The sequence below is a fragment of the Dermacentor albipictus genome, chromosome 9, assembly GCF_038994185.2.
Source record: "Dermacentor albipictus isolate Rhodes 1998 colony chromosome 9, USDA_Dalb.pri_finalv2, whole genome shotgun sequence".
Classification (NCBI taxonomy): Eukaryota; Metazoa; Arthropoda; class Arachnida; order Ixodida; family Ixodidae; genus Dermacentor; species Dermacentor albipictus.
The window spans coordinates 87,036,358-87,180,536 of NC_091829.1; the positions used below are offsets into that span (position 1 = coordinate 87,036,358).

The window sequence follows — 144,179 nt, forward strand, 5'->3', positions numbered from 1 at the left end:
AGCCAGGGCGAACCCAGAGGCTTTTCAAGGTGGGGTATATTGACAACGCTTCGCGCAGTTGGCTCCATAGCTTTCTCTATGTCCATAGATGCAACCGTAACATCTGCATCGACCGCACTCGCACTAAAAAAAAAATGTCGACAGACTGAAACTATGCTTCTTGATTAAAAAACGACTGCCTTAGTTATAACAAGAGTGTTGCAAGTCAAGGCTGGCCAAGACGAATGCCTAGCCAATCCTGAACAAGACGGGGCGGCATTGATCCTGAACAGAATATCAGCGAGTTATGCTCCGATTATTTTGTTAAAATCTGCTCAACAGCTAGAATAACCTTCTGTGTCGATTTTCTATGCATTACATTTTGTACCGTTGAAACCGCTGGCGGCGAAGCTACGCACTTCGAACGGAGTGCACTTTTCTGCGAGTACACTCCGCTTGCGACGTTTAGATTTGGGAAGGTGCACTTAAAACCGAGTGCACTCTCCGTAAGTGCACTTAACTTACCCGCTTGACAGCGGTATTACTCTGCGTGAAATTTGGCTGACGAAGAAGAGAACGGAACACAAGTTTGTTCTGACGTCCCTGCGTGTACCACGTCGGGCATGTCCACCCGTCACAGCATGGCGCCTACAGCGTCGTGGACTCGTTCGAAGGCTCAAGTCGTCGATGTTGTGGTCCCTGCAGGGAATGGTCCCGAGACCATCGTCGACGCGACGGACTCAATAGTTGGCCTCTCTGAGGTATATTGCGTTCAGCACATGGGAGGCTTCAACTTCCAAGTCCACCGTCAACAGCATGGCATCCATCCATGGCTCTAATCGTCGATGCTGGCTGCCTTGTCAGCAGCGGCGAGCGTTGTCCTGTCGTTCCCGCCGGCCCACAGGTCACCAACGTAACCTGCCTCTACTTGCCGTCTTCGTTCCGAACGAAGTCCTGGTCCAGGCGCTATCACCATACGGCGAGGTTTTGTCTGTCAACGCTGGTGTTATGGGCGGACGACATGGCGTGCTCACGGGCACCCGCTTCGTTCGGATGGAAATGAGCACCACAACCCCTGCCCACAATTATCTGCGAGTCTCTGGTCATCGTGTGACGTTCGACTACCGTGGCTTGCAACGCGTGTGTCGTCGGTGCGGCTCTAGCGACCACTACCGTGCACAGTGCACCGCAGCGTTCTGTGGCCGCTGTGGTATCCATGGCCACGAAAGAGACGGATGTGACCGTCCTTGTCAGCGTTGCGGGGATGGTCACCCTGCAGTCGTGTGCCCTGTGCGGCGTTCCTACTCAGACGCTACCGCTGGTGCCTTTCGCCCCTTACCGCCGGTGCTAGCTGCGGTCGCGACGGCGCATGAAGCCGTAACCAGAGAGATTGCCTTGACATCGCATCAACCAGCGTCGGCAAATCACAAAGAAGCTTGCAGCTCGAGCATTCAAAACACGCCATGTTCGCCGGCCATCATCGGCCGAAAGGGAAGAGTGTGTTGTTGATTAGGTGACCGATCGCAGCACGCCATGTTCGCCGGCCTCCCAGGCAGCGAGGGACATGCGTGTTGTGGCCGGTGGCGCCTCCACTTCGCCTGCTGGCATAAGTCCTGATCGCACCGAAGCTTTCGACAAGGCACTTGCCCCTGCGACATCTGGGCTCGCTACACCGACGAAGTCTGTGGTGCCATCATCCGCCTCAGTTGCGTCGCTTGCAACGCCACACCCAAAAGCCACTGCTCCATTGCACCTGAAAGAGCCCTCGGTTGCATAACTTGTCGGTGGCGATGTCATCGATCCCGCAGCCCAACCGCTACCATCATCATCATCATCATCTGAAGCTAGCTTTAGCCTCGGAGTTGATAGTATCGTTGGCCTTTCACCAAGCCTGGATGGGCTCGACGTAGAAATGGCGGTCCCACGAGACGTCAAGCGTGCCCACGCACCAGCTTCTGGTTCGGACGGCACCCCGGATCGCCGCGCCGAGTTAGAACGGCCAAAGAAACCTCGGCCTTTTTCCAGAGGGTCGAAGAACTGACGTGTGTATTGCATGTCCCGTGAAATTGTTCCCGGGCCGCCGACTTGAACAACACGGCCATGGAGGTCAGTTAGGCGACGCTTTTAATTAATATGGCTGACACCCTGAAAATTATTTCATTAAATGCACAGGGGTGTCGAAGCCCTATAATACAAGCCGCAACTATCAGCGTGGCCCTCGCTAACAATTTTGACATTGTGTGTTTGCAAGAAACAATTTTTTTTTCACAATTGGACACATTCTTACTTTCAAACGCACTTTAAACCTAGATTGTTTTTTTTTTCTCTTTCACGACGTTACACTCTAGTGGAATCGGTATTATGATGTTTAACAGAGCTTTACTGCGAGATCATCATGCTTTTTATGATGGGACCGAGCGGATATTGGAATTTGATTGTGTGCTATCTTCATTTACGTTACGTATTTTGTGCATCTACGGGCCCCCGCAAGCGATTAAGTCCAATGATTATTTTTCGTGACCTGGACGTGTACTTCCTGGACGGTCATCACGTGGTTCTTGTTTGGTGGTTTTAATTGCGTTTTAGACACGCGAGCAGATGTGCAAGGCCCGGGCTGGGGTCACCCTGATTGGAACGCACGGGAGTTGCGTCGTCTCGTCCAGCAATTTTCGTTGCTGGATACATAACGACTTTTTCATGGTTCATTTGTCTGGACATGGCGACGCGGTGCGTCGTCAAGCACGTTAGACCGTGCCTATGTGCTAATCAATTTAGCTCAGTATGTCTCCCAATCTGATGTAATAACCTTACCTTCATCTTCTGTTTATATTTCCCATCACTGACCAGTTATGTATGAAATTTGCTATCCTGTTACTTCACCAGCAAAACCTTGGCGCCTCGACATGCGCATTCTACAAGACGCACATTAGCGCTCTTGTTTGTCAATAGTCTTGCCAGCCTCCGTTTCTAGTTTTGACCCAGAGTCATGGGACGCGCTCAAGGTGCAGCAGGCGCCTGCATTGTTCAGTTAAAGGTCGTGCACCCAGACGACGCACGTCAGAAGAACTGGGGCATACTGCCATGAAGCTCCGTATTGCCTTTCGGATCAGTCAAGTGACTCCGCTGATGCGGTCATGGCAACGTGAGCTACGCAGGCGTTTCCAACGCCTCATCGCAGCGTCCTCTTTGCCAGCTGCTGCTTGGCGATGCAGACGTAATCCGTGCGCACACCCTGAAGTCCTGCGCTTTGCAAGAAACTCACTTTTTAGACAGGCGAGTGCATTCGGTTCTGTGGACCCTAGAGCACTTCCTATTATGCCCCCTCCCGCGCCTGATTATTCGCTCATTGTATCGCATTTTGAAAGCATGGCGCGTACGAATACGCGAATGAGTCATGATAACGTCGATATGCTTCGTGATCTGCCTCAAGTTTCACCTGAAGTCGCTGAACGTCTTTGTGCACCATCGTCAGGTGACGAGGTAAAAGCAGCAGTATCTTCCATGAAGCGTGGCTCGGCCCCAGGACTACATGGACGGGTTACCCGTATATAGTGTTTTATCTAACATTCTGGGAAGGCGTTGGTGCCACTTTCGTGTCTGTTATCAACCGCTGCTTTGAGAACTTTGAATTCCCGTCTAGTTTTCGCGACGGTCGTATTGTGTTGGTACGTAAGCACGATCCATCATCAGTTCGTCCAGAAGAATGGAGGCCAACCACGCTTCACAACGTTGACTACAAGACCTTTACAGCTGTTCTCACCCGACGCTTGGGAAGCCTAATGCCTTCTTTAATAGGACACCATCAGGCATGCTCAGACCCTAGCAGAGATACAGTCTTTCGTTCGTTACGCGTGACATAATGACATACACGCTGACCAGATCAGCACGTGGTCTCTTAGTTTCCCTAGATAAAGAAAAGGCATTCGATCGCCTTGAAGATAGCTACATATTTGATGTACTGACCTCGTTCGGCGTATTATCAAATTTAGTTGAACTTATTAGGATTGCGTATTCAAATATCCGAAGTACATTGTTTCTTGATGGTCGTTAAAGTGCACCATTTCCAGTTACTCGTGGTGTTCGTCAAGGGTGCCCTCTATCCCCAGTGTTCTTTGTGCTCAGCCTTGAGCCATTTCTGCGCTCAGTGCTGAGATACCCTTACGTGTCCGGTCTCCCACTGTCTGGTAGCGGTGTTGTGAAGGTGACAGCCTTCACCGATGACATCACATTGTATCTCAGGAATGAAGATAGCTTATCCCGTTACCTTCGAATTTTCACTGAGTACGCAAATATTTCAGGTGCTGCGCTAAATTTTTCAGAATGTCCTTTTTTGTTCATTGGTTCACCACAGACACGCCTAAGTCCTATTTTCCTCTTCAAAAGAGCGACTCTTCGTATTTTCGGCATTGGTTACACCTATGATGGCATATCAAAGTCTTTGTGGCTCTCAGTTATTGAATTTCTAAGGCGAAATATCCAAGATGTTGGAGGGTATGATTTACCCCTATTAGAAAGAAGGTACTTAGCACAGTCTATATTCTGCGGCCGAGTGTGATACGTATGTCACGGTGTAAAGCCACCATTACGAGTTGCTATATAGGTCTGTGCAGTCCCATCTTGGTTTCTTCTTCTGGTCGGGACGTACAGAAGTGATCTGTCGCGCGGCGCTTGGCCAACCACGCTCTCGCGGTGGGTTTGCGTTCCCATCAGTGTCTGTCCGCTTCCGACTACTTGCTCTTCGATTTCTGCTCCGTCTCTTACATCGGTATCCGCGTCCTGCGCGTGAATTCGCCTGCTATTTCCTTGGCACAAAAGTTATTTACGTGTTACCGGGCGTGCACTTAAATCGCGGGCCACAAGTGTTAAACGCACCTGCATTTTACTCTACGGCCTTGGCATTTTAACGCTACATACAACAGGTATACCCTGATGTAGACATTCTCTAAAACCTTATTGTAGATATTATGTCAGCCTTACTGCTTCCTCTAGTTTCCCCTGCGCGCCGCGCACTTTCCAATAATGATTCGCGGGATGCAATAACGGCGTCATTTCTGCCAGGCCATCCACGCGACTTCATGTGGCGTCTCAGGTGGCAAGTGCTCCCAACTCGTTACAGGTTAGAGCGGTGGGGCGTAGTCCCGTCTTCGCTGTGTCCAAATTGCCCCCTTCAGGAATCCAATAAACAGGTGCTGCTGCAATGCGTCGTAGCCAGGTGCTGCTGCTGCTGCACCTGTGAATACAGGTGAAAAATAAATTACGCTTGGTTAATTAATTAGGAGAAGGTTCTGATAAGAAACGACAGTTCTGACCGTGTTATGTTAATGATGTCAATACCAGCGTCATGTAATGAATTAAGCAGCCTGGGTAATTTATTTTCCGTAATTTGCAAGGAATAGTTGGTTATTGAAGGGCATATAGACCAATATTCTCCGTGACGGGTAATATAGGTAGCTGTTTTTTTTTTTTGCAGACAAGATATTTCATTAAATAAGCTGTTTTCAGAGTTCGAATTTGAGTGGCATATACGAAGGAGACAGCGGTTGTATAGGGAGTAGATTGTGGGTATGATGTATTGTTTAAAGAGGTGCTCACTGTGACTGTGACATGGCACATTTGCAATGATACGTACGATCATTTTCTGTAGTAACTGTATCTTGCCGAGGTTAGTTTGAGTTGTTGTGCCCCACACAATGTGTGTATAGTTAATGTGTGATGCAAATAGTGAGTGGTAAATTAATATTTTTATGCATGTTGGTAGGCGATATCTGTTCTTGTTTAGCATTCCTGTGATACGGCTAAGCTTTTGTACTACAGAGTCTACTTGTCACTCCCAGTTTAGCGTAGTAGAGAAGTATGCACCGAATACTTTAATTTCGTTTACTATTTCTATGCGCCCTTTGTTCATCTCTAAAGTGTGACTTTGTGGAATCTTTGTGCCTTTCGCATAGAAAATTACGGCTTTTGTCTTATTCGAATTTAATTTTAGATAATTTTTTGTATACCATGAGGATATGTTCTAGAGAAACTCGTTAGCGCTGTTTATTAAACTAGTATAACATGCCGATGAAATAAACACGCTAGTATCGTCTGCATATATGATAAATTTTGCCTTGGGATATATTAGAACAACATCGTTTATATATAAGTTATAAAGCAGCGGTCCAAGAATGCTTCCTTGTGGGTCTCCTGTTTTTATTTCTCCAGAAAACGATTTAAAGTTATTTATGTGCACATATTGCCATCTTTTTTCTAAATATGACTTAGTTAACTGCAGTGGGAGGCCCCTGATAACATAAGTCTCAAGATTTGTAATAATAGGTTATGGTTAATATGATCGAGGGCCTGAGTAAAGTCTATAAATATACCTATTGTCAGTTGCTTCCTTTCAAAATTTTGCATTATGTGGTCTTTCTGGTCTAGTAGTGCTAACTGTGTTGATTTGTTTTGTTTTTTTTTTAAGCCGTACTGAGCTTTCGTGATAATGCGATATTTTCCACAGAAGGATGTTAACTGGATCAATATTACTTTTTCAAGTCCCTTAGAAAAGTGCGGCAAAATTGATATGGGACAATAATTTTGAATATTGAGCCTGTCTGCCTTCTTATATATTGGAATGACTTTAGCAACCTTCACTTTTGATGGAAATATGCCTTCAGCAATAGAGATATTGTAGCTATGGACTAGAATGGGGGCTATATCATGTATGACATATTTTATGGGCTTTATCTGCAGGTCGTCTCAATCACAGCTTTTAGAGTTTTTCATTGCCACGAATACAGAGCAGACCTCGTCAACATTAGTTGGATGGAAAAAGATTGTGTTTGAGTTTTCAGGTAGGGAGAGAGTGGTTTTCGGGCGCGTATGCGCTTGTGTTTCTCTGTTCAGGAAGTATTCGTTAAATACATTCACCGTGTCTGTTTCGGACAGTAGACGACCTTCTAGGCTAATTTTTTCAATAGGTTCTGTGCGTTGTGTCTGCTCCATTATATTATCAAGGTTCCTCCACAGTTTTTCCCAGTTTTCATCACACAATAAAAAAAAGATTGTAGATGATAGTTACCTCTAGTTTTCCTTATTTCCTTGTTTAGACTTTTCCTGTAAACTTCAAATTCTTTAAGAACAGCACTTTCACAAGTTTTAATGAACCTGGCGTACAAATTTTCGCGTTTTTTTTTATTTTCTTTAATAGCTCTCTTGTTATCCATGGTTTTCGGCACGACTTGGGTTTATTTTGTTTGACGGTGAAGTGTTTCTTATACACAACTAAGAATTTTTCAATGAAGATATTGTAGGCTCTTTCCGCATTATAATCCTCAAGTACGTCCTCCCAACTTACTCGTTGTAATTCTGTTTGTGGCGCTGCCATTGTACGCTCATTGATGTTCTGAAATAACCTAGTTTTATTTTTGTTAACCTTTTTTAATTGGCGCTATTGCATATGGATTAATCCATTGATATGGATTGCACAATGCATATTGGATTATGGGCAGCTTAAAACAGCGTTTTTTGCATATGAAGGCTCACAATTTGTACAAAGTAGATCTAACGTAGTCTCTGAGGACATTGTGATTCTGGTAATTGATTCTATAACATTTATACAACCGTTCGACAAGATTATATTTAATAAGTCATGTTGTTTAGCACTACATGCACTCATGTAAATGTTATAATGGCCACCAAGGATCACTTTTTGCTTGTTTTCGCATGCATACGCCAACACATGATCTACAAAAGTGAGGTACTCCTGCACAATACCGTCTGGTGGACGATAGCACACACCAAATATAACACCATCAGCCTGAATGCACAATGACTCGACATTATGCGTTATTGTTGTAAAGTCATCCGATATGTCACAAGGTATGGAATTTTTCACCAGTGGAGAGACACCACCGCCACGTCGAGTTGTTCTGTTCATGCAAAGCGTTTTCTTTTGCGGTAGTCGAAGAATATTAGCATCATTTCAGTATCAGGTTTCACATAACATAATGACTTCACAGAGGTCATTTATGTCATCGAAAAAGGTTTCCAGTTCACCAAGTTTGTTCCAAGCAGATTGTACATCCATATGTGAACAGCTCACGCCTTTAACTGCGGTAAAAGAAGAAAACCATCTTTGTTTATCGATAAGACCGAGCTGCGCCATCATAATGAGATCAGTAACACCAGAAACGAAGACTCAGGTGCTGATGGCCCAGAGTTCATTAACGTCTTTCACTTCCGTCGCTGGTTCACCACTCGATTTGCGCATCACTACCTTGTCATTTGAATGCCAAACAAACTGATAGTCTGCATATATAGTCTGCAAAATGAAACTGTAATTAATCTGCACTGCTTAGTCTAAGCCGTACTATAGCGTACAGCGTACGCTATGCTATAACCGTCTATTAAGGGCGTAGGAATAATTGTGTATCAAAATGCGGTCTTCGCGGCTGGAAAACGAACCCGCGACATCGTGCTCACCAGCAAGACGCCATAGCGCCTGAGCTATACCGTAGCAGGTTATTTCTGCCTAAACAAAGTACGTACCTCTATGAATTGGACGTCCTCTAACAATGAATGAATGAATGAATGAATGAATGAATGAATGAATGAATGAATGAATGAATGAATGAATGAATGAATGACATATCGTGATGTTCCGCGAACAAATTGTGGGAAAGCGCACACCGCCAGGAGCGCGATTAAATTACCTATCCTCCGCCTTATCCCCTCGGAGCGTCGCTTGCCGACACTCACAACTGGAGATGTGTGGGAAACTGCGAGACAAGGCTGAAACAATGTTTCTTCCCACCAACCGCGTGCACGAGCGCATTCCGCTCCACCGGCCGAAACAAGATCCGACCTCGCCGACCCCGTCACGAGACTTCGGAGGGCGCGGCGGGTCCTGCTTCCGCAGTTGCTCGTCCGAAGCACCGCATTCTAGAAAATCCCTAGCAGAGAACCACGGGGTCCCTAGCAGATCCGGTGGAGCCGAGTGCAAAGCTGTCGCGCCCGCTCCACCACCATAGAGGGACCTTACACCACCAGCCTTTGTGGCGTCATCTGGCGGCAGACAGAGAAGGCACTGCTGCGAGTCGCCGCTTTGACCGTTTCTCACGCGAGGACGACGATTTGTACGCGCACGCGCGCGTTCTTTTTTTTTTTCTTTTTCCTCGTGCGACGAGCGCGTTGTATTGGTCTTCCGGGGATGGTCGCTCGTTGGCTTCAGCTGGTTGAGGCCTCGTCTGCTCGTCTTGACGAAATGCGTCACCCGTGGGAAGAACGAAGGTGGCGCAGTTCCGGGGCCCGGCGAAGAAACATTGCTGGCGGCCTGCTCGCCACGTGTGTTTGGGCACTGAAACCGTGCGCTTTCTTTTTTTTTCTCACGCCATGCATTGCGTGCCGCGTCCTGCCCCTCACGACACTGCATCGCTGTCAGCTACTGCGAGGAAACGAACGTGCAGTGTTCCTTAGGGGCCCTAATCGGAGCAATAAAAGAGGGGGAGGGCGTTAGGGCGGTTCTGACCCCTCCCCCTCCCGCTCCGATATAAATCACTGCGCCGATATACTGATCCACACAACTTACTTCCAGAAAAGCTGACCGCAACTTTTATATAGCACATACGTTTATCCCAAACACAAACATTCATTATTCCCTATAACCCAACACCTCGTACAATCCAAACTTTTATTCCTTGCCTGAACACGCATTTAAATATCGGCTGCTCGAGAAAAGGGTATGTTCTTGTCTAAATAGAATTGATCTTGAAATAGCACCTCTAATTATATCTCAGCCATGTGCTTGATTTACGCGCGAAAGTAAGACAATATAGATATTTGGAGATGACCGCCGCTGACCCTGTAACTTCGAATAACTTGTGCGCGAATTTGAATTGATCTTTGTTTAATCTCAAATTTCAAATCTACCCCACTTTTTATGTAATATGCCTTCGAAGTTTGAGAGGCGTTTAAGGGAAATATAGTGAAATGAACTGGGTTGAGCATCAGGCTTTTGTGCTAGGTTACCCTGGTTCGACCTCACACGTCGGGCACACTTTCTGTACTTAGAGGCCAGAAACAATACAAAACAGCGGTATACCTGCCCTGCCCTACCCTAACCTATCCTACTCTGCCCTGTCCTATCCTGCAGTTGCAACAGGCTCTAATTTGGCACTCACAATCCCAGGGACATGAGCTCGAATACTTGAAGAAAGTGCCTTGTGAGACGTTGATTGAAATTAAACGACCGTGATTCATAATGGCAGAGTCTGCAGCACGCTGTTCAGGATTTAAGTTGGAATAACAATTTTAAATTGGCAAAGAAAGGCTAAAAAAACAGTAAGTGGCGCCAACTGGCGGTGAAGCCTTGGTACTTCGGATGTAGTAAGTGAAATTACTGTACGTAAGTCGGCTGGGTATTAAGTACCGCATACTTACTGCGTAAAATTGCAGGTAGTATATTATTAGGATTTTTTGCGCTTTATTCTATGCCTATTGGGAAATTATTTTTTTTTTAAGTCCACGCCAAAGAGCGGCGTTTGCGCCCCTTAATGCATGGCCGCGCACATGATTGCTGTTGTACACGCGGGAAATTCTCAGCGCGCTTGCGCGCTAAAATCTTTCGTTCCATCTGGTTCAGGTCTTCCCGAGACAATACGCTTCGGGAATCAAAAGCACACGCGCGTGCTTACGCCTCAACGTACTGAACTGCGTGGTCACGTGTAAAAGCGTCCTCTCACTTTAGAGAACTTGGCTTAGCTAAAAGTACACTCTAGACTTGTTAATGACCCGAGCTGTTGGACAGGAATAACCACGAAAACGCCTCGCTATTATACTATGAATAATTTAACTCTACGGAAAACATGTCGCAGGAACAACATCGGCTTGATGAAAATAAAATAATAATACTTTCTCGCAGTTACGACCGCACTTGTCGTCTGTCTTCCACCAATGCCGGCGCATAATCGCTATCGAGCTCGCCTATCAATCACGGCTTCCAGCATGCTTCACTGAACCACCGCATCCTCACTGCAGGTTAAAAAAAAATTCTGTTAAAAAAATTTTCCACGATGTTTGCTGCGTTACCACTGTATGGTTCGACACTCTGGCCGGTAAGCTTTCCATTTCACTAAAAAGAACGGGTACCACAAAAATTTTTTGCCCGTCCCTTTAATTACGGCATGTTCGAGAGCGCTGTGGCACAGCTACGACGGTGGTGAAAAACAGCGTTACAGCTGTATACGAGAGTAACTAGGTATGGGAGTGATGATCCGGCTTGCTTGTCGTCAGTTCATCTAAACCAGCATTACCGCTTAGTTGCTCTATCACAAGAGCATTGAAGCGCTGGAAGAGAGCTCAGAAATGACCACCCTATTAGGCCATTAAAAATGTTATTGATTTGTCCTGCATTATTTTCATGAGTGCTACGCGCACTACGTTGCCTAAACAAAGAGAAAGACCTGAGCTCGTGAATGAGCTAGACCGTGAAGAGACCATCCTGCCGCTTTAAAAAATCTTCATGCTATCGGCCTGCAGCATGTAAACCAGAACGAAGAGCCCAATTATTGCTGTAAGATCGTTTAGGTCTTATTCCTAAACCATCTAAAACAAACAGAAAGGTCCAATTATTGTTGTAACATTCTAGCGGTCATTGTCGTCACCTAAACGAAAGAGCGCAATTTCTATAAAACGCTGATAGCCATTGACCCAAAGCAACTAAACCAGACAGAAAAACCCAGGTGTTGATGTAAAAGGTTGAAGCTCACCGCTTACAGGATGTAAACAGGACAGGCTATTGCTGAACAATTCTGAAGGTCCCTGCCCCGCATCAACTAAGCTATAGACAGCAGCGCTCAAGCGCCCTAAGGTTGTTCTAGGTCCTTTCTAAATTACAATTTCGACCACAGCAACTGATATGATGTATGCATCACCTTGCGTCGTTGTTTGATGACTTTTTTATGATGACACACACACACGCACACACGCACGCACGCACACATGCAAGTCTTCGTTTCTACCGCAGGTTTCCTGCGGATTTCTTGCCTCAGTTTATGCGAAAGACATACAGTTTTGTGTCCTAGGCGAACCTCAATTTATGCGAAAAACGTACCGTTTTGTCTCCGAGGTGAACCTCACCAGCTTAGCATCGCTGAAGAGATGCGTTCTCCTTTCTTGAACATGAGGAAATATTCATAATTCGGCTATGGTGTTAGCCTGCGCAGCACGAGGTCGCGCGATCGAATCCCGGCCACGGCGGCGGCATTTCGATGGGGGCGAAATGCGAAAAATACCCGTGTGCTTACATTCAGGTGCACGCTAAAAAAGCCCAGGTGGTCCAAATTTTCGGAGTCCCCCACTACGGCGTGCCTCATAATCTTGGCACGTAAAACCCCATAATTTAAATATTCATTATTCGAGCATATTAGGCCGGCTGAGGGTAAAGGGAAACCAAAGAGGAATAATAAGTTTACGCATTCCTAGACTTCCTATCCTTAAGGATCTATTGCCGTGCAAAACGCCCGTGACACACCCTTGATTTTAGCCCTTCTTTTGAAATAGGGTGCAACACTGTAGAAAAGACCCATGCTGCACTATTGAGTTATCCAAATGAATACAAAATAATTATTCCTTCAATCTCTGCTTCATCAGGTCTTAAGAGTGGATAAGTGTTTGATTTTGCTGGCGTGACATCGATTTATTTATTTAATTAAATACTCAGTGCCTAATGGCGTTACAGAGAGGAGTGGTCTATGCGTATGCTAATTATGCAATGTTAGATAAAGCAGTTTGAAAAGATGAATTATCAGATTGCTGGCGACCGATGCGAGGAAGTGGTACCATTCGGATAGTGTCTTCGGCGGGAATGAATGGTAGGAAAGGTACGTACGGCAACTTGGCGCTTGTACCTTGACGTTGTGGTCGACTCGAGGCAATACGTATAAAGAGGTGGTAAAATAGGGTCATGTTTTAATTAAGGATTAGTGAAATAAATTTTAATAAATAGAGCTAACCAGGCGAGTTTCCTTCTTGATGGCAGGTCTGACAGATAAGGAAGTTTTCATGGTGGATGTGGTTGCACTGTGGGAATAATTACATACAATAAAACGTGTAAAGCGGTTTTGAATGGCTTCGAGTAAGTGTGTTCGCTGTGTTGTAGATGGATCCCAAATTGATGAAACGTGTAGTTTTGTACGTACAAGTGTTTTGTACACTGGGAGCTTGAAGGAAGTGGGGTCGCGAGAAAAATTGCGACGTAGTAAAAAGCAAGGTGTTCGGCTAGCAGAATTAGTCACGCATACGACGTGAGTTTGAAATTACAGATTACCAGTAATGTGAACACTCAGATATTTGTAGGATGCGATAGAGGAACATGTAGAGGCGTTAATTTTGTAGCGTAGAAACAGCACCATGGCGAGAAAATGTCATCATGTAACATTTATTGACGTTTATTTTCAGTAACCATTGATTACACCACGAAGAAATGGTGTCAAGGTGCGATTGAAGTGAGAGGGAACAGTTTGGCTTGGTTATTTCACGATAAATAACACAGTGATCAGTAAAAAGCAAAAAGTTAGATGTTAACAGCTGGTAGATGGTTAATATCAATAAGAAGCAACAGAGGCCCTAGGAATGAGCTTTGTGGCACGCCAGAAGATACAAAACAGGCTGGTGAAATAGTTTGAACGAATGCGTTCTGAGTTAGATCACGGAGAAAGCATTCAATCCAGGTAAGTAAATAGGGGTCAATATTAAGTCTAAACTTCAGGTGAAGGAGACAGTAGCATACTGTACCAAGTACTTTTTTCGAAATTTAAAAAGGTACAATCAATGTAAGAACCTCGGGTTAAAATATAGAACAATACATTAGTAAAGGTAATTAGTTGTGTTTCACACGAGAAGCGCTTTCGGAAACCGTATTGATATTTATTGAAAAAGTTGTTAGATTCAAGAAATAGTAATAAGTTGGAGTAAATGATGTGCTCTTGAATCTTGCAGGGAATGCTGGTGAGTGTAATGGGTCTGCAGTTGGTAGGGCACGGAGGGTTATCTTGTTTTTGAATAGGCACTATCGTCCCTGCCTTCCAGTCGCTGGTTCTAAAGGCTGTTCAAAACGTAAGTTACAGTGCGTTTCAAAAACTGGGCAGCTATTCCATCAGTACCGGGTGCAAATATCTTGAGATTCTCTGTGAGCTTTGTTATTTTAACCTAGTCGATGCTTATGAAATCCATCGCAGGCAACAAGGGATCAGTAATTAGAGGTGAGAAAAAAAAAGGCCTATCATGGGAAAATGAACGGTTTAAACACGTTGTGAAGAGCGATTAAAAATTAATTAAATTATGCGGTTTTACGTGCCAAAACCACGACCTCCTTATGAGGCACGCTGCGTAGTGAGGGACTCCGGAAATTTGGACCACCTGGCGTTCTTTAACGTGCACCTGAATCTAAGTACGCGGGTATTTTCGTGTTTTGGGGTGTGTCTTGTCCCACGACAATCATCTGTCTTGACCGCATTTTCTTAACGCTGCGAGCCTGGTACTTCCTAGTGACGAATGGCTTGCGCGTTATCAGCGTGACCCAGCATTCTCGACAGGAAAGAAGCGAGCGCAGAGATTCCAAGCAAGAAAACGCAGGCAAGGCAGATGACGATTATCGTTGTAGAACCAGATGAACTCCAAAGGGTGCGAATTTTTCAGAGTGTAGGCAAACCTACTTTTCCTTGACTTGATGCGCCATCTGGTTCTGCTCAGGAGAAGCCAAGGCAAGCTCCGGAGTATGTCAATCTCGGAGGCCCTGAAAGCACAGAGTTGAAGAGAGAGAATGCCACGGATAAAAATGCTTCCATGGAGCGTTGTGTAGACTACATGTTTAAAAAAAGAAATAAAGAAAGAAAAGCATAGGCCGCTCGTATGGACGGCGTTCCCCTAACCGGGCTACGTGCAGCGGACTCTCACGACGACGGCGCCGCACGGTGTTACATGTTAGATGAGTTCACTCCGGTTTTCCTCTCATTAAAATTTTTCCCATCTCTTTCATTCAGATGGGTTGAAACAGTCAGACTGGAGGAATAACTGCAGAAAAAAATTATAAGCGTCAACTACAGTTGACGTCTACGTGAAGTTATTATTTTTTTTCTACTTGCCGTAACACCCATGACATAAGTTGGCGCCAAAGAGGTAAACATACTCAGTGACACATACGCTGAGTGACACATACTCAGCGGCCACAGCGGCGCCACATTTTTAGACTGTACTATCTTCTGGATCGGCCCACGAAAGAAACGCCAATACCAGCGATTCCCGTTCCAGAAAACCGGGTTGAACTCGACAAGAACGCTTCGCATTAAAAGCTGCAGTTCAGTTGAAGCGTAGGAAGGATTAGTGTAAGCGAAATCAATTCTCATGTAACCACGTGACGTTTCGTAGCAGCCAGATCTCGCATAATGAAGCGAGCACGAAGCAGCGAGCTCTCTGAACGCGCACTACTCAGGATGAAGTTGACGTAAGTCAAAAGCGATAGAAAATTAGATACAAATAATAACAAACCTGATGGAAGCAGGGTGACGAAACGTAACACAAAAACGAAGGTACCCACACACTGCGCTACAATGTATTAAGATTATTAATAAATGCAAATGCTACATACAAAAATTACGTGTATAGGATTCCCGGTTAACGTTAGCCAAGGTGTTGAAAGAAAAAAAAAATTTTTTTTAATGCGGTGCAAGATACAATTATAAGATGTACGGTATTGGGTCGTCACACATCTGACGACCGAATACCGGATATCTCTTATAATTGTATCTTGCACAGTGTTTTCTTCATCTCTTTTATTTTTTGTCTTCAACAGCTTGGCTAACTTAATCCGGGACACACGGTGTATTACACAAGTGGAAAGCGAAGCTACTGCAATGTTTAACGCTCCCTCGTCTGTATACAAGAGCGAGCTATGCATGGAAGTGGACAAAAATTTAAGAAAACGAAAGAAAGAGAGAAAGAAAGAAACGAAAGAAGACCATTTGCTGACAAACATAAATTTAACATTTTTTTTTTCGATTGCGTTCGCCGCTATCTACTGAGCGACAGAGTGAACCGTGTATGTCGAGCCTACAGCCTGCGAAAATACGTCACGTGGCTACCCCCGTAACCTTCGTATCGAAAAGTTTGATTTGATTTGTAACGCCTGTGCTTCCTATGCGTGCACTGTATGATGTGTGCGTGTCTGCACGTGTGCATGTGTACGTGTCTGAGAGAAAGAGAGAGATGCGTTTGCCTCCTCTTGCTTATGAATAGTATATATATAGTGCGGTAGACTCGCGATACTTTTCGCGTAGTACCATTCCTTCAGTAGGTGCGCGATAAACTCGGCTATATAACCCGCATTGCAAGAAGAAAAAAAAATATCCGTAATGATATGTCTGCGTCGTAGAGGTAACAGAACGCGAGGCATCAATATCCAGCGAAAGGAATAACCTAAACATCTGAATTAAATTAAAGTTTGCGGTTTTTACGAACCAAAAACCACGATCCGATTACGGGGCACGCCGTGGTGACGGCACTGCGGAATAATTTTTTTAAAGGGACACTAAAGGTTACTATTAAGTGAACGTGGGCTGTTGAAATACCATCCCAGAAACCTCGAAACGCTTGTTTCGTGCCATGGAGAGACTTATTTTAAGAGAAAAGGCATTCTGAAGCGTCCGCGTACCTCTAGCGCAGTTCAAATCGCCCGCCCTCCGATCGAGGAGCACTGACATCACGGTCTCATAGTGACGTTACGCCATCGGTGAGTAGAACGGCGTCCGCAGACGGCGCTACGGCTTTTCTGCGCAAAACGCAAACGCGCGGCCAGAAACAGAGCCAAGACAGAGCCGACAGCAGAGCGAAAGCGGGAGTATTGGCGGCGAGGAGTTACGGAGTCGCCATCTATCGGAAGCGCTTCGCTGGCGTAGTATGAGGGATCACGCGGCGCGCTCCTCATAGGTTTTGCTGCCAGCACTCACTGAAAACACCACGCGCGAGCTTTCCCGGACATTTATGTAAGTACTTTCGAAACGAGAGAAGTTTCTTACTGTCTAAATAATAATCTTGGGCAAACTGAAAGCACACAATCGTTTACAGACGCTATCTCTTTACGGAATACGTACAGTGAACGCCACTGCGCGCGGTCGCCGCGATGGAGTCTCCCGAACGGGCTTCTTGCGTGAAAGGTAGGTAAACGCTGAGATCAAACTATGTGAAATATGTTCTTATAGTGTTTGTATAACTAAATAGAGCGTAATAGAACGAAGCCTTAATGCAGCGATGCGCAGATTCGCAGCGACCGACTGCGCGTCTGCATGCTTGTCCGCGCACTGTTTCGCTTTCTCCGCGCACGCGTTTCCGCACCGTGCCATGAGCTTTAGGCCGCAGAATATGAACATTTGACAATATGCAAGCACCCATTGTTGCGTGGGCGCTATCAGAGCTGTTCAAAAATAATTTCGCCTACGGGGACTGTGATGTGCCGTCGCGACGATTCAATCTTTTTTTTTCTTCTAAATTCTTTGACCTTTCAATATTATTTCTCGAGTTGCGCCGCACTGTATGTTTATCGGTGTTCTCAGCGTGCAATTTCCCGCTGCTCCTTTTTTGTAGTCCAGTTCATTAATTCATAACACAAACAAACCATATGTCATGCTTTATTCTAAATGTGTTTCTTACCGCTCCCTTTCCACTCCACTGAATTTGCCAGTATCTATAGCATCGACAAGTTCATAGACCAAACCGTTATGACATTAGTCGGGCAGCGGACTCGGGCGAGCGTCTCAGTGCGCGTTTTTCGAACATCGCAGACCGGGCGCCGTAGCAGAAATCTTCCTCGCGTCTGTGCTTGCTGCATACCCGAGTTGTAGCCGATGACTGTTTGACGGTTTTATGTTTCGCGAGCCAAGCTTCGCGCAGCTTCTTGTCCTGCGGCTACGTGTGAATAAGGCTGACACCGGGCTCCGCTGCGTACGTACGGCACTGCTGCACCGAGCAGTAGCCTACCATGTTGCGCGCCTTCAAAGGCAGCCACTACCTACAGTAGTGCTTTCAAGCGTTGTGAAGGAGACACTCGAAGCGGGAAAATTTCGCCACTAAATGAGGACCGCAGCGTACGAGGGAATTTAAACTCGTTTTCAGCTCGCTTCGGCGCGCCTGAAGCAGCCGACGCGGCCGCTATGTCCACGTGATCCCTCCTAGCACGTCACGCCGACGGTGGCGCCAGCTTTTCCAGTGGTGGAACTCGAGGCCAATGGTGGCTAGCGGAAGGAGAAACGCGCGACCACATAAGCTGGTACTTTATTCTATGACGCAAACTTCGACGCTCGTCGCAATGGACCCTGACAACGACAGATGACATGATACACAACGACATGATACACAATAGCGCCATTTTTTTATTGCATTCTTTTGCGACCAGAATGCGGCCGCCGCGGTCGGCATCGAACACGCAACCTCGAGCTGATTTATTTATTTATTTATTTATTTATTTATTTATTTATTTATTTATTTATCTATTTATTTATTTATTTATACAATACTGCGGACAAAAAGTCCAAACAGGGTGAGCAAAAAACAAACATGATATACACAGAAGAACAAGATGAAACAAGTGAGTAACACGTTTTCACACAAATTGTTTGGTCGTAAGGTAGACGATTAAGAAAAATCAACGCAACGTCATAGTCAACGGATTACCGTAGCAGGCAAATTAATCAATCAAAGGGGAGTTCCCTCCCACCTGAAGCTGCTAGCGATTATAGTCCAGCGAATCGCAGGAGTTATAATGTATGCGTATCTTAACTCCTACGACCCGCCGCCGTTATTTGAAGTACGTGTTATATAGTATACGTTAAATTGTTTCAGTATTTCTTTTTCCGCCTGAAGTTGCTAGTTCGTCTAGCTTGAATCGATTGCCTGTCCGTGCATTTAATCCTACGCCACTCTGTTACCGTTCATCGAATTGTCATCTCGTCTTCTGTCGTCTTTTTTTTTTCTGCGTTTCCTTTTTATTGCGTACTCGTTGTTCAGATTTGCCGCGGAAAATACGACTTGGCCTGTTTTCGGAAGTAGCCTTTGCGTCATACTTGTTGCTATGGCTTGATATATATGTATTTGCTCTCGATCCATGCATGATTAGATTCCACCTCGCCACACTAATCAGGGAGACGTTTCTCATCTGTGCATGGGGGAAGCCTGCCTTCGTCTACAGTGAATAAGGGCCAGGCCATGGTCACATTGGGAACTGCCCACGAGGGCATGAACAACCAAGCGCCCCCCCCCCCCTCCCGCCCGCAGGGGGCATCAATACACGCTTCTAATTAAATTTAATATGTAGGCTCCCTTCAGGGAGGAACTCTAACCTCTTAATGCTTAAAGGGGTAAACTGTCGTGATCTTTTCGACTATTCATTTCCAACGTTAAATGAAAGTCATCTACCTCTAATTTCTATAGAAAAGATCGTGAGAAGCCTCAGAGCGTCGTTAGTAAGGTAACACATTACAGCTTTTTCTACAGCCGATTCCGGTTTCGCTTCCCAAGAGGATACTATGTCGTGACGTCAGTACTCAGTATGTGGGAGGGAGCAGGACAATGCGATGTTTTGACGATCGCTCCGGGTCGCCTGGTTTGTTTCTCATTGCGAGGGCCAATGTAGCAGCATTGCGGACGACCAAGAGAAAAAAAATGATTATGGAGTTTTACGGGCCAAAACCACTTTCTGATTATGAGGCACGATGTAGTGGAGGACTCCAGAAATTTCGACCACATGGGGTTCTTTAACGTGCACCTAAATCTAAGTACACGGGTGTTTTCGCCCCCATCGAAATGCGGCCGCCGCGGCCGAGATTCGATCCCGCGGCCTCGCACTGAGCGACCACAGCTGGTCGACCAAGAGAACGGTAGCGAGTGTCGAAACGGTCGCAATGTCCTGCTCCCACATGCTGTGTCGTGACGTCACGATACAGTATCCTCCTGGGAAGCGAAACCGAAACTGGCTGTAGAAAAAGCTGTTTTGTGTTACATTACTAACGTCTCTCTGAGGCTTGTCAGGATCTTTTCTATAGAAATTAGAGGTAGATGACTTTCATTTAACGTTGGAAATGAATAGTCGTAAACGTCATGTCAGTATACCCCTTTTAGCATTAGAGCTAGAATTACTCCTGGAATTACTCTGCGGCTTGTTGTATTATCCTTTCTGCTGTTTAGAGCTCCCGGACCTTCATTTAACGCAAAAAAAAAGTATGTTCGAATATATCGCGTCATTAAGCCTTGATCTTCTTCCTTTCTTTAATTTTTTTTAAGGTAAAGACATTACAAATAAATCTACCCTTCTCTTCGTTGAGGCACTTGTAGACTGCTTTGGCTGCCAACAGGCGGCTGGTAGTAGGGCTAATTAAATGATTAAAATAATATACACGAAATATACGGGCACTAAAACTAATTAAGACGCCCCAAAATAAGAGAGAGAGAGAGAGACTCAAGCGTCTCGCCAACGAGGTGTGCTTCCTTGACATACAGGCGTGCGACGTCACCACAGGGAAACAGTGATGACTAACGGTGATCCAGAATTAAGTCGGCCCCGGAAGGTCGGTTGCCAAGTGACGGCGACAGAGAGAGAGAGAGAGAAAAACCTTATTGGTTCTATCAAGGAGGTTAGCGGTGAGCCGTCTTGCGCTTGCTGCCTGGCTTCTCAGCATGGGTGTGCCCCTATTCCAGGGCTCCACTGAGCCTGGCCACTTCGCACGCGTGCTGCACGATCGCCCTTTGGGCGGTGAGCTCGCTGCTGGTGAGCAGGCCCTCCCATTGCTCCGCACTCGGGTTTTTATGTTTATGGAATGTGTAGTTATGCTTACATTCCCATGTTATGTGGTAAAGAGTTGGTATTTCTCCGCACCATGGGCAGGAGTTTCTGTATTGTGTCGGGTACATTTTACTTAATATGTGTAGATTATAGAAAGTTCCGGTTTGTAGCCTTCTCCAGTCGGCTGCTTCCTGTTGTGTAAGTAGTGTGTGTGGCGGAGGATATTTGATTCTCTGCCCTCTATAGTAGTTTAATATTTCCGCACACGTCGGCTCCACCGTTGTAGGGTTCTCGAGAGGCTCTATCTGTCCAGCTCGGTATGTGATCTCGCGAACTAGACTGTCTGCTCTCACGTTCCCTTCTATCCCGGTATGGGCCGGTATCCAGAAAAGTTTGTGTGTCACTTTATTTCCGAGGGTTCCTGCTCCGAGGAGGATTCGCAGGGCCTCTTTACAGACTCTCCCCTGCATGTAATGCCTGCATGCAGCTTTGGAGTCTGTTAATATGGTCAATGATCTGTTACTTCGGTAGCCTTCGGTCGCTGCAAGCGCTATGGCGACCTCTTCCCCCTCCGCTACCGTGCAATTCCTTATGGTTGCGCAGCTGATTGTCTCTCCCATGTAGTCTACTAAGAATCCCCCCGCCCCTCAAACAAAACACGCTTGCCACGCGGAAACTTGAGCCACGCGCAGCAGTGGCTGGGTGGCTACGGCTACGTCTTTGTACTTTGGATTTTTTTTTTCTCTTCTCTACGATCGGGTGCGCATGGTCTCCCCCTTTTAGGAGACAGTTTGCCAGCTCGCTTTTCTATCTCTTTGTCACGCTTGTTTGTGTTTACGTAACAACAACAACAACAACAACAACAACAACAACAACAACAATAATAATAATAATAATAATAATAATAATACTAATAATAATTCTTATAATAATAATGAGAAGAAGACGAATGTACCGTCGAGGTCGTTCGTTTCATTCCCGGGTGTGGCGGCACCATTCCGATGCCAGCGTTAGCGGAAAAACATTAGTTTACTTTGATTTATGTGCGCATTTAAACGAACGCTAAACAGAAAAAGTGTCCGAGTACAATGAAAGCTCGTTAATTCGAACTTCAATAATTCGAATTTATGGATAATTCGAACTGTACGATTTGGTCCGGCCAAGCTCCACAGAAGTCTACGTATAAAAAAGTTCGTTAATTCGAACGCCAGAAGGTTCCCTCACGGATAATTCGAACTACGCTCGCCTGGCACACGGCCAGAGAAACGCGCCTACTGCCTACACACAAGGCGGTATTGCCTCCGAAATTGAGAGAATGGCGAGAGAAGGCAAAATTGGAAAAAAAATCTAACCGACGCGGGGTCAGCCAGAAGGCAGTGGCGGCTGCCGCCTCTCCGTTCTACGTATCCTCCGAGACCTCTTGCCCGTTGCGAATCTCGGAGGCTTTGCAAATCTTGTACAGCTGCTAATGTTATGCGGAGATGGCACGGCAAGCGCCAAAACACAGCGAATCAAGTACGTCGCAGCTGCGCTTGCAATCAAGAACCAACGAATCAGGGCCTTCGCCACGTTCACATGTTCAGCGTCTTTGTCTCGGCAGTCTTCATCAGTTGTGAATCTCTGTTTTCAGCTTAGGAGGTATTGGCCGTCGCGATTCATTGTGATGGTGTCAAGCCTCGGCTAACGTTCGTTTCGGTGGACATCGGTGGTGTGGCACAGTCGGACCCAGAGCTTCGACTTGAAGGTGGCGTGTGCCCGCGGCACACGCCATCACTTTTTGACAAGCCAAATTTCTGACATGCCCTACTGCTTCCAAATCGCAGTGTACTGTTGCTCTCCTTCACTTTCGTTAGTTCGAACTTTCGTTAATTCGAACTGAAGCGGCTTCCCCTTGCGGTTCGAATTAACGAGCTTTTACTGTAATAGTTTTCGGCGCCGAATCGAATACGAACCGAACAACGCCAACAAATCGAATCGATCATATCGAATACTTCGGAATATACTTTAGAATATTCTAATAGTTTTAGAATAACGAACTGTCGCATTCACAGTTGTTATAAAACGGCGTTCACACCTTGATATTCGTAACATTACCAAGTTTCTGTCATTGCATTGCACGCCGTAAAGCGTTGTTTATCAAAAAAAGCGCAAATTGAACATTACGAACGAATGAGCAGTTTGCTAGACCAAATAAGCAGGGCTGCTCGGAGAGCGCGAGTGGTCGTTGTATGACCGATAAACTCGGGCGCCCGGCCTGAGCAACGCGGCCTGCTTGAACACACAAGCTTTTGTGCATATCTACGATGTCCGCTGGTACCAAAATTATCCTGCCTTTGCTTTAAATTGGTGTCTCCTTGTTGCCGTTACGAAATATTCGAAAACTACTGAAGAAATACTGTTATTTTTTTTTACTTATAGTGCCTATTCGGGGTTCGACGACCGACTTGAGTAGAACACTATATTCCATCCCTTGCTTGAAAGATTCGAACATGCGCACATTCGTACTAAACAGAAACAAGTATTCCAGCTGAATTACCGAATAACCCTGTTGTAATGTCAAAGAAAGCCGCTGTTTTACTGCGAGAATAGTCTTGATTAGCCAGAGAAGGCGCGAAAACGAAAAAAAAAAGAAAAAAGAACTCATGACGTTTCCTCCCCATTTGTGCCTTGACGTCAATTATTTTGATGCCTTCTACTCAGGGCTGTAGTTTATTTTTTCATCGGTTACGATTGGCTACATTGTATTATATAAGACCAAGCTTCGCAAGTTTCAAGGGCTTTTATGCACGGAGACCCCAATACGAAAAAAAAATTTTTAATGTGTGACGTCACACAGACGTACCGCCACTGTGGTTCCGGCGCCTTATTAAAAAAAGAAAAGAAAAGAAAGCAAAGAAACTTTTACATTGATTTTGTCTTCAACGGTAATCAACTCCTTATCGCAAAAGCGACGGCAATAAAACTCTGAAAGAATACTTTATCAGTACCTCTTTAGTGCTTCTTTAGGTAACCACAAGCGGTTGAGGTTAATAATAAAGACAGCGCAATAAACTGGACAGTAAAGAGATATGTATCTCGTAGAGAGGCGTATCTGTTTCTTCCCAGGTTTCTGGGCTGGTTTCGTTGTTGACATCGTGTCCCAACTAGCACCAACAGCAAACTCTCCTCAGGTCGAAATTATTCCGTCATGCCGCGGCGTCTACCAACCCGGCAATTCTTAGGGGGGAAAAAAACGCTAACTAACGTGGGTGGTTCATGTGTTAACCCACATGAATGAAAAGATAGATAGATAGATAGATAGATAGATAGATAGATAGATAGATAGATAGATAGATAGATAGATAGATAGATAGATAGATAGATAGATAGATAGATAGATAGATAGATAGATAGATAGATAGATAGATAGATAGATAGATAGATAGATAGATAGATAGATAGATGGATGGATGGATGGATGGATGGATGGATGGATGGATGGATGGATGGATGGATAGATAGATAGATAGATAGATAGATAGATAGATAGATAGATAGATAGATAGATAGATAGATAGATAGATAGATAGATAGATAGATAGATAGATAGATAGATAGATAGATGGATGGATGGATGGATGGATGGATGGATGGATGGATGGATGGATGGATGGATGGATGGATGGATGGATGGATAGATAGATAGATAGATAGATAGATAGATAGATAGATAGATAGATAGATAGATAGATAGATAGATAGATAGATAGATAGATAGATAGATAGATAGATAGATAGATAGATAGATAGATAGATAGATAGATAGATAGATAGATAGATAGATAGATAGATAGATAGATAATCAACCTTATTTACAACCTTTGCCATGTGGTGGACTGGGAGGTCGCATGTTAAAACGTAATGCAGTGTGTGTTACATCTCTTCAAACTCTTATCAAAACGCATTGCAGCGAGTGAAAAGCTCGTTACGCCAAAGCTCTTATGAACGGCACAGCAATCCTATTCGACGGCTACCCGCTAAAGCTCTTTTTATTTTTCAAGTATAGTATTAGCGACACTGTGAACGCGCATAACCAACGGCAGAACCCACATCCGGCCTCGTTTTCTCTGAATGGAGTCGTCGTGGTTAGCGGATACGCTTATGTATAGTCGCGATCAATTTGAAGGTGATCGCTCGAGCGGCGACCAAAACTAGGAGCAGCGCCACGTTACGTCATCACCGTCGGTCGAGAGGGAAACATCGGATAGCTCCCCTCTCTTTCTCTTTTGGTGTTCCTTGAAAACCAGTCAGTCCCGTCACCGTTAACGGCATCACCTGCGAATTCATGTCGATTGCGTTATGAGCTTTTGCGCTGAGGCGTCATTGTTAGCCAAAATATGCACGAGGGAGCGACGCACACAAATGATTGCCATGAAAGGGAAACAAACACAAAAATGTGGCGAGGTTGTCTTGGGGGTGATGGTTGCAGCCTGGAAGAGCATAATAGGGGAAGAAGGCCACGCAATTTCTATCTTCGCAGTTCCGAAATCGGCCGCTATGCTGCTTGGAAGGCCCGCCGGTCGATGCTCGCGCGATCACCTTCAAATTGATCGCGACTGTACGCATGGCTTCCTGCACGCTTATTTCTAAAACCAGCCCGTTAGCGCCACGCGATCATGCGCGTTCTAGCGTCGTGCCGCGACCTTGACCACGGCCGGCGCAGCCAGCAGCGTCCTTGCGTTTATTGTTATTGTTTCCTTTCTTTTTTCCTTCGAGTTCTTTTGTCGCGTCGCGCCCACGCTTCTTCCTGGAAACCGCAGAAGCTTCGCCCGCCGTTGTGGAGGTCAACCCACCCACGCTAAGGCGACAAGACGGCCCGCCGAGTCCCATGTAACTTCTATCCTCTAATTTAGATGCCCCGACAGGTGCAGTTTGAGACTAGAGAATTGAGATATTGTTCCTTTATTTCTGTGTTACAGAACTGTAACAATGATTTTTTCATCTTCGTTATGTATTTGCGATTTTCAAAAACATTCTATGGATTTTAAATGGATGGTCTAAATCACTAACTGACTGCCTGCTAGTTGGCATAATTTAACTTTTCTTTTTAAGTTCACGAAGTTAATCAAAATTGGTGCAGCGGTTTCCAAAAAGAATAAAGCGTTTTCTTATGCATTTAGATACGAGAGAGAGAGGGAGAGAGAGTCATGTATTTAGATAGCAGCTTCTAAGGTAAAGCAACAGGCTTCCCCTTAATTAGGGCGGCAGATGTTAGCCTAGCAAAATGCCTGACACGTTGTTCCAGATGATGCGGGCGAAATATAATATAACGGGAAAGAGAAGAGAGCAAAAAGGAATGAAAGAGAACTTGGATAAAAATAATCAGCATGAGCCAAGAAAATTTAGAAAAAATGTGGAAGTACACTACTTCATGACATTAAAAAAAAACAGAAACATAAAAACAGAAATACGAAGGCGTCAGCGCATCAGAGAAAGGAAACAAGATACGTGTAACTGCCGCCACAGCACCGAACCATACAACAAGCGAGTTTTATCACTAACGAACTGACCTGTGCCTTTACAGAATATCGGTGTGATGAGCAAGGAGTAGGACAGCATCAGAAACACAAGTAAATATATGCTATGGCATTTCTCAGCACTCACGAGCACGCGGCCAGATTTGACTCGTTTGTAACTGCGCTAGAATCGAAGCTCTTCATATACAAAACTACCCGTGTGTACTGTGTATTGGTTGCGCTTACCCGGTGGTCAAAACCCTAGGATTTTCTTTTTCTTTTTAAACGTTATTTATCCAAAAGCGCAAGTGAAGATAACATACAACACGGTTTTTTTTTTTTTTGCGCTGTTCTATTCATTGCTCACCCTACCGATGTTCAGTATACCTTGGTTCGGCAGCAGTACAAACTCAGTTGTTAGCAATCACCGGTAGTGGCGTTAGTTTTTAAGTTTCTTGTTTTCTTGTTGTTGTTGTTGTTGTTGTTGTTTTGTCTTTCCTGCGGCGCTGCCTTAGTATGTGGAACCAACTACCCACCCATCCTCCCCCCTCCCTCTTCACATAACTCGTGCTAAACAAACAAAAATAAAATTAATATTGGAGATTTACGTTTCCAAACCACGATCTCATCATGAGGTCGTTCTTATTTTCTTTCTTTCTTTTTTTTTCATTCCGTTCCCCTTCTTAATGCGGCCGCTGCGGTCGGGATCGGAACCTCGAACTCGGCCACGGAACGCCATTGCCACTGCGCGTTACAAAGGCGGGTAAAAAAAAAACACACAAACGCCCCAAAAAGAAACTACATGTTCAAAACGTATTGTTGTTGGGATGTAGTTGATCCTTCTCGGCTCGCAAACTGCGGTCGGAGAAAACGACGGGAGAAGCCAGCAGACGATCCAGACGTACGGGTCACGGGTGATCGTCTGCTTGCGTTGTCTGCCGTGTTCCAGGTGCGGCGCCGATCCCGCCTGAAGAAACCACGCCTAATCAACCCCACCTATAACGCTGGCGAAATAAACTTTTTCCTATACCATACCGGCGCCGCTTGCGTACCACCCCCCCCCCCCCCCCAGAAAAAAAAAATTGAAACGTAGCCCCCTGTCGCGCGAAGAGCAGATCGAACGACTGAGATGCGGAGTGGAGAAGTAGACGCTCGCAATTATACATTCGTCAAGCGCCGGTGCATTTAATCAGGGGGTGCGGGGAGCATGACGTGGCACAATGTGCGAAACGACACAGGAGAACAAAAAAAGAAAGGAAAGAAAGGGAGAAGCGCGACAGCACTTGTTTATTCAAAGAGACTATTGTATAAAGAGAAATGTTCTGGCACCTTCATTGCGCGTCCATGCGTGTGTGTTTGTGTTTTTTTTTTTGCCTTGTCTTGTGACCTTGAGCATTGTTTATGCCGTCTGTTCGAATTACCAGTCGCGCGTCAATTGTCCCGTGTGCTTCGCTGTTGTGCACTGCCGTTTACTTGCGCGATATTGAAAGAATGAACAGACGCTTTCATTCGTCCCAGTCATGGAATGAATTATACAGACAAAAGAAATCTACACACTACAGTACAATCAAAAAATATTTTTGCAACCTTGAAGGTTGTGTCTATATACTATACGTCGTTGCTTTCAAATTCGCACACTTCTGACAGCTCTTCCATGAATGTGTCTGTAAAAGTTCCGTGGCATTCTATGACACTGGAATTTCAGGCGCAAAAAAAGAAAGAATTGATAGTTTATATCTTCTCAAGTCACTTTTCCAGCTCGTAATTTTGAACGACTACCACTAAGCTGTATAGTGCACTGTAATATTTGACTGTTCCACGTGTCTCCTGATATTCCAACCACGCAGCCACGCCTCAAAACTCAAACCAGCACTCAAAACCAGCAAATATAGCGTAATCTGCGGACTGCTTAGGTTCAGTTGTAAAAAATTGCTTCCTTCTGGCTTACACGGATTCACCGTTAAAACAACAACAAATTTATTACCATACCTTTTCTGTTTCCTGTTTCTCTTTTATTTTCTGTAGATTCATCAACATTTCCTGCATGCCGATATCAATGAGCTCTCAAACAATCAAACCGTAAGATAATCTGCGCACGCCGGTTTCAATTAGTACCTTTCACGCACGGCAAACACAACGAGTCGACAACATCCACTGCGCGCGATTATATTAAGGCACTGACTTCAACTTTCCCGCCCGTAGTGTTCTACAGCATGCGCTGAGTAAACAGCATATCGGTTAACTCTGGTTACCGCGCCTACATGTAAATCGATCAATTTGATCGACAGTTTTTCTCCGCGTTGTTAAACATTTCCTCTCGAATTCCTCTACTAGCAATGTCCTGCACCGCCTGAAATGGCGACTACACTTTAACTATTTGTTAGATTTGACGCTGTTTGGTAGACTGGAGAATTAAAAAAAAAATTATCTTTGAAACATCGACTGGATGGTTTCGTCGAAACTATAGCCTTCAGCGCTTCTTGCACTTCCGCAATAAAACGACTCAAAATTTGCGCTTTGGTCGAATGGGCATCATAATTTCTAAATGAGAGCAGCAGTGAACATTCACAATCATCTCTCCGGTGTTCTGATTTCTTCGATCCGATATCTATAGACTGCTTTAACGATGTCTCAATCAACGGTAGATGCCCACGAGTGGGTGTTATTTGCATAGCTGTGTTCGACTAATATCGAGTGCAACTTTAATTGTCCCACCTTGGGCTGCTTTTATCAATCAGCGTTTCGAGAGCGCATAAATGTAAAACCTTTACGAGTAATCCTTCTCATCGTGTGGTTTCTTTTTTTAACTCACACAAGAGCATGCAGTCGATTCCAGACAGACCTTCGACAGAATCTCGACTAGCAGTCTAATCCCTTGCATGTTGAACACCGCCTGTTCAAGCGCCCTCGTTAATTATTGCACGGTATTGTGAAACACCCTCACATTACTGTACAGCACTATACAGGAAATGAGCGATGCCTGCAGAGGCTCCAGCAACAGTGGGACGCCCACTAGACCGCCTTTATTGCACGTAAGTGATGAACAAAAGAAATAATCGAGAACGGGGAAGCTTCTGCGTGCTCCCTGACCTGACAACCATTGCTTCGGGAGCCTGAAGAACGCAAAAGAAAACGAAAAAAAAAAGAACCAGCTGTCTGTCTGCTGCAATGAGCAAAACAAATGCTTTATGTGCAACATGAACTCACCCGTCTTCACATTTGTGAAGCTACCGCTCTGCCGCGTAGTTTGGCATCACTATCCATGGCTGGTGTTAACGCCAACAAATCTCAATAATAATTGGTGTTTTTCGCGATCTGCCTTACAAAAGTAAGGTACAAGGAGCCCAGGTAACACACACACACACACACACACACACACACACACACACACACACACACACACACACACACACACACACACACACACACACACACACACACACACACACACGCACACACACACGCACACACACGCACGCACACACACGCACGCACACACACATTACTTTCATTCGTGTCGCTTTAGATGCTTCTTTGAAGTTTCACATAAGAACTGTCAAAGTATTTCTGAGCATTTATTACTGCTTTACGTACATTCAAAGCGTCAGTGATCTGGCAATAATATTATGTATCACGGTATACGTTATGACTACTAGGTCTTATAATGTAACGTTGAAGCATAAAAGCGCCGAAAACGAGCACATTTCTAGCGGTAACGAAAGAGTTAAGAATATTTATATTAAGAAATTCGGCATGAATTGTACAACATATAGTTTCTCCAAGGAAATATTGCAGATACACGATGTACCGAACGGACACCATGTAACTTCTCAAAAAAGAAAGAAAGAACAAGCAAACAAACAAAGGAAGAACTAAGAACGACAACTCGAAAAGTTTAAGCCGGCCGGTGTTACAGCTTTCTTTGCTGAAATATGAAAAAAGGACACGCATTTGCTCGGGGGAAAAAGAAGAGGCCGATTGTATGAATTTGAAATGAAGAACGTTCACTCGTATATGTCACCGTCATGCCAGAGCGCGCACCATGACCTGCAATTTTAAATCGACCCTCGCCGAAAAAACGTCGTCTGCTAGAAAATACGCGAAGTTTCGAGAAGGCTCTGGGCGCGTGGAAAACGCCGCGCCGCGCGCTATGCTCTCATTGGTTGGTACGCGCCACGTGACGTAGTACGTCGATAACTGCTCTTTGCCTGTCGCGGCCCACGCTAAGGTACGGGTATCGTATACGGCCGCGTGAGTCAGCCGCAGCCCACGTTACGCAGTATTGAAGAAGGCCGAAAAAAGTCAGTCCCCTGCGTTTTCCAGAGGCTTCCAGGTGACGCTTATTCATGGCTGCGGTAACGAGAGAAGCTACGGGATACTCGCTGTTTGAATAAGTCCTTGAGTCACGAACGATGCTGCATAATATACAAGCCAAACTAGTCGCGCTCTGTAATTGTCGGGCACCGCGAGAACAATACTACAACAGGCTACGAAAATATATAGAATAAAATATCAAGAGCAGATGAGCGGATGACGCAATTCGCCAAAACGGTGTTCCAAGTCCGCCAAGTAGTGGACACGTCGCGCCATCTGCACTACATTTATAAAACTAAGCAGGTGCATTTCGGGGCGTTTTCCTTTCGAAACTCGGACTAGAACAATAACAAAGGTTGCGGCTTAACCTGCAAACGCGCTAGTTCTCTTTTTTTCCGCCGCGAACTGCACGGCAAGCCTAATCATTGCCAGATCAACGAACCTATAAATAAAACCAGCCCTTTATTTGTGTTTTCAGTCGACGAAAACGGCAGCAGACGACGCTAGAACTTTCGCGAGCCCTCTGCAGACGGCTGACCAATGGGAGCGCGCAGCGTTTACGTCACACAGCGCTGAAGCCCACGATTGGTTGAGAGCGTCCCGAAAGTCTCTCGAAATTTCTCGAACAACGCGAGGTTATTATAAAAGTGCGGCGTCGTCTGCTGCAACGCAGTTTCAACAGAACGATCTCAGCTGAAAGTGTGAGACACTTTTTCCCAATCTTCGCTGCGAAGCGAACTTTTCGCAATGCCAACTCGTAACAGTTCAGGAGCGCCCGCGATCGGCATCGACCTGGGCACGACGTACTCCTGCGTCGGCGTCTTCCAGCACGGTCGTGTCGAGATCATCGCCAACGATCAAGGGAACCGCACGACGCCGAGCTATGTCGCCTTCACCGACACGGAGCGCCTCATCGGCGACGCCGCCAAGGCGCAGACGGCGATGAACCCCGAGAACACGGTATTCGACGCAAAACGACTCATCGGCCGCAAGTACGACGACCCCAAGATTCAGGAGGACCTGAAGCACTGGCCCTTCAAGGTTGTCAACGAGTGCGGCAAGCCCAAGATCTGCGTCGAGTTCAAGGGTGAGAAGAAGCGGTTCAACCCGGAGGAGATCAGCGCCATGGTGCTGACGAAGATGAAAGAAACAGCCGAGGCTTACTTGGGACAGAAAGTGAAGGATGCCGTCGTCACTGTGCCGGCCTACTTCAACGATTCTCAGAGGCAGGCAACGAAGGACGCAGGTGCCATTGCCGGGCTCAACGTGCTGCGGATCATCAACGAACCGACTGCTGCGGCGCTGGCGTACGGACTCGACAAGAACCTTCGAGGTGAGAAGAACGTCCTTATTTTCGATCTCGGAGGCGGCACCTTCGACGTCTCCGTTCTGACCATCGACCAAGGTTCCATGTTTGAGGTGCGCTCGACCGCCGGCGACACGCATTTGGGTGGCGAGGATTTCGACAACCGGATGGTGACGCACTTTGTCGAAGAGTTCAAGCGTAAGCACCGCAAAGACTTGAGCAAGAACACTCGGGCCGTCCGAAGACTGCGTACGGCCTGTGAGCGCGCCAAGAGGACGCTGTCCAGCTCGGCGGAGGCCAGCATCGAGATCGACGCCCTCCACGAAGGCGTCGACTTCTACACCAAGATCACCCGGGCGCGCTTCGAAGAGCTCTGCATCGACCTCTTCCGCAGCACGCTGGGACCCGTGGAGCGCGCCCTGCAGGACGCCAAGATGGACAAGAGCCAGATCCACGACGTCGTTCTGGTCGGGGGCTCGACGCGCATACCCAAGGTGCAGAAGCTGCTCCGAGACTTCTTCAACGGCAAAGAACTGTCGATGGGCATCAACCCGGACGAAGCTGTCGCCTACGGAGCAGCGGTGCAGGCAGCCGTGCTGAGCGGGGACAACAGCGAAAGCATCCGGGACGTCCTGCTCGTGGACGTCGCGCCCCTGTCGCTCGGCATCGAGACCGCCGGCGGCGTGATGACGCGCATCGTCGAGCGCAACACCCGAATCCCGTGCAAGACGTCCCAGACGTTCACCACCTACTCGGACAACCAGCCCGCGGTCACCATCCAGGTGTTCGAAGGCGAGCGCGCCATGACGAAGGACAACCACCTGCTCGGCACGTTCAACCTGAACGGCATTCCGCCGGCTCCTCGCGGCGTGCCCAAGATCGAGGTGACCTTCGACATGGATGCCAACGGGATCCTGCACGTATCGGCCAAGGACCAGAGCACGGGCAGGCAGGAGAGCATTCGCATCACCAACGACAAGGGCCGCCTCAGCAAGGAAGAGATCGACAAGATGCTTGCGGAGGCCGAGAGGTTCAAGCAAGAAGACGATGCCCAACGAGACCGCGTGGCGTCCAGGAACGCGTTGGAGGCCTACGTGTACAGCGTCAAGCAGGCGGCCGAGGAAGCCGGAAGCAAGATGTCGTCGAGCGACCGGGAGAGTGTTCTGGAGAAGTGCAGGCAGGCCATCTCGTGGATCGATTGCAACAGCCTCGCCGAGAAGGACGAGTACGAGGACAAGCTCAAGGAGCTGCAGCAGTTCTGCTCGCCTTACATGTCCAGGATGCACCAGGGCGGCAACAAGCAGGGCAGTTCCTCGACGCAGCAGTCTGGGCCCACCATCGAAGAGGTCGACTGAGCATGCTGTGCACGCTTAGAAACTGTTTTTAATGAACTTCTGCGGCCAAGCGCGCTGTGCGCACTCAGTCTGTGCATGTAATAGACTCTTTATTTAAACTGTATAGTGCTTGTACATATGTATATACTAACAAACAGCTGTATTTTTCCTGAATAAATGTGCTGTTCACATAGCATATAAATGTGCCTCGCTTTTTACATTTCCCCATGAGGACTTGACCCTGTCGAGTCCTACTGGGTTCATCGTATTGTTGTATACAGGCGCGAGATATTGTTAAATTATATGGTTTATAATGTGCCATGCATGTGAGACACCGTAGCAAAAGCTACGGATTAATTCCAACCGTTTAAGGTTCTTTAAGCATGCAGTCAAAGCCCCGTAGATGAGCATTTTCTCACTCCGCCCGGATCAGAACATGGCCGCGTTTAGTGTTATTGACGGATAACATATTAACACATTAAACAACCATACGGCGCTAGCAAAGTAAATAGACTTCAATTGTTGGTTGCAGTGCTTTCAGCAGAGGTCATAGTACCGAATTTACCAACTCGCCCAAATTCTTCATAACGTTTGCGAACTTTTCGTTCTATTATTTTAGTGTTGTATCAAGTGTAACGCAAAAATAACTTCTGTTCGCGAGAAAAAAAATTTAATTGATGAAGCGGAGCAAGATTGCAAAATATGCATAGTAAGAATTGTGAAAGAACCATTGTGAAAAAGAATAAATTGGGATGGCATCCTAGGCCGCCCTTTTTGGTAGCACAAGACGCCGTATGCCAGAGGCGTGCTTGCTTCGAAGAAGTTAACCGAAGACGAAGAAATTCCGAAGTCAGCGCCGTGTTCGTCCCTTCTTTGCCTTGTGTTCCGTAAATTTTGTTTTGTCCCCCTACCTTCGAGGCCAAGTCGGCGAGAGCGAAGGCTCTGAAATTATTTAAAAGTCATCTCTGCTGTTCCTGATGCTGCGTTTGAAGGCAAGTAATTTTACTGAATGAATGAATGAAAGAATAGAACCTTTATCTGCAGGCTATTTATTCTTGAATTTCTTCCCTTGTTACGGTATGTTTTCTTGATTTGTGAAGTTTAATGCTCCCAGGTTGGCAGGTACGTATTTAGCCTACAGTATGGTTTAAAGGGAACACACATTTAGTATTTGGCAACCACTTATAATTGATTATGGCAGGAAGGCGTATGAACTATTCTTCAATGCGCAGATGTCGACCTAATGCGTCCTGACAGCCATTTCTTTCTTTCTTTTCCCTCTCTAAATGAAATGCAAATATTTCAATTTCGTGTACGGAATCCTACACGTGCAAAGGAATCCTACAAGTAACCGAAATAGGTCGACTCCGACTATATGCACATTTTCATAGTCACGGGTCTCCAAAAAGCGGGCACACCATTTAGCAGATTGTCGCTCAGGCATTACAAGTGGTTGCTAACAAGAACGAAGTGAATGATGAACTTCTTAAGCAACGGCACATACCACAACAAATAGTACTTCATAACCCGAGCTCTGCTACTGCTAACAACTTCTGTTTGATCGGGAGTTGCTTTGTCGAGTGTTTTGCGCTTGTGGGCTATTTTGTTCATACCATTTCAAACTGCGCGCCATCTGCATTCTGGCGCCATTTATCTTCATTGGCTAATAACAATAACACTTCCACTTCTTAGCAATCTTATGAACATAATAAATTGTTGCATGATGATGCTATTACTCAGCCAAATGCAACCTTCAAAAAAAAAAAAAGAAGAAGAAACGGCAACGAAAATGCTCGCGGGCCGCTTTATTTAGCAGATTCATGCCTTTCGTGAATCCTAACAAGGCAACATTGGGTCTGTCTTGTCGGGCTGTTAAATTGTGGTCGACGTTTTACTGCAGTTTTTACCCGTAAAACTATCTTGACTGTGCGAAAAATCATCACAGTTCGGCATCTCGAGACAGGTGAGTCAATGAAAGGCCAACTGCAAGTCGTCTTTTACTAGCACTAACGCGAAGTTGGCCCAGTGCTGGCTCCAAGGTGAAGGTCCCGCGGTAGTGAATCGTTTTAAAGCACTACGCTCATTTCTGGAGTTTGTCTTACTGTGGGTGAGCTTCCTTTATAATTTCGAGGACATGTTTCCTTTACCTAGACGTTTTCGTTATGTTTACAACGTGCTGTATGTCGCGATCATCGATGACTGGCCGCGGCAGTGCAGCCAGCTGGAGGGAGTTTGTCGGCCATGCGTCGGGAATATGCCTGATGTGTAGCTTACGACGAGTAGCGCATGCAGCAGAAATGCTTAGCTGTCCCCGTGCATTCGACCTGAGCATCAGTGCAAAGTACAACGATCGCGTTACTGCGCGGATCTCTCATTCATTGCGTCGCGGCTACGCTTGCTTGGTTTGCGAAAGCACCCGAAGCTGCTTTTGAAGGATTGCGGGCAACGCTTGTGGAATTTAAAGGCCGGAGTACGTGGGGAGCTAACATTCACAAAGGACTTCGCGTGTCAGAAAAAAGTAGCGCAAAAGTGTTCGCTGGCGCGTTGTGCTGTGCGAAACGAAACAGTCGAACGCTGTTGCGCCTGGCTGTCAGTGCGATCAGATGCGTGCAGTGGGGTTTCATGCCATGTTTTTTTTTTTTTAATTTGTAAGTTACTTTATCGCGCGCAGGAAGTCTTGAAATCCGTCTGTCCCGCTTTTCTTGCGCCCATAACATTAATGTTGCCTTAATACCCCCGCTCCAGCATTTTATTTTCCTGATCACAGCAGTGCTCGCTGATCACATGATCAAATGCTCACAGTAACAAACGACGCGGTGCCGCACTTTTACTGCCATGACCAGCCGCCAGCCGGAGAACAGCAAGCTTTGGTGCTACCATCCCTAGGCAACTAGAGCTGCTGTTAACTTTCAGCGTACTCCCTTTACAAAGTAGCTCTGCTCTTTGTAACGGGTGCTTCATAACCAAATTTGAAGCATTGCCTTTGATTTCATGGTTTGAAAATGTTAAAGGGACCCTGAAACGATTTTGGCGGTTTTGTACAAACATGCTGAGTCGTTAGGGTAGGTCTTTCTGATCATTGATGCATCGAAGTTCTCCGCATAATGCGTGTAATATATTATAAGGTTCTAAAAATTTACGTCGCTACTGATTGCAGCATGCCACTCCCCTGAATTTTCAGCTGCCCCCGACTAAGTGACGCGAGGTAACCTTGACGGCAGTAGGGCGAGCCATCCGATTGGCTACCCAGGGTGTGTCATCAATCCTTTTTACAACTTTGTGGTGGACAAATGTTGTTCGTAATAGTTGGAATGTTAGTTAATTTGTTTTTATAAAGAGGTAAGTAACAGACGGCATGGCCACAATTAGTACATGACCGGGGTTGTTGGAGAAATATGGGAGAGGCCTTTGCCCTGCAGTGGGCGTAACCAGGCTGATGATAATAAAAAAAAATAAAAAGTAACAGAAAGAGAATGCACGAGGACAATTTATCACTACACTCATGCACTTCCGGCACACACCAAGTGTCGCTCCGCTCCGTGTTGATGCAAGCTGTGCAGTCTGTGTTGGTCTTAATCTGTCTTCTTATAAGCACCATGGTTTGCCCTTACATTGTGGGCTGCAAACGTAGCGATAGGCAACATGTCAAGCTGCAACATAATGTCGATCTGCAAGGCAAACATGCGAGCGGAGTGGCCATAGCACTGGCTGTCACTATTCAATCTGCACCAGCACCTGCGCCTTTGTGGTTGTCACTTCATGTCGAAGGATTATACCACAATAGTGTTTCGAGTATCTGGTATTTGGGTAAGTGCAAGTGCAAGTGGACTGGGCCTGGGCATGTTACGGGATGAGCGGACGCGCAAACGTGAACAGCCTGCACTGTGCAGCCACCTGGTTGCACAGAGCTCATTCAAACACAGAACTAACATAGCAGTAAGGAACTGTATTCCATGTTGCTGCTGGTGTAAATTTTTGGCGTTATCGTAATCGTGACCACATAGTTTTCTAAACATTTTACACTTGGTTACAGCAATATTAACTCTTCGTTTGGCTGGTTAAGCTCAGCGTCACCAGCTGGTTGGACCGTGCAGACTGATCAGGCTGCTCACATATGTCTATGCTAAAGCTCCTTCATCACAACAATAGTAGCACAACCTACTTGAACTTCAGACCTGCACAGATGTCTGGCTTCTATGGGAGCCGCTTGTGCCCACTCTCCGTCATCCGGTGGCTTTAGGGGGTGATTTTGTAACCTGTTCGTCAGCTACTTGGTGGGTGGCGGGGTGGTGCTTGAATGTGTGCACAAGCTCTTGGGCTGTGGTGCACTGCTAGCATAGGTGACAATTTCTTGCCAAGACAACATCTAGTATGTCAAAACTGTTGATGTGTACTCAATGTAGTGCTATGTAGTAATGTGTAGAACAGTACACAAATTATGTGGAAATTTTGCACCGCTCCACACAAGAAAAAGAATTGATTAACTGATAAAGTGATCGTTTACATGTTTGTTCGGCATGTCAGATATGCATTGTGAAGCTTTTATGAAACTGAGTCTAAGCTATTTAATACGGGTGTTACACAGGCCACTACTGATTGTGATCTTGCTCAACCCAGATGGAATTTCACCATTGTTATTGGCTCCCTCAGTCTACCTGCTCAAATGAACCAGTTGCAATGGAGTAATGGGCTCGATCGCGATCGAAAGTGTCTCGTGTGACACTGGTATGAGATGGTGTATGATGTGTCACTTAGAATCAGTGGCCCTCTTCTATTATCAGTTCCAGACAGTCCTGGCCAGCTCGGGATTGCAGCCCTGCATTTTATTTTCTCTATGAGCTTCGGAAGCTCTGCCCACCAGTCTGAGAGCTGCCAGAATCGCGTTCATTTTTCACGGACTGGAAGTTGTGGACTGTCCGTGGACTCTCGGAGGCTGTTATCAGATTTTTTGCTTGCATAAGCACAAGCAGTTAGCAGGTGACGGCCGTCTTAAATAGATGCACGGGGCATTTGATTCCATGTTGTGAAAGATGCCTTGTGCTTCTGTGTATGCTTTGCACATTCCAGACAATTTCTGTTACATCAGTATTTTGTGTGCCATTATGCGGGTTTTTCACGAGCAATCTAATTTCTGCAGCTTTAGTCTTCATGTCTTCTGAGAGAGAAGCACAGCGATCAAATGCACATGCTTGTTTTCCTTGATTTGTTTCACGAAATGTGTCATGCTCATTGCTATATGCGCAGTGAACAGTTAGATTTCACTTTTCAGGTGAGTGAAACTGGTGTGCCATGAAGTGTATCATATTGCATACGGCTATTTCACACCGGTAGCTGGGGTGGTATACAATCGGAGGTTTGCCGATTGCTGTTGACGTATATGTTGATTCCTTCTGTTTCCAAGCTCAAGCATTAGCTTTTTGACATACAGTATTAGTAGACGGGGTACACACGCTGTTTCCTCGACACGTGTCAGGCCTTTAATTAGTACACGGTCTCACAAGCTTTGAGTATATCGGCGGGTGCTTTATGGATGAACAGCGATTTGGCACAACTGCTATTTTGCTTATGTTCGTCTAGGAATTCCGCTTAAATTTTGTTGGCAAGGAGCTAGCTTAAGTACGCCGATTAAGGGACACGAAGAGCGGGAGCGCAACGTAAACCATGCTTTGCGAATACGTACTCTGTGCTCAGGCTTTTGATTTCGCTATGCAAGCTTTATGGCTGTGTCGGTGACGGGGCCTGTGAGACTGCACCACTTCAGAGGCCATGCTAATGAATTTGCTGGGTAGGGGGCTATCTACGTCGCTAAGCAGACGACGCCAGCCAGGAGAGTGACTTCTGGTCACATTGCTTTTGAAGGAAACCATGGGCAGTACTTGACAGCCGAATGACGTAATGTGATGCGCTCTTCTGTCAGGACTAGTCAGACCAGAAGCCGCAGAAGGTTTGCGGACAGTCTGGGACTGTATAATCAAAGAGGCCCAACACTTCTATTAGCAAACTTCCTGACAGGCAACATCTCGACTGTGATCGTGATCATATGCAAAGTAGCGATTCTTGATAAAGAAAGCAACTACAGTGCAGAAACGGAATAGATATAAACAGCAGAAACAAACACACTCACCATAGTTGCTGTCGTTGTGGGTAACCGACTCTTCCACTCATAAAACTTGTTGCAATTATCCGTACATCATAATACGAGAATCTGATCATCTGGTACGCACTGCCAGCTACATTTAGCCTCTAAATATTAGCATATCTTAACAAACGTACTGATAAGCCCACTGACATAACTGCCGAGGGCCTTTTGCCTCGTGGTCAAGGGTCTGTATAATTATGTATGTACGATGTGACAAACAGTGTTTTTCCTCATTAATAGATCACCTAAACAGACAGTTAAAGAAAGGCCGAAACAGTGGCATGAGTGCTGGAACAGATTGCAAAAGCAGACGATAGCGAACAGGTTATAACTAACGCCATCTGCTCGTACATTCTGTCCCTAGCAGCAAAAAGGGTGAACTAGGCCAGCCGTGCTGAAGCAGGGAGATCTGTGCAGGTCTGGAGTTAATTAGGTCGGGAATAGTAGTATAAAGGGGCTTTAGCTTATGTCTCCACTAATCTGTCCAGACGCCCAGCTTGCCTGGGGTTACCGGAAAACCGGACACACTTGCCGCTGCGACAGAGTGCTTGCAACGCACGCTGATTTGATAGCTCTCACTTGGGATCGACTGCCAGGCGGCTGGCAGAGAGGTTGGAGTTGCCGAAGTAATTTTATCTGCCTTGTAATGCCACTGTAGCACACTGCAAATTGTGGTGCCTTTCTTGTTTACTGCGGATTCTGCATTCTGATATATGGTAGTAGACAAAAAGATATGTTTCGCATTTTGAGTTGGAAGTAAACCAACCAAACTGCTCAGAAAGTTGGCCCACCACCATCACAGACTGCTAGCCTCATGCAAAGGCACTGCCATGTAATTCGTGCTAGGTTGCCCACTAATTACTAAAACTTGTACATTACACTAACATATCACAAAGAAAATGTGTCCATTAACCAGTTGGTCACAAAATGTGACAGAAAGAGATACTTTATACTTGTGCAAAATCATAGCAATTTGTGCAAGATAATTTGTGCAAGATCGTAGCAGTAGTAAATGCAAAACCTTTATGATGGGCAGAGAAAAATGCATGCAAGCACCTGTAAATTCTTCTAAAGCTGTCTCTTACCCTTTCAGGGCAGGTGTGACGGGACCCCTTCCCTAGGGCAGCCCACTGTTGGTGAGGCTCGGTGAAAGTGCACCTGCAGCCATGTCGGACAGCGAGGCAAGCAACTACTCCGACAATGAGAGTGAGCGCAGCTTCCAGGGCAGCGAGCATGCTGAGGAAGAGGAAGAAGAGGAGGAGGAAGATGAGGAAGCCCGAAGCGAAGCCGGAAGCGGCGTAGGCATTGCCGAAGCCGAAGAAGTGCCTGAAGGCGCTGAAGTAAGTGGCATTTTGTACCACTTGTCGCCCAGTACTCAGATTTTTTTCCACAAATGAGGGCTACATTTGGTCACACGTGCATGTGGGAATCCTTATGACCCTTTGAAAGGGGTGATGATGTGCAAAGTAAACAAAGAAAGGAGTTATACTTGGAAGGTAGCACCACCGAAAGTGGGGCCAGTGTAGGTCAAATTGGACCTGTGTTGATCCTTCGTTCTCGGCTGCTAGGGCTGCAGTTGGGTAAAATTCCACTTGCTGTGTGAAACCGAGCATAATATTAACCCTTTATTGATGAATGTTGCCCACAGGCAGCATGTCAGAATTTTTTTTTCTTGCAGAGTTTTGGCACTGAGTATAATATCTAGCTAAATGTCTTCGGCCAACATTGAATGAGAGGCAGCAAGCATCATTTGTTGGTTTAGAGCAGAAATACAGGGCTAGGAAGAAGTTTGGCATGGGACTCGCTTTCTTTCGAAAGCACGGTCAGCGGCAACAGACCGATGCAAGATTTCCGGCTGCAGTGGTTTCACACACATGGTGTAAAGCAAATGAAATGTTCACCTATGGCTTGCATAGGACGAGAGCTGCCTCCACAAATTCCAAACGAAGCCACATGCGGCTTGGTGTGAAGCCCACTTGCAGTTTTCTGCCTTGAGTTCCCTCCCCCCCCCCCCTATCGCTGAAATATTTGGTGCACAATATCTTTTTTTCATTGATTACGCTTACTCTTGATGTGTTTTGCACATTTTGATAGAAAACGAAAACATTTTACTGGAATTTCCATGTGCCATCATTAAGGGTTAAAGGTCACTTTAGTTGTTGATTCGTATGCGATAAAACTGAAGAACGCCTGTTTCAGATTCATAAAACTTCTGTTACATATGGGGCATTGGCCATTGCCATGCCAATCGTTATTGTGAGTGGTAGGCAGCACAGTGCCAATCGGTAAGAAAACACTCCTGTGAAAGAGAAGTTTTGAGAATATGGTTTCTTGATGTAGGACAAAGAAACGGGAAGTAGAAAACCCCAAACAATTCAGTACCCAAGTGTAACATGAGAAGCGTACTTAATGTGATGATTCAAACCAAAATCGTTATACATTGGGTATGGTGCTTGCCAGTGCAAGTTGGCGCATTTCCTGTTTAACCATTTAATGCACTGTGACAAACATACTTCCTGCCATTAACTCGCGAGCTTGAGGAGGAACATTCCTGCCACCACACTGTCCTGTCATAATCATACCTGCCACCTCTCACAAATACTTCTTAATGTTTACTGATCTGGAATGCATAATGTAACCGCACAAACAACAAAGGACAAAGAAGGAAACACACAGGACAGGCGTGGAACTTCAACATGTTGAAGGTCATGTTGAAGTGCCGCGCCTGTTCTGTGTGTTTCCTTCTTTGTCCTTTGTTGTTTGTGCGGTTACATTATGTATTCGAATATCGACCACAAACTAGCTCGCCTGTCCCTGTTAAATACTGATCTGTGCTGGGTCTGCAATTTTACGAATGTTGCGACAAATTTTACGAGAAATAAATATTGTTACCAAATCGTTGAGAGCACTGAAAGATTGCAAGAAATGTATGCAACGAAAGAAATTGTGATTCGACCTGGAGTGCTATAACGTAAAGCTATTCCGAATTTTTTTTTTATTCCAATTCTACAATCAGCCCTCCAGGATTGGGCCCCAAAATTTTCTAGCCACCTCACTTCACTTCTCTGTCACTCAACGTCACGAAAACTGTGAAATCGCCCCATCTGGTTTCTACACTGATTATGCATGATTAGACCAAATGAAAGAAAAATAATTCTTTCTTATTCGACACCCTTTTCGTCATTAGCCCTCAGCTATTGGTCAAGCATTTTCATGCTGCGCCCACGTCTTCTGTCTGTCATGCGATGTTGTAAAGCCACGAAAGATGTAGACGCCTTAATAGGCCAAACAAAACTGAATTTTTATCTGAGTAGCTGGGTGCTGCCCCATTCCGGAAGGAATAAAAGATGGCTGCCTGCTGATTGCTCTGGCACTGGCACCTCTGAACTGCTGGAGAGCATGGATTTATTTGCGTATAATAAACATTTTTACGTGGAAGTATAACTTTATCGAGCCCTTTGGGAACATATATGACTTCGCTCTTCCAAGTTTTCTTTGCTGAGGATCCGTTTGAGCGGCATTTTTAACGTTTCGTTGCACGCTACCACAATTTTCGACCGGCCACCACAAGCTAGGGGAAAGTGGCCCAATCGCAGACGATGGCGCCACCCTTCTCATCCAGTTATCTACTTTCACTGTGCTGGCTCGGCCCCATTGAAATTCTCTCCAATTGAGCATGCTCCTTGCCTCGTGTCAGCTAATTAGATAAAAAAATTGCCCAATGTAGGCAATGCCACTTGCTTTGAAAGCAAAAAAAAAGTGACCTCCTATGAACGAGAAGTACATTTAATTGGCCATTTCAAGCAATGCTGCGCCTTACTGCCTGATGCTTGTGTTGGTGGTTAGGTAAAATTTTACATGAGGCGATTGGAATAGATTATGTTATAGAGCCCCTGTGCTTTCTCTTGTAGCAGCACAAGACACCATATATACAGCAGACTTTCTTTAATTCGGCTCCGGTTAATTTCATTTTTTGCTTAATCCGAACCCGACCGAAGGTCCTGGCTGGCATCCATACATTTCTGTGGGCACAAACTTCTGTTATTTCCAACAAAAATATTGGTCTTCACCGATAATTTGAACGACTAGTCAGATCCGCCGCCACACAGCCACGTTATGCCGTGAAGCGTATGCGATTTGTTGTAGTGAGGCATACCAAGAATGGAAAAGGGCCACTGTCACGGCACATAGTGTGCATTTACTAATTATACAGACGCACACGCACCTTGTCCATAGGACGAGCACCCAGATGTCTAATTAGCATACTGGCACCCATTCAGAGCAGTTTCTGACATTGCTGTGGCGATCTGTTTCTCCCACCATGTGTGTCTTGTATTGGAGACCATTCGCAGAGCTTCGTACGCGTTTCTCAGTTATGTGTGCGCGGATGCGCAGTGCACCAAGAAGCAGAGAAAAACCATCTGTGTTTTGGGAAAGCTAGCAAAAAGGAAGGCGGTAAGATGAAAAAGGCCCGAAAGTTGAGGGGATGTTTAATTAAAGCTAACAAAAGAGTAGAGGCCTATCTAAATGTCTGAAGCCCTGCCATTAAACTTATTAGGCAGCTTAGTGCTCATACTATGACCATAGATGGCGCATGGGCATGTTTAACTTGAGGAACACATTCTATGATCTGTAACAGTGGCACCTTACTCTGCTTGGTATGCATCACTACATAACAGGGCTGTATTGTGGCGAAGCTCACTTTAAAGGCAATAGGCCAAGTGTCTCAACGTTGTGCTTTAATGTTTTTCCTGCCTTTTGTGTAATTTGACCCGCCGGACATTTCGACCCGTTTCGTCGGTCCTGTCAGGATCGAATTAATGGAAGTTGACTGCACCAGAGAGGTGCTTATTTCGAGCAACTTCATTCAGAAAAGTTTCTGAAGCTGGCGAAATCAACAGCAAAGTTGCTAAACAAGTCAATGCTATCTAGAAACAACGTGTTACTCGTCGGTCTCTGTGAAGTTTGCTACTGCTTGTCAAATCATCGTTAATGAAGTACATATGCATCCCTAAAGGAAACATGCACTCAGTGCAAGCTAAAAATAAAATCGTATTGTTTCCACTCTTTTGTTGCGAATGTGGGATTCCTTAGAATTTTAATGTTCACAGGCTGACAGCTGTGTGTCATTGAAACGCAACATTGAAAAATAAAAATCCAGCTTTTGCTCTAGCATGAACATCGGCTGCTTGTTGCAGAGTACTTACCGTATTTACTTGATTCTAATGCACCCTCAGTTGTAACATGTACCCTGATGTTCACACTTCGAGAAATTACAAATGCAATGCTCTTGATTGTCCACTAACTAAATCTTTATGAAAATAGGGAGAGAGTAACAACGATATTTTCTCACTTGGCTACAGTAGAGCAAGTATTACTTGTCATTGCCGTTGCAGGCCTCATTATCACTATCATCTGGCCAGAACTTCACATCTTTGGTGCTGTCTATGACATTCGCAATACCTCTTTTTCTTAAAAACCTTCCAGACTGTTGCAGCCTAAGCATAACGTTTTAGAATACACTATATAACCAAATGAACTTATGGAGGTGGCGCAAAGATATCTGAGATTGTACAGTCGCAGCGATGTGTAGGTTGGATTAGATAAAAAAAAATGCATGACGATTACAAAGTCCTATGATGATAGCTATTCATTACAGCATGTTTAGTTTCGCACTGTAATCTAACAAACATCACTTTTACTCGGTGATTCCTGTAAAAGAGCGTACTAGATTGAAGTAAATACAGTAATTTGCACTATCCCTCAATCTCCCCCCTGGGTGAGTTAGTGAGTAGTTTAGAGACTTGAAAAGGTTTGTAGAATGCTTCAAAATCTTTGCTGAATAGGAGGAGCCCGAGCCTGAGGAAGAGCCAGAGGGCGAGGACTTGAATGAAGAGGACGAGGAGGAATATGATGAGGAGGAAGAAGAGGACGAGGAGGATGAAGCGAGGAGGAAGCGGCGCAAGAAGGCACGCTTCGGTGGCTTCATCCTGGACGAGGCCGAGGTGGATGACGAAGTTGAGGATGAGGAAGACTGGGAGGAAGGGGCCGAGGACATGATCGACCCCCACCGGGCCACTGAGGAGACGTCGTCCAAGGAGCTCAACTCCCACCGACGCCTGCAGATGATGCTCACGTAAGCAAACTATCCTCTCATTAGGCAACGATGATTATTACTTCTAATGGCATTCTCTTTGACACAGCTTGGTGACAAATAGTCACCTAGCCTGCTTGAGCTAGTCTGCTTGTACTATACATCTATTTCAGTCTAGTATTTTGTGTGCCTCTATTTACATAGGTAGGTGTCCTCACTCATGAGTACACTGACTCGGACTCGCTCTAAACTCGTTTCACATTTCGAAATGGCCTTTGTACTAGAAGACGGCAAAGGAAGGGGCTGTACAGGACACGTATCCCCCTTTCATGTGTCCTGTACCCCCCTTTCCTTGTCCGCATTTCCTAGCACAAAAACCATGTCGAAATGCATAAGCAGCTCGCCCAGATCACCACATTGACTCATTTCACAGGAATGAGGTCAAGTGTTGGCGACAAAGGGTGCGAGTCCACGTGAGTGTGAACGGGAGTGAGCACCGATTAACGTTAGCATGAACGAAAGATCAATGGTGTTTGAGTCAAGGTCTGAGTGTGAGTGAGCATGAACATGAGTGACTGTCAGCAAGTAGGTGTAGTTCACAAGTATGTATGCGAGTGTGTTCCCATACAGTGGGAGCGGACGCGAGTGTTAGTGTGAGGGGATGAGACATGCTCTAAATGTCTTGTGCTTATCTTGACCACTGGCCGGTTAGCGTTCCCACCAGCTTTGTTCCCCACAGTGCTTCTGTAAAAAATACATTCCCTGCGATCCTGGCTGGATGAATACCTTAGAATTCCATTACAATGTTCCGAGTCATCAGGAAACCCCGCCAGCGCGCACCCTCTGTGGCTTTCATAGCAAGCCACGCTTATGGTGACCTCCATTTTCTTCGCTAGCTTTAACACGTGGCCTCCTTGTTTTTAAGTTGCGAGTTCAAGTTTATGCAAGTGTGATTCTTTCTTGTTTCTCAAAAAACTTATCCAACACAGAAAGAGTTGTGCACGCCCCCTGTTGCAGTATCTCCATTGTATTTGATATCTTGTGGTCTTGCCAGCATTAATGTTTGCTCTTTTTTCTTTGCAAAGGTCTCAGAAGGAAGATGAAATTGAAGACTACTATAGACGCAAGTATGCCGACACCACGGCGGCAGAGGGCGGCTACCGGGAGGCCGACGTCGAGCTCTCCGACGAGATTGCCCAGCAGACTTTGCTTCCTGGCGTCAAGTAAGTACAGCAGGCCTGCTTCCATTTCCTCTGAAAACGCAGCCATGCCATGGTGCACAGTAGTAAAGGTGATCTGTGAAAACCTGCAGCAGTACAGTACTTATAGTGATCTCAGTTATAACAATCTAACGGTTATAACGACCACGTTTCACTGCAGTTATGATTTCCACACCCTGTGTATTGAAAGTGCATCGGTATGCAACAATGATTTTCTAAATTCCCACACTGTTACAACAAACGCCTCAGTCTTGGTCGCAGAAAAAATAGAAGGTGCGCCCGTAGTGAATAAAATGTGTAAGTAAGCCTTCCGAGGCACAAAAGGGCAACAGAAGTGGCCCTGAAGGAGTTTTCTCCCCACTTTAGTTCAACTGCGATGAAGCTCCGACCTTTGGGATTAGTATGCAAGGGCTGCATGCAGATTTCTGAAGCTGCAAAGAAGTTATGTTGCTTTCCAGGCACATTCTTAGGGCAGTACAGTGCAAAAGGTTGGCGAGTACTTTGTAATTGTCAGGAGATCACTGTTCACTGGCGCTTCACTTATGTTTTTGCTGAGTGCTGATCAGTGATAATGGGTTGCGACGATGGTCTACTTCTCCAACTTTCGACCTTTTTCTGACGAAGCGACAGAATGCATAACTTCACATCTTTCAGCATGCCAAGCCTCGCTTGAGTGCACAGTTGTAACGACGAGGCCTTTGCGAAATTGGCGGCATGCCATAGTATTTTGTGCTTACGAATCAACCAGAAAGCTTCACTTTCATATCCAGAACCCACTCAAGTCCCACTGGTAGTAAAATATATCACAAGCAATTGAAGAAAATGAAAGGCAGCAGTTGCGCTTGTCGAAGTGGCAAGTGGTGAGAAGTAGGTGGCATTTTGAAACAGCTATGACACCGGATTTCAATATGTAGGTTGACGCTGCACGCAGATCAAGCGGGCTATTAACAGAGATTTGCAGCTAGGTATGGAAAAGGTGCCAGGAACCGAAATGCAAATACCGGAAATAAAATTTTTGATCCAAGGTAGTCTCTAAATATAACTGCTTATGCGAGCTTCAGGGATGTTAATTTTAGCACTTTTCAAAAGGAAAATTTACATACAATGAACTGCTGGTATAATGGCCACTTTTTGTTGAACTAATTACATTCATTATAAATGGGTTTGGCTGCACTGAGGTGCTGGCTGATGTTGCCGATGGCAGTCAAGGCCACATACAATTTCTGCGTTTCAGCAATGTTTCTTAGAGAAAGATTTGATGCCACCACATATGCAATTTTTCTAACCCAGGCCACCTGTTTCGATCTGAATTCACGCTTGCTTCTTACCCTCCATTGGGAAAGTGAGAAATGAATGCTAAAAATCAGGCTTCAAAAAATTGTGCCAGATAGCCTAATGGTCATTAACTTGACAGTTGTACTGTTAGGCTCTCTTTTGAAAAAAGAAAAAAAGGCTCCTGTCCAGCAATGGTGTCTGTGTCGTCGCTCTCTAATCCAGGGATCCCAACCTGTGGATGGTCAAGTGCAAGATTGGCGAAGAGAAGGCCACGGTGCTGCAGATGATGCGAAAGTTCATTGCCTACCAGTTCACAGAAGAGGTAAGGAGCAGTGTTCTCCTGTTTGTCGGGTCTTGCAGATAAACACTGTAAGAAAAGTTTACACCCTTTGGAGTGCCCCTTCTGCCACGCAACAATAATCGTCATCTGCCTTGATGCGTTTCCTTTCCTTAACGCTGCGAGCCCGGTACTTTACAGTAACGAACGGCATGCTCGTTATCATCATGATAGCATTCTTGACAGTAAAGTAGCGGGCGCGGCGTTTTCAAGAAAGGAAACGCATCAAGGCAGATGACGATTATTGTTGTGTGGCAAAAGGGGCACTCCAAAGGGTGTAAACTTTTCTTAGAGTGAAGGGTGAATGCATGACGTGGTAGCGGCCTCCTGCAGTTTGCGTGCCCCCCATTGGCTCGTAATAGCCTGGGGTGCTGAAACTTGGAATACTCTTGCAGAAACTTTAACAGAGGTCCAAGTATTGCGCAACAAGGTGTGAAATGGAAAATGGTAGTTGTAACATTGAGGGACAGGAATGCTTAGCGGTTGCAGAGAAAATGAACACCAGTTGATATTTTATACTCTGTATAAAAGATATGATATGAATTTGTTATAACAAGGTTCGACTGTAATTTTGTGACAAGAAGTTGATTTGTAGAAAACAAAACGTAGGCTACGTGTTTTTTTTTATTACTGTTTGCACTGAAACCCCAACTCCACTGCTTCGTTGTGACATCAAGGATTGAAATGTATTTCAACATTAACTCCATGAATCATAGTTCTAATATATATTGCAACAAGGCAAAATGTTACGAGGAGAAGAGGGACACAAATATATTTGCAGGTCATTTACAGTGGTTGAGCGGCGAACCAAACTTTGACTTAAAGCTGCGCGATCAGTCTGCTTGGTCTTCCTTAGTGTTCTCTCTTGCCAATGTCAAGAAGTTATTCTGTTCAAAATGTTGTCGATTAATGGCTGAATCACTGCGAAATGCATAGATTGATACATTTCTGTGACCAGCACTACGTGCGCTACTTTTGTAGCTCCTCCACCATTGCCTGCTATGTGTGAGTTGGAGTATAGGTGGGATGAGCTTAGGAAATTTCCCGTTTTTGAGGGGGTTTAATTGCTGAAGAGATCGCTGGGGGACGCCTTCATCCTTCAATGGGCATAAATTAAGCTGGTGACCACGATGATGTTGGTTAGCATATCTGAACGGAGCATAGTGCTGCAGGTTGCCCGCAATTCCTCCAGAGATAAGGGCAAATTTTGTGTTCATATTAGTATGCCCTGTGTTATGATATGTATATAGAACCCACATATAACGAATTATTGCATAGAACCAACAGCTATAAAGTTTCCTTGAAAATCTTTGTATAACATTTTTATCTTGTATATCAGATTACCTATATATCGGAACTTTCTTGTGATTTCCTTCAATTTCGACATATCCAGCTTCGACTCTGTTCTAATAATTTGCTGTTGCTGTAAATGTGAAACTGGCCTTTTTTCTTTCTTTTTTTTTCATCTCTCTTTCAGCCACTGCAAATTCGCAGCGTGGTGGCTCCGGAGGGCGTCAAGGGCTACATCTACATTGAGGCCTACAAGCACACCCACGTCAAGAATTGCATCCAGGGTATCGGCAACCTGCGCATCGGTCTCTACCAGCAGACGGTGCGTAATCTTCGTCGCGCTGGTCCTTTTTCCGTGAGCTTTCACCATTGCGTCCCTCACAGCAGCGTGTAATGCTTCTCCCAGTAAGACTCTTGCCTTGTCGGCCTTGGCTGCTTTTGTTCGGACGTTTTTCTTCACGAGAGCCTCTGCCTTGCGCTATAATCAACTCCACGCAGTACAAAGGCTTGGTTACCATATAGGCTAGTGTAAAGGATGTTGCCAAACGGCGTGGACGCTGAGAGGTCATTTCCCTTCCTAGAATTGGGGGAGGTCGCCGTTTTCGGGCTTAGCCGGGAGTAAAGCCAGCCGGGCGCTTTGTTAATGAGTTGGGAGACGCTCCTTGACGGCAGATAGCCCGCGCCGACGCGTCGGGACATTTTAACCTGTCACGCGTGCGGGCAAAGCGTCGTTAGGATGTCAATGGTCATGCCGGGGGGGTACAAAGCGGCAGCTTATAACCCGAGGGATCGGTGACCCGACGCGCAGTCTCTTAAATGGTAGGCTGGCGCCACCGAGACAAATCCAACAGTGAACTTAGCTTTGCGGGCCCTCCGGACGAGACGAACAATGCACAAGACGGCATTGCGAATCGGCGGGCGCACGTCGGCAGGGGTGTCCTTTGCGGCACGCAGTGCCCGATGGGATTAGTGAAAGCGCGAGGACGGGGCGACGCAGATGGCCGTTTCCCCGTAAGTGTTTTTCAAGGTGTCGGGAGACTTTTCCATGTATGTCGCGGAGGCGAAACTGTTGGGATGTTATTTGTTTATTTGTTGTTTGGTGGTTACTTTCTCTCCCTCTATCTATCTGAATGTTCCGAGGAACGCAGGGAGAGGGTGAGAGAGAGAGTGCCCAATGAGTGACAGCCCAGTTGACCCAATCAGGTCACTGGGGTGTCGTGATTTGCCGTGAGGGGATTCGGGAGGGGCAACCGAAGGTTTAAAACCTGGCTCCCGACCTCTCACGGGGGTTCCGGGCGCAAGAAAGGTGCTCTGCACTTTCGGCTCTGCCGAGTTAAGGCGCCGGTCCCAGTGTAACCCAAGGGTCTTGACGTACGAACGGTGCTATGTGCTATCGGCTATGTCGAGTTGATACGTCGGACCCACTGTAAATAGCTGTCAATGTATGTAATGTGTACATAAAGTCTATTCTCCAAGTTCAACGTCTATGGCGTCCCATCTCTGATGGAAGAGGAGAAACGGCGACAGCTGAAGCAAAGTTTTCTCTACCAAGTAAGCTGGTTACGCCAGCTTGGAGGCACTCTGTGCCACGAAAGTAACAAGAGAAGGTAAAGAAAATTCACGGCTAGGTAACCGTTTTCTTGGATTAAACTGAAGCATCAATTGCGGCCATGTTTTCACCGTGAAATTCGAACTGCCATAGAGTAACTAAAAATTTTCATGTCATATAAAAATGCTCCTATCGTTGTGCACCTTGGGCTTGGTAGTATCTAGACATATGCCAGTTGGAACCCTCTGAGATATTGCTTTTCTATTATTGTACCTATAAACAACAGTTAATCAAAGTTAGTTATCTCATGAAATAATGCGCCTAAAGAAAAAGTGATAGTGTTTTATAAAACCAGCATGAGAAACTCAACCAGATTACCAAGCTTTATTAAAAAACAGTAAAGCCTTATTGATTCTATCTTCGTTAATTAGGAAAATTGGATAACTTGGATTTGTCCTCTGGTCACGGCAGGCGTAGGCATTTCTTAATGTAATCAAACTCTCATTAATTTGGACGTATTTGGCCACACGTTAGTCAATTCAGACAACTCTCGGAGCTCGGCTAGCTTGGAATGCCGCAATATAGCGAAAACCAAAACGAAATGGAGGAGTCCGCATCGCCATAGTCATCACCGGAGCTCGTACGTGAATCCTGTAATGCCTAAGGCCTATCGTGCCTAGTGTCAAATTATAAGGTTTTAATGCAACTACAAAAAAAATAATAATAATAAAAAAATTACTCCATAATAGTGCCCCCCCTTAAACATTATCCTAACTGTTGTCATAGCATGGATTGCCTCCTTAGGTGAGTTGTGGTCTGGAAAGATGTTCTTTGTAGCCTACTTTTCATAGTGCTGCTTTGTAAGTTTTTTTTTTTTTTCTTGCAGTCCCATAACTTCTTTTCTATAAGTTTTGAGTCTTAGTTCAAACGTTCCACGTATTGTGTATCATGCCGACAGCGACTGCTCAAGTGCATTCCCGCTAGTCGTCTCCGGTGGATATCTTGTTACTTTTACTTACCTTTTTTTTTTCTCAGCTCGTTTGCTTTGTGATCTGTTCCTCCTTCATGAGCCTGTCCTGTACCTGGCTGTTGACGAAACCTCACAAAATATAGAAAGGAACCTGACTGGTGGCTGGGTCGGTCCTTCCACTGCTGCAGATGGTGCCGATCAAGGAGATGACGGATGTGTTGCGGGTGACCCGTGAGCAGGCGCAGCTGCGGCCCAAGCAGTGGGTCCGCCTCAAGCGGGGCATCTACCGCGACGACCTCGCCCAAGTGGACTATGTCGACACGGCCCAGGGACAGGTCAACCTCAAGCTGCTGCCACGCGTCGACTACACCCGCCCCCGGGGGGCCTTGCGCTCCACATCAAACGTGAGTGTTCTTGTTTCATTAACTTAATTTCTTTTACATAAAGATTCCAATAAAATGATTTTTCGGGCAATGGTCAAATAAGCTTTTAAGATGGGTTTGCAATTTCACTGCTGGCCATCGTATCTGACAGGTAGTAGTACTGCAAAAATAATGAAAATGAGTACATTCAAACCTTGCTAAAATAAAGTCGTACTTGTTGAAAGTGTACATGCTGATGTTGGTGTGAAAGAAATGTCATCGCAGTCAGGTCTGTGTGAAAGAAACACGGCCATGATTCCTGTAGTGGGCCAGCAAATGGTAGCCTGTCAATTTTGACTGCCTATGTTGAAGGAGTCATCACATGGGATCAGCATCGTAGCTTGCTGGATTCGAGCCTGCCAAGCCAAGCCACTGGTCAAAATGTAGTGCCTACAATAGGCTGTTTCAAGTTGCTTGTGCCGAGTGTCTGGCATTGTTCCCACTAGAATGCATATTTTGAGCTGCCTACAGAACAAATATTCACTTCACTATAATTAGTATTGTCTTGGATCCTGCATTTTTAGCTTCATTGTTGCAACATAATACTTCAAAATCGAACAGCATGTAAAGGACGACGGACAAAGACTCTGACAACACGGGCGCTTTGTTGCGCGAGTCTGTCCATCTTCTGTTTTGTGCGGTTTGATTTTGAAGGTGTTAACCACCTGCTAAATTGCCCAGCTTGCTGTTTTGATCCTGTAGAATACTCACTGGAATAAGGCATGGCCAATCAAATTTAAAGCTTATTTCATTATATCTGATCGTTCGCTATATGCGTGCTCAATATAACAAGATTTCACTGTATTACGAATATGCAATTGCCTATTACCACACTTTTTGCCGGTGTTTGTGTTCGTCGAATTATCACTGTTATCAAGCTGTTGCTTGCTGCTAAGTGAACCTTTCAGTATCTGAAATTCCTTGAACATTGTTGCGAATTCTGTAGCAAAGGAGGCATGTCTCGTCAGATTGTGCGTGTGTGGTGTATTTTCTCAAATGTACGCGAGCACGAGCGATTGCTCTGAAATGTATGGTGAATCACATCTAAATAGTAGATGCACTTGACCAGACCAGTTCAAATTTGACGACCAATGACTGTGCCCGCCACCATTGTGAACGAAATGCATGCTCGCTTTTGCTGGAACAAGTTCGCCTCATAAAGAGTTCTAAGGGTTTGATTTTTAACTTGCAGTACAGGTAGTGCTGGATTCTTCGCCGTCGCTACAATGCGACAATATACTGTTGAGGTATGCTCAGTGGACGCTTCTAAGCCCATAACAGTCGAACATATGTACAGTAACGAAATTCCGCTGTTTTATTCTCCATTTTTCCCATTGATGCTTGGCCAGATGTGATGTGCTGATGCTTGTACGTGGGTCCAATCTTGCTGAGCCAGGCTGAGAATATATGTACTAGCATTTGTGCGAATGCACAGCGATCAGTGAAATGCAAAGTGCATTACAGTGGATTCTCGGTGATACGATCTTCACGGGAACTGAAAAATAAAATGTATCATCCGAAAATCATATTATCCAAAGCAAGCGAAAAAAATTTATGAAAGTAGGTGTACTCGGTGACAAACTCAATAGCAAAGGTTCGTGTGGAGCCGAGTGATACTGCTCCGCATAACACATTATGCGGAGCAGCATCACTCAACGCCACGCAAGCCGCAGTCAACGCACTCTTATTTAGCAACATTGGAATAGCTCGTAAGTTTGTGCTGAACTTTCGTCTGTTCTGTGCCCATAAGAAAGTTCTTCTGCGAGTTAAAAAAAAAGCTGTCGTTGCCTCACTCCACTGAAGAGCGATGCACTGTCAGTCGGTGTGGCCGCACGGCCTCAGCATCATTTTATGGCTGGTGGCACGCCAAGTGCGTTTTTCCTCCAATGTGCCTGGGGCGTGATGCATTGTCCAGGGGTCGTTTGAATGCTATTTAAGACGAAGCTTTAGCTCGGGCCCAACTCCGATGCCATCTATTCCAATACACTTAAAATACAGAGGCACTTTTCTGAGATAACTGCTGGGCCGATATTCATGAAATTTGTTTCATTTGAGAGAGAAAGTTAAATTGTAGTGACTGTTGGAAGCAGAATTTCGATCGAAGGCTTCAAATTCTTTAATGGGATGTTCGAAAATTGGTAAGCTTGAAGAAAGAAATAAAAGGACGGAAGTTTACAAATCACAGTTCTGTAAACTGCATCTATTAGAGCGACCCATGTGGACAAATATGATATGTATATTTATACCTTACTTGAATTTGTCACATCGTAAGAAACCAACAAACATTGACACCAAGGACAACATAGGGGAAATTACCCATACTTACTAAATGAACGAAAGAAATGATAAAGTAATGGAAATGAAAGTGGATGGAAAAACAACTTGCCGCAAATGGGGAACGATCCCATGTCTTTGCATTACGCGTGCGATGCTCTAACCAATTCAGCTACCGCGGCGACATTTCCCCATATACTTTCTCGGGTGTTTATGTCTTTATGAATTTGCCACATTGTTTACAAAGGTTGTGCAAAACTTCTACTCATGATTTAGTGGTTTATTTGAGAGCCATGTATAATATGTCAATTGTGTCTGTTTTAGATTTAATATTAGGTGCAATTTACAGAATTGGGGAATTGTAGAATTTACTGTGCTAAGTTACAGAGTTATAAACTTGATAGTTTCATTTTCTCTTAAGCTAGCTATTTTTGTAAATTTTATTAAAGTATTGACGACCTAAATAAAAAATTCGCAGCCAAGAGTCACTAGATTTTAACTTAATCTTTTAAATGCAACAGGCCTCATCAAATTTGTTGTTGTGGTTGCCGAGAAAAATGATTTCTCCTTTCCCATGTATTTAACCCTTTCGCTGTCGGACCTTTCTGGCCGTGACGCACCCCCAGTGTCGGCTTGGTTTCAGGGAACGAGCGTAACAGGGAATGAACATAGCAATTTATTTTTGATTATGATTGGTATACAAATAACATAGTCGATGCAATATGCGCATTTCAGTGTTCTGCAGCTGTTGTTAGTAAGCCTCATCATCATCAGCAGCCTGATTATAATATCCGTTCAACATCCGAATCTGACGATGCGGAACCCTCTTACTCGCATGCGACTCTGTCCAAGTCCGAATCCGAGCTCGGCTCATATTCTGAATCGGAATTGAGCCACCGCTCCAATGAGCAGACGAAGGTCCTGAGCCATCCGAAAGTAAGCGCGCGCAGGGAGGATGCGCTTTCGGTCGCCCGCACAACGGAGAGCAATGGGACGTTGCGTGGTCAAGAATACAGAGGGAGATGGAAAAAGGCTAAACGAAGTTCGAAGGGCTTTACGTTTACTGCTGCAAGCCGGAAGCGAGGGTGCGGCGAGAGAGCGAAAGCAGCAACGAGTCACCCTTTTCGGAGAGGCAACGGCACGGCACCAGCACGTGCGTCTGAACTTGACACGCCGTAGCAGGCACACCAACAGAAGAAAAATAAAAACCTTCAAACCAGCAGAGATGGCAGACAACCCTTGAACCCATAACCACACGCGCGCGACGCATGATACAGCGAACACGGAGCCACCGCGCCACTCAGCAAAGAGAAAGTGGGGAGTGGCAGTCGCGCCGTACTCTTCAATACATGGAATAACACAGGTCGGGGTGAATATACGAACTTGTAGAAAGAGTCAACAGATAGCGTGGCCAATCCAGGAGCGCCAGCTTTGCGCTCGGGCGCGAAATTTGGAACGCACGATAGAGAACGTACCGGTACGTCAGTGACACTGTGGGGGGGGGGGGAGCGCGATGACGTACCGGTACGTCTGTGACAGCGAAAGGGTTAAATAGGAGGCCCCGAGCTAAAGCTTCCTCTTAAGCTAGTACACCGGAATATTAAGCTATGATCTTTAGAAATACCAGTAAAAGCCCGCCTCTGCAGTCGTATTACACAATTTAAGGTGAAAATGCGATCGCAATAACAGTATGAAAATACATAACTCCTATTGGACCTTGGCCAATATGTTTTATGCAGAATCGTATCAACGAGATTCCTCTGTAAGTGGCACTCCTTCAAATGTTGACTAGGGCTCGGGGAAACCGCAGCTTCATCCAGCCGGCACTAATGGAAGTAACAATAGGAAAGTCGGGGAGCCACCCAGGTTCTTTCACTGCAGTGTTCAAGACAGCTACATCTCTACGTTAACGTGGTGTGCCAGTCTGTAGTAATTTGAGGCACAGTGTGATGTCAGACTTAATTTTGTTCAAATACAGTCTTAGAACATATTCTACTCTATAGAGAGTAAGTAAACACCGACCAGAGCTACTTCTGAATGTTTTAACACCTTGCGGTACGCATTGCAAGGCTTTCTGGGCTTCCGTCCGTATGAGATGGTCTCGTGAATGAAATTTCTCTCTGTATTGCCTGCAGGAACCCGAAAAGCGCAAGAAGTCGAAGCGGCCTGCGGCCAAGCTGTTTGACGTTGATGCCATCAGGTGAGGCAGGCAGTCCGTACGCGTACTGTTATCGTGCACAAGTTAATTGCTAACCCTGGTCCTGTGATTTGGGTTTTTATACTAACTGCTTTGAAAGAAGATTAAATGCCTATTGCCGCTACGTTGCTGCTCAAAATTTTCCTATAGACCTTATCATAGGCGCGACAAAACACCATTATCTAGGGCAGCATGTGTGTACAACCCCTTCAGGTGGGAGTTAATTTGGCTCGTTGGAAATATAGTTTTACCACATTTCTTGCATCTTCAGAATCGTAAAAAGCGTTCAGCTGCAGAATGTATTAAAAGATTTTGAATTCTTCTGAAAGCTTTCCCAACTTTGCAGAATGTGGATTCCATGTGAGAGTTCTCTCCAGGAATGTCAGATATGTAAACATCAACTGTTTTATCATGTCTAGCGTACTTGAAAAGCACCTATCTAGCCACTATAGAAGTGTGCTTGATGTAAAAGACAGTGGAAAACAATGAAGGAAGTTAACCTGCTGCATAACAACATCTGGACACCAAGAGCAAGCACTTGTATGTCTGCCTTCCAGCTCGCTTTACTAAGACACTTTAGAGGTATTATTCAAGCTGGCAGCACATATACAATCAGAAATGAATGCAGCTTGCATGTTACTTTGGGCTAGTCGGTTTCACACTGCAAGTACAGTCTATGCTCGTTACAACGGACCTGTGTACAATGGACTTTCAGATATAATGGACCATACTTCAGCCTTAGTTTGTTCTACCTATTTGATTAATGCAACAAAGTTTACTTTTAATGGACCATGCTACAATGGACTATCGGCTACAGCGGATGAAATTAGCGGCAATTTTTTTCAAAATTGGCTGTATAAAACTTCATATTGCATTGTCAACATGAGCCAACAACTGACTTGTGAGGGGCAGCCGACGATCGTGGTCCAATATCGTGCACCTGAGAAGGAAAGTGGGGCAGAAACGTGCCGTCTTCTTTTGCGTGCGAGGCACAGGGGGAGGTGAGAGAGATGGGGGTTCTACTGCAGCGGTTGCTGCTTACGGCGCGGCCGCCATATCTTGAAAGCGATCTAAGGTGGAGACAAAATGCTCGTATGTGCCGGCGCTGTATCTTGAAGCAATCTGTGATGTGGACAAAGTGCGTTCGCTCAGACCTCAGTGCCGGTAGGTTCGTATGTGCTGTTCTTTAGGCGGTGTCGCATCTGCGTGCGGCATGACCCATAGTGGGGCGTTATCGTAATGGCACCAAACAGGCGATGCCACTATAGTGCCGCTTTCAAACAAGAAGTTCTGCTAGCCGCAGAGGCATCGTCAAACGTTCCAGCCGGGCGGGACTTCAGCATCGATGAGCAAAACGTCCATAATAGAAGGGGTCAACGGCGGACATTCTTTTCATGTGCCGCAACGAGGAGATGACATTGACAGCGAGGAGCTGTTCACCGAGATCACACCACATTTCGATGCGCGTGAACTGTGCCGCACTGTCTGCGCATGCATGGGCGCGCGTCTACAAGCGTGTATGTAGTCTGGGCTATAGCGACAAGGCTACACTAGATGATAACGTAGAGTGAGCTCGGCATGTTCATATTAAATAAATGCCGTTTTCATTTTGTGAATGCTGTCCTTACTCTTTTGTTCGGCCTACATTCGGGGTAAGTTTTAAAAAAAAAAAGTTATGTCTGGATTCGGACATTCAGGGGTTGGCTTAGAATCGGGGGCTGGCGTAGATTTGAGGAAACACGGTAAATACCAGATGTGTGCAAAAACTTGAATATTCAATTTGGAATCTTGAATTGTGAATGTTTGAATAATTCAGTTCGCAAATTTATTATCTATTTGATTTTTTTAATATTCAGTGTGTTCGGAGAAGAACCCAGCCGTGGTCAGTGCCCTGACTCTCCTGATTTGAGAACCTACGACAAACAGCAAACAACGCCGAATGTGAAATTGAAAAGGAGCCCACTCTTTATTGTCAGTACCAACCACGGTTGACCCTTGCATCGTCGATTACCGGGAAGAGCGGTGCTTAGTAACGTCATGTGCGGTCCTCCCTTTTGTCCGTTGCGCAGATTTGCCTTACTGAGCTGACGACAACCCACTGAAATCACCTGCCATAAAGGTGGAAAATCCTTTCTGTCTTCTGCTAGAAAGCTGGAAAGCCAAGATTTCTAAGCAATAGAAGATTGCCATTATAAGCGCAGTATGGCCCACTATTAAATGAAAACCTCATTGGTATGCAGGCTGACATAAATTCTCTATTTTTTCAGCTTGAAAGGGAAAAATAAAGCATTCAATTCGACAGACATTCTATTAATAAAAAATATTTTCCGGACCTTTGTGGGAAAACCGAGTTATTAGTGCTGGCATACTAGTTACCTTCAAAAAGAGTAGAGCATACTATACATCTTGATTTCTAGGTACCTAAGTTACTTATAGCTAGCAGCATTCTTGTTACATAATGCAAGCAGACACCTGAGCATGTGCAGCATAAAGCTTTTTAATAATTTTTTTTATATTCGATATTTCACTCAATATTTGGATTTGTTTTCTTGATTTGATTCCATATTTGATTCAAAATGTACTCTCCTGTATTGGTGCACCCCTAATAAATACCAAAGAATGGGGACGGAGGAACAGTTGCTGCCGTAGTGCAGTTGGTAGTGCTACTCATCGCACGTTATGCGGAAGTTGTGAGTTTGGTTATCACCAGCAGCACTGTTTTTTCATCCACTTTCATTGTTCTTTTGCTTATTATTTCTACATGTTAATAAAATACAAATAACTCCCTTTGCTTTCCTTGGCTTCATTATCCATTGGCGCCTTATGGTTGTAACGAACAAAGATCAGGCCCCTCAGTTCCCTTTCTTGGCTCTATCCATGGATTTTCACAGACTTCAAGCCCGCTCCAACTGAACGGTGGCACCCTCTGCCATGGCTACAGTGAAAACATGACAGTTGCCATAGCTGTGACAGACGGTTCGCTGTAGCCGTGACAGATGGTGCCACCATTCCGTTGCAGCGGAATCAACATGTTTTGAGCGGTGTCGCGCAAACAACACCCATGTCAAGTTTATTGTAGACAACACCGGTAAGTAATGTTTGCAAATGGTACCTCTATGTGAAATTTGAGCAGCGAGTAACCTGCGGTTTAGCAGAAAGAGTCGTGTATACCTGGCATTCTTATTTATGCAACACTTAGTACATGTCATTGTGCATGGTCTTCTGCGTGCAGGGCGGTGGGTGGTGAAGTGACCACGGATGGTGACTTCCTCATATTTGAGGGCAACCGTTACAGTCGCAAGGGCTTCCTCTACAAGGCGTTCGCAACATCTGCCATTGTAAGTAACAACTCAAGGCATGTCTTCTTCCTCTTCTTTTTTTTTTCATTTGGCGTTAATAGTTTTGTGGGAAGTTGCAAGGTGGAGAGAAGTAATTAATAAAGGTAAAATGAGACATCTACCCAGTCGTAGCAATTGCTTCGAAAGAAACTTGTACGTGTTCCTCGAAAGAAAACCCTCACAGTTGAAGAAAAATGCATCCTAATCTGGGACTTGAACCTGGCACCACCACCTTTCCGGGGCAGGTAATTTTAATTAAAATAGCCAGAGACTGAACTTGTCAAGTTCCAAGGACATTTATTTTACTGACCACAACTACCCAAATACGAGAAAATGTCACACTGACTTTCCATCTCTGAGTTTTCAACCCGAAAATAAAAAGTTTAACATTGACCTTCATGTTCTCTCTTATTAACCTGTTACTGTGGAATTAGTGAGAATAGAGCTTTGAAACACGCTTTATCAGGCTCAATTGATTTAGTATTTCTCCGGAGCCCCGTTTAAGTTGGAGATATGGTACAACATGACATGCGACGTAACGTGTGACGTGTCTGAAATATGGTTTCTCTGACTGTAAGAACCGGCTGAGTCCTGATGGAACCTGTTGGATCTTGATAATACTTGTTGGAAACTTGTTTGATGGGGTTGCTGGAGTGCTGTGATGCGAGTGCTGTGATAGGCTGTACGTCGGATCACATGCAGACCACCTGTCTCTTGCTGTCATGCTTTGGCATGGTCTTCTTTGCTTCCATTCCGACTGGTGTAACTGCAGCTGATGTTTGTTGCGTGTGTTGTATTGGTGTTTCAGTGACCCCCCTCCCCCATTCCTCCTCTGTCATTCTAGATTGCCGATGGCGTGAAGCCCACGTTGTCCGAACTGGAAAAGTTTGAAGAGCAACCTGAGGGCCTGGAACTGGAGTGTATCCTTTTGGTTTTTTCGCGAGCCGTCGTGCTCCAGTACAGGTGCCAACTAAAGGCCACCTGCAAATAATTTTTAGAGCATTCTCCATGCCGCATTTTACATCTGAGCTACCATTGAATGCATTGTGAATAGCTCCCAGCAATAGACATTTTGGATAGCGAAACAAAAAAAAAAGGTCGCCAATATTACTCACCGGAAATGATGCAGAAATTTGGAAGGTTGAGAGCCAGCACTCCACCTGAGCTTGACCTCAGAGATGAGACGACAGCTGTGGCATGCTAGTGATATTGGGAACCATGTCCTTGGACCTGTGTCATATGCGCTAACCGTGAGGTGCCCCAGTCATATGCTGAAGTGACACTGAACTGTTTACGGTCATCACTTACATACGTGGCGGTAATTTCGGTCAGAAACTATTTCGCACAGTTTAGATGTTGTGCAGAAACGGCACTTGTGGGAAGAAATGTGTAGTGGTTATTTAAGAAAATTTTGTTTATTCCTGCAGTCCATGCAGCCAAGTAATGTTCACATCTTTGGGCAATCCAGCTCGAGGATTACAATTGTACAGGTGATCCTCAAAATTCTTTATAACTCATTTGGAGACAGTCTCGTCTCAGTCGTCACAGTCTCAGTCTCGGCATACATACTTGTGCATGCCAGGAAAGATTGTGTATCAGAAGCAACAGAAACTATTAAAAAAAGAAAGATACTATAAAATCTCTATAGTTCGAACATGAAGGGCCCTGAAAATTTGTTTGAATTAAAAGAAGTTCGAATTAAAGGAAGCTAATTGAATGAAGGACTTACCTAAAGTGTGCGTGTACACTGATCTAACACATGAGTTGAAATTTCCATAAGATTTATTTACACCTATTTACAAATTACAGTCAACGTCCGATTTTTCGGACTCCCTAGGAGTTGCGAAAATGTCAGAAAAATTGGGCGGTAATAAAAAAAATGAATGCACGCCTTTTACTGCCCCCAGGGACTGAAATCGCCACAGGCACGTACGGAATAGCTCTAAAGGCCTGCCAGTACACTTATTAGGCGTATCGGTGCTCGTACTGTGATAGGAGACGGCGGGTGCACGTGTGTATGTTTGAAGGAAACGTACCATGACCCGTGACAATTGCCCCTTCGAACTTTTGGTATGCTTCACCGCGTAACTGCTGTATTGGAGTGAAGCTGACTTTCGGGAACTGGCGTGATGCAACCCGTCGTGCTTTCCGCTCTTCGAAGCCATCGTCGAGGTTTAGAAAGACGGGAGTCGGCGCCATTGCTAACAGCGGCAAATTGTTTCAATGAAAAACACGGCACCAAGCAGCAAGAAGCTTGGTAACGAACGTCGTAGTAGCTAGGCCTAGCGTTGCCACAGTGTGGCTACGGCTGCCAGCGGATCTGCTGGTCGGATCTGCTGGTGTGATTTGGTACACTGCTGAGAGCATTGTTGGAGCCCAGCATGTTCAAATTAATCATCGCAAATGCCTGTGCGCTCGGACTACTGGGAATTTTAGCCCATTGGAATAACTAGAACTTCGACGAGATCAAAGCATCAGTTCGAATTAACCGAAAGTTTGATTAAGCGTCCTTGAATTAACGAGATTCTACTGTATATATATAAGTTATGTTGCATACATCTTAAAACATTTCTGATTAGATATGTGCTGCAAGTTTAACAATATGTGTTCAGTGTTTTGGTAAAACAAGTTCAGATGTCAAATGGTTGAGTGTTTGCTTTGTGTCAGCAATCGTCATGTAGCAGGTTTGCTCCTTTGGTTGTTATTTCAACGATGTTGTGCATCAGGCATATTATTTTTGATGGCTGGATAGGTCCCTTCCAAGTATACTCGACATGAAATGGTTGATTCTCTCATGTCCAGCTTTCTGTAATCAGTCCTTCGCATGGAATCCACATTCTATAGACTTTATAAAACTAGCTGAACGATCGAAATCTTTGAACTTATCCCGCAGCTGTATACTTTTCATGATTCTGGCGATGCAAGAAATGTGATAAAACCAAGCTGTCAGTGGATAAAAATAAAAGGGGGCCCTGCAATGTTCCTGAGAAAGTTTATTGAATGGCACATACAGTAGCATCACAATGTGGCGATTTTGTGTAGTTTATTCGACGCACGTGACATCGGATGTGCAGCACTATGGTCATTGGTTAAAAAATACTATGTGTGATTTGCTTTTTCACGGTATTGCAAGTACAGGGGAAGAAAAACGCTATGGCATGATGTTTTACCATTATTTTAATTATCGACTAATTAATGCACAGCCATGAACTAGGTGTTCAAACTATGGGAACGATGCATTTGCATGCCGAGCACGTGGTGTGCCAACGGCCACCTCCCAAGAGCTTTTGTAACTATAGAAGTGAGGCATTGTTTTTCGAAATCGAACCATGCGCTTCCAGATTGCAGAGGCCACGGTAATGCCATCGACAAACTGAGAAGGCTTGGCGACCATGTATAATCTCAATGCTCTGTGACTATAGGGCACTGCACTATCGCATCATGGGACAGCGAGATGTGGCACCCAGAGGCGGGAAAATTCGAGTCGAGCGTTGCTGTAATCTTTCTTGTATTTTGAAGTTTCTGCATCTGAAAATTTGAGTTTATGTGCATTATTAATTTATTATAATTTCTTTTGTTGTTAGTTTTTTGACATGCTAAAGTCTAGAACGGAAATAGTAGCCTTAAAGAAGTGTTGCAGGGCCCCTTTAATCTCTTCCTGAAGGGGATATGCACGCAAAGGAGCAAATAAAAGAGGACACGTCTTACACTCTGGCGTATGGTTCCTGACTTTCCAAAACGACTGCGGCGACCAGTGGGTGAGACCCGGAAGGAGGAACAGGGCCACTCGTTTGCGCCTGGCGATAATGTCGAGGTCGCCGAGGGTGAGTTGGTTCACCTGCAGGGCAAGATTATCAGCATTGATGGCAACAAGATCACCATGCTGCCCAAGCACGAGGATCTCACGGTGAGTGTGCCGCATCGCATTGTTTTTGGTGACGACTCGGTGCTAGCCATAGGGTTTCGGAAAATCACGTTAAAGGAAAAAGGTGACGTTGTACTGTTGTTGTGTGCATTGCTGCACCAATGTACTGTCAGAGCTTCATTATTTGTTGCTTTCGGTGTCCTGTCTTCACCCTGTTTCCCACAATATGCTGTTTTATGCATCATGGAGCTTCCTACAAAATATCACCAGAAGGAACTCTGTTGCTGACACCGTTCAGCTACCATGAGAATGACGCATAGCACGTGTATTTGCCTAATCTTCGAGCTTGTGGCTTTGGATGTTTTTGTAGCGCCATTTATCATGCTTTATCTTTTCTAAATTTCCTAGCAGTCAGTATTTTCTGAACGTAGAAAGGCAATAAGTCTCTGCACGCATGCATATTCATTGAGAATAGTTGGACCTTTCATGTAAACTTCTTGTCAAGAATGGTGAACTTGCACAGTCACAAAGCCGTTTGAAGCCAGGGGGACAAATTTTAGGGGAATATATGTAATGATAATCGCTCTCATGCTGGCTGAGCCACAGAACCTAATTCTATAAATTTTTGTGGGAAACTTTATGGTAATGATTGCAAAAGGGGGCTTTGCATTGACGTCATTCTCAAAAAGACAGGGTACTGTAAGTATGCATCTGGCGATTGGTGTTCCGTCTATCACAATGGTTGAGTCCATTCCAAAACTACGTGCGTGCAGAATGCTTCCTTTTCTGTGTTATGTACAGCTTATGTTAAGACATAACTTGTGCAGTGCATTTTCATGCATATATGTATATGTAAAGGGTACTTGAGGGCTGCTAAAGAAAAAAGAAAAAAGGCAACAAGGTTTATGCTAACTGTATGCCAGTTTTAAGCATGCATCATTTATTTTCTCCCTTACTTGTACTGTATATCAGTAAATATTAATGAAATGTATATTAGATAAACGAGCACTTCTTAAACATATCATTCTAAAAAAAGCTCTATTTGTGTAGCGATGACTATCCTTTAGGCCAAGTCATATTGAAGACAAGAACACTTTATTTTATCACCCATGATTGTATTGTTGCTTTTCCAGGTGTGCATGTGTTTGTGATGGTGGCCAAATGTAAGGCTCTGACACGTAGCTTTGAAGCTATGCAATGGTTAAAGCAGCTCCTCAGTTATTGTGCATTGTGAAGTTATCATGCCAATTAATTACAGAATAAAAGTAAGTAGATTAAAGGTAACATTGAATACAATCATGCAATGACACCTAATAGAGTACAATATGTGGCAGGCCTTGAAGCACTCAAATACCAAAGAGACATGTTTGAGAGGTTGAAAAATGTTGAATTTCACAATGCGCTTGAACATTCTTGAATGTCATTTTGAACAACGCTTAGCAAATCTAGGCAGGGTCTGCACCGTCTCCCCCTCTCACCGTAACAACTCCTTCAGAGTAATCGAAACCAATCTTAAAGGCCATGCTTTTGCCATACTGTGGCAATTTCTTTAACACCACTTATTTGGTTTCGACACTTAGCGAGCAAGTTAGTTTAATTGATCAGAGCCAATCCAGTCCAGTTAGCAGCTTTATGGTGGCTGATATCGAGTCTGGTGGTCTGTTTACTAGGCTATTATTTCCTGTACCATTTTCTTTTTGCATGTGCAATAATTAAATAACTGTGCCTGTTGTTGATGATGACATCTTTTTTTTTAACCTGGCAAACATTATAGCGAATATATGTTCAACTAGGTCTTCAAAAAAGGGTCGGTCGATGTGATGGGATCATCAGTCCAAGTTATTTCCCTTGCCTAATGAAAGCCTTGTTTTGTCAGAGCCCTGGTAACGTAAAATTAACCGAAATTGTTTTGCACCGTAGTTATGAACCATGATAAACATAGAAATATTTTTTTTTAAGTTCCCCGACTACTAAGTAGTTAAGCCTTTTGTTGCTGAGTACGGGATTGTGGGGTTGAGTGCCCGCCATTGCAGCCACATTCTGTTGAGGCTGAAATGCAAGAACTCTTGTGGGCTTATAATTAAGTTCGTGGTAAAGAGCCTCAGGAAGTTGAAGTTAATTCGGAGCTCCACACTGCGACACGCTTCGTAACCCATGAGTTGCTTTGGGACGTTAAATCCCGTAATTCGAAATTGACTTTGATGCCTAACATACGCAGTCTCACTTGCCTTTAGTGTTTCGACAGATACCGATTTCATTGAGCCTGATTTCCCACAGGACCCTCTCGACTTTCAAGCTCACGAGCTGAAAAAGTACTTCAAGATGGGCGACCACGTGAAGGTCATTTCCGGACGGTTTGAAGGTGACACTGGCCTGATCGTTCGAGTGGAAGACAACATGGTGGTCCTCTTCTCCGACCTCACCATGCATGAGGTAGGTTCATCGGGAGTATGGCACTTCCTACAAAGAAATTGTGGCCTTGTTTTAAATGCAAAGCATTGATAGCGATAGCGGAGTGCTAGACAATTACATAAAGTGTGGCTCGTAGTTTCACAGGCAGAATAAATTGCAGTAAACTAAAGTGTGGTATCATGTGACAAAGGACACACATGAGCTGAGTTCACTCAATGACTGCAAGCACTCGCGGTTACAACAACGCTGGTGCGAGTACCGGCAGCCGGAGTGTGTATGCTTTTCTCAAAGTGAATGTTTTTTGCCGCCACTCCCTTTACAATTTCAACTGTTTGGCACCTCTAGAACTCAGCACATCATGTGACCTCCAACACTTCTAACCCAAAATAAATGAACAGCAAAGCAAACTGACACACCATAAATCCTATACACACATGAAAAAAATTAATAAAACTACATAGCTATATTCATCAAAAACAAACTAGCCCTCGGCTGTATATTGTTCCTCCGTTCGACTGAACAAGTCACAAAAGTTCGCGAGAAATCAAACATTCTGATCGTCACCAGTTGTGTCGGACTTCGGCCCGGCGTGGCATATGACGTTTGGTGCCGACGTGGCATGGACACGTCATGCAGTCACAGCACATATCTGCACTTCCTGGTGCTAGCGCGCAATATGTCGAACGGAAGTGCCTCTGCAGCCTTGGCTGTTGTAGTGTTTCAACTAGATCTTATCTCAGTTAAGCACAACACAAAGCAAAACTGGGGAAGCAAATTCTTCATGCTGCTGGCATTGTAAAAAGCAACAAAATTAATTTAATCGCTAGTTTTTGCAAACTGCCTGATAATATGTTGACACTTTTGCAGCTCCCTGCGAGTATGAAAAGTCGGTTGGCAGATGTACTTCCTGCTCAGCTTGAACCTGAAAAGCCTTCCATTGTACAGACCGAATTGTACTGGTCTAAAGTGGTCAATCGGCCGTTTGTTAAACGGAAATGAACAAAAAGACACATTGCCAACCATGGGAAGCAAACCCACGTCTTCCGCATTACACGTGCAGTGCTCTACCAATTGAGCTACGCCGGCAGCCATCACCATGTCCACTTTCATTTGTATTTGTTGTGATGCCCTTGGGAGGCTTAGCCAGCGCCACCCATTCACCTCAACTACTGGAGCCCTTTTTTTGCCCGGCTGTGCTTCATGGTGTTGTGTGTGCTCTTTGCTGCAGCTGAAAGTCCTGCCCCGAGATCTGCAGCTGTGTGCGGACATGGCAACCGGAGTGGATTCCTTGGGACAGTTCCAGTGGGGAGACCTCGTGCAGTTGGAGTGAGTGTCTGCTCTTGGTGTGAGCAGGATTGCAAGTCCAGCTCTGTCGATATGATACCAGGGGCAGTATTTTGCGCTGATCACTATAGTATTGCAGTTACAGTCACATTTACGAGATATTGCCTGGCTGTACCGTGTAGGCTCGGTGTGGGGGCCTCGCTTTTTTTCTTTTTTCACAATATGATGAAAAAAGAAAAAAGCGAGGCCTCCACACCGAGCCTACACGGTACAGCCAGGCAATATCTCGTAAATGTGACTGTTTCACAATATGATGAGGAAGGCGGCTTGTGGGCTTTTATGAGTCCGTCTTTTTCGAAGCTTCCGTGCCTTTTTTGGTCACCTAGTGGTGTAAATTTGATATCATCGGATCCGCGAAGAAGAGAAGATTCAGCGGATACCTGATTTTAAGGTGGGCCACCCCTTTTTTGGACTTTATTGGAACTTTTGTGCTCATGCCACGCTGGCCGAGAGCTAGCGTCTGGTAGACCTAGCGCGGCATGGCAGCAATGCACGTTGAAGGGGACATGCTCCCGGCGGAGGACTTTACTGAAGACCTGGGATGGCGGACAGTGTCCAACCGAAAATCTAGAACTACGTCGAGGCATGGATTGGGCGATGGCGGTTCACCAAGTGAGATGCCTGAACGACGGGGCGCAGGTGAACGGCGCGGAGGCTCGGCAATCAAGAATCGCATTGTGAAGGCGTCGCGCATGCCACCGATGCCACAAGAACACATCAAAATAGTCATTCGCCCACGGGGTGGACTGAATTTGGAGAAAGTTAGCTCTACAGCGGTGGGCAAGGCAATCGTAGAGGCGGCAGGCCTCAGTATTGAACAGGTTCGGGAAGATGTTATTTGCCCGAACTTTATGCAAAATATCTTGGTGGCTAGTACGCCAGAAAGGAGCAACGCTGAACGATATGTGAGACTCAAGTCAATCAGAGTGGCAGACAAGGATTTTGAAGTCAGTGCGTACGAGACGGCCCCACACACTACGTGTAAGGGGGTCATTCGCAATGTAGACATTATGGATGGCCCCGCGACACTTCAGCGGAACATTGTTAACGATCGCAATCCGCTGGCTATGGCGGTCAAACGAATCAAAAACACAGGATCCGTCATCATTGTTTTCGACGGGTTAAAGGTGCCCAATTTCGTCAGATATGGGCCAACTCTGGTACGGTGCTTCCTGTATCGAAAGCAGTTGGATGTATGCTATGTGTGTGGCAAGCTTGGACATCGGGCGGATGTCTGCCCAGCGCCCGATTGTTTTGAATGCCGAGGATGCGGGGCTCGGAACCCTGAAGAGGATCACAACTGTGTGCCTTGTTGCAAGCTTTGTGGCGGACGACACCTGACCGCGGATAAACAATGTAGACAACGATACCAGCTTCCCTACGTCGTGCGTGTTCGACGACAGGAGAGAGCCAGGGCGGAGCTAACGGCGGAACAGGAGGCAGCCGAGATGGTGCAGCTGGTGAGCGCCCGCCAACGCTCTAAGGGACGCTCGCGCTCTAGGAGCCGCTCCAGGTCGAGGCAGCGGCCATCTTCTGGGACTCGTACGACCAGGAGCCGATCCGTTTCTATGGAGGCGCGGGTGCGCTTTCCTGCAGCTGGTGGCGGCGGCGGCGCAGCTGGGAGCCAGACCACCTGGGCTGACAAGGTCAAGGGTGGCATCAGCGCCGGCCGAGCGCGCGAGCAGCGCCAGGAGCATGTGGATGGTAATAAGGATAGGGATAGGATAGCGCAATTGGAGAGAGAGAATCGTAGTTTAAAAGCCGCCATTGACGGGCTTATCAAAGAGATAGCTGAACTTAGGAACGGCTTACCTTCCGGTAACAGCGATAGCTTAAGACAGACTAGGAAACATGATGACTCGGTTGAGGTACCCAGGTCTGTGGAGGTCGCGGAACAGAACATGGCGGACGAAGAGACGCCTGCTCCGAAAAAGAGGGCCTTATCCTCGACCGTGCGGATTCAGGGCAAAGTCGGTTCCGAGCTTAAAGCAATGATGGCGACATTGCAAGAAAGTGTAAATCAGATCATTAGTAGACTGGAGCGGATAGAAGAACAGGAAAGTATCACGGATCAGAGATTAGGCAAAATTGAAATATATCTAAACGAGACAATGGTCCCTGTTATGGAGCGGGAGTGCACTCGGCCGCTAGCCCAGCAGGGTAAGTCGCCGAGTGGACTTGAGCTCAAAACTAGTTCACCAAATTTCCGTGGTCAAGATGGCTCTATTAAATAGTTCATTTAGTATTTGGCAGTGGAATTGTAGGGGGTTCAATCATAAGAAGGCGTCTCTGCAGCAGTTTGTTAGAACGCATGGTGTCAAGCCTCAAGTTATCATGTTACAGGAAACACTGACGTCTAACGTGACCTTAACGAATTTCAAAACGGAAGTTAAAGATAATCAACAGGGCAGAGGACTCGCTACTCTCATTAATAGGAGGTTGGCGTATATTAGACATGATCTTCACATGGCAGATTGCAAGATTGAATATATTATGGTGGAAGTAATCTTAGGTCGGCAAAGGTCATGTCAGAGGAGCGTTTACCTGCTAAACCTGTACAGTAGCCCCCGGGACACGAAGCAGAGTTTCAAATCTCTCTTGACCAAGGCAACCAATCTGGCTAAGGATGCACCATTGCTTATTGTAGGGGACTTCAATGCACCATATCATGTGTGGAAGTATGCTTATAGCACTATTAAGGGGGAGAGACTATGGCAGCAGGCACTAGACTTGAATTTAACTCTGATTACAGACCCCTCGTATCCCACCAGATGTGGCACGTCGACATGTAGAGATTCGACACCTGATCTCACTTTTGTTCGGGGGGTGGTGGATTCGTCCTGGTCCAATTCTAATATAGATTTTGGTAGCGATCATTACATACTTATGATTACTTTGGTAGTGGCTAATAAAAAGGAGCGCACATTCAGGATGGTTGACTGGGATGCATTTAGGAAAAGAAGAGCGCGGAGAATCGATGATGAGGGAAATGAGTTGACCTTGGAACAGTGGACTAGTCAGCTTAAAAGTGACGTTGAGGCATCCACTAAAGAGGTTAAGACCGATATTGACACGGAACACATGGATAGTCGCCTAGCACATTTGTTGGAAGCAAAGCAGTCGATGTTAGCGAGATGGAAGGGTCAGAGATTAAATAGAAGGCTTAGAAAGCGTATAGCAGTGGTTAATCAGGAAATTGAAGACCATTGTCGGGTACTGTGCAAGCAGCAATGGGATGAAGTGTGCAATTCTATTGATGGTCGCATTAAGAGGGGAGGCGCCTGGAGTTTGCTCAGACATTTACTAGATGAGACAAACACTAAGTCTAATCAGAGGACTGTGATAGGTAAGCTGGTCCATCAGGCGTGTCGGGACTCCACGGAGCAGGAGTTGCTAAAGGATTTGGCTCAGAGATACCTTCCGTTGGAGACCTGGCACGATACACCTGATGTGGTTTTGGAATATAGTGGAGACAAAAATGCAGCTATGGACGCGAAATTTACTGAAAGTGATATAAGGATGGCGCTGCAGAATCTTAATGGTCGATCGGCATCAGGGCCGGATGGCATTACGAATAAAATGCTGCGGAATTTAGACGATGGGTCAATTGAGTTCCTTACGCGGCAGATCAATTGCCTATGGAAGGAAGGCTCTTTCCCGGAAGAGTGGAAACTGGCAACTACTGTTCTGATACCCAAACCGGGGAAGGCCATAGGGCTTGAAAATCTCAGACCCATTTCCCTGACGTCGTGTTTGGGAAAAGTCGCTGAGCATGCCATTTTAAATAGGCTAACGCGTTATGTTGAGGGCAATGGGGTCTTTCCACACTCGATGATAGGATTTCGGCCCGGCCTCTCGACTCAGGATGCTATGATCAGGATTAAGCATCAGATCCTTGACCGGCGAACAAAGGATACTAAGGCACTAATTGGACTTGATGTGGAAAAAGCTTTCGATAAAATCCGACATTCTTTCATTATACAGGTGCTATCGGAGTTGAATTTGGGGCAGCGGCTTTTCAATTTTGTCAAGGCTTTCCTTACGGATAGAAAGACATGTCTCAGGTTTGGGGAGATAAAATCGGAAGTCGTTAAATTGGGTTGCTGTGGTACTCCGCAGGGATCCGTACTCTCGCCTATGTTATTCAATCTGGCGATGTCGAAGTTGGCTAATAGACTGGACACTGTCCAGGATATTGGCTTTTCTATCTACGCGGATGACATTACTATATGGAGTGTCGGTGGTAGTGATGGAGAGCTTGAGGCTAGGCTGCAGCAGGTGGTAACGCTTACGGAGGAGTATCTGGGTCTCATGGGGCTCAAGTGCTCCTCTAAAAAGTCGGAGTTGTTGATCTTCAAATCTAAAAAACTAGGTCGTAGGCCGAGGGGTTGGGTACCGGACGTTGAGCCTTGCATTAGAATTCATATTGGGGAAGGGTCGGTGATACCCAAAGTTGAAGCAATCAGGGTCCTGGGTTTTGTACTTGAAGCGAACAGATCGAACATTAGAACCATGCAGCGTATTACCAAGAAAACGGAGGAGGCCATAAGACTTATAAGAAGGATCTCTAATAGGCATAGGGGTTTAGGAGAAGAAGGTGCAATGCGCTTAGTTCACGCATTTATTATGTGTCATTTCTCGTATGTGGCAGCTATGCTAAATTGGAATAGGGGGGAGAAAAATAAATTGGATGCATTAATCAGAAAAGCCATCAAGGCTGCGCTTGGTCTGCCTATGACTACGTCAAACGATATGTTGTTACGACTGGGTTTGCATAATACTTTAGATGAAATTGCTGAGGCTCAACGTTCCGCACAGAGGGAGCGGTTGCTAGGTACACCACCGGGTAGGTATATATTAGAGTCAATTGAAGAATCGGTGGCTGTGTCGCATGATAGGGCGCCCCTACACGAGTTGAACGTGAACCTTAGGGCAAATATCATGGTTCGTCCATTTCCGCGGAATGTGCACCCCGTGCACAATGTAGGGAGGCGGGTCGCGAGAGCTAGGGCTTTGTTACGAGAGGCAAAGGATCAGGAGGAGGAGTCTGCGTTTGTTGACGCCGCATGGATTAATGGTAAAAATGCTTATTCGGTGGTGGTTGTAGATGGCAAAGGGAGCGTTAGAAATGCTGCTTCCATTTATACCAAAGATCCGGGGGTTGCTGAACAGGTGGCTATTGCTCTAGCACTAATTGATTCTAGAAGAGTTTTGGTGTTTAGCGACTCGCGATCTGCGATTACAGCCTTCTCGAGAGGACTTGTTGCGGAACCGGCTAACAGACTGCTGCAGGGTAGGGATATCACTTCGCATACCGTTACTTGGTTCCCGGCGCACATGGGGACAGTGGAGGGAGCCCCGCGTAACCTCAACGAGGTGGCGCACAGGGAGGCACGAGGATTAGTGTGCCGTGTACTCCCTGAAGGGGCTGGATCTCCCGCTCCTGAGTACAGGGACCAACTGTTAACCTACAACGAAATCACCAAGCACTATTACTTAGGGCGCAGGGCATTCCCGTTGCCACATCCTAAATTAAATAGGCCGCAGGCGGTTACATTAAGGCTTCTGCAGACACGAACGTACCCTAACCCTGTCATCATGAATAAAATTAATCCGGACTGCGGGGTTTCAGTCTATTGTAGTAAGTGTGGGGGTTTGCTCGATTTACAACACATGCTGTGGCGCTGCTTGGCGTTGGCCGGTGATGGTTCTCGAGGTGAACAGTGGTGGCAGCGAATGCTGCACAGTGAAGTGCTGGCGGACCAGCTCAGGGCTGTCCAGAGGGCCCGTGTGATAGCAGAGGGGCTCGGCCTCTCTGTACCGACGTGGGAGTGGCCCGCATCAGTCCCAGACTGATCCCTCAGGACCTAAATAAAGTTCTTCATACCATACCATACAATATGATGAGATGCCGCCGTTACATAGGACCGAACATTTTGGTCAAAATGGTGCCGACGCAACCGACGACTACTGCACACTCCGGGTCCCCGAATGTACCGTTGCATCAGAGGTTGACATGCAGCTCTCGCCACCTAGTAGCAGCACACGGAAGTACGCAGCGCTCAAAAATTCGCTGATGCAAGGGCACCGTCAGGGCACCGAACGTGACTGCTTCTTTGTTAAACATCAATATAGTGAACTTCAGTATAACAAATTGCCCGATATAACAAATTTCTTAACCTTTTATTACTTCTTGTCCAATGAACACCGGGTATTTAGAAGCTCAGTATAACGAGGTGCGTTTATACACAATTTCAATACAATGAAATTTCACTGCCGCTGCGAAGGAATACCGAGACAATAAATGGAAACATCCGTGGATGAAGATGGTCAGATGGCTGAATTACAAGCAGCTGATTGCAAACACACCTCTCAAAGCATTCCTATGACCAAGAGGAAGTGCTGAAGTGAAACAGCTTCATGTTCCATATAAAGTCCACGTGCAATAAGATCCTATCGTGCCCCCGCACGCTGTATGCTTTGGGTACGAGTGAAAGCGTGCCAGGGTTAGCGGATAAGTATCGTGGCTTGATGGGCACTGTCTTCTGTTTTCCGATGTCAGCAAAAGGGAAAGGGTCTAAGGGGAGCGAGGTCGTGTTAACGGGATCAGCGTTCGCGAGAGGAGGGGGAGAAAGTGGGGGGGCAGGTTTGCAAATGTTTTTTCCAGTGTGTCTGAGCACATACGCAGCCCACACCCTGCTTTAGAGGTAATTAGTGGCATGTGAAAAAAAGGGGGCGTGCCGATATGGCGTGGCATCATGTGAGCTGTCTTCCCGCATGTTTAGTACTAGAGGTGCGTAATCTTGAGTTTTGGAGACAAGTTGAAGCGAGGGGCAGATGAAGCACTCACTTCCAGCGGCTGGCGCTTGTCATGATAGTGTCGTCCCACTGCGGATGACTCTGTCAGCCGTGGGGGCGGAGTAGACACGAAAGCGTGGCTGACTTCGCTTCGTACTGTTGATGTGATGACATCGTTGACAGGGCATGAAACCGTATCTTTCGTCGCCGACTCTCAAATTCAACGAAATGAATTTTTTTTCTGTTAAAATCTGCTTTTTCCAATTGCACGATAATTTGGAAAATTTTGAGGCCCCTTCTGTGCAAGAAAAATGCATCGGTGACTGTGCTTTTTAGCATGAAAGGTCAAATTCCAGTGCGATGAAATTTCAATGTAACGAAGCAAATTGGCGATTTTGCCGAGTTCATTATATCAAGGGTTAGCTATATGTCCGAAAATTTGCATAATTGTATCTCCAAAAATAATTGGCTGGTACTGTCCCTGGGATTACCTACACTAAGCACCTTATCTGTGAGTAAGAAAATAGGGACGACAAGACTGGAAGGAAAACAAGACTGTTCCTGGAGTTTTGTGTATTGACCAACGATTGTGCCGAGTTGCATATTACAAAATTTCTCTACATTGTTGCATGTAGTTAATTTTGAGTTGATTTTTTTTTCTTTACCAAAGGCTCCTCTGTAGTCGTTTGTTATATACGCAGTCTGTGGTGCCCAAAATTAGGGTAGTTTTCTGATGCCATGACACAAATTTGATTACTGCTTTAGTAGTCATTTACTGGTCACATAATTCATAACCGTTATCAACAAAGTTGTGAAATTTGCTAGAACTTTCAATCTCGTGAACATGCTTCTTTTTTTTAAGTTTGCCCTGAGGCATTAAATGGGAGAAGCATGCTACATATACAAGTGTAAGTTTGTTGTGTTGAATGAACTCGACAGAAAGAGATTTCTGTCAATGGCTTTATGTTCCTTTATGTGACTGGAATGACATTGCACGCATGAAGAAACTGAGTGCAAAGTTGCTTTACTAAACCTGGGCACTGCTCTCTGCAGTCCCCAGACTGTGGGAGTCATCGTGAGGCTGGAAAAGGAGAACTTCCAGGTCCTCAACATGCACGGAAAGGTGAGCCCCACCTACCCACACCAGTCCCTGTGACGGATTTTTCATTCAATCAATCAATCAATCAATCAATCAATCAATCAATCAATCAATCAATCAATCAATCAATCAATCAATCAATCAATCAAATCAGTGTAAGCCTTCAGAACTCCCTCTTAATCCCAACAAAAATGTCGTCTGCTCGATTTTGGTCCCTAGTAGATGCTGCCGTCTTGCATTGCTATGCATATTATTATTTTTCCTTTGAATTCACTACTAGTGCACCCTTAATACTGCTGCGCATGTGCCATTTTGAACGTGCAGTGTCCTTTTGATCACGTGCTGATTATTTTGCCACCGCATTGCTCCGCAGCTCGTTCAGGTGAAGCACCAGTCGGTGACCAAGAAGTGCGACGCGCGCAAGGCAGTCGCATTGGACTCCGACCAGAATCAGATTCAGGTTCGAGACATCGTCAAGGTTATTGACGGGCCACACTCGGTAAGACATTGCGCCGTTTCTTTTCCTATTTTGCACTTTCCTTAAAGAGGTACTAAAAGAGCAATGGGGAATCCATGCAAACTCATTTCATGCACACCAAACTGTGCTGTCAAGGCCAGCGAGACTTCTGTCGATGCTCACATTCGTAAACTAAGGAATAGTGAGCCGTGCATTACGTAATTTGATGTTGCATTAAGTCTCATGCTTTTATCTTGCACAACATGATGTAATGTAGATTTGAACCTGCTTACCACTGAGCAGGCATAGTGACATGTTCATGCCACCAGCGGCTGTAGTTAGTAAGCATATTGTGATCCTTGTTTCCGTTAGTTGAATTAACCTCAATGTGGGGCCTTCGTGATTGAAGACAATGGCTGTTTCATCAAGGTTACAGAGCCCGTGCACCGTACAGTTAATTTTAGCAACCTGCTCGTAGGTTTTTAATATTAAAGCGTATTCTAGAAAGCTATTTCCGAAGCAGCTTCCCCATTTCAGTGTCGCTAAAGAGTCGGCAAATTTTTCTGTCACACCACTTTAAAAAAATGCCGCCACTTGCTGAACAGAAAAATTTGCCCCTAAACAGACAGAAAAGTTGTTAATCTGGCGACAAAATCGCTACAGTGGGAACACTGCTTGTGAGAAATTCTCTGGTGGCAGGTTGAGTGATCCGGCCTTCCTCGTTTTCTGCTCAGGGCCGGCAGGGAGACGTGAAGCACATTTTCCGCAACTTCGCCTTCCTCCACTCTCGGATGATGCTCGAGAACGGCGGCATCTTCGTCTGCAAGACAAGGCATCTCCTGCTTGCTGGCAGCACCCGGGTGAGTGTTTCTGCTTGGAGTTGGTGTCAACGAATTGCACTGGAGTTAACAGCCTGTGTTGAGAGAAACGAAGGATAAGCAGCTTATAACAAAGTACCCTCCAACACAATATTACCTTCTTCGTATCCAATATTTGTTAGACGCATGCACACTAATATAAGCAAAAAAAGGGGGGGGGGGATGACATCACACCATAGCAAACCAAAGCCACACCCTCTGGGAATGCGAGGGCCTTCCCCTACCCAGGGAACTTCTACCACCTCCCTCACAAACAACATGGGGGACTGTAATATGGTCCCCTGAAGAAAAAGTACAAAAAACAATTATTGCCTGGGCAGAAGAGGTCGCCGCCAACAAGCGGCCATCTACAAAGCTTGCACTCATTGTTTTCACTTATTTTGTTCCATTCCTCCATTAGAATGGTTGAGATCTTTGAATTTGCTATGTGCTGCACAGTCCTTATTGCGTGTGTGACATAGCTATAATGGTAGCACCAGAAAGAAAAGCTTACGATAAGAGTGAGGCATTGTGCTGATTGGCTGTGTCGTGTTGCATGAGCCGTGCTTTTCCAGCTCATCGGTGGCTGCACCGTGGTTCATTCAGATCTGTTCGTAGTAACTGAGTAGGACAGCGAGTCATTATATAACAAGTGGACGGCTCTCTCATGACATCCTTGTAGAACTTTTTGGGTGTTCGCACCCAAACGTTCACTTCATATGGGATCATTATAAGTGGGCTTAACTGTATTGTTTGACTGTACTGACGGTTTAGCGTCACACCCGTGGCACTGTAGTTAGGAAGCTCTAGAGGGTTAGGACAAGGGCTTGCCATGTTGTTCGCAGTTTACGAATGGCGTGGGTGCAACTGGAAGCCATCTAGGTTAAACCTCCCATATAGTTGGCTACAGCTCAGTGGCTTTGTCTCTTCTGGCCAGAGCGGTAACATTTGGGCTCGTTGGTAAAACATATCTAGGTGCAAGGAGTGCAGGCACAGCTAATAGAGAGCGACTCATGCTGCACAGTCTGTGTCCCATTTCATGGGCAGTTTCCATTTCCATGCGGTAGTTGCATTTCAATAAAGAATGATTGCAAAAAAATTCATCGACAATTATGATAATCCCTAATGACGTGAAATGTAAGTGCAACTCTGCGTGTGTTTTGATTTCACGGTGCACTGGCTGGCGCGGTCAGTCTGTGTCATGTGGCACATTGCAAACAGAGTGACGGGTGGCGCCACTGCTTCGCTAATCGAGAGATTGCGAGAGGCAGCGTGTGGGTGACGTGCGGGCGCGATTCTCAGCAGCCACCGCAGACAGACCTCCCAGATGACACATGCCACTCTGGCGCCATCTCTTAGGCATCTTCACTGCTCTACGCTTTTCTTCACGTGCTTTCGCCATACCCTCCTCCTCACATCCTTTATCCCCCCACTGCGCTCTAAGACACTCATGTACCATGCTTGCGTTGCAAATTAAAAAACTCTGTGAATGGTGCCGAATGCTTTCGGATGTACAGTGAAACCTCGTTAAACCATAGTTGGCCGGAGCTCGGAAAAACTACGTACTAAACGGTAGTACTGTTTAACCGAAATAGCATGAGATCACCCACTTACCTGTCGAAAACTGAACTGAGAGAGAGTGCAATGAAAGGGGAAAAAAACATGCGGTATTTATTCACTTCGCGCGACAAAAGTGTTATTTTCGTTTGATGCCGCGGCGGCCTAGCACGACGACAGCGGCCTCAAACTTACTGAAGCTGTGTGCCAGCCGCCTCTTCTCGGCAAACACTCGCATGGCAGATTCTTTGTTGGCGTTACGTATTCTCCGTGCACGCGCACAGTAGTGCTGCAGAAGTCGCGGGGGCGCATTTTCATTGCTGGGTGCCAGAGTTTGAAATACTTTTCATTTGGAATAGAGTTACGTTATCGCGCCCCTGTTCTCGTCGCGACGATTGCATTCATTGGGCTGACGTAATGCGTAGCTTCTGCCACTGTCGGGCCTGAATCGCCCGTGCTGTCGCTTTCCGTGTCGTCCTTATCACTGTCGCTAGGCGACACTTCGGCAACAACAGAGGCAACGATGGCGAAAAGTCGAACCTCGTAGCAGACATGTCTTCGCGGTCGCGGCAGCGCTGCAGAGCAACTTCTTCGCATTCCAAATGCCATACACCGTAGTCAACAGCAGATCCTTGTCGCATGTCAGCGCCGACTTCTTCGTGTCACGTTCGATAGCACGGACGATGTTTAATTTTTCTTCTATGCTGAGCACTCGGCGTCTCTTTTATCCGAGCTTGGGAATAACCCGAGTCCTCGCTTGCACGACACCATAACGCTCTCTTGCACAGCGTCGAAATGATGCAGATGTTGATGTGGCTTCACGCGCAAACGCACAGGGCGCTTGGAGGCCATTGTTCCGATCTCTGAGGCTTGTTGGTCTGCCGGGCTGCCCGATGGAGACGACGCACCGCCTTGTTTGCACGACGAAAAGTTGAAACACTGCGTTTTAACCGATGCGTACGTAATAAGCTGGTACGGTTTATGTGGATACAAAACACATTATGTTCAATAGCTCCTGAGTCGGGGATTTGACTTTACTACTTTTAAAACGAAACTACTGTTTAAGCGGGTATGGTTTAACAAGGTTTTACTGTACGTTGGCGCCAGTGATTGCCCTGGGGGTGCGTGGTGGCATATTCGGGTGCTGGACTGATAGCCAAGGTGTGATTAGATTCGACGACTGCCAATCATGCTTACCTCTATTGTCGCCTTACTGCTGTTTTTTGCTTTATGAGCACAAGCTTGCTCGTCAAAGTCTGATTATTTGTTTATTCTTTCTCTTTCTGCTAGTGTTTCTACTTCTTCAAGGGCGCTGCACCATGACAGTAATGAAACCATGCGATTTCAGGTTGTTCAGGATTTAGCAGATATTTCACCTTCATATACATGGCCCTATCCTCCAGAGACCCATGAAAAGACTAGTGACAGAATGCCTTTTGGGGTCAATTCCTGTTGCAAAGCAGTACCTCGCAAACCTGGAAGTCCCATTGTTTGATCAAATGGCACGAGTGTATGCAAACAGAGTGGCATGTCAATATACGTAGACAGAGTGACCATCTCTCAAGTTTGTTGAGGTAAATATAGTTAAGTTTACTTAAGCACACGAGTAAAAGTAACTGAATCGCTATTGTGGTAATTATTCATCCTCGTGTACAATCACATGTCTTTAGACATGTACTTGACGGGCACTTTTTCTCTTCAGTGAGGATACAGTGGTCTCACACAAAGTTCTCAAAAGCCGATGGCAACAACATAATTAAGCTGTTGATTATGGTGGAATGTGCATCTGCCTCCAAGTTAAACGTCACTTACAGTGCATACATAGACAAGGGACAAAAAAAGAATGACGAAGACAAGCGCTGGATAAGTGGGCTCACACAGCGCTTGTCTTCGTCGTTCTTTTTTGTCCCACGTCTATGTATGTGCTGTAAGTTACGATTGATACTATGGAATACCAACTAGCCCGTACCCAAATCTTGCTCCAGGTTAAAGGCGAAACTTTTTTTTCCTATTAGTGGCTATGGTTCACTTCTGAAAAAGGATAAAAGCCATTGTCTACGGGGATAGACACTGGGTCTCGGGAGGTTATGCCCCATTATTTTAGCATGGCTGTGTACACTTGGCTATACACCGTGCTCTTCCAACCCTGCAGCAGTCGACGGGTCCCACTATGGGCGGCTACACGCCCCTCTCCCCTCGCATCTCAAGTCCCATGCACCCCTCGGGTGGGGGGGGTGGCGGTCGCGGCGGGGGCTTTGGCGGCGGTGGCGGCAGGGGTCGCGGAGGCCGCCGAGACAGCGAGCTCATTGGCCAGACAATCAAGATCACCCAGGGACCCTACAAGGGTGAGTTGGCATGTTTGAGCACAGCACCATATACTGCATATTGCCGTGTAAGTGCTGCATATATATATATATTTTTTTGTAAATTTGGGCCTGAATTTTTTGGTTGTACTCGTACACAAGTAAAAATAAATCAATTTGTAACCACTTAAGAAAGTCAACAGGATTGCCACCATATGCAATGATCCTGGAAAGCCTGTGTTTTAGTTTTGTTTGCTACCCCATTTGTCATTGCTAGCATGCAACCTCTGAGCTGGAGCAGCTGGAGTCAGGTTCACTTCAAGGATCCTGTTACACGATAAAGCCTATTTGTGGGTGCGAATGTTGACGTCAAACAACATGCAACATTGTGCAATGAAAAACTACAGGATTTTTCACGCAAAACAGTAGCAGCAGCGTAAGTTCTTATGCTGTCTATGAACCACAACATATCCTCTTCCAAAAACATCCATTGGCTGTTTCATATTCAGCGTTTATCAAATGACTCGCGATAATTGTATATGGATGATGGCCCACGCCTAGACCAAAAGCTTCGTTAGTTCAACCCGTGATGCATGCAAGTCTCTGGAATGCCAAAATATGTGACATAACTTGTCCCTAGCTTAAGCATGTAAAATAACTTATCCTTTGTATGACCTTGCGTAATCAAAGCAGCATGTCGTCGTCATGCTATGACAGAACTTTTTCTGTTGTAATCTCGTGATAGCATTGGCGATTACACTGGCTAGGCTGACTCTAAGGGTTGGCTGTTGCAGATGCCAAATGTGCGGCTTTGGCTTCATATGAGATTGCACCGTGCGGGCAATTTTCGAATCAGCTTTTTCAAGAAAAAGCTGATCATTGGAATTGGGTAGATACAGTAATCGTTCAATTGTGAGCTATTGTTTTTTGCTAGAAAATCTACCTAGGGCAGGCCAAACATAGGTGCTTTCGGTGGGAGGTGGCATGCATTCAACGAAATTACTGTCCCCTAAGCACCGCCAAGACAGATGTTGCCACTATTGGGGTCGTTATTGGGGTGAAGCATGCGCATGCTGACCACTGAAGTTTGAATTATGTGGCAAATGGTAATTTATGGATTGAAATACCAACAGTTTGGGCGTGTATAAATATGTAGGCAGCAACTGCCACTTAGGGTTGTGAACTAATTAAGCAACAAATTGAATTAACCACAGTTTGCTCGTGCTTTTGCTTGTGAATGTAAAGTCATTGAGCGGAAGGTTTATGTGTTTTGTAGCACTGCGGCGTGTATATATATATATATATATATATATATATATATATATATAAAGAGAGTGCGTGCGTGTACACATGCTATACTGGTTGTCGCCATATGAGGGCCTCTCCTCCACTGGAGGGAGACCTTAAGCCCTGTTGAGGTGTAACTGAGACTGACATTTTAGTAATTTGGGCACTGTTCTAGACTGCAATTTGCAAGGTACTCTGTGGACAGTGCGAAAAGCTGTTGCCTTTGGTCTCCAGGGCACATTGGCATTGTCAAAGATGCCACAGAGACGACAGCCAGGGTGGAGCTCCACACCAAGTGCCAAACCATTTCCGTGGATCGATCTCGTATTGCAGTTGTTGGGTGAGTGTTGAAGGCATCCTTTCACGTTTTTGCATGCACTTGCACACCTCAGTGGTACTTTGATGTTCTGTGAAGTGGCTCTCTGCGTCAAATTTACTGTGTTCAACCCCCACAGTCATGGCGTACGCATTTCCATAGGCAACTTGTTTTTGCCAGTTCTGTTCAGTAGAAGCAAGGAAAAGCAGTGGACATTGAGGTTCGAGTAAATCAAGCCTGCTGCGTACTAAACGTCGCTTGACATCAAAGTGCTGAGTGTTACACTCAGCCACATTACAGAAGGCACAAGTCAAAGCTCGCTAATTTGGATTTCACGGGACCGAAAAGAATGTCTGAATTGACCAAATGTCGAATTATAGGGGTTATCAAGAAAACAGTAAACAAATTCTCACTGCATTGACATGCTTTTATTTGCTCAATGAATCATTAGATCCTGTTTCTATGTTGCACAAAAGCAGTGTGGAAGCTGCAATTCTCATCCTCTCGTGACTGATGAGTGCTCGCATCGGTGAAGGCTTCGCGACATCCTTTGCGATGCGGCCGCAACGTGCGTCTTTGACCAAGACGCACTTATCACTACCGCGGGCACATCCCGATTACTTTTTCACCAATGAGCTGGTCGCTAGCAGGTTGTCTGTCCATTGTGATGTAGCTGGCACTCTTCATATTCGGCAGCTTCCACCTTGTTTGTGACATTGTGCGAGCAGCTATTTCACTTAGTCTGAACGAAACTACTGTTTGCTGCAACCACTGTGGATGAAACCGTGGTCTCTATTGACGCGATCATGGAAGGCGACTACGCAGTTATAAAGACACGTAGCCAACACGGTGTTAAGCACTCCAGTAAATGCAGTAAATGCTATAAAGGCGCAATGCTTTTACGTACATGTTCTTGTACGATTTCCACTGATGACTATGGCAATATGGACTCCACTGCTTCATTTCGGTTGGATGCTAGCACCGCTTTTGCTCTTTTGTGTCGCACATTTGTGGCACTCTGGATTCACTGAGCTCCGAGAATTGTCGGAAGGAACCAGTGTATGGCCAGATATGTCTGAATCAACGACAGTTTTAGTACATTAACCAATGCATACGCCTGCCGTGCCAGAAGATGAGTCTGAATTGTCCGACTTTTCGAATTAATGAGGGTGAAATTAAGGAGGTTTCTCTGTGTTATGTTTTACGGGATGTTGACATGCGGCGTTCCTCAGCAATGGCAAAAGAATTTTTTTTTTCTTCTTTATAATACATGCAGCCAGTGTGTGCTTAAAGAAAGTGATCCAGTTCTTTTGATGCATAAACATGACATGAATGGCTGTTCAGTAAATTTAGATGTAATTAGAATGGAATTATATAGACTTGTTAGAAAATGCAGAAAGGTTTATCTTTTTTACAATGAGATTTGCAGCACCTTAGGACAAAACTATGCAACAGTTTCATCATAATTCGGGGCTGAAGAGGTTAATATGTCGTCATGTAAAGTGATTTCATTATTATAATTATTTCTTCTGATTCAGTGACGCACTACTTCTTTGAAGCATGGTGATTACATGGCTACTTCAGAAAGCAACAAAAAAAATTCTTTTTCAATTTTCAAATTTTTTTTCAAATTCAGATTTTCTTGTCAACTGTCAGTTCTAGTGCTTAGCTTTTGTGCCTCTTGAGTCACACAATGCATTATCCTAATCAACCAAAATCCTTGTTCATTTTCACTTGACATGCCAATAGTGAGTGTTTCAAATGATTTCACGTGTCTGGTCAAAAGTTTATTATCATTACGCAAGTTAACTCGCTGTCGTCATCTGCACTGACGTCGGGGCACCTTTTTCTTCTTCTTTTCGTTTTTTTTTTTTTTTTCTGTCCGACGAGCAGTGGTCTTGGTAGGGCTATTTTGCACGTTGGCTGCTGTGGGTACGATGAACTCTGTTTTTTTTCATTGTTTCTTTTCTACAGGAGTGCGAGCAAAGGCGGTGGTGGAGGAGTTTCGACGTACAACCGGACACCCATGTACGGCAGTGGCAGCCAGACACCCATGTACCAGAGCGGTTCGCGGACACCCATGTATGGCTCGCAGACGCCCCTTTACGAAGGTATGTGCGCAGCTTTTACTATGAATGTCATTTGAGAAGACAAACCGGGGGAAAAGTGCAAACTTGAAAGGGAAAGCATCATGACGCCACAATACACTGCGTCGCTCCGTTCCTGCAATTGATGCAGCAGCTGCACGCTAATGTAACGAGAAGAAATGTATGCAGCCCTTCTTTGCTTTTTTATGTGCAGCATCATCATGCCTAGCCTTATTGTCACTTGACGTCAGCTAATTATGCTGTGTGTCATGATGCCTCGATAATGCCTATGGTGCCAGGTTTCAAGATCAACTTTAGTATGAAACGAAAATATCTTAAAACGGTTATGCTTTTACACCTTCATACTTGTCAACTGCCATATTTTTACTTGCAAGAAGAGAGTTGTAGAGCTACTATAACATTGAAAACATGGGTTGGCATTCCTTTAAGAGATGTGAGAGGGCAGTAGGGACAAAAGAAGAAATGGGGATAACTGATATTGAAGTGGAGAATAGTAGAAAAAAGAAAGACAGAGTGAGGCAGGCGATGCGACGCGTGGCGCAGACGACGGATAGTCTGTCAGAAGTAACAAAAGAAGGGGTACTGAGGGAAAGGAAACACAGTCGAGGACAGCTGAGGGTTAGGGTAAGTTGTGACAAAGAATAAATTTGCAGTTATAGAATCAGTCGAAACTAAGTTGTGCGGTTTTACATGCCGGAAAAAGCACGATCTAATTATGAGGCGTGCCGTAGTGGGGGACTATGGATTTATGTTGACCACCTGACGCTCTTTAATGTTCACCTAAATCTAAGCACACAGGTATGTTTGCATTCCGTACCCATTGGCGGGCGTCAGCTGCGGCAAAGATTTGAACCCGCAACCTCGTGCTGAGGAGTGCAAAGCCATGGTCACTGAGTAGGGGGATATGTGTAGGATGTAGTGGGGCTGATGGAAAATATCGGTAATTGGGGAGATCGTCTTTAGCCTGCAATATACATAAAATAGGCTGAGGATGATAGCGGGGATGATGTAGTACCACGGTGACTTTTCACGTTGTGTAGGCGTCAATGATATTTAGTAATGGCAAAGGCATGGTGCATTGGTATTGCTCGTACCGACTACGTCGCATTGTAAACATTCCGTGGATAACCTTTTCTCTTTCCGGTCTCACTCCAAAAAACAATTTGGAGAAAATGTGCAATGTTGTACAAAATCAGCCCAAGCAAGCATGCCGCCTCATCATCCGCAGAGCGCTAGAAATTTTGGCACAAGGAAAGTCTTTGTTCATTTTTACTTGCCATGCTGGTGGCGAGTGTTTCAAATGATTGCCATGTGTCTAGTCAAAAGTTTATCATCGTTATGCAAGCTCACTCGCCGTCGTCATCTGCTTTGACGTTGGGGCACCTTCTTCTTATCGTTCTTTTTTCTGTCTGATTTTTCTTATTCTTATTTTTCTTTCTTATTTCTGTCGATTTTTCTTTTTCTTATTTTCTGCGTGATTTATTTTCTTATTTGTTTCTCGCACATGCCTAGTCTAAGAGGGTCTCGGGCATAGCCGAAGTTTCTTTTGTTGAATCTGATGCTTTACCATCGAGCTACCGTAGCGGCCAAGGAAAGCGGATGGAAGGACGGTCACTGCAGTAGCTTAGTGGTTGAGTAACACGCGTAATATGGAAACGATGTTGGGTTCGCTTCTACCCTCAGCAGATTTCCTTTTCATCAATATTAATTTCCCATTTCCCTATTATATTTCGATTTCAATAAAGAAAGAATACTGTAGATTCCCCCTTTGCTTTCCTTGGCTTCATTGTGTGTTGGCTTCAATTGGTTGTTTATTGCCTGTGATTCTGAGGCTTTCATCATCTTGACTTGTGCAATTGTAAGGCGTGATAAGTGAATCAGATGCGGCTCTTGCATTGGCACTATGCGCCCGACAAGTAACACCTGTGCCCCTCCCGCACTGCTGTTTGTTGGACTGGTTGTGACCACATCGTCTGTTTGCGCGCATTTTTGTGCATGCAGCGGGCAGCCGGACCCCGCACTTCGGCGGCGGACAAACTCCCCTGCACGACGGCAGCCGGACGCCCGTGCACGGAGCCTGGGATCCGACGGCGTCCAACACGCCAGCGCGGACGGAGCTTGACGACTACACGTTGGACGAGGGGTCGCCGTCCCCTTCTTACCAGCCGGCAACGCCCGGGTACCAGGCACCCGAGACCCCCCAGGGCCCGTATACGCCCCAGACACCCGGCATGTATGGGTCCGACCACAGCTACTCACCCTCGCCTACAGCCTACCAATGTGAGTATACCGCAGCCTGTAGAATTTCCCGCTAAAATTACTAGAGAAGACTGATTTTGCGATAGCTACCATGACAATGATGGTCTATGCACGGATTTGTCTGATCTTAGTGCTTGTGGCTTTGTTTGCTGCGCTTTATCTGCCTTTATTGCTTACGTTTCTAAGCAATCATATTTTTCTTTCTTTACGCAGAAGGCAATAAGATGAAAGCACACACATAATCACTGAAAACTGTGGCATTTATGACTTAACATTTAGTCAAAATGATCATTTTGCAAAGTCGCAAGAGTCGTCTGACGCTACAAGGACAACCTTTAGGCAGAATCATGTACGCCTACCACCCATCATTCCCGTGCTGGCTGAACTGCCCTACTCTCAGCTCCTGTCAGACAGTAATTCCAAAGTTCCCTCTATAGTGGTTTTTATGCTCTGTGTTACAACACAAGGGGCCTATGACGGGCCCTTTTATAGGTTTCTTTGCTTGTCCTCAGCAGCTTATTTCAGTTTAAACATTTACTCAAAATGTTTATTTATCAGAACCAAAACCAAAATCTGACCAAGCCACACCTTCCGAAATTGCGTGTGGCTGTCTACTACGACCAATCCCAAAGGCGATGAGAAGGTGTTGGGAGTCATGTCCAAATTGGGGAGTGCAGCATCCCAAGGGAGCTCTTATGGAGCCAGCTTATCCCTGCTGCACGAAGTAGTGTTCAGTTGTGCAGAAGTAGTCACAGCACAAGCATGCAGGCGCGCATCTTAGGAAAAAGCTTTAGCTCAGGGTCAACTTCAATTTCCCTATTCAAGTAAATGTGAAATGCGGAGGTGTTCTTATTGAAGAACCACTGAATTGATTCGAATGAAATTTGTTGCATTTATTCCCATAAAGCTCAAGGACCATTCCACATCAGAGAAAACTAAAACTTCTGGCCCTGGACAGTGCATTAGTCCAAGAAAAAGAAAGGAAATGAAAATTGAGCAATAATTTATTTTGGCAATTAATTAGTAATTGGCTTGATGAACAATCCACTACTAAAAGCTTGCTCCAGCATATGGAAAACACTATTATGGGCTTTTATTATGCTATTATTATTATGGGCTCACAGCACCTAAAAAGAAATTTTGAGGTATCAGATTTAGCATACAGAAAAGGACATGTGCTTTGTGAGATCAATGCTCAATTCTACGGACTGCCTGCTACATCTGACTACTACTTTGATTTAGGGCTCATAGTTCTTGCAAAAATTGCTGAAAATCTTGAGGTTATCTAAGAAATTGAAGTGCAATGTTTATGAAGTGCAATCCACAATTCTGCACTTAAAACAGATACTGCAGTTCTCTGAACTGTCTCAATTGTGTAGGCATGCTTGCTTATGAATATTATGCGACGCAGACACCAAAAGAGGATGTCTACAGCTCTGTAGCACACATTTGTTTGTTTGTTTGTTTGTTTTTTAGATCACGCTCCTGTGTCTGTATCTTGCCTGCACTACTGCGTTCGGAAGCGTACATACCGCGCCGTTTCTGCCACATCTTTCAGCATCTCCGAGCCCCACCGGTTACGTCACTACGCCTAGTCCAGTCACATTCCAGGCGGGCACGCCTTCCCCATCCACGTACGGTGGCTACAGCCCCACGACACCGGGTGCACCGTCGCCGTTTAACCCCCAGACACCGGGTGCTGGTAAGTGAGCCAGTTGTTGCTGGACAAGAGTTTTTTAGCACACCTTCAAGGACAAAGGGAAAGGAGCTTAGAGCAGACCCAAAGTCTAAAGTTAGCCGGATGTCACTGTATGTAACAAAACATATCATGGTTACTCGTGGAAAACCTGCATCCCCCCGCTTCCAAGTTCTCTCTCTCACTCTCTCTCTCTGTCACATACACACACACATACACATTAAAGGGTTTCACTTTAAAAAAATGAAGTCTAGATCCAGTGGCATTCCAGCAGGCCAAGGAAGCTGCCAGGGGGCAAGCACTCTTGGCTGTAACCTTGGCAGATGCCCCAGCCCACTAACTCGCCGGATGCAAATCGTTCTGATTCAAAATAAAGTTTTCTCACTCGCTCACTCCAATGCGCATGTTGTAAAGACGTCGGCGGAGGGATGTCACAGAAATGAAGGTGATGTTTGATGTTTATTGAAGGAGGAATGGTGTAAAAAGAGGTGTACAGCCAATACAAGTACAACGCGAAAGACAGTGGTGTGGTCGACTATTATGCGGTCATTTCATTCTGGCATCTTAGGTCTAACGTTAAACCGACGCGCATGCCTGCGTGCTTTTGCACCCAGCTGTTCTTGCATGCACGTGCTTTATTCGGCAAGCCACAGTCAGCAGACGTCTGGGAGGGCTCGCAAAGATAGCTTTGCTCTAAATTTGGATTGTGAATGCTAAGGGTTCGACATTAGTTGATACCGTTGCTAAATGTTTCTGGAACATTTCTGACGTTGCTTGAAGATCTAACGACATGGATGGCACTGAAGATGACCATCACCGGGAGCTAAGCTTCAGCACGATGGCAGCGACATCGAAGAGAGATACATGGTGCTTGATCAGTGATTCGGAATCTTAAATAAATCTTAAATAAATAAAAAAATTTTGGTGGCCATGCTTTAATTTCGCTGAGTAAGCTACTACTTAAACTAAACCGAAACTACAAGAAAATACAGCAAAGTGGATATTATCTTGCTGGACAGTTCGAAGTATGTATTCTGGTTTAGCTAAAACTTACGTTCTGAGAGCAACTTGTAACGGCATATTCTGGACGCACTTGCGCGTTTTGGCCACTGACTCAACTTGGCTGGCACACAACTGGAAAATTAACTGCATTTTAACGACTACGTAGCTGGCAACTCTACACCAGCTGCTAATCTGAATACATTTGGTCATTTTAGTAATAGGTCTGTTCATTTATGGTTAAACTCAGTGCCATGAGGTGGCGCTACCAATGTGGCTAGTCACATTTGGTATCTTTTGTAGCCTGGTATTTCCTAAATGGTAATACGTGTACAGACACACTAAAACGGTCTGTACTCCGTTTCATACTTAGCAGGCAAATGGCAAAGAAGTTACGCGAGTGTAGTGTAGTCATAGACGTCTCACTCTGCGTGTTTTGCAGTGCTGTTGTTTTTTTATCTGTGGCGCTTTCTGCGAAATAATTGCTTCGCATATTACAACTTTTGGTCATGACTAATAGGGTACATTGTAATGTCAAATCTGGCATTATTTGTATGCTATTGTGGTTCACTTATGTGACACCATGGTTTGGTCACGAGCACAGGAATTTCGCCATGGCTACTGGTCGCACAAATGTGTCAGTCCAGTCATCCGGCATTAAATAGTTTCAAATCTCTGATGCCTTTCGCATAAGAATTATGTCACGTTTGGCTGAACAAAAATATGAGACTTAACGTTACATATAACTATATGACACATTCCTGCAGCTTTCATTAGTGGCACACCACCGTTTTTTTTACCTCAAATGTGAGCCGTGGGGGAGAAGTCTGTTTAGTCTTTGTAGAATCACCTGCTATGTATGAAATATTATGTATAATGAGTTTCGTGACTTCATGGTTCTGGTTTACACCACAGCTAGGCTTCTGCTCTGATCTCTCGTCCACTGACGAGGCCGCTACAGTGTCGTCCTTCGCAGCGATGCACAGTTGCCCTTGAGTTGTGTCTGAGCGATGCCACAAACATCTGCAGGCATAGAGCAGCTCTCCGTGGAGTGGCAGTCCGTGGACCTGGAGGTGCGCATCAAGGACACACACGAGGGCGAGGGGCTCATCGGCCAGACGGGCGTCATCCGGGGGATCTCGGTACGTTGTCTGTCGCTCTCTTCCTGCTGCATTCACTGCCGCTTTGAAAGCTGGGAGAGAGGAAGCTTTAGGTTAGGGCAACTCCAACTTCCTCCTTCAAGTAATTGTGAAACGCAGAAGCGCTCTCTTCAGACAACTGCTGGACTGGTTTCAGTCAAACTTAAAAGACAAAGCTGAATTCTACTAACTGTAGGAAACAGAATTTTTATGTAGGACCTCTTGCCTTTTACAAAAATTTACCAAGGTCAGCAAGTTTTTGAAAAGGCAGTAGTGGCGCCTGCGTACTTCCAAGTAGTTGGGGGGATCGCCGAGAGATGGCCGAAGTATTGCGTAGGTGATTGGAGTCTGTAGTTGCAGGACTCGAGCGCGAGGTGGCAGCACTCTGACTGGTGGAGCACAGTGTGATGTGCAGTGCAGATGGAGAGAGTTTCATAACAAAGTGTGGAAAAGGGAGTGTAGTCGTGTCATCAGTCTTGACAAATGGAAGCACGAAGTCTACAAATCTGCTACTCTGCACCAAAAACAGATTCCTATCACAGTTCTAACTGCATAAGTTAGAGCATCTGAAATGGACAAACTAGATGTATGAGTTTGCAGTTTATCTTAAATTGTTACAAACAGGTGTGTGTAAATACTGAATAGTAGATTTCAAATCTAATATTGAATATTCAGAAATTTAGCACCAACTGTTATGCTTACAATATTTGTGCAAGAAATGGTGCTGCACAATCTTGGGAAGCTACTCACATTGCGTAACAAGAATCTCGGTAGTTGTCAGTAAGTTTGGTGCCTAGGAATGGACATGCACAGTATGTTCTACTCTTATTAAAGGGAACACCAAATTAGTATCCCAGCGCTGCTAGTAACTCAGTTTGTATACAAAGGTCTGGAAAATATGTTTTACTGATAGAATGTCGGTCGAATAGAGACTGGTGCTCTTTTTCCCCTCTGATGCAGAAGAGATAGCGAAGTTGTCCTACATACCGGTGAAGTTTTCAGTTCAATAGTGGGCCATATACTGTGCTTAACGGCAATCTTTTGTCACTTAGAAAGCTTTGCTTTTCGTTTTCTTCCTGAATTTGTGAACATTGGGATGATACAGTTGACTTCTGATAATTTGACCCTGGCAGGACCAACAAAATTGATTGAATAATCTGGCAGGCCGAATTAAACAAGGTGCATAAATATTGTCTATCCCTCCAGAAGGCAATTAGCATTGTTGAGGATCATGTAACAAAAGCTGGCATGAATTGCACCACGGAGAAGTCCGAACTAATTCGAGTAAGAGCGCCTTATACACGAAAGGACGATAGACTTCCGATAAAGCTTGCTCTGGGAGGTCACACAATACAGGAGGTATCTAAAGCTCGGATACTCGGACTATGGATACAGGAAAATGGGAGCAGTAGGGCACACGATCGCAAATCTCCGGAAAACGGTTAACAGCGTGTCTAGGATGATAAACAGAGTAGCAAGAAACAGAAAAGGCTTCAAGGAGGAAGAGAAGATAAGGCTCGTACAGGCATTTATCATAAGCCGTGTAACCTTTGGTCTTCCTTTCCAAAAAGTATCAAACTCAGAGGAAACTAAAATAAACGCCCTTATATGCACAGCTGATAAGGCAGCGCTTGGTCTACCGATTTGCACTAGCACGTCCCTTTTTAATGCAGTGGGTATTAGCAACACATTTGAAGAACTCGTGGCTGCAACACTGATTGCACAACGAGAAAGGCTCAATTCCACGGAGCAAGGTTGAACACTTCTCCGTCGATTAGGGTATCCACTCAGACCGGCACATTGTAACGACCAAGCAGAACTCCTCCCACTGAACATACGAGCTCAGATCTCTGTGTCCCCAATCCCTAAAAACATGAGCAAGAAATACTACAGACAACGGCGCCTTGCATGGGCCAGGACACTCGGACGCAGGTTCGGTAGAAATCCAGAGGTTTATTACACGGATGCGTGCAAACAGGATAGCAAAACTTTCACTGTGGTAGCCACAAATGCACAAACTACTATTTCCGCAACAGTCAGAACAGGGTCGGTGGCAACAGCAGAGGCTACTGCGGTGGCTCTGGCTATACGTGACGCTGAAAATAAAGCACGTTCTGTGTTAATACTAACCGACTCGCAGTCGGCATGTCACCTTTTCATGGCAGGCACCCTGCCCAAACTCACCATCAAAATCCTAGGAAGAAATCTCACGGAACATCACGCTATTACGTGGTGTCCGGCGCACGCCGGAGTGAGGGGTAACGAGAGGGCGGACCGCCTCGCTCGAGAATATAGCATCCGAGCGACGGAACGCACTCTCGTAGAATCTCCGATCACAGCAAAAGATATCTTGGAGGCACAGAGACGAGTAAGGCAACGGTATAGCTTTCCAGACACATCCTTGGACTCAGCGCAAATGCGGGACTGGCGCTGACTACAAACCCGTACATACCCACACCTACTCCTACTACACCACATACACCCTACCTGGTATCCCAACTCTTGCCCTTGGTGCGGAGGGCGGCCATCTCTTGACCATATCACATGGTCGTGCCAGAGTCGGCCACAAGAAATCCAATCACCCCTTATGGGGCAAAACTCCAACAGTAGGCAGTGGGAGGTGTGGCTAGCCAGCACGGTGCGGGAGGACCAATTGGCCCTTCTCGACCAAGCCCGGCGTGCCGCGATCGCCAGTGGGGCCCTGGACTGAGGGACCTGAATGTGATTTTTTCTTTTTAATAAAAGTTTTATACTACTACCACCCATTCATTTGGCAATATTTGCCAGAGTTTAACACACCCCCTAAATCAAACGTGCGCCAATGTTATATGTGTTCAAAGTATAAAACTAGCGTAGAAATTATACTAAAGCTCCTAAGCAAAGTAGGAATTTTGTGTCACAATCGCGACCACTTTCCTAAAGTTAGTTTCACCACTTGGACATTTAAAGCCAGTTTCGTCGCAATACGTCCGCGTCGTGCGGTAAAGCATACGAACGCCACTAAGGTAGTTTAGGTTTTGCATCCGCCTGCACTGCGCAGGCTATTTTCGGCCCAGTTTCCCAGCAAATAAGAAGAAGAAAGAAAAAAGTGCGCTTTAGAATGGGCTGTATTGCGTAATCAGCGATTGTGAGCTACAGTTACTGCTTGAAAATTTTCCTAGAGCTGTCAGACTGAAAATAGGCGTTTTTGACGGGAGATGATGTGGGTTCAATGCATACCCATACCCAAAGTGCTGCCAAGATGAACGCTGTCGCCATTGCAGTAACCACTGCGGTTACCACTGTGTTCGGGCCACGTGTGTGATGAGCGGCCAAATTCGAATGATTCAGCGAAGGCCAATTTTAGGATTGAAATAACGATAGCCTGGGCCCGTAAAAATAGGTATGAGTGCTGGCCAGTAACTTTGGTCAGGATCGAATTAACGGAAGTCTACTGTATTAGGAAAATTGTTTTATATATTAATGGTGAAAACAGCTTTTCATTATTCGAAAAATTCAAGACATATTCGATATTCGAATTTGATAGTACTTGATTCACATTCCACTTGGTCTCGGAAATAACTCTCTGCACAACCGTAATTTTTACACAGCAAATTCTTTTTGTTGGTGCTTTGCCGAGCGAAATTTCACATCTTTCTTTCTTTTTTCTGTAGGGCGGCATGTGTTCAGTTTTCCTGCTCAAAGAGGACAGAGTCGTCAGCATTCCGAGCGAACATCTCGAGCCCGTGCCACCATCTCTGCGCGGAGACAAGGTGAGACAAGTAGCTTGCCGATATTCGGACCTGTTTGTGCTCGGTGTTAAAGATAAATCCTTCGAGGAGTAACAACACATATTTTCCAAGTTGTAAAGATCATAGAGCTTCGTACAGTAATTACTAGAGAGATCTGTGCCGCTAGTGTCTATGGGAGCTGCAAGTCATTCAGCTAGCATGGGAATGATGGGTAGTACATGGATTTGCCTAAACTTTGTCCTGCCTTCTAATGGCTTCACGACTTTGTAAACTCGTCATTTTCAGCAAGGCACTTTGGAATAAATAATTGAATAAACATTATTGCAATTGTCCGATGGCCCGATTCGCACACAAGACCTCTAGCACAGAAGCCTGACGTTGAAACCACTACGACGGAGACTCATGCATCGACAGGCAGCATAAAACGTCCTTACGAATCGAAACAGTGGCGCGTTTCGATCTGGCCACCTCGACAGGCTTAGTGGCTGTAGTTAGTAGCAGTTGTGTGTGTTGTTTGCAGAGTCTTCTGCACTTAAAGAAGTATAGATTGCTCTAAAATTTAGGACAGTGAAAACAGATAAAGTGTAATAAACAAAGCCCCAGACATGTATGACTCACTCAAGCATGAAAATCAGACAAAATCATTTACTACCTTTCATTCCCATGGTGGCTGAATAATTGTAGCGCCAGATTTCTCTCTAGTAGTTATTGTAGGAAACTCTATGATAAAAACTCTGTCACGGGCTTCTTCCGTACCTGCTGACTTTCTAAAACATTTAGTAGAGTTTACGAACTTTGGCTCATTCTGCAATTTTACGAATGTTGCGTCGCATTACTTTGGAAAATGAATTTGGTTCTCGAAAAACTTCTAAATGTGGTGGGGTGAGGCCAGATTGCTAAATTGACATGAAAAAGGAAATTGTGTTGTTACCTGCATTGCCGTCTTGTGGTAACTCAAGTTGTATGCCAAAGGCATACTTGCTTAGACAGAGCTTATTAAGGGAACTTCCTACTACCGTACACGCGCTGGGGTTTCAACGTGAAATTCAAAAAATGGAAGCTCCACCTTAATTTTGTCTTCTATGACCTCTTGCTGCGAAATTAACGAAAATAAACGAAATGAGAGTTTTGAAAGAATACTCAATCTGTCTAGACTGACTTAGTGTTTTTTCTTTATTAATGCTTGTAATGTTTTTTTTTTTAATTCCCTATCTGTACTTCGGCACCCTTGAATGCAGTCTCGGAAACTTTGCATCTTCTCCGTCCCAGGTGAAAGTGCTGATGGGAGAGGACCGCGAGGAGACCGGGGAGTTGCTCAGCATCGACATGCGAGAAGGCGTGGTTAAAATATTCAGCAGTGGCAAAATAACTATGCAGCCGTTGCGGCATTTCTGCAAGATCCACGAAAGCTAAAGGCAGCTTGCCTCATCAACCCGCCATACTTTTGTTCAATATGTTCCCCACATCTTATTTTTTTTTTCTTTACCTTGCAGGTTCGTGCAGATTCTTCTCACCTCTCAAGTATTTTTTTTTGTTCTTTTTTTTTCATTGCATTGGAAAGTTGTGACAACAATCGGAGATCCGTTTCTTGCCACTGTGAAGTGAATAAAACATGTTTTCTCTAGTTAGTTGTGGCCTGCTGTGTTTATTTACTAGGGATGTTTCAGTAGTAGGTTCTCTGAATCGATTACGAATGTTTTTTAACTGGTTAGCTTCTAAAATTGGAGTTAAAACGTCATAGTTTTGCCCGAAAAGCAAAGCAGCAATTGCGATAGCAAATTAGTAGATACCTATACGAAGTGAGGATAATAGCTTTATCGGCTGTATAAAATCGTAAACATTCGCTTACTAAATAAACTAGCGTGTTGTCATGCGCACATAGCAAACATATATACATCTCACTCAATGAGCGCGGACACTCGCTGTCAAAACACTGACGTGAAGAAAAGCGGCAGCAGCCACGAGTGAATACACTTTGTGCTGCATCTCACTTCAACGTGAACTAAGTGGCGAGAACACGACGCACATGAAGCTATGAGTACTCGTTGCACATCGCTTCCAAGACGGGGCTCGCGTGGCCGTGCCATATGCAGCAGCCGCCGGAAAAGAACCCCCCGCCGCACCCTTCTCATCTCCTGCCCTCTTCCCGAGTGTCTTGCACGTTAAAGAAGAGGGTGCGCTTCCTCCCCGCTTTGCTCCCTTGCACGCACAAGATTGAGCCGACATCGTCGGCTCACGCATACAGCACGCGGCACGCGACGACGATGTTATCGCCCTTGGACTTTATACGGAAGATCACTGCGACGGCAGAAATGCACCTTGTGTATGCGTATAATTGCTATTGCAATAAAAGCATTATATTACTCTGCAGCCATTAAAAGCTCTGAATGGTGTCATCATCGGTAAAGTATTCTAGTTCACTATACCATCGGTGCAATATCGGCAACAGCTTCATACTCAGCTTTACCCTCCCCATATGGCAAAAAAACAACAAAACATGCAGATTCCACGGTGCTATTTGAAGTATTTAGCATCTAGCTGGCTATCCAGAATAGTTTCTGGTTCTGCAAAGCATTACCAGATATACCATTGTGTTTGTGGCAAAGTGAGCAACCCTGGGTTGTGTGACGAGAGCAGCGAAATGGCAATGTGTCGGTATTAAGACGGCATGATCCCTGAGCTTTTAACAAACAACAATCTGTTACAACCTCGGCCATCCTGAAAATGGTACAACGTCGCACAACGTTTGCGTAGCATTAGTTGCTGCGAAGAAAAGGGTGGGGGAATGCGGGCCGAGCTCAAAGGCGGTGCAGACAGTTTCTCGTGGCACTAGCTGCCACCAGCTTTTATAAACAGCCGGCTGCATGCTGTATGATCTGACGCACGTGAAAGACTGGCAAGTCCGTGGCTGAATGGAAGCTGCTGGCACATGCGCACATGCTCGGTTTATGGTGCACCTGCCAATAATTCCAAAGCGCGAGTTGCAGCTGACATGAGATAAGTATGCGTGCTATTGTAGCATCAATGGAGAGAGTACAAAAAATGGTTGATCCGTTTTTCAGGGAAATTGGTCTGAAGCACGAAAGTGGACCACATATTCTCAAGAAGTTGTGGAAGCTCTGTTCCAAATTAAGAAATATGTGGCCATAATTGTGCACACACTTTAATAAACTAGTTTCGCTCGAAGGATGAAGCAATTGCAGCGATGGCAAGCACGTGAGGCTTGTGTTGCTCTGCAGCGTTGACAGCTCCTCGGAGGATACCAGCAGGCGTCGTAGGTGCATCCGAAGCGAAATTATGCGCCTGTGGCGATACTGTGTTGATAAAGCTCTGGCGGCCCCGCGCGAACGCCCGTACGGACACCCTTTTTGCCGCGATCCCATGGGCGCCGCCATGTTTGGTCACGTGGTGACGCGCTCATTGTTTGCCTCCCTGTTTACAATGGATGTGAAGGAAGCCGGTGCTGCTCATCAAACCTCTGCTTCGGCGGAAATATGTCGTAGGCGGTGACTGGATCGACGACACGAAGGTTTGGCCGCAACTTCAGGCGAAATGCAAGTGCTTTCGGAGCTCATTATACGCTTTTTCCAAACAGCGCGAGCAGCTTTTACGGTGCTTGTACTAGAAGCGGGGCTAGAAGTGTGTTCCAAGCTGTCCAAACTTTGCACTTAAGAATTAAATCGGAATCCGCGTGTTCATTCTTTATTTGGCAAATACTTTGAAGCAGCGGCTTGTCATGTTTTTGACTCGGTAAGGTTCCTCGGTGCAGTTCCTATCTGATTTTTTTCTTGCCTAATCGTTACGGGTGTGCTCAGTTGCGATCGATTTGCTCTTGCTGCGCACAATTAAGGGTTGGAAAATATATTTTCTGTACTTGGTAATAACTTGTAGCAATGATCGTTTGTCACTCGCTTGCGTTATGGACCGTCACGAAACTTTCGGCTAACTGTTCCCCTTCCCCTCTCGGTTGGCAAAATCAAGATATGACAGCGCGGTGTGCCGTGCAGCTGTTCATCTTGATTAAGAAAAAAAAAACTTACAATGCTTGGAAATCAGCATTCAATTTATTTGCGTAGCCCAGGCAAGGACCATGCCCGCTCGTCTAGTCCTCATTGCGCATGCGCACTGCCCTCCGGCTTCTCCGCTCGCGCCACTATCTCGGCATGGCAGCTGCCGCCGACGCGTGTTACAACAGCGGTTCCGGGTTCTTCGATTTTTTTTTTTCGCCAGCCGAGAGAGCAAGGGGGACAGTTACCATCTTTGCCAATGCCTCCGCCCCGTTTTCAGACTAACCGCCGCACGCAACAGCTGCGTCACATCAGGGAAGCTTTGCGCCGATCCTAACTCTTTTGTATGCGTAATCACGTGAACGACAATCAAAATTTGGAGTCGGATACCTCAGAGCACAGACACGCCAGAATAATTCTTCCAACTGATACTGTGTAGAAATACGACTGCCTCTAACTTCTCAATGCAAACATACCCACTTACTGCGGTCAACAAAAAGTTAATTATTCAGTTTTAGTTAATTGGGCTGCTGACAGCGATAATGATAATCTCACTTTGTGTCCCCCTGGCCATATAACTTATTTACACAGGTGGTCTTGAATTGCGTGCTTTCCTGTGCCTCATTTTAAGAAAACCATAGAGCTTAATTTTCAACACCCGACCCGCCGTGGTTGCTCAGTGGCTATGGTGTTGGGCTGCTGAGGTCGCGGGATCGAATCCCGGCCACAGCGGCCGCATTTCGATGGGGGCGAAACGCGAAAACATCCGTGTACTTAGATTTAGGTGCACGTTAAAGAACCCCACGTGGTCGAAATTTCCGGTGTCCTCCACTACGGCGTGCCTCATAATCAGAAAGTGGTTTTGGCACGTTAAACCCTATAATTTTAATTTTGAACACCCTGTATAGTGATCACTGACTTCCAATTCTTATGTATATTGCTTAGACAAAAGAGTTTACATTGTACTTAAATGGACACTAAAGCGAAACAATAAATTAGTTTAGATTATTAAAACATTGCTTGAGAACACTGCAGGCAGTCCTTTCAAAATGATAGTTTGTTTATTAGATGAGAAAATGAAGGTCGAAGTATCAGTATTTGAATTTCGCGCCGAAACCCCAACGCCGGTGTGTCAGTGTGACGTCAGGGATTCCAAAGTATGTTTTCGCGTTTTTCGTATGTTTTCCAGTAAAGGTTCCCGAAACTTGCTATCTTTAATATTTGGTTCCTTTAGAACACAATGTAGTAAATGTGTACCGCTGTATAAGTAAGTAGGCCCTACAAGACGCTATCAAAATCCATGACGTCACAGCGACCGGGTGTGGGAACTTCAATGAGGCGTCGCCACTCGTCTTTCGTTCTTGCGCTTTTTCTGGCTTACCAAGCGTCTTATTGTGGTAAGAGTGGTGTTTTCAGTGTTGTAGAAAGGTAATTTACTGATGCACAAGAAATCGTTTTTCTCTTTAGTGTCCCTTTAACTGCCATGCGCGACCCATAAAATCAATTTTGTCTGTGCCCTCGTGGAATTATATTTCTTTATTTTTTTCTAAGTCACACTGAAAGCAAGGTGCACAGCCCCTCCCCCCCCCCCCCCAGAAAAATTTGGAAACACACACACTCGTGCCTGCATTTACAGAAACTCAACGTATATATTTTATTATTGCACGAATCTTTCCAGCGAATCCTTAATTAAATATTGCGCATTTCAACTCTTCGATACTAATGCCACCTGGATTATTGTTAGCACCGTAATCCAGGTGGTAAGCAAAACTATAAACTTTAATTCACCTCTTCTGTTATGGACCAGCAGGTCGTTCTGTCTGTTTCCACTCAAGTGCGAATAGCAGTTATAACTGCCGTTTCTTCGCACGAGGAAAACGCGAGAACGTTTCAAGTGTTCTCCAGAGTCCGATGTGCCTCCAAGTGGCAACTCAGCGTCGAGCTGCTTTCGAGTAAAAAATACAAAATTGAGAGATTACGACGAAGGCGCTAAATAAAACGGCGGAAGAAAGAAGATGACACGGGACAACCACGTAGGCACACTAATTAACAGCTATTAATCCCTGTGTCAAGAAATAAAACGCTCAGTTAGTGTCCCGTGACGTCTTCCTACGTCTGTCGTTTATTTTTTTTTGGCGCCTTCGTCGTAATCATGTATAACCAACTTGCCCATCAGCACGTGCTGAGTGAAAATTGAGAGAAAGAGAGAGAGAGAGCGAGCGGGAGAGAAATAGCATGTTTATTTTATGAATCAAGCTTAGGATAGGCATCCCTATTCCGAAATGCCTTGAGTTAGGGCCGTCTCTTGGGCACTTGATCGTGACCAGCCGAAATTGATCCTCGAGGTTGAAGCTCGCAATATTTTCCCGACTCTTATCGGAAAATGTTTCGGGTAAAGCGAGGCGTGAACAAACGTTGCTCAGGACGTGGCTCAGTAAATATCACTAACGGGATAAGTAAACAGGAAAAGAAATCTTTCAGCTCATTGTAACAATAAGTTTTGTCCAAATCCATGTCTGAGTGGCAGCTCTCACTGGGATTCTTTACGCAGATCCTGAAGCCAGTGTTGTGCTGGTTGCTCGCGCCGGAAGTAATTTTGGAGCCGGAAATACGCGGTGAGATTTGGACGCCATCTATAAGACACCTGCAGAGCATCATCAAACATTTTGGCTATGTTCTTGGCTACTTCTCGCTCACGAGAAATTTGGGTCTGTCTATTTTTGGGCTACATTATGAGATCACTTCGCTATTTATTGTGGCCATCTGGCAACTATGCTTCGTTTCCGTTCCGTTCATTCTCGGAAAACGGATGGGACGGCCACGCGTTGTGCCTTCCCCCGAGGAACTGGCAGCATTCGACGAACAGCGGCGAGAACTCGCCCGTGAAGGCCGGGATACATGGAGCGTTTTTCTCGATGAATTTCGCACAGCAGAAAACGCAGCGGTGGCGTGACGCCCAATTTCTGCTGGTTGGGGGTACATGGAGCGAAGAAGCGGCCGCTGCCGCCTCAGTGTGGCCAGACAAGGCAAAACTGCTTTAATTAACACGAAATGCACAAATAAAGTTTATAGGCTTTTGCTCTTTCCTTACAACAACAAAGTACAAAAGAAAAACCCTAAAACTTTGTCGGAAGCTCCTTCAGTTGCTTTTATCAGTATATTTTGTACGTGTTTAGCGGAGAGACTGCGTTGGAAATAATCGGTATGGCCGCGCTGTGCGTAATCCACGTACAGACGTGTCTCCGTCTTTATAATCTTTTTAATCGACCCTTTCACTAGGTATCCTACAATATGGGACGCTTCTGCACTGCACAGATTGATTGATTGAGTAACTTTTATTTTACAGTCCTGCAGAACGCGTGTTAGCACGTCGCGGGCCGCTCCCACGTCGGGACCGACAGGCCTAGCCTGCCAGCCGCATCGTGGGCCTGCTGGACAGCCCAACGTTGCTCAGCCAGGAGTGGGTTGCGGAGGGCCGCCTCAAACCTAGCTGAGCTGAGGTCAGGGCTTGCTATAGAGATACATCCCCAGAGCATGTGCGAAAGTGTTGATTTATCCCCGCAAGCAGGGCACGCGTCATCAGTGTAAATCTCCGGATATATCGCATGTAACGTGGACAGGTTGGGATAAGTTTCTGTCTGCAACAGTCTGAATGTCAGTGCCTGAGGCCTAGTGAGCTTGGGGTGAGGAGGAGGGTATTGTCGCCGCGAGAGATAGAAGTGTTTAAGAAGTTCATTATAAGTGGCAGGCGCGTCCCTACCATGCGTAACCCTCTCTTCGGCTGTTACAGCGCCAGCGCGGTCAGTCAGTGCGCGCGCGGCAGCGTGGGCCGTCTCATTGAGGTTCGTTGGGACACCCGCCATGTGCCCAACGTGGGCTGGGAACCAAGTAAGCAAGTGATGCTTGATTTTATCCGGACCTGCCTTATGAAGCAGCCCAAAAGTCTGTTCGGAGATCACTCCACACTGAAATGCCCTAATGGCTGACCGTGAGTCACTGTAGATGACGTCGCTGCTGTCATCAAGCATCGCCAAGGCAATGGCCACCTGCTCGGCTATCGCCGGATCTCCGGTTCGTACAGATGCGCAGTTCGTGAGTCGCTGTTTGGAATCCACCACTACTGCAGAAAAGGAGCACCCCTTCCGATATGCGGCCGCGTCAACAAAGCAGGCTCTACGCCCCTCTGTCTGGATCTGTTTGAGTATGGTTGAAGCTCTTGCTTTCCTTCTACCCTTGTTATATTCAGGGTGTACATTTCTTGGTATCGACGATACGGAGATCAAATCTCGTATGTCCCGTGCTAACTGGCATTTTCTTGGTGCTTCTGCAGATGGTGGGTAGCCGAGCTCTTGTAATATCCTCCTGCCGGCGGCGGTCGTGGAGAGTCTGGCAAGTTGCGCTCTTTCCTGAGCCTCTGCAATCTCCTCCAGAGTGTTATGCACATCTAGCTGGAGGAGGCGATTGGTGTTGATGAAGATCGGTATACCCAGGGCTCGCTTAGTTATTTTCCTGAGCAACGTGTTGAGTTTGTTCCTCTCTGCTCTTTGCCATCTGTGCATAGCCGCCACGTAGGCAAAGTGGCAAAGCACAAAGGCGTTAATCAACCGTAACAGATTATCTTCTTTAAGGCCATGATGGCGGTTAGCCACCCTTCGGATGAGACGTACTGCGTTGTCCGTCTTGGTCGTGAGCTTGATTATCGTTTGCGCGTTAGAGCCAGTAGATTCGATTACCATGCCGAGTATTCTTATTGCGTCGACCCTAGGAATCTTGTCTCCCTTGCCCGTGCGAAGACAAATGGTGCTGTCAGACAGTGGTCTCCAGCCCATGGGCTTACGACCTCTTCTTAAAGGGCGGTATAGTAAAAGCTCTGACTTCTTAGCCGAACAGTTTAATCCCGTGGGTTGAAGATAGCCCTCCGTGACCTCGATGGCCTCCTGTAACGCACTCTCAACCTGTCCATCACTTCCGCCAACACACCAAATGGTAATGTCATCCGCATAGATGGTATGCCGGATGCCCTCGACTCGTGAGAGTGTTCTGGAAAGGCCGATCATAGTCAGGTTAAACAAAGTGGGCGAGATCACCGAGCCCTGTGGAGTGCCTTTTGTTCCAAGCTCCACCTCTTCCGCGATCATGTCTCCTGCGCGGAGAGTCGCTCTTCTTCGGTGCAAAAATGACCTGACGTAATCATGGAACCTTACACCCAGACCAAGCTCGGATATCGATTGCAGTATAAATTGATGGGCTATGTTATCGAAAGCCTTCTCCAAATCTAATCCAAGGATGGCCCGAGTGTCCCGCGTGTCATTGTCGATTATCTGACTCTTGATGAGCTTCATGGCGTCCTGTGATGACAGACCTGCCCTGAAGCCAATCATCGTGTGGGGGTAGAGTTCCTTGTCCTCGATGAACCTCGTGAGCCTGTTGAGTATGACATGTTCCGCGACCTTGCCAACGCAGGATGTGAGCGATATTGGTCGTAAGTTGTCCAGGCTTGATGATTTGCCAGGTTTGGGGATCAGTACTGTAAGTGCCCGCTTCCATGCTTCCGGGACCTTGCCTTCCTTCCATGTCTCGTTGATGACTTCTGTCAGGTATTCTATCGAGTGATCGTCCAGGTTACGGAGGGTTCTATTTGTGATGCCGTCGGGACCAGGAGCAGACTTGCTATTAAGCTCATGCAGCGCCCTCCTAACCTCTTCCGTGCTGATGTCTGCATCCAGCTCGGAGTTGGGTGGCCCAAGGTAGTCTGCGTAGGCGACCGATGTCCCTTGCCGGGAACCAACAGGGAGGTACTTCTCCACCAGGCTCTGCAGGACTTCCTCCGTGGTCTTGGTTCGTGTGGCTGTATGCAGAAGCTTTGCCATCACATGCTGCTGGTTGGACCTTGTATTGGTGTCGTCCAGAAGATGCTTTAAAAGATTCCAGTTTCGACCATTCCGCATTTGACCATCAACGGCGTTGCATACCTCGTCCCACTGTTGCTTGGAGAGGGTGTGGCAGTACTCCTCTGTGGTTCTATTGAGTTCAGCTATCTTTTTGCGTAGTCTGCGATTTAGCCGTTGGCCCTTCCATCGATTGAGGAGTGACTGCTTAGCCTCAAGTAGATGGGCTAGGCGACTATCCATCTTTTCCACGGGAAGGTCCGTGCATATTTTGTGAGTGTTACTCTTGATATCTTCCGTGATCTGGTCCATCCACTGTTCAAGGCTCAGTCTGGTGGTTGGAGGTTGGCGCTCATTCCTTATCTTGCGGAACTTGTCCCAATCCGTGAAGAAGAACTCCTTCGGCCTCTTAGGTGTTGTTGGAAAGTGTGTAGCGAGGATATAATGATCGCTGCCAAGATCAACAGCAGTGTTAGTCCATTGCGCCTTTGGCAAATTCTTGACGAACGTTAAATCCGGAGTCGAGTCCCTGCACGAAGATGTTCCCATTCTGGTCGGAAAAGACTTATCAGTAACGAGCGTAAGGTCCAAGTCTGTAGCATTCTGCCATAACTCCTTTCCCTTGACCGTGTTGTATATGTAGCACCACGCGTAGTGCGGGGCATTGAAGTCCCCGGCTATCACCAAAGGATTAGTCCCGGCGAGGTTGACTGCCTTCCTTAGAAGCACTTTGAAACGCTGGCGAAGGTCATTGGGGCTACTATACACGTTAAGAATGAAAACGCTCTGGCGTCTCAATCGGCCTGGTATGATTTCTATCATCACATGCTCTGCCTTACAGGTGGCCATCCCCAGGTCGTGAGTGATATATGTGAGCTTACGACTTACAAGGGTGCATACACCTCTCCTCCCAGTTTGACCAAGAATCGATTGATATCCCGACAAATTGACTTCACCAGATAGGGTTTCTTGAATAAGGATTACATGTGGTTTTTCGGAATTGCTGCGAATGTACTGCAGCAGAGGCGCTTTCTTCTTTAGAAAGCCCCTGCAGTTCCATTGCCAAATGCGAAAAGATTCATTTGAGCCCGCCATCTTGTTGCTGTCTACTTTTGTCCCCATATTCTGCGGATGAATTGTCCCCAGTTATAGGGGACCCAATGGGAGTATGTGGGACGACATTGACGCTGGGACCAGGGATTGGCAACATTACGTTCTCTAGGAACGATTCCATTTTGGACACACGTTTGTTCATACTTTCAGCTTGAAAGGCCATCTCGCTTTGTATCTGGGAGACCTTCTCCGCCAGTTGCCTTACGCTGTCGCTTAGCGCTGAAAACATTTCGCGAATTTCTGACCTTGCGCGTCCTGGAAGACTATCCTGCTCACAAGCCACTGCTCGTTTTTTAGAGGGTCTCGCCTCATCTTGTTCGCCCTCCGCTATAGGAACCTCCATAGGTTGGGGTGTTTCCAACGGAGCGGACGCAGGCGGAGGACGCGTTTCTCTCGCGTGTTTGATCTCCGCGATTTCCGACGTAAGCTTTTTAATAACCTCCCTCATATTCGCATTCTCGCGTTCAAGTTGTGCTATTTTATGCGCGCTTCCTGTCACATGCTCTGAGGATGCCCCCGACCTCACCTCTGCCTGTCCTCCACGGATAATGTCAGCCCAGGTGGTTGGTCTCGACGATCCAGGTACCGGTCCTGTCTGGTGCCCTCTGGGTCTGGAACTGGACCTGGTGCGGCTGTCGGGCCTAATGCGGCTTCCGGAATTGATGCGTATTCTCATCCCTCTAGACGATGTCCGTCCTCTGGATCTGGAGCGCCCCCGGGATCTGGATCGCCCTCTGGATTGGGAACGGCCTCGGGTGCCGGATGGGGCCGATGAGTCCGATTCTTGAGAGCGTGGGTGCCTTTCACCGGAGATAGCTGGAAAGTGTTGCTCATCCTTGAAGGGTGGTGATGGCTTGCTTCTTTCCTCCCGCTCAGCGTTGCGAGCGCGTTCTCCTCTTCTGCGTCGAACTGCGTACGGCGTCTGGAAGCGTTTCTTGCATTCCTTAGCTGCGGTCAGGTGGGCCTCGCCGCATAACTTGCATTTTGGATCGCAGCTGTGTTGTTCATCGGGATTGGTTGCTCCACAACCCCTGCATACCACTTCCTCTGGTGACGGGCAGACATCGGAGCGGTGTCCAAGGCGTCCGCAGGTGTAACAAACATCCATCTGTTTGTGGTAAAGCGTGCACCTGATCAGAGTGCCCCCATACGCAACGTAATTTGGGACCTTATATCCCTCGAATAACACCACCACAGTTCCAGTATTCTTGATTCTTTTGGCACCGAGCGCGAGTGGATTTCTCCGGTTGACGATCTTCCTGTCAATGACCTCAGGTCCGTCCTCGATTGCGATGCGCCGAATTACCCCTTTGCAAGTGGCGTGCGGCGCAGCAACATACGCGCTCACCTCATGCTGCTTCCCGGCGACTGTAATGTTCTCCACAGCGGCGTAACGAACCACGTGTTCGTGACTAGATGTGCTGATCACCATCACATTTTGCATCGTATTGGGGCACATAGTGTCCCACTCTCTTTCCGTCGTACTGATACCCGTTGCAGCCCATAAGGCTTCTGCGACCACTGTTGGGCCTGCCTTGGTAATACTCAGTCCGCCTCTGGGTCTGACCACAATCTTCATTTCGTCCTTTGGTAGTGGTGGCATCTTGCTGCCCCGGATAATCTTGCGTTTAGCTTCTCTATATCTATTTCGGTCCGGCAGCGTATCTTGGCCGTCAGGGTGGGCCGCGGACGAGTTTGTGCCAAGACGCCCGGAAGCGTTCTTGCAAACGCGCCGTTTGGCGACCGTTATCCAACCAGAATCTTTCCCAAAACCTTCGGGGGCTAAATCGTCCCCGTCGTCGTCACTCTCCATCGCACAAAAAGCGGTGAACTAGCGCCTACAGGCTAACGCAGGCCAGTGGCAGCAGCCCAGCGTCTCGACGAGACCGGCGCCGTTGCGTTTAGCGTTAGGGATAGCACTCAGTCCGGCGTGGTCGGCACAAGATCGGCGATAAATGTTCAGAAACTCCACCCACCTCCAAAAAACTGCTATCCACGTGTTCGGTAGAACTTCACTGAAATAATGCACGCAAAGTTCACGGGCCACCACTTCATAAACCTCCAAGAGATCGAGAAAAATTGGAGGACGCTTAAGCTTCGCCTTCAAGAGTGGGACGCGACAGCGTTCCCGTCGACCCGCCAAGGGGTATAAGACAATGCGCTACGGCACAGCGATCACTTACGATGCGCCCCGCATCGGACTTAGCGCCCACCTATCACGCGGTGAGCGTCGAGCAACGCAGCGCCTGAGCGAAAGAAACGAACCAAAGAACTCGGTGTCTCGGAGGGGAAACGTCGTGATCGGCACGGGCAAAGAGATAGATAGTAATCTAAACCGGGAGCTCGGCGAAGCGTCGTCAGGGGAGAGGGAGTCCCGCGACGCGCCTGGCAGCGGTCCCAATGCGCGCGCGGCGCGCCTCCTGTCGGGGCAGCGCCGTACATTGAGAGGAGGGGGTCTTCTGTGTTTGCCGCAAGATGGCTCTGCGTGTGCGGAAAGCGCAGAAGAAATGCAGCGGAAACGCACTTCGCAACTCGTGTAATTGTGACTTCTGTACGTTACATGTTCATAATTACCGATATACACCGCAGTATAACTTTCCACGGCTCGTTTCGAAGGCAACACCGCATTCACTAGAGGCGCGTTTGCACCGCTTGGAAGCATCGAACTCGTGGCTGAGTGGTAGCGTCTCCGTCTCACACTCCGGAGACCTGGGTTCGATTCCCACCGGGCCAATCTTGGAAGTTGCTTTTTATTTATGAAGCGCCTGCCGTGATTTATCGCTCACGGTCAACGCCGCCGACGCCGACACCCGACGCCGACGACACCGGCTTTTCTGCGACACGAGCTCCTTAACGCTATCGCGTTAAAAAGCAGGAGCCGGTCGGAGCGCGTCCGACCTACTCGGCGCGTCATCTTCTTCTTCTCTGCACAGATAACCTTATCGTTAAATTTCACGCGAGATGCCTTGGGAGTCATGGCCATGTCGCTAACACAAAGTGCCAAGCCCGCGAACAGGGAAGCGCGCGCGCGAAAAGCATGTACCGGCGAGGAAGACGGAAGTGACGTAGGTGTCAGCCAGTGAGCCATGATTGGCTGCCCTTGCTAGCCGCTTCCGGCAGCGTCCGACGACGAGCGTCAAATATCTGGCGGGTCCTGATCGGCGGCGGCGGGCGTTTTTAAAGCGAAAGCTTTACTGGACGCGAACTTGCGATTTCGCCGTGGCCGTGCTCCGAGGAGGCACATGACGTCACATCGCGTTCCTCGTCGTTGCGTTCGCCTCCGGTCGCTTCGCCAGCTGCGTCGCATGCCTGATAACACGTCGGAGGATTGAAAAGGAGAGCTCGCGTGCGCCGCAACCACAGTTGAGGCGGCAGTATGGACGGCGACAATTCTGATAAGCAGGAGGAGGCCTGGAATCGACATCTGAACGAGACGAAGAGGAAACGAATTGCTCAGGAAACAGACGAACAGCGCGCCGAACGACTAGCTAAACGCCGCAACATAGCTAGACAACCAGACTAACCTGGACTTGCAATCAAGATTAATCGAGGCTAACCATGCCATGCCTTAGCTTTCGCTACGTATATCCTGGCATAGCCGAGCTAATTGCCACTGCCCATTTTTTCTTGACGTCGGACGTCGAATGCGCGCAGTCGGGGACCGAGACTTGCCGCCGTAAAAGCGCTCCGTGCATCCCGGCCCTCTATCCAGGCCGAAATGTAGACCGACGTAGCGTTAACGCGCGCACGCGTTACGTCACGTTGGCGAGAACAGCGTCTACAGTCAAAGCCACGTGGATTTGCTACAGTTCGGCTGGTGGTTCGACGCACTGGCGCCGCCAGCGTAACCGGACGCGACAAACGCACTCCGACGCGCCCGGCGTCTAACGACACTCGCGCGCGCGACGATAACGTCAGACTATAAACACGCCTCCGCCCGAGCCCAGGCAATCCGACAGCAACGAGAAGATCCCGACCTGAGGAAGTGGGAGGGAGAAGCATTCCGGCACCGTTACCTGTGGGTTACCTAACCGCGACGAAGCAAGCTAGCAAGCAAGCAAGGGATGCGTCCCACGTTTGGCATTCGATGCGAGGTAGGACAAGCTTTGCTTACCCCCATTTTCCTGTAGGGGAAGGGTTCGTAATTTTTTTTTGCCCTTCCTGTTTCAGTGTGCGTGAATTAGCGGCGCGGAACGTAGAGTGGTGCGGTTGCTGGTTTCGGTCGCGCTTATCTTAGGTCCCGTGCTCGATCCTTTCCTGGTGGTATTGCTTGCCGTTAGAGTTGCATCGTAAGATTGTCTTCCTGAGTTCGTGTTATCTTGGATAAACGTTGCGCCCACCGTACCAACGATTCCTTGCGTACTCAAATGAAGGAAAAGAAATGTGTGCAGAAACCATCGGCGATGATTTTCAATGCAAACGAGCAGCCTAACGCTTCGGCGGAAACCTATTCACTTTATTAAAAGAATGATGCCCTTGACGGCTTATATTTGTATAGTGAGAATATAGGTAGCGTTCGTAGTTGCATCGGGTTGTTCTGTACAGAACAGAGCTGTTAACAAGCTCATCTGTCTATAGTTAGGCGGAAGTGCGTCTAAAAATTTACTGTAGAAACAATTTTAGAAGATTATCCAAGTGAACGTGAAGCACTTCTGCCTTGCACGTGAGGCAAAGACCGAACGACCTCACGTCCTCCCGGGGAAACGCTCACTCGTGGACCGCCATGTACGCGGGCCCGCGACATCCAGACGACGCGCGATGGGAACCCGAGGCGGTCGCAGACGATAACACGCCGTTTATGAAAGTACACGCGTCTGCGTCCCGCAAGTGGCGGTCCTCCAATCGGCGTCGTCTGGTCTCGGAGTCCTGCAGTTCAGCGACGCGCGGCCATTCGCTTGGCATGATGCTGTTCTTCGGCCGCCTTTATACTTCGTCGGCCCGTCGCTACGCCTCCTGCCTGGCCGATTGCGTACGCATTGCATGTCTCCGTAGTCTCTGCAGAACCTTTGCACTCGTTACGCTCCTCTTCCGCTTGGTACTTTCGAGGACCCATCGTATCTGCAAGTATAGATGCATACGCGCAACATAGCGCAGCTAGCGCAACCGAGCCAAGTTCTGGCGTGGACACCCGTAGGAGGCCATGTTCCACAGGAAGTGGAGCATGGCCTCCGAGATTTGCACGCGCTGGCAGGTTTTTGCTCTAGCCGTCCCATTCGCAACGGAGAGAGTGTAATTTTGAGTGGTTGGAGGCGTGACAGGCTCCTTCTCCTGCACTACGGAGTTCGTACCCCGAAGGCCTTTCGTGCGTCGAGGAGGCTTCCGCGCACTCCTGTACTGTCGCTGTGGCTTGGATGAGGCGAGAAAAACGGGATTTTCGCATTGCTGTATGCTCCGTTACTGATGAGTAAACGATGGCCGAAGGTGTGCGAAGGGAAAAGCGCGTGCTGAAGGCAGTTTTTTGTTGTGCACTCATATACTCCCACTACATTCACGTGGGTATATGTGCGGGTATGAGGGGTATATCTGTGGGAGAGTTCGTCATGGGCGGGTAGAAAGTACGTACAGCTATGAACTAGCCCCCTTTCATCTACGTTTTGAACTTCGTATCCAGTGTTAGCTTTGTTAGCGAACGAACAAACCTAACACGCAGGAAGTGTGCCAGTTGAAAGGCAAATATTCAGTGTGAAGTGTCACTGAAAGTGCATACACATAATGTATGTTTCATCTAAGGGGCAGCAAGCTTTAAGAAAGTACGTTTCATCCCGGATAAAGAAAATCCGTGCGCCCTGCTGAATGTGTTTGTGTGCCGCAGCTTCAAGGCTGGATGGAATGAGAAATTGTGCCCGGGGAAGCGGGGAATGAGAGATTATGGAATTGAATAGACTGACAGCGCCACCTAGGGCAGCGCTTCCTAGAATTTTTCAAGACGTATGCACTTTCCTCCTTTCCGACTCTGACGTGACTTCACTTTGACAGTTTTCAGAGGGCATTGATCGGCAGGCCGCGCTTGGTTAGGACTGGCATGGTCGACCCTCTTTAGAGCTGGTTTGATCCCGTGTGGAAGGGGGGGGGGGGGGAGGGCACACCGGGCAGGAAGTGGGTAGGCAGCTGCCTCGTGCGTGTGCTTTTGCAAATTTTAACATATCGCGCACGATGTGTCGGTGTTTTGCTTGATGTGTCAGAAGTGAAGCGTACTGATGCGAAACCGCCAGCAACACAGAATATGCCACTGCTGCGTGGCGAACTGTCGTGGCGACTGCAACCGCGAGACCAAAGTCCGAATCTTGTTCCTTCCCGAATGACGATGACCATGGAGTCAAGTGGGAACGACTGATCCCGCCGAGATGACGCAGACATCCGCAACGTTTGTCATCGCAATTTTTTTCGCTATTCACCATTATTTTTCTCACAAGGTGCGCACCTCGGATCGTTCCAGTATAGCTGGGCCGTGACGTTATCGACGTCGATATCGCGATTCTGTTGCGTTCTCAAATTATTTTTTAGATGCTAGTACTATAGTCTGCTTGAGGATGTGGGATCGTGAAATACGATTGGGACGATGGACGCTCGCAAAACCAGCCTGTACAGCCGTCAGCAGGTTGGTCTTCAATTTTTCATCGTGAGAAAAGAATGAATAGGATTCAGCTGCTTTTTTACGTGCCACGGCTGGAAATGTTTTACTCCCAGCTTAGCTACTGCCCATTTAGATGACGTTTACGCTTTGGTCGTAGCGTACGAAACACGCGGATGTTGACAGCTTCGTACGTTTACCTTAGCATTGATTCCGGCATATTCGGTGACCATGCACATCGCGTTATCTAAATTTTCGCATCATACAATCTAGCAGCCTGCTATCTGGCCATAATTGTTCCGATACTTAATATACTGTTGCAGGTGAGTGAGCTTCACGTCGATGTAGAACATCTAGAAACCACCAGCACATACACTAATGTGACCTATATACCCACCTTCCGTTCCAAACTTACTTTACAATAATGCTTTAAATATCACGATGATTGTTGATAACATGTCCATTCACAATTAAAAAAAATAAGATATCGCCATATATCTTCTGTCCTTCCATATTTTAGCATAACAGTAGCAGCCGTTTTCTGCCAATGTCAATTTATCTTTCGTTTTTTTTTTTGCATTGTAACATAAATATCAGAATGTGTGCATTTTATTGAACGACCAGTATTGCTTCTTCGTTTTGCTATATTTCGTTTATTTAATAATGTGTTTAATAAGGAAATACGTGTCTGTAAAACACGTTTTTACAGCTTGCACCCTGTTGCATATTGCGTAATGTATGTCTTTTTCATTCCTCTGTTTCCTTTTGCCTCCTGAAAACTACGTATTTGTTGTCAAAATAAACTTGTAGTGCGTTTTATTGAATGAACTGAGCAATACGTCCGAAAAATATCTCGTCAATAAAGAACGAATTGTATTTATTCTCACGCTCTCTTGCCTTAATTTTGGCAGAAAGAAATGATTCTGTCGCGTCGGGCCTTATATTTAATTTTTTTGTCTAATTATGCGTCAATGCTCTCTAGTACAAGTGCTTTATCTTTCCCCAGTAAACATTGTTAAACGATACCACATTCATAATAAAAGTGCCAGTGTGGCATATTCACAGGCCGAAGGCCCCACTTGCATATATTTATTGTCAGCTAGCGACCTCCTTTTTTTCAGTTTGTAAACAATGCGAAAGCACGGAATAAGAAAAAAAAAACGTTGTCGATCACACACTGCCGGCGAAGCTTGCGCGAGTGAGACGTCGGGAAAGGTCTGTGACGACACGGGGTCAGTAAACAGGCTAAGATTGTTCTATAGTCGGATGCCACTCAAGTCTGCAGTGATGCCCCGCCCACGCCCTCATAACTGCCAGCCACTGTTCCTCCGCGAGACTGCAAATAGTTCCTTCTGCAAACTTTCCTTGTTACCCAAGTAAGGCGGTAAACACAAAAATAAAGTTATAAGCGCGTAATTTTATACGTTTTCACTCGTCTATTATGGTGGAACGGCGAAAGCCTAATTGTTTATTGAAGTGAAATAAAACGCTTGCTTCGCTGCAATTATTTACTGTCACGTTTCACTTCAGTTGGCAGTGAAGTTTCGTGAGTAAAACGTGTTCAGCAGTGAAATGAACGGCACCGCAGACTTTTAAAGACCCAAATGCTCGGACTCCATGCACTTTGTCCATGTCTGTCGCACACCTCATCGCTTCCGCCAATGAAAAGACTCTTCAAGAACACCAGGCGCTCCGAAGGTATCAAGTACGACGCCATATTGAAAACGTCGGGTGACGACGAGTTTGCTTCTATGATTGGCTGGCGGAGTAACCCAAGGCAGAGCGGCGCGTGTGCCTTGGTTGCCAACCGCTGTTTTTTTTTTAAATTGTATCCTACTATAGGTGGTTTTGCCCAGGGGCAGGCGGGCGAGGGCCACACATTTTTTTGTTTTTGTTTTTTGTCTGGAGAGCGCGCCGAATGGAAGGGCCGGAGCAAAACCTGCGAGCGAACGCAATCACGGAGGCCACGTGTGGAGCAAAGGGAGTACTTTCCGCGGAGCACTCTGTTCTAGAGAAACAAGATGGCGCTTGGAGATGGTGGAAGAAAAGAAGGGAAACGACAAAAAACGGAGGCGTACAAAAGCACAGTTCGCAATAGGTTGCGAGAGTTCATGGTGTTTTTTTTTTCTTGTTTAACCTAGGTAGGACATCAGGTAGTATAATAGCAAGAGCTTTGTGGCGCAACCCACCGCCCCGTTCCAAAGAGGACGCTCATAACATCCATCCATCCATCCCACGTGGCCTCAGCGACAGCGCACGAATGCGAAACCGTTATCCCTTGTAATAATAATATTTGGGGTTTTACGTGCCAAAACCACTTTCTGATTATGAGGCACGCCGTAGTGGAGGACTCCGGAAATTTAGACCACCTGGGGTTCTTTAACGTGCACCTAAATCTAAGCACACGGGTGTTTTCGCATTTCGCCCCCATCGAAATGCGGCCGCCGTGGCCGGGATTCGATCCCGCGACGTTATCCCTTGTACCTTGCGGCTGTGCGATCGGTTGCTGGGAATGCAACTGAGTTTTCGCTGACGCACTGTGCTCCAATCACGCTGCATATTGGGGAGTGGCGGCTTGAAGACGTGTGCAGCAGTTTGCTGCAGAAAAACAGTGACTGACATATTGAGGAGTGAAATGAATCTGTGTGGCCAAGTTCGCGGACCGCTGCTAGGACTGTCCGTGTTACCGGCACTTCAAGATGTACGGCTTTGCTCGAGGGTACGGAAATTCGCTCATCTGCCAGCATTGTATCGCTAACCTTCAAAGAAAGGGCTTCAGCCCCGGAACGTCGGCAACAGTGAGTACCGCTCGTTAAGCAATGACAAAGGGAGTGGCGCCGCTTCCTGCCATAGTAAGTTTCGGCGTAATATCAGCACACATGTGCCTGAACTGGCACGAAAACTTACGCCCACTCTATCGCCAACGTGTCAATAAGTGAATGGGCGCACACCTGAATATATGCGCACTATACACGCACAATAAATGACGGTCTACAGCGATAGCACACGAATGGTCGAAGCTGAATATTTCGTGACGGTCCTCAAGAATAAGCGAGTTACTAGCGATAGTACATCTTTGCTACAAGGTTTTACAATGTGCAAAGTGGTTACGTTTCAAGCCTTCTGCACAGCAATAACAAATCTATCGGAAGGTAGCACACCCGCGAGCGATTAGGCAAAAAATAATCGGATAGTGACCGCACCGAGGAAATTTAGTAAGTCAAACGTGACAAACGGCTGCTTCAAAATATTTGTCAAATAAAAAAGGAATTGCAATACACTCTAATCCTGATTCAATCCACGAGGGGAAAGTTTGGATAGCTTGGAGTACATATATTTGGCCCCGCTTTTAGAACAAGCAACATATACGCTGCTCACGCCGTTTGGGCATAGCTCAGCTTCCAAAGCACTTTTGCATCTCCTCTGAAGCTGTGGCCGAAGCTTAGTGTCATCCACACAGTGAGCGTTTATATCTCCCGAAACAGAGGTTTGCTAAGCCGCACCGGCGTCATACACGTCCACTGTAAACAGGGAGGCAAGCAACGGACGCGTTACCATGTGATCAAACATGGCAGCGCCCGCGGGATCGTCGCGAAAAGGGTCGATAGGCGTGCGAGCGGGCGCATGTGGGTGCGCGCGCATAGGCGACAAGCTCTGCGACCTTGGACGGCCTCACGTTTGACCTTGACCACGACTAGGCAAAGAAAAGCGAAGCAGTTCCTGATCGTCGAAGACCGCGCCCTACTTTTGCATCGGCGCCCTTGTATAGGTTGTGAAAGACCCATCTACGAAAACAAGTGAAAGAACCAAAGAAAGCTATTCGCGTAAAAAAAAATAAAAAAAGAACTGGCCATTTCTTTATGACAGCGCAGTGTATGCCAATGTGGAGCGAATGACCACCCTGCAGATGACTGTCAAGGTGAACTTCACTGCGCTAACCGTGATGGAGGGCACGCCGCATACTCGCGGTTGTGTTCCAAATGGAAACAAGAAAAAGAAATACCAGCTTTTAAGGTAAAACAGAACATCTCTTTCAAAGAAGCACGTAAGGGTTTTTTTTTCGTTTTTTCGTTTGTTCATCACACAACGTATGCCGATGTGGCGTGTCAGGGGCCGGCGCCACCTCTGGCAAAGGCAACTGCTAAGACCACTAGCTGCAAGCTTGCAGTTCCGCACACCCGCCCCCTTGGTGAGTGCAGCCAGCGCTGCCTCACCTAACTCGAAAAAAGGGGAAGCTTACCGCTGGGTCAGTGACTCCCAAAACTCCGCGAAAGTCAAGGCCTGTGGCGTGTGGCACACTGCCGCCCGTGCGGGTGTCCAGTGCCTTACAGGACGTGACTGGAGGTGACTGGAGGCGACTGGAGGTAAATGAAGGTGAATGGAGGTGACGGAGGTGACTGGAGATAAATGGAGGTGAATTGAGGTGGCTGGAGGCTGAAGGAGATGACGGAGGTGAATGAAGGTGACTGGAGGTGACTGGAGGTGACTGGAGGTGACTGGAGGTGACTGGAGGCAACTGGAGGTAAATGGAGGTGACTGGAGGCGACTGGAGGTAAATGGAGATGAATTGAGGTGACTGGAGGTTAAAGGAGATGACGGAGGTGACTGGAGGTGAATGGAGGCGACTAGAGGTAACTAGAGGTGACTGGATGCGACTGGAGTTAAATGGAGGTGACTGGAGGCAACTGGAGGTAAATGGAGGTGAATTGAGGTGGCTGGAGCTTAAAGCAGATGACGGGGGTGAATGATGGTGACTGGAGGTGAATGGAGGTGACTCCAGGCCTTACAGCGTCAACAGCGCCGAACGATCGGCGCGCATCGTCAGAGCGCGCCAGGACAGGAAAACTCACAAGAGTTACTGCGCCTGTGAAGGGCCCAGTAACATAGCTGCGCGATCTTGAACACAGAACCCCTCGTTACAGCTACAATGGCTGTACAAATGTTACAGCGGAATGCCAGATGACTTATTCGTAATCTAGACGATGTGAGAGGACTCATGTGAATTCTAACCAATTCTGTGTTCGAGAAACGCACTTAAGACCCTGCTACACAAATTTTCTGAAACAGTTCATGGTATTTCGAAAAGACCGCGATAACTGCGTTGTCCCCTCAGGTGGAGTGGCGATATCTACAGACAAATCAGTTGCTTGTCAACATCTGAACGTGAGGAGCCTGAGTTATTGAATGCCTCGAGGTGTCGCACATTTTCCCATGGTAAAGGTACTTTGCTGACGGAGTCGAGGCAAAATTTGTCGCTTATAATCACCGAAAACTACAAATAATCTGTATAACACATACATAGCATATGACGTATAGCAAGTGATCGCTCATACTCACCAAAATCTCTAACCGACACACAGTTGAAATATCTGATATAACATTAACAGCATTGTTCAGCTAGGCTTTTTATATAGTGAGGAACAGTTATAATCAGTTATACAGTTATAATCTTTCCCAATGCCTCCGCCCCGTTGTCAGACTAAACGCCGCACGCAACAGCCGTGTCACGTCACGAAGGAGCTTTGCGCCGATCCTAACTTTGTTGCATGCGTAATAATGCGAACGACAATTAAAATTTGGAGTCGGATATCTCGGAGCACAGGCACGCTATTAGAATTCTTCCAACTGATACTGCGTAGAAACACGACTGCCTCTAACTTTTCAACACAAACGTACCCACTTACTGCAGTCAACAAAAAAAGGTATACTTATTCAATTTTAGTTAATTGGGTAGCGGACAGCGATAATTATCTCAATTTGTGTCCCCCTGGCCTAATAACTGATTTGCATGGTGGTCTTAGCGTGCCTCCCAGTGCCTAATTTTAAGAAAAACATAAAGCTTAATTTTGAGCACCCTGTAGTAGCGTTGTTCACGTAAACAACAACTACGTCACCCCCAGAAACTTGCGTACGTGGCAGTGAGTCGAGCCACTTCACTTGATGGCCTTTACATCAAAAACGCCGAAGACAACTTCACGCTTTGCCACGCCGCCGAAAACTACAGAACGAGCACTACGAGCACGCCACGACGCAATCATGCAACGTTGCTTCGCAGCACTCGATCAGCCCCACCGATTTGCCATCTGCTCTCTCTGCGTACGTTCTCTGGCTGCAAACGGGCTTGACGCCATGTACGACTCTGTGCTTGTTAATGCGCGTGTCCCTACTCTGTTTCTCCGAGGCCTGGGGTCGTCCGCATGACGTCAACGGCTACAGGTGTGTCGTGTCAGCGAATAGAACTGAGCACCGGGCCTCTGGTGTGGCAATATACAAACGAAGAAATGAGTGTGTGCTGTAAGAGTTGAGGAGGACGTCGGGATGAAAAACGTGGAGGTTTATTTACATTATTTACAGTGAGAGTCAATTAACAGTCTTAAAGTCATTACGGGCCGGCAGCAACTCGGACGCTGCGGCCCGTGGCAAGAAGCTTGAAAGAGATGAATCAAGGAATGCTCTAGGAATGCTCCCTTGCTGCTCCCGGTCTGTGTCTTTTTAAGCCATTCGGTGTCTAGAAGACACGTCACGTTCGGCCAATGGGAGAGCCCGCTCAGGTGACGCCATTTTTAACCAATCGGCGAGCCCGCTCAGGTGTCGCACCCGGCGGAGAGGGTCGTTGCTTGGTCCTTAATTGTCCGAGGGCTTACTTCTCCCTGCGGTCTTGCCTTGCTGACTTGCAATGCGCCGTCACAATAGGCGGATGGGGGCGACGCTGCCAGGGTTTCACGGTGCATTACACCCGTCTTGCCTTTTGGACCCAAGTTACCTGGAACAGTGCCAGGCTCTCGCTTCACTTTCGGGAAGAGTCAAGCAGTGAATAGCTCCACCTGCAGCACACGAGGTGGGGGCCGCCAACTTGTTTGCACGTGCCGCGCCTCGGGAATGTGGTATCCGTGCTTCTGCGCTTCTTAATTAGCTGTGGCGCGATTCGATGTGGTCTGGTGAACTCGAAAGAGGCTCAGGAAAAGGTCCCGTATCTAACAGTGCCATTAAAACTCGTTCGATCACCGGACGTAGACTTGGCCGAAGTGCGCGCAGTGGGTAACTCCGAGGGTATTGCGGTTGCATCGATGTGTCTGTCACCAGGTGCTCAACATGGGAAACATTGCGGACTTCTTGGCACATACCTTCGTTCCTCGACACGATGTGCCCCTAACTTTTACGGGCGATTCCGACATAAATACGAAGGATCCCCGCAACGCCTGGGTCGTACAGTGCGTGCAAGAAGACCTCGGCATAGAATTTGTGTCACATGCACAATACAGTTCTACGCGGACCGGTTCTTGTTTAGAATTTGTATTTGCAAACATCAAAGTACCCTTATTGGCCCGATGCATGTGCTTCTCGACCTATTTTTCCGACCATAAAGCACACCTGAGTGTGTTTCAACAAATGTATGCAAATGGAAACACGACATTCAGTACACTTGCAGATAGCGTGATGAATCAGTTCACGACGGTGTCCCATGGAGACTCTCCTCCGGCTTACGTTGTGAGTGTGCCGAGTGAGACGTGCAGGCCTGTGCCCCCCCCCCCTTTTTTTTTTCTGAAGCTGCAGTCTTGTTTTGCGTTGATTGTAAACGTGTATACTTGATACAGACAAGGTCGTGGGGCCAGTCCATCGTGTACGTCTTGCAGCCGCTGCGAGACACTTCAGCATCTGATATGGGAGTGTCCCGCTTTCAGTGCGCAGCGCGTTATCGCCAGTGAGGGTCTATCACCTCCTCGGCCTGCGGTGTACGACACTCGACGAATGTTTGTGCCCCAGTGGTTGTGCGTCTCGACGCGGTCAGGCTCATCGCGTTCTGTTTACTTTTCTAGAAGTAACTAACTTAGGTTCGCGTTTGTAGCGTCGATACTATTTCTTCTATTTACTACTCTGTAGTAGCGTGACCTTCAGTCACTGACCCTACTGTGTGTAATTTGTACTGTTGCTTTTTCTTTCCTCTTTCCTCCCCTCCTTCCTATCTTCCATTTCTGTGTTGCTGTGACCTCCCTTCTGAAGAGTAGGCGGGCCTTGTGCCCCGTCTGGCGGCACTTGCCAGCCTGGTCCTCGCTTTCCCTTCCCTGTAAAATGTATGTATGCTTTCCAAACCAATACTAATAATATTCTAATAAATAAGGTAACTAATACAGTATATTTCTTGAATAACCTCGTTCGTCAAACACTTTCCGCTACCTTCTTGTGATGTCGCCTTCCTCCTGAAATTTCAAAGACTACCGCAGCGCGAGATGGCCTGAGCTCGAATGCGGTTTCATTCGGGCCTCATCTCCAGCAGGCGTTTTTCATCTCTAAGCTTCTGGTGTGAGGAGTGCACTGCTCAAAGACTTACGCTGCTTTGTGCATATCCTCACTGTTTACTTTTGAATGTTTACCTACGTGAGTCTGCTTGTTCTGACAACAAATAAATAAATAAATAAATAAATAAATAAATAAATAAATAAATAAATAAATAAATAAATAAATAAATAAATAAATAAATAAATAAATTGCAGCTTGGTGAGTACACTCCTCGCTAACGCCCGTATTCAGAAATGCATCCTAACTTGAAGCCCATGCCTGACTTCATTTAAATGACGCCTGGCGCGAACGCGTCAAAGGCCCTCGTTGCGTTTCTTTCGGTGCGTTCACGGCAGGCGTCATTTAGATTCAGTCGAGCATGAGCTTCAAGTTAAGATGCATTTCTGAATGCGGGGTTGAGACGTGTAGGTCTGCATTCAGAAAGAAGAAAGTTCTTACGCTAGAAGTGTTCTCATTAGCATGGACTATCCTACAATATATATATATATATATATATATATATATATATATATATATATATATATATATATATATATATACGGGCCGATTACTAACGCCGAATAAGGAAAATCGCACCGTGCAGCCCTGGGGCGACGGTGATTGGATGAAACGGAGCGCATTGGGACGCCCTGGCGTGACTTGCCGAATTCGCCATAAGGCAGTGCACTCTAAACATGTGAGCCGATCCCGAATCTAGTGCAGCGTAAAAGATATGTGACCAGCCATCACGTGCATGGCGTTCTACAGTGAAAAAAAATCATTTCGTATTTATCTGGTAGTGGGAGTAATCGAACTTATGTCACACGGATTCCCCGAGCGCGGAATTCCGACGCTCTCGAGCGCTGCGCAGCGAATGCTTTTTTTCCTTTGTTACCGGTGTCTCAACGTGTTGCAAACGTCAGTGACATACATTTGACGGTGACATACACATAACAAATGCTTGCGGTGAGGGAGAGATTATTTCTCAGTGGTCGCACGTACCGGCGCGCCGCGGATCTTGGAGGCCTCGTCCGGACTGCGGAGGAGCGCCACTAGGTGGCATGGCGTGTCTACAGGGAAGCGCGAGAGAGGAGCTCAGCTGCAGTACAAGCCTCATGCACGACGCACTCCGGCTATTCGTATACTTGGATAGTCGTTGCAGATCAGTTCCGCCAGAATTCGTATTAAAGAAGGCGGCCGACCGACGGCAGACAGCTCTCAGGAACGAAGAGTTTTGTGGATTTGTCATCACTATTCCTCTTTTCCTCTTCCACTTTACCCAAGTGCACCAATAGCATGCCAGCAACACGCTCTTCGGGCCCTCTGTCTTTTCTCTCACAAAACCCTCGCCTTTTTCTATATGAAGTGACAGTGGACAGTAAACTGTGACAGGGCGAGCGTCATTAATAATGGTTTGCTGTAAATCTAGCTGATTATAAGTAACCGGTTACTTGTAACTTTTTACCTACGAGACGAAGGAAATTAAAAAAGTCGGCTTCTCCTCAATAAGTGTCAATGAGCCATAGTCATCAGTTTCATTTGCACACACTCGTGCAAGGACAGTTTTGCAACTCGGCTGTTATAATAAAGTTGACTAATTAGTAAATGAAATACGAATATAATGAAATTAATCGAAGTGAACAAACAGCAAGTAGCGGTGCCAGCAGCAGCGCCGCCACAGGTTTGCAAAGAAAGCTTCGCTTTTAAAGCGAATAGAATTGATGAAAAAAAAATCATTTTAAAAGACGACCCCGTGTGGTCAAGGTTATGCCGCAGCCCTTCAGTTATGCGTCAATTGCAGCAGATGCATGTGTAGTACAAAAGTGGGGGCACGCTTCATGCATGCCGCACAAGACGGCCTTGGTGCTAAAAATTGAATCTGTAGACGCTATCAGCGTGGGATCGCACACGCACGCACACACGCACACACACACACACACACACACACACACACACACACACACACACACACACACACACACACACACACACACACACACACACACACACACACTCACTCACTCACTCACTGACTCACACACACACACACACACACATACACGTGCAAGCTGGCTTTGCCACGTGAGGGGTCTTCATGTGGCAAAGCTGGACTTCTTTTTTGAAGTTTTAGTAATGTTGGATTGCTCCCTGTAAAGGTATATACTTAAATAGATTAAGCAATTGTTACAAATTATTTGGTATATAATGTCTTTCTCATTTCATAAACATGCGCTGTCAAGCTCTTAATACCAGATTCCTCTCATGTCAACCTTCTTATATTCCACGGGCTACCGTGTTTCAGTTTTGGCATGAAATGCACTGAACTCGAATGACATTTCGCTTTGGCCCATTTGAAGAAATAATTTTTTGCGTGTAAATATGCAGTGTGACCGCAAAAGAAAAGAAGAAAAGAAAAAGAGAAGCTTAAAGTAAGAGAGCGTAGTCTCTTTAGTGGAGACCTCGTCAATACTGACTTTTAAGTCCCTACTCACGAAAAAGTTCTTATGCCAGAACTTCTCGTAAGAGCGACTGCCAGCCACTTAGGATGTTAATAACGAAAGTGGTCGGCCGTAGAAGCTTGTGCGAACGGAAAACTTTGTGGACGTGGTACTTTAACGCCTACGTTTCTCGTGGCGTTGCCTTTGGTTGAGTTGCGGCGGTTACGCTTGTTATTTGCACTTCAATTTCATCTTTGATGTGGTACGGCAACCCCTTGGTAATATTAACTACTGAAACTGGCCGAAAGTACTTGGTGCTGTAACTGTATTTTACGTAAACCAATAAAACTGGCTTACTGGACGACGGACTGCTCGAGTCGATCAAAGGACAGCACGTTGAATGCGTTCACGGGGACAGGTATGTTTAAGTAAGCCGAAGTGAAGTAAATAGCCCCAGCATGACGAGACCCAGTGGCTGTGGGCAGTGCGTCTGAATAATCCATCAGTCAGCTCGCAGGGTTTCTTAACATTACCATGAAAGGAGAAGTTGCCATCCACCTGACGACTGCCACACTAAGTCGCAAAGCGAAGCTCCGCTTCGAAATCCGAGCATCATTCCAGACCATTTTTTTTGGAAACCGGCAGAGACCGCAGCCGTTCATGCCCCCTTGTGAGCAAGCAACACGAACATTTGCAGCATAAACGTTGCCACTTAAAGGACCGTCTTACCACAGTCATGTAACACGAGCGGCGAAAAAGAAAGAGGTTTTGCTACATCGTAACATAAGTTCTTAAAATGAGGCCTTGTTCCTTTAATAGTTTGGTCGAAGAGCTCCAACGCGCAAAGCCATTCCGCTCTCACCAGCAGACGACGAAGTAGTTTCGACAGACGCGTTCCTGTTGACCTACGACGTCGCGGGCCAGTGACGAGCAGACGACGCGACGCCGTTGAAACGAACAACCGAACGCCCGTGACGTCATCGGGCGTCTGCGTCTCCCGCTTCCCGAGCAGACGACGCAGCGCCGCTCAAGAGCGCGATTGAACGCCCGTGACGTCACTACCGCGGCGCGCCTCACCCGCGCCCCCGCGCGGAGCCGGCGAGCCGTAGGGAAGAAGCGGGACGCAAAGGGAACGCGCCCTGGCGCTCCGCGGAAGGCGGAAGGCCGTTCCGGCAGCCATGGCGTCGAGACGCTAGACGCTCTGGACCGCGGCGGATTTTTCGCGCGTTCCCGGCGCTTGGAGCCACACCGGACGATGGGGCTGGGCTGGGAGTGCGCCTTCACCGAACCGGGAACAAGGTGGGTCCCTCTTCTTCCAACTCGCGTGCGCCGGGTCAGCGGGAGAATTGGGAAGAAAAAAAAATAAGCAAGGGGGCAAAGGTTCCTTTTTTTCCTCTCCTACCCGGCGAGCCATTAGTGTGGTGGATATCGTGGCTCCCTTGAAACGACGGTTTCGACGTCGCCTGCGACGGCACGCAAGAGTCAAGCTGAGGAAGAAGGAAAGAAAGTAAAAAAAAAAAGAAAAGCAACGAAATAAAAGGAATAACTCAGGCACTGCGCGACAGAAGAGGGTTGGTTCGAAGTGCCGGGGCCCCAGGTTTGACGGGGATACCAGGAGGGGGGCGGGTTTCCGCTACGCGTGCGTGCGTGCGTTCGTGCGCTTCGCCAGGAAAGGCGTGGATTACCGAAAGGCCTGGGATGCTGCCTGCCCCGAAACCGCGCGATAGGAGGGGCCGTGCGAGCGCGCGCTTTCGAGTACCCGCATATTTTTTTTTTTTTTGGCGCGCACCTTTTTCCTCCCGGTTCTGTACGGCTAGCCGCGCTAGCGCCTACGTGCTTCCTCGGGCCTCGACGCTGGTCCAAATCGACGGCACACCATCCAGAGCAGGCTGCGTCGGTGCCGCGGCCAGCAAGATGGACGGAGCGGTTTCGGAGAGCGGGCGTTATCAAGCAGTATAACGTCGAGCGTTATAACTCCTGCGGCACGCTTCCCTCCGCATATTTTTCCCGCGCTTTCCATAAGTGTGATAACCGCAGCGCTTCAGAAACTGACGAACGCGTATCACCAGAACGTCCTGCTTGCAAGATGCAATGACTCGCTACTTACTTCACTGAAAATGGGATCCGCATCTTGAGAGCCACTGCAACTATAGCAAGCTCGCTATAGTCTCTACGCTTTCTTCTTGAAAGCAGCGTAGAGGTTTAAACTTCCTTTTCGCGTTCTTTCGAGACATCGGCTTCATTTGTAAGCTTTAGCGTGTTTATTTCAGCGCCATCGCCGTTGCCTCTTGCGTAAGGTCGCAAGAAAAAAAAGCTTGCGGGTAACAGCAACAGCAAAAAATGTAAAGTTCTAGCACAGCCATGCGACGCGAAACTGTTTCAGTAAGCCACGTTGCTTCGAGAGGCGCACGTAGGCGGCTACGACTTCGATTTCAGCCAGCGTGCCTGCATGCCTCGAGTAAATAAATAAAGAGGAAAATTGGCCGCGTCCGACGGTGCACAGACTTCTGCTCGCATAATTGTACATACCGTGATAACTCATTTTCTCTCGCCGTATTTTCGTATTCCTGCCCCAGCCCGCTGCTCCACGGTCCTTGCCGGCCCCGATCACTTTGTGCACGCTGAGTAGCCACATGTAGGAGAGCACATACATGCGGGCAGAATTATTTGCGTTTGGTTACGTACCCTTCTCTCTCTGTGGCGCTCATACTTGCACGTGCTCTGAAAAAAAAAAAAAGAACTGCAATGGATAGCTGGTTTCTGGAGCGTCGCTTAGACTACCTGCTGGCCCACTATATCGAGCCTGTACTGTGGGGGCGCGAGAAATCGTCCGAGAAATGAGAGGTACGACGCCCCTTTCGTTTGGGTGTTTCCAAACCTGTCTCGGAACCGGCACGGCGAGCATTAAACGCACGCTTCTCGCTTTGACAGAGCGCGGATGAAATAAGGAAGATGCAAAAAAAAAAGATGATGATGTGGGGAAGGGAGGGGCTGGCCCGGGGGGAGGGGGGGTGTTGCGGAGGGAAGAATAATGTCGACCCGGCCTTACGAGCTTGTCGAACACGATCTGACCGATACGTGCTCAGTGCTTCTGTGTTTTTTTTTTTTACCTTCGCGATAAGGAGATTTTGCTCGCTTTCGACGCTTCTCTGTTGTTCCCCTCTATTCGTCGCTTTTTTGTGTGTGTGTGTGCCTCTCATTACGGCAGTCTTTGACGCACTGATTAGGACGCAACCGAGAGAGCAATTAGCGTTAAACCGACGACGAAGGGCCGACCGCAATCAATTATCGGCTACGAAGCGTTATTTTGACGCTTCCCCGCTTTGCATGCTATATAGACCTGAAAAAAATAAATAATGCGCGCGCATCGTGCGAAGTCGCGATATTTGTCGCCTATGCGCGATAATAAAAAAATATCACAAAAGGACACTAAAGGGAAACTCTAAAATATATTAGGTTGATAAGGCATTCTTTCAAAATACTATTTTTGTTAATTTCGCGGTAATATGTGGATTGTCGAGAAATAAATAAATGAAGGTCAAAGTCTCATTTCATGAATTTCGCGCCGAAACCCCCAACGCCAATGCGTCTTTGTGACGTCACGGATTTCGAAGCGTATTTTCGTATTTTGGATCGTGGTGGTTCAGTAGATGTTCTCCAAACTTTCTTAGTTCAGTCTTTGGCTATATTGAAACGCAATACAGTCAACCTTTACCCATACGAAAATCAAAGTTAACTAGGTCCGAAAAGGTGCTGCCAAATTTTATGACGTCACCGCGGGCTGGTGCGGCAACTTTAAGGCGACGTCACCACTGCAATTTCGTTTTTTTTTCTTGCGTCTTTTATGGCTTCTTGAGCCTCTCCTCACGTTGAGATAGGCTTTACCGGCGTTCCGGATGACTCATTTACTCACGGAGCCCAAACATTATTTCCGTTTAGTGTCCCTCTGAATAAAGGGAAAGACACTGCAAGCAAATACGTGCACCCGGTTTCGCACCTTCGACCTTTCGAGGCAAGTTGTAACGGGCCTTGTGTCTTCGCATTTCAATTCAACGGGGCCGCCGCCTCCAGCCTTTAATTTGTCTCGGACTTTCTTTTTGGCTTGAAGGCGTCTCTCCACAGCATGAGTGACTTGTTGGTCGTTGCAGAAGGGTAACTTACTGATGCATATTAACTTCGCGTTACAACACTACAACCTCGTGGGACTCGGGTGCAAGGGGCCAGTGGGGGGGTGTCATATACGTCTGAAGACAACCCTCTTTCCGCCGGCTTGACTGGGCGCAAATGGCAAAGAATGCAGTAGCCCGAGCTCATGTACCCGATGCGTTGCGCCGCAGAATTGTCGGCTGCATTTCTATCAGCACCCCACGAAGTAACTGCACGAATGTGCGGGCTAAAAAAAAAATTAATTCACAAGATGGTCGCTAAACTACTCGCCTTAGCGTAACGTTTCATGTGAGGTGCGCTCGTGCCATGCGTTCATGCTGCGAGCAGGCGTTGCTAAACACACATTCAGGCGTTGTAAGGCGTTGAGGCTCTTGGGTCCCTCTTCCGTTCAGAACGCGCAGCGAAGACGAACAAACTTCAAAGAACAGCAGTTCAGAGTGCAGACCAACAGTAGTGCAAGCTTTCGCTGGCACGGGCTTCATCGCAGCATGTTCTTTTTTTTTTATGGTGACGCCAAGAATCGACGCGAAGCGTGCTCTATTCTGTTCCCAATCTTGTGGTGGTACCGCAGCTCGAATAATCACGTTTGTCCATATAGCAGCAAATAAAAACAAGGCTTTATTGATGAGAATGAAGAGAACTCGTAATTGTGATAGCATTGCCGCCCGCGTAGCAGGGAGGCAGGTGGCATTTTCCGTTTTTCTAATAGGGTGGTGAGATCAGTGTCACTGACACACAATTTAATTTTCGTTTTGGTTCAGGGTTGCCCACAGCCAAAATATTGCGCGCCGTAGTACCTACGACGATTTTTGTGAAGTTGTTGTTAGGCAAGATATGAATGTCGGGCTTCAATTTTGCGAATGCAATATTGCCGCTAAAACTGTTAATTACAACTTTATAAAGATATTTTTTTTGTTACCTGTGACGTGAGCCATATTTCCCACGACGCCGCATTTGTATTGGTTGCCAAGCCTTGCAGTCTGACAGATGTGCACATGCGCTGATCACAAGTTAGCAGTGCAGCACCCTGTGTCTTACCAGTACTCACGTATGGGGCAGAAACCTGGAGGCTTACGAAAAGGGTTCTACTGAAATTGAGGACGACGCAACGAGCTATGGAAAGAAGAATGATAGGTGTAACGTTAAGGGATAAGAAAAGAGCAGATTGGGTGAGGGAACAAACGCGAGTTAATGACATCTTAGTTGAAAGCAAGAAAAAGAAATGGGCATGGGCAGGACACGTCATGAGGAGGGAAGATAACCGACGTTCATTAAGAGTTACAGAATGGATTCCAAGGGAAGGGAAGCGTAGCAGAGGGCGGCAGGAAGTTAGGCGGGCGGATGAGATTAAGAAGTTTGCAGGGACAACATGGCCAGAATTAGTACATGACCGGGGTAGTTGGAGAAGCATGGGAGAGGTCTTTGCCCTGCAGTGGGCGTAACCATGATGATGATGATGATGATGATGATGATGATGATGATGATGACGACGACGACGACGACGACGACGACGACGACTCTGTGTTATTTGGCGCCATGGTTTGGCCATGGCGCCAAACTATGGCCAACTTATGGTTTGGCCATACCTGCTGCATTCGCGATCTCTGGGAAAGAAAGCGAAGGAGAGGGGGACCCAGGGGACGTGCGCGGTATTCAAGGCGGTTGTATCGGTGCTGAAACCACGAAATTGTCGATATCCTCCACTACAACCGGGGGGGGGGGGGGTTGACAGAAGACCTATGGGCCCCCGGTGCCAGAAGACTTAGCTACGCCACTGCCTGCGCACTTCGATTAAGTGCGCGTTAAAGAGCCCCAGGTAGTAGACATTATTCGGGAGTTCCCCACTGCGACGTGCCTCATAGTCGGATCGTGGTTTGGGCACGTAAGACCCCATATTTTAAGTTAATGTAATCCACGCACACATGAGAAACTTGTTGATCTAGAGTGTAACTGATCGATAATGTAATGAATTAGCGTGAAATTAGTGGAGTTATAAATTCCGTATGTACTCATTTACCACGAACCGAACACATAGAGTGCAATATCACAAAAGTCACAAAAGCCAAAACTTGAAGTGAACTTACGCGCATTGCTCGATCGAAGACTTCACCACAGCGCAATCGTCCTACATCATCATCATCATCATCATCATCAGCCTGGTTACGCCCACTGCAGGGCAAAGGCCTCTCCCATACTTCTCCAACTACCCCGGTCATGTACTAATTGTGGCCATGTTGTCCCTGCAAACTTCTTGATCTCATCCGCCCACCTAACTTTCTGCCGCCATCTGTTGCGCTTCCCTTCCCTTGGAATCCATTCTGTAACTCTTATAATGACATACACCGTTACCGCCCTACACCGTTACCGTATAACCGCCTCCGCGTAACTGCGCACGCGCAGGGCACTGCAGGTGGTGGCGGCAACGACCGAACGGTAACGCTATTGTAGAATGCTGTAACATGTTGCGAAAGACAATTCTCGGCACAATCAGGAGTGCTAGTTCCGTTGCTCGAAACCGGCAGTGACGTAAGGGTTATCTCACCAGCTTAGCGCTGCGCTTTCTTGCCACCTTTGCCGTCGACTGATTATGGGCTGCAGAGTTAAGCGCGTGATTTGCGAATAGAATCAAACGAATTAACGGCTCGTTCAGCTGTATGCGGAGATGTCAGCAGGTATTGACGACAGTAGAGACCGTTCTTTTCAGCCAGTGTTGGCAAATTTTTTTTTATAACAATGGCGCCTGGTCGTAGCCTAAAGCACTTCATTTTACCGAAAAGTCACGAGGTGACAATGACGATGGTGACTTGGTTCGGCATGTTGTATTCATATTTACATCTTCCTAGACCTCTTGCTTATGATTTTCTTAAACTATATGGCTTTGCATTGCCTTCTACTGCGGGGTGCTAGCTGTTGGAAAGTGAAAAGGGCAAACGACCCTTCATTTTTCTAAATGTATGTCACTTTTCAAGAGCGCGCTTTGCTGGAAAATCAGCCTTGATGCACCTAGATGGCTCACTAATAAGCTCTTGGTTGTGTACTTCGAAGTACCTACAGATGGAGGCACATAAATGGTATTTGAACAGCCAACCTTTCTTGAGAAATTCTACCACGGCAATCTACTGCCTATTTACGCCATCGAAAAAGTGGCTATGATGATGATGATGAAGCTACTGCCGTTTGAAACGGTCCATCACACGACAGAATCGGGCCAAAAAGAAAACTCAGAAAGTTCGAAATTATCAACAACAACAAAAAAGGCACTGTCACACACTAAATCACACTGCGACTCCAAAAAAGGCATAGTTGTCGTTAAGCTATAGGTGACTGAAAGCTCGCGAAATTGATCCATTTGCTCGCTGTGTTAGCAACGCTGGACTCAGCGATTTTCATTGATGTTTTATACATCTGTGAATAAACAACTTGGGCACTAGTCATGTCCCAGTGAAACAGATTACCTGTAAAAGCTTTATGCGAGATTTTATTGTGCGCATTGACTTGAATGATTTTCAGTGAATAGTAAGTGAATATGTTCAACGGCGTTTTAGGTTTCGCTTTTGTCCTCTTGAATAGCTTTTTTAGAATAATACTTCTGCCGTTCTCTGTACCTGCCTCTCACTTTTCGATGTCTAAGTTCTAGACGTTGACGCTACTCTTGTGATGGCTTGATCCTTTCAGCACAATTGCGTTACCTTCATTTTGTTTGCATATTTATAGCAGGTTATTCGTGCTTGCATCATGCACGTCTAAGCCAGTAATCCTATTTTCACCTTTCAGGTTCTTGTTTTTTGTGTACAGACTCGCTTTACGTGTGATCTTCCTTCAATCTCTTGTTCCTCCTTTCGTGTTCCTTTTTCCTCTTTATTTGCTCTTGAAGGAGTGCTGAAATATATTCACCAAGTTGCGGACGCCCTACCACACGCTTTATTGGAAGCATAAAGGATATATTTTAGTACGTATGAATGTTGTAAAGCACTTGTATAAGTTTATGGGAAAGAAGAATCTGACCTAAATGCATAAAATATTTACACATAGGCGCACTGATACGAATGGCAGATACCCAGGATAGTGCACGAAAGCTGCCTGCTGCAAATTGCACATTTAAACAACCTCACTCCTGCGTACGCGGGCGTCTTCTTAACCCCCCAGGGACGGCTGGGGCACCGTCCCGGCACTATTTAATATGCTAGCGAAATAGCCCCAAAAAGCATCGTCTTAGACGAGACACCGCAAGACGACTGGGCCGTGTCCACAGCTGTGATTTTTTTATAGTTCCAAAAACCGTGTTTTGATTTTACACTAAAGGTGGTTCCTATTGCGGATCTGACGTCACCGACACTGACGCGACGTCACCGACACTGACGTTACGTCACGACACGGAGCAAAACATCCCGGCTTCGTCCAGAAGTAAGGCTAGGTGTGATGACGTTGCCCGTAGAAGAAAACTAACAGCGATACCGCGTGCTTATTCTCGCTGTGGTCGCGCGTGACAGCCGCGGTGACTTATACAGGAACGGAGCGAGGTAGTGTGTCGTGACGTCATCACGCATGCACCTGCTGGATACCGAAACCGGATCTAATTCGCAGAAAACAGCATTATAGTTTTGGGGTTTAGAGGGCATGGAACTTCATCAATACAATAAATGAAAAATCGAAAATGTCGCGTAATTACAGTTTTTTTGTGTGATAGGTGGGCTTTTGCTGTCTAAGCTTCTCATGATTTTTTTTAGAGGTAAACATGAGGTAGGCTACGTTAGCGTCGGATATCAAAAAATCCCAAACTCGTTACTCCAGCAAATCAAAAGGGAAGAGAAGAAGACGATATCGACAAAGACTATACGCACGCTGATTGCTTGTGTGTTGATGATGATGATGAAGCCATTACCTGAGGCTTCATCATCATCATCAACACAAGCAATTAAATAGTGCCATCACGGGCACGAGCGCCGAAAGCACAGCCAAGTAGCCATATTATGGTTTCCTATCACGCAATAGGGAGAGAGTCCGCACAAGACTTTCAAAACATGCGGATGTAAGGACATTCGCATGTGAGGACATCCGATGTAAGGAGAACATGGCCGCGACATAAGCCCATTAAAAAGCTGCATAATGTAGAGAAGACAAAGCACATAATGCCAATTATGAAGTTGAGAGTATGACGGAAGCCCGTCTGGTCGGGATGATGCATACTTAAAAGGAAGAGGTCTGGACACTGACCAAAAATGGTTTAAAAGAGTTATTTACGTTTCGGCTCCCCCACGGGAGCCTTGTTCACAATGAAAGAAGCGGCAGAGCTGGCGCCCCTTTTTATGTGCGTCTCAAAACATGATTAAGGCACCTGGCATACATGGGCGGCAGATTGCCTTCCTTGCGATTAAGAGTGTGCGCCGCGGTTTGGATGATTAGGGACTCAAGATAAAGACGCGAAGAATGATTTCGTTCCCTGGCAATCACACGAGATTTCTCCCAGTTAATCTTATGTGATGTGGCCGCGCAGTGTTCGGCCAAGCCATTCGATGCAAAGTGTCGTTTCTGGACTTCATTCATGTGCTGCTTAAGTCTTGTCTTGAAGTTGCCGGTTTCACCGACGTAGACATGCCGACAGTCGGCACCCGAAATGACACACACCACGCCTGGGAACTTGTCCTTTTCCAAAGGGTCTTTCGCATGCACGAGCTCGTGTCTAAGTTTCCGGGAGGGCACGTGCGCAGCCTGCACGTCATGTGACCGCAGGACGCGCGCAAGATTCTCGCTTATGCCGGGGACGTACGGAATCGAAGCCGTCTTTTTGGGGGTCCAGGCTGGGTGGGTACTGTGCGAGCCAGCTGGCGCCCTACTGAGTCAATGGCGTACTCAGGGTATCCGCAAGTCATTAATTCCCTCCGCACAAGTGCATTGTCCGCCATGCGGTCTTCCGCTGTTGTGCACACGTTTATTGCCCGACGAAGAAGAGAGCCGACAACAGAACTCTTTTGCGAAGCAGGGTGGACCGATCTATAGTTTAGGTAGCGGCCAGTGTGAGTGTGCTTCCTAAACACCTTGAATAACAGGTTTGGCCCATGTCGCTGCACAAGGGTGTCCAGGAACGGCAGTTGCCCTTCGGATTCCACTTCAACGGTGAACTTGATTGCTGCTTGTATGTTGTTTAGGTGAGCCGTGAAAGGGTCAAGGTTTTTCCTTTGCAAAATACTGAAACAGCCGTCGACATATCTGAGGAAGACTTTAGGTGCCGGTGTAAACGAGGACAACGCTTGAGCTTCGATAGCCTCCATTGTTAGGCTAGCTACTGTGACCGAAATCGACGCACCCATTGCTGCTCCGTGTACTTGCCGACAAAATTTCTTCTGGAACGTGAAATACGTATTGTATAGGCAAAATTTTAGTAGCCTACCTAGGTCATGCACATCGATGGGGGATCTGTCAGGCAACGTCGGGTCTTCGTCAAGGGCGGCGACGCAAACTTCCACGGCCATGTCTATTGGTACGCTTGTAAACAGTGAGACCATATGTCAAAAGAAACTAAGACTTCGTCGGGGTGGACGCTTGTCCCTTTAACTTTTCTTGTGAACAAGGCTCCCGTGGGGGAGTCGAAACGTAAATAACTCTTTTAAACCATTTTCGGTCGGTGTCCAGACCTCTTCCTTTTATGAATGCCAATTATAGGTAGTCCATAATATAAGCTTTCACTAACAAAACGTGCGTGCGTCTGCTTATTAGTGCATGAACATGGTCCAAGCGCCTTTGCTCACTGCGAAAGGACGTCCGTCAAGGTTGTTCAAACGATCACACAGAATAAGCCGCTGTCGGTAATATTGATGACGTTCTGTGATAACACGGTCCACTGAAGCGACGGAGTTGTCGCCGAAGCTACAACGTGGGGATGTTCTTATTTTGATGCGGCACGTGGAGAGAGGCGCGTAGGCTACGACGTGCCTGGCAAGCACCAAGAACAAGGAGAAAGAAGGGTACACACGCTATAGCAGGTAACATAAACCAAGGGGACGGTAGATCCTGGTGTTGGAGCTACTGTGCATTTACTTTATTTGCTCGCAAGATATGATAAATTCACATCTTGAATGTTTCCACTTTCGCGGCCAAATGGTGCAGCCAATAGCATCATTGCTCGACGTTGTGGATACCGAAGTACCATTTGGGGTATCTGTGTTTTGCATATCGCTGGAAAAATTCCACTTAGGCTCCCACATTGACCTTTCGCTCATTCGCGGGTAGATCGTCACGCTTCCCTCTTTATTTCTAAATGATGAGAGCCTCGACCAGAAGTTCGCAAAGTGCATGAGTTGCACGATGGGCTGGTGGCGAAGTTTAAAGGAGTAATCAGCAGCGTTTTTACTGCCTTTGCTCTTTCTTTTCTCCTCTCCATGTGGTAATACCTGCTGCTATCTATCTATCTATCTATCTATCTATCTATCTATCTATCTATCTATCTATCTATCTATCTATCTATCTATCTATCTATCTATCTATCTATCTATCTATCTATCTATCTATCTATCTATCTATCTATCTATCTATCTATCTATCTATCTATCTATCTATCTATCTATCTATCTATCTATCTATCTATCTATCTATCTATCTATCTATCTATCTATCTATCTATCTATCTATCTATCTATCTATCTATCTATCTATCTATCTATCTATCTATCTATCTATCTATCTATCTATCTATCTATCTATCTATCTATCTATCTATCTATCTATCTATCTATCTATCTATCTATTCAAATCAATCAATCAAAGTTTTAGAACGTTTAATACTCCTACGCCCTTACACGTTGTTGTTGCATGCTCGATGAGCACGGTTCGTGTTCATCGCGTCTTCGGTACTCGGGTGTTTCGGGAACGGTGGCAGGCGTCGGCGGTGATCCCGGTGCGACGACCCGGACTCCCTCGCGTAGGCGCGACAGGCGTCGTTACGCGGTGGGACGCTCGCTCCGTCAAGGGAAATTTCGCAAGCGTCGTTTTTTTTTCTCCTCCCCCGAGTCGGACGCCGCCAGAAGACGAGCGTGGGCTGCGGAGGATTCGCGCGGGTCGCGTGTGACGTAAACGCCGCCATTACTTGCGCTCTTCGCTCTCGCTCGGAGACGATGCTCGAGGGATCTGCTCTCGTAAGGAGCGCGCGTCCAATTTAATATAAAGTTGACCTTCAGAGCTCCCTTTATGGCGGCTTTGTTGCTTGGAAAGGTCCCGGTTCACGTACTTGCGACTGTTCGTTTTTTTCCCCTGAAGTTGCTTATTAACTGCGACAGTGTGGGAAATTGACTGAGGCAATGGAGAAGTTGGTCGCTCACTGCGCTGTAATATGACGGAGACGTACCGCTTACTTCGAGAGACGTGCGCATTTTTTGCGTGTACCTCACTGGATATGGCAACCACGCAGAGCATGCCATCATGTGAAAGATGACGCGCGCACATGACTGTTAAAAAAAACCTAATTGCTTTACAGATATATTGAAAAGCAAGCAGTGCTGAGACACTTGTCGGCTAAATATTCAATATTTGCTGCTTCGAATGTGTCATTTTTTAGTTTCTCGCTTTACCCATGACTGTTCAGTTGTGAAACAGAATGACACGATAACACTTTCTGACACGATGCCATGACCTATTTGCCATGCGTAATAAGGTCCATAAAATGTGTGTATGCCTGTCAAAATGAACTGTTGGAAGTTAACGCCCTGTGGCTTCGTTCTTGTTACTCTCCGTGACATTTGAACGCTGCCCAGTTTTCCACAATATACGAAGTTCGCCTAGTGAAGAGCCTGCCATCCCAAAATGGGAGCTCAAAACACATTAACCAGGAATAATGGGGGTAAACAAAAAATATAAATAACCAAAACCTTTAACGATCGCTTAGTGTAACGGGAACTTGCACTGCATACCCGTGAGCATTGTCTAGCTCCACAAGGCATGCGCATTCACGTGACAGGTTAGTAAACCATGTTTAGTTCTTCTTGTTGACATTCTTGCTTATGCTCTGTTTCTTTATATCTCTTTCTCTCTCGACACACTCACTGCGGGAAACTACGATAATGTTCGCGGTGCCATACACTTCCTTTTGCGCAAGTAGCACCATCGTGTAACGTCTAAGGCCACTCGGCTTTCCTAGGTCTGGTTTTGAAACCAAGACGCAGCGTGAACCGTTAGGTTTTACCAAGCCGAAACTTCTCCCTTACAGCCTCGTCAAGTGTTTTTTTTTTCTTCTAATCGTTTGCGTCCGTGCTCCCAATTTCCTGAGGTAAGCATTCAAAACAAACGTTAAGAACACCGCTTGCAAACCACTCTGCAGTAAGGTGGTTTGCTAATTGTTTTGTCGTCTCTCTTGCTGTCCCCTTACACTTTCTTCATCCTTTTCTTTCATTCCCATACTTTCTTCGTCGCGTCTAGGCTAGCCAACCCGGTTAACCTATCGCCCTTTATAAACAACATTTCTCTTTCTCTAACCGTTTGCCACCGGCAGACAATATACTTAACTATACTGCTTGCATAGGCTAAATGAATAAAAAAGCAAAGCTAAAGAAAAAAAGAACACCACCACCACCACCACCACCACCACCAACAACAACAACAACAACAACAACAACAACAGCTTGGAATCGCGAGGAAAACTCCACTCGTCAAGATCTTATCTGGCCGTCGGCCACGTAGGATTCTAAGTACTCTAGTTTGTGGTCGAAAGGCCCACAATGCTGTCGAGACCAGCCAGTCCTTTATAGAAGGTGAAACCTTCATGTAAACTTCACGAAGCGGTATTGTTTCAAAGCTCCGTAGAGGTAGAAGAGCCAGCTCAGGGAGTACATTTGGTAGAAATAGAGAGGGGAACATTCGTTTATAGTGCGCCCGAAGAATAAGAATAAAAAAAAAGAAAGAAAAAGAAAAGAAATACTGCTAGTCGCGCGCGTGTGTGCCGTTAGGTAGCAACGCACGCTTTAAATATTGACGCACCTTCGATTTCTCAGAGCGCAAGTCCGGAGCTCCCGCAGAGCTCCGCGATCAGGGTTGGCCTCGGCAAGCCTCCTTTTCCGATAACTCTTTCCACATAGCACAACGTCGCCAGGGACACCCTCGTGCGCTGGGTCAGAGGGGAACATCAACGCGGCAGTTTTTTGACCCTAAGGGTACGCTCTACTAACGGTAACACCTGAACTCTCAGCGTTGAGCAGTGATTTTCCTGCTCTGCTTTTTCTTTCCCCCAATTTCCTGCTTTCGACAATTGCCGAAAGCAGACTTATCGTTTGTTTGACGGAGCGGTTATATAGACGGCTTCTTCACTCACATTTTGAACTCGCTTAATTTTTTTTTCTTTTACCGCCCACCTGCTTCGCTGGGAACCGTTATCTCTTCTTCAGCCGCGTCCCTTGTGTAGCTTTACTTTTCGGTGTTCAGTGTCTTACTTACATAGACTGCTTTTTCAATTATTCATCTTCACGCTGCAGTGTCGTGTTATGATTTTTTTTTTGCTCGCGTCTCTTTCGTAATGACCTAATTGTTTTCCCATTTCCACATCTCATTTCCTTTTCCTCGGCTGCTTTCTTGAACCAAAAACTGTCTTTCGCAACTGAAAGCGGACGTGAGTCACGTTTTTCTAAAGGCATCTTTCCCTTACGTCAACTGTTCTTCTCATACTTCCTGATATCACGTGGTTCACATTTGTATGTTAACATTATATATATATATATATATCATCTGTCTGTCTGTCGGTCTGTCTGTGTTTTGTGTTTCCGACTTTCTTAAACGGTGTTTCTTACACACGCGCGCGCGCACACGCACGCACACACACACACACACACACACACACACACACACACACACACACACACACACACACACACACACACACACACACACACACACGCACGCATGCGCACACACACGCGCACACACACACAGAGACACACACACACACAAAAGGAATAAGAAATATTAACAGGAAAATGTGCACCACATGATATCAAGAAACACACATTGCTAGGTGGTGGACGTAAGGTTGACATAAGGAAAAGAAAACTTTAGAAAATCACGAATCGCGTCTGCTGATAGTTGCAGAAGACCGCCTTCTCCTCTCAGTTTCTCTTCTCAATTTTTTTTCTTTCGGGCTGTAATTTCATTCTCATTATTTATGTCGCGAAATTTATACCCTCCTCCCCCCTACTCGCTCTATCGCGTGCCCGCTGTCACTTTCATTTTTATTTACGGTTATGGTCCGTGCCGGCGGCGCTGTCGTCTGCTGGCGAAGCCGTTCCGGCTCCTGGTCGTCTGCTACGCATTAACTCGATCATTCCCACGCCGCTGCTTCCCCTGAAGCGCTCCGCCCCCTTCCCCGTGCCTCCACATACGTGCGTTGTGGCCTCATGAACGTGATCGGGAGGACTGGGGCTCTTTGGTGTGTATACATTCATCTATCTGTATGTGCGCGGCGCGCGCATTCTCGCATAACCCTACAGTATACACGGGGAGCTGCATCGCCGCTACGCGCAATAGCTTTCTATTACTCCGAAAGATCATAAAAACCCGGCCCAGGCGGGCGAGCAGCGAAGTATCTTGAGTTAATATGTCGTCTGGAGTTATTTGTCTTTCTTTGTGTTTGCTTTTCTTTCTTTTTTTTTATCTGCCGTCTTGGTTCTTGCGCAAATGCGTTTTACACCGCGTTTTCTGGCAAAGCGGTGCGCAGGAATTCTGCTCCAGTTTCCTCGCAGTGAGGCCGGAGCTTGTTCTTGGCTCACGCGGAGTTTCCCTACGAAAACCACTGGAGGAAACTATGGACGAGATTGATAGAACCGCAGCCGTTACAAGCGTAACTAATGGTACCAGATAGTGATAGAGGTTTTAAATATATACGAACGTTAAGGTCCATATCAGGCATGCAAAAGTCTGGATGGCGATGGATGTTAGGAACACTTGATTAAATCAAACAGGGTAGGAAACTATTTGTCCCCGCCACGTTTCAAAAGGTATGACAATAGGTACCGTCTTCATCGTCATTTATAATCATCAGCGATCCCCCGTTGGTTCAGCTTCCATGTGAACGAAGGAGACTGGATGGATTTGTTAAATATTCGAGCTTGTGGCTTTCATACGTTTTTGTGGCGTTATTTACTGCGCCGCGTCAGTTAGAGCAACTGTTATCGTGAATACTTTTAACTCCTCGCTGTCGAATGTTATTTTATTTTCTTGTTTAAGAACTGTTTTTTTTAGTTCATTTAGGTTTGAATGAAGATGTTTAATCACTCGCTCATTTATTAGGCCTTTTCTTTTCGAAAATGTAAAGCAATCCGTGTTTTCTAAACATAGCAAGGCTCTATGCACATTCATAATCATTTCGAATCGTTGCTTTTACTATTGACTACGAGTGCGGGAATAGTGATCTTTGAGACCGAATCGAATACGAATCGAATAACCAGAATTGAATCGAAGCGAAAATCGAATAGTTTACGAACATTGAATGGCCATTATCACCATAATATAATGACGCAGAAGGCGTTATAAAATTATGTTCACATCTCAACATTTTTAATGTTAGCCAGCTTTTGTGATTACAAAGTACGTTATTAAGTATCGTTTATGAAAAGCACAAATGAAGCATTAGGAGCGAAGAAGTAGTTTATTCGAATCCACAGTGCCCCACAGAAAGCGCAAATGATCGCTGTACAGCCTGCAAAGTATGGCTACCTAAGTCACGTGGCCTGCTCCACTACGCAAGTTATCATGTTTCATGTCCTTACTTTGCCCGCAGGGGTAAAGGTTCGCCATACTCTTCCTCCTATATTAGGTTTATGTGGGCGCAGTTGACGCTTTTAAATATTCGTAATGCTTTCGAAAAATATTAATTCGCATTTGCGAATAGTGACTATTCGATTACAATGACGCCCTATTCAAAGCTATCCGTATTTATCCACTTTCATTTCCATTTACTTATCATTTCATTAATTCAGTTAATAAATACGGATAATTTCCCTTATGGCGTCGTTGTTTGTTCGCCCTTAAGATTTGACAAATAAAATTCGGGCCCCTCGGTTTCCTTTCTTCTCGTTTATTATAAATACATATATGAGCACTCAGTTTGTAGTGCGAGTTTCTTTCACCTAAACAATTGTGAAAGGTTATAACGATTTATTTCTTTAAAATTATGCCTTTCTTAAGTTTAGTGCTTCTTTTTTGTTTAGCTATAATTTCGACACAGCGGGCTTTTCGGTAGCCATACTTCCTGTACTGTCGAAGTTTATAAATAAAAATAAACGGTGTGTGTTGTTTCACTCTCCGAACCTTTTCGTTTTTTTGTTTTTTTTTCATGCGGGTCGGAACGCGAGCGTAAGAGTGAGTGCTGTACCTGATCCGTGCGAGGACAAGTGAGGCGAGTTTACGATGGCAGCCGCCGGAACGTTCATTAGTTGTGGTCGTCTTGGTCATTTTCCTCCCCTTTTAAATCAAGCGATACATTGCAACCAGCAGCACGGTGACGTCTGAAGTGTAAGGGGCATAAATGCCGTTTGTCGGTTCTATCCCCTGTGTTCTGCCCTCTCTTTCTCTATCCTTTTACTCCCCGCTCCCCCATCACTGCTGACTGCCTTGCAGGTGTCAGCAGACTGCACTAAGTAGTTTCATTTCATTTCATTTCATTTCCTTAAATACCCCACGAGGGGGTATTACATAAGGGGTGGAGTCAGCTAAAAAACATGTATAACAATGATACATGTGTTTATATACGAGAAAGGTTGTTTAAATTTTCACGGAATGATGATGCACAGGTGGCATAAACAATATGTCGAGGAAGGTCGTTCCAATCTTTAGCTGCATGTGGGGAAAAGGAAGCTGAAGAAGTAACGGTTCGGGGCACGTGGACGAAAAACTTGGAGGTTGTGGTTGGTGCGGTGCGGTTACAGTGTTATAAGCAGTAATTTTCTTTATTTCCTTCCCATTTCCTTGTTTACTTGATTTATGATTTGAGTAAACAACTAATCGCTACTACTACTACTACTAAGCTCCCCGTGACGGCTCGGTTGCGGACGCTACCGCGGTCGATGGCTCGCTCTGTCGCCGCGTGGTCGCGCCGTCGAGTTGGACGGTTGCCAGGATCAACCCCCGTCGACCTCGAGGTCGAAGTCAGCGACACAGGCGGGGTTTGGCCCACCGGCTCGGGGGGCCTCCCAGCAGAAGGTCCGAGTCACGAGAGCTGTGACTCCGCCGTTTTCTGCCGCCTCTTGCGTTTGCCGCGCCGATCAGCCGTGGCATTATCGCGACCTTACCAATGTTGTCATTGCGTGAACAGATAAACTGCAGCCAGCAAGCGGATGCCCAGTTAAGGCTACCTCCGTGAAGTGGTATGATTTTTTGGGACACAACCTCGAGTTAAGCGAACTACGTCATCTAAATCGTCCACTTAAAACTGAGCTTCATTTCAGAAAAGCTGTCTGTTGTCACCGTTTCTCTTTGAGGTAAATATAATATTGATCGAGCAGAATCAATCAATCAATCAATCAATCAATCAATCAATCAATCAATCAATCAATCAATCAATCAATCAATCAATCAATCAATGAATGAATGAATGAATGAATGAATGAATGAATGAATGAATGAATGAATGAATGAATGAATCAATCAATAGTTTTATTTCCAAGACCATTTTGCGGACACCCAGGTGAAAAGTGCCCAAGCCAGCTTGAAGGTGTTTCGGAGCCCATAAATGCAGTAGGCACTGAAATCAAATGAAAAATTCTCAGTTGTCTCATTTTTAAGACACGCACACATACGCGTAAGTTAATAAATTTTTGCTCTAAGAACTAGAAGGAGAAAAAAACAGGAATAAACGTAATACGGGTACTGTACACAACCAAGCAGTACACAAATAAAAACTGATGTAGGGGTGCAAACATTTTTTTCTATGTGGAAAAGTTTTCATATTTTCTCACATAAACTCACTAGTCAACAAGACAGAAGAAGGGAAACAATATCAATAGTATCAAATATCACTGAGAAGCAAAACCGAAGAATTGAGAGCTTAGTATATGACAGATACAAAGTGCTCACGCAGTTGTCTCAAAAAAAAAAAAGAGAGGATCACTGGAGTCAAGAGTGCAAAGAGAACTGCATTTGGCTGTTTCGAGCATATTGTATGTCGAAGCGAATGTCGAATGTTCATTTGCTTGTCCAGCCGTGTGTGTGTGTGGGGGGGGGGGGGGGGGGAGGGCAGTGTGTCCCTGCTGTCCATGGCAGTGTGTGTGCGTGTGTTCTTTTTGCTTGCTGGTAGCCTTTCTACATAGTGCATCAAATGAGCTCACGCCGAAACCATTCTCACTCCTAAAGTGACATGGCCACCGAGTTGGTTGTTATCTCATTGCGATAGCAATTACGTGGACACTCCAGCGGAGACTGCACATGTTTTGTCCAGAGACGTATACAGAGCCTTATTGCCAAGATTGTGGTGCTTTAGCCACGCTCGAACACATGCTCTGGTCTTGCGAAATAATTGAAGACTCGGCGATCAAGAATGCGTCCAAGTGGGAGGCTGCACTTCGCAGCCCGGACCTGGATGAACAATTCTGGGCTGTCCAGCAGGCTCACGATGTGGCCGTGAGGCTTGGCCTTCCGGTCCCGACGTGGGAGCGGCCCGCTTAGTGATGAATTATCACTACTTGCAGGACCAAATAAAGTTTTCCTTCCTTCCTTCCTTCCTTCCTTCCTTCCTTCCTTCCTTCCTTCCTTCCTTCCTTCCTTCCTTCCTTCCTTCCTTCCTTCCTTCCTTCCTTCCTTCCTTCCTTCCTTCCTTCCTTCCTTCCAGGGGAACTTTTTCAGTCGTCGTTGCCGTCGCCGTGAGGTTCCGCATAAAATCCAAGGGCGACAAAATCGCTGCCGCGCGCCGTATGTGCGAGTGAATGCTTGCGAGGGTGAGCCAGCGAAGGCGGCTCAATCTAGCGCGCGCCAGCGAGGAAGGCGATATGGAAGCGCGCCGTCTTCTGTCGCGCGCTATGCACGGGGCTGAGGCGACGTGAGGGCGGGCGTTCTTCATCGGCGGTTGCTGCTTAGGGCCGATTTACGCTCGAGCCGCCCATCGCCGCAAGCCGCACCGCACGCGTGCGGTCGCGCGAAAGATTGCACGTATCGAACACTTGTGCACAAATTTCGGTTTACAATGTGTAAGGTATACACTGTGCGCACAGTGTAAACCGAAATTTGTGCACAAGTGTTTGATGCGTGCAATTTTTCGCCCGAGCGCACGCGTGCGGTGCGGCTTGCGGCGATGGGCGGTTCGAGCGTAAATCGGCCCTTACGGCGCGGCCGTGCGGGCACCATGTCTTGAAAGCGATCTGCGATGTTTGCAGAGTGCGCGTAGTGCGGGGAGCTTCGCATGCGCTGTGCTTTAGGCGCTTCGTTCGCGTTGAAGCTAGAGATGCACGACGGTCTATTCGCTCGCTGCTGCTGCCGCGCTTCCTCACTCCAGCGTTTTCACAGCGAGTTTCCGCGGCCATCGAGCGAGACGGGTTCATGTTTAAATGTGCGCACGTGAAACCGTGCTTGTTAATTTACTTACTAAGCGAACGTTTACAAGTTTATACGGTCGATAAAACTAATATCCTTGCTTCGTATAGATATCTACAAATTTGCTATTCCAATCGGCGCTTCGCCTTTCGGGCGATATTCTTTTTTGTCTTGTTTTCAGTGCACCCTTCAGCGCCGAGCCATTACAGAAGAGAAGTGGGTAAAATGGTTCATTTATTAAACTATGGGGTTTTAAGTGCCAAAACCGCGATCTGATTATGAGGCACGCCGAAGTGGGGGAGGACTGCGGAACAATTTCGACCACCCGGGGTTCTCTAACGTGCACCTAAATCTAAGCACACGGGTGTTTTCGCACTTCGCCCCCATCGAAATGCGGCCGCCGCGGCCGGGATTCGATCCCGCGGCCTCGTGCTTATAGCAGCCCAACACCATAGCCACTAAGCAACCACGACGGGCAGGGTATAAACTAAACTAGAAACACAAAGTAGGAGGACAAAGCCAACATGCAGCTAGCAAATGATATCAGGATACAAGAATGCTAAGACTCACAAATCATTCGTTCTCTTAAAGAAGTGCAGCAATATCGGCTGTCAACATGTCTGCACATAACACTTTCCATTCCGAAACGTTGTGCGGG

The 144,179-nt window shown here is 46.4% G+C and overlaps 2 protein-coding genes across 4 annotated transcripts; both read left to right on the top strand.

Annotated features, from left to right (window-relative positions):
* The first annotated feature begins 31,243 nt into the window (after positions 1 to 31,243).
* Positions 31,244 to 33,427, top strand: LOC139049476 (heat shock protein 68-like). The gene has a single exon (XM_070524953.1). It carries the CDS (start codon positions 31,342 to 31,344, stop codon positions 33,253 to 33,255), a length of 1,914 nt encoding a protein of 637 aa, XP_070381054.1. The 5' UTR covers positions 31,244 to 31,341; the 3' UTR covers positions 33,256 to 33,427.
* Positions 33,428 to 34,204: 777 nt separating this feature from the next.
* Spt5 (Transcription elongation factor subunit Spt5) lies at positions 34,205 to 96,194 on the top strand. Of its 3 annotated transcripts, none has more exons than XM_070524959.1 (24): positions 34,205 to 34,226; positions 40,467 to 40,713; positions 45,220 to 45,509; positions 46,553 to 46,690; positions 48,185 to 48,284; positions 49,777 to 49,911; positions 52,297 to 52,512; positions 56,940 to 57,004; positions 60,234 to 60,339; positions 61,184 to 61,259; positions 64,095 to 64,246; positions 66,482 to 66,637; positions 67,845 to 67,942; positions 75,812 to 75,881; positions 76,231 to 76,356; positions 77,049 to 77,174; positions 80,881 to 81,073; positions 82,553 to 82,658; positions 84,609 to 84,745; positions 86,744 to 87,022; positions 88,560 to 88,703; positions 90,726 to 90,838; positions 94,489 to 94,587; positions 95,836 to 96,194. In XM_070524959.1, the coding sequence occupies exons 2-24, from the start codon at positions 40,540 to 40,542 to the stop codon at positions 95,977 to 95,979; spliced, it is 3,243 nt and encodes a 1,080-aa protein (XP_070381060.1). In that variant the 5' UTR covers positions 34,205 to 34,226; positions 40,467 to 40,539; the 3' UTR covers positions 95,980 to 96,194. The 3 variants fall into 3 exon arrangements, with proteins under 3 accessions (XP_070381060.1, XP_070381058.1, XP_070381059.1); XM_070524957.1 differs by lacking the exon at positions 34,205 to 34,226 and adding an exon at positions 35,041 to 35,197; XM_070524958.1 differs by lacking the exon at positions 34,205 to 34,226 and adding an exon at positions 35,233 to 35,341.
* The last annotated feature ends 47,985 nt before the right edge of the window (positions 96,195 to 144,179 follow it).

Excerpts from the sequence above, each read along its gene's own strand:
- LOC139049476 (XM_070524953.1), top strand. The coding sequence starts at position 31,342 with ATGCCAACTCGTAACAGTTCAGGAGCGCCCGCGATCGGCATCGACCTG.
- Spt5 (XM_070524959.1), top strand. The coding sequence starts at position 40,540 with ATGTCGGACAGCGAGGCAAGCAACTACTCCGACAATGAGAGTGAGCGC. Across the intron at positions 46,691-48,184 it reads ACTTTGCTTCCTGGCGTCAA|GGATCCCAACCTGTGGATGG; the intron begins GTAAGTACAGCA and ends TCTCTAATCCAG. Across the intron at positions 75,882-76,230 it reads TCCTCAACATGCACGGAAAG|CTCGTTCAGGTGAAGCACCA; the intron begins GTGAGCCCCACC and ends ATTGCTCCGCAG.